General features: G+C 37.8%; 31 protein-coding genes across 31 annotated transcripts; 15 read left to right on the top strand and 16 right to left on the bottom strand.

The window, feature by feature from the left end:
• Window positions 1-4,404: 4,404 nt before the first annotated feature.
• Window positions 4,405-7,889, bottom strand: GCK72_015073 (uncharacterized protein; the record flags this gene model as incomplete). Its single annotated transcript, XM_003108463.2, has 6 exons — window positions 4,405-4,479; window positions 4,542-4,644; window positions 6,357-6,439; window positions 6,524-6,598; window positions 6,739-6,867; window positions 7,698-7,889. 6 exons carry the CDS (start codon window positions 7,887-7,889, stop codon window positions 4,405-4,407), a joined length of 657 nt encoding a protein of 218 aa, XP_003108511.2.
• On the top strand, window positions 7,570-8,240 carry GCK72_015072 (uncharacterized protein; the record flags this gene model as incomplete). Its single annotated transcript, XM_053730611.1, has 3 exons — window positions 7,570-7,636; window positions 8,034-8,118; window positions 8,168-8,240. 3 exons carry the CDS (start codon window positions 7,570-7,572, stop codon window positions 8,238-8,240), a joined length of 225 nt encoding a protein of 74 aa, XP_053585383.1.
• Window positions 8,241-9,640: 1,400 nt separating this feature from the next.
• Window positions 9,641-13,998, top strand: GCK72_015071 (uncharacterized protein; the record flags this gene model as incomplete). The annotated part of the gene is made up of 11 exons (XM_053730610.1): window positions 9,641-9,771; window positions 9,817-10,081; window positions 10,124-10,349; window positions 10,397-10,643; window positions 10,689-10,855; window positions 10,904-11,128; window positions 11,174-11,286; window positions 11,339-11,465; window positions 13,341-13,452; window positions 13,500-13,710; window positions 13,756-13,998. The coding sequence occupies 11 exons, from the start codon at window positions 9,641-9,643 to the stop codon at window positions 13,996-13,998; spliced, it is 2,067 nt and encodes a 688-aa protein (XP_053585382.1).
• Window positions 13,999-14,967: 969 nt separating this feature from the next.
• GCK72_015070 (uncharacterized protein) lies at window positions 14,968-17,106 on the top strand (the record flags this gene model as incomplete). Its single annotated transcript, XM_053730609.1, has 9 exons — window positions 14,968-15,089; window positions 15,135-15,399; window positions 15,449-15,674; window positions 15,720-15,942; window positions 15,986-16,152; window positions 16,199-16,399; window positions 16,445-16,556; window positions 16,608-16,818; window positions 16,864-17,106. 9 exons carry the CDS (start codon window positions 14,968-14,970, stop codon window positions 17,104-17,106), a joined length of 1,770 nt encoding a protein of 589 aa, XP_053585381.1.
• A 1,061-nt stretch (window positions 17,107-18,167) lies between these two features.
• Window positions 18,168-20,739, top strand: GCK72_015069 (uncharacterized protein; the record flags this gene model as incomplete). Its single annotated transcript, XM_053730608.1, has 10 exons — window positions 18,168-18,292; window positions 18,341-18,605; window positions 18,651-18,789; window positions 18,836-19,208; window positions 19,254-19,420; window positions 19,468-19,692; window positions 19,739-19,851; window positions 19,898-20,024; window positions 20,071-20,393; window positions 20,497-20,739. The coding sequence occupies 10 exons, from the start codon at window positions 18,168-18,170 to the stop codon at window positions 20,737-20,739; spliced, it is 2,100 nt and encodes a 699-aa protein (XP_053585380.1).
• A 754-nt stretch (window positions 20,740-21,493) lies between these two features.
• Window positions 21,494-25,387, top strand: GCK72_015068 (uncharacterized protein; the record flags this gene model as incomplete). The annotated part of the gene is made up of 7 exons (XM_053730607.1): window positions 21,494-21,618; window positions 23,679-23,842; window positions 23,890-24,114; window positions 24,163-24,275; window positions 24,322-24,509; window positions 24,656-24,866; window positions 25,145-25,387. The coding sequence occupies 7 exons, from the start codon at window positions 21,494-21,496 to the stop codon at window positions 25,385-25,387; spliced, it is 1,269 nt and encodes a 422-aa protein (XP_053585379.1).
• Window positions 25,388-25,526: 139 nt separating this feature from the next.
• Window positions 25,527-27,637, bottom strand: GCK72_015067 (uncharacterized protein; the record flags this gene model as incomplete). The annotated part of the gene is made up of 7 exons (XM_053730606.1): window positions 25,527-26,029; window positions 26,317-26,426; window positions 26,474-26,721; window positions 26,772-27,130; window positions 27,184-27,324; window positions 27,371-27,446; window positions 27,491-27,637. The coding sequence occupies 7 exons, from the start codon at window positions 27,635-27,637 to the stop codon at window positions 25,527-25,529; spliced, it is 1,584 nt and encodes a 527-aa protein (XP_053585378.1).
• An 854-nt stretch (window positions 27,638-28,491) lies between these two features.
• Window positions 28,492-31,759, bottom strand: GCK72_015066 (uncharacterized protein; the record flags this gene model as incomplete). Its single annotated transcript, XM_053730605.1, has 6 exons — window positions 28,492-28,648; window positions 28,937-29,136; window positions 30,404-30,712; window positions 30,762-31,244; window positions 31,310-31,409; window positions 31,674-31,759. The coding sequence occupies 6 exons, from the start codon at window positions 31,757-31,759 to the stop codon at window positions 28,492-28,494; spliced, it is 1,335 nt and encodes a 444-aa protein (XP_053585377.1).
• A 2,146-nt stretch (window positions 31,760-33,905) lies between these two features.
• Window positions 33,906-36,575, top strand: GCK72_015065 (uncharacterized protein; the record flags this gene model as incomplete). Its single annotated transcript, XM_053730604.1, has 14 exons — window positions 33,906-33,981; window positions 34,031-34,136; window positions 34,395-34,532; window positions 34,577-34,670; window positions 34,717-34,944; window positions 34,992-35,069; window positions 35,123-35,191; window positions 35,249-35,413; window positions 35,719-35,867; window positions 35,918-35,988; window positions 36,033-36,123; window positions 36,169-36,229; window positions 36,406-36,492; window positions 36,540-36,575. The coding sequence occupies 14 exons, from the start codon at window positions 33,906-33,908 to the stop codon at window positions 36,573-36,575; spliced, it is 1,449 nt and encodes a 482-aa protein (XP_053585376.1).
• Window positions 36,576-38,859: 2,284 nt separating this feature from the next.
• Window positions 38,860-39,108, top strand: GCK72_015064 (uncharacterized protein; the record flags this gene model as incomplete). The annotated part of the gene is made up of 1 exon (XM_053730603.1): window positions 38,860-39,108. One exon carries the CDS (start codon window positions 38,860-38,862, stop codon window positions 39,106-39,108), a length of 249 nt encoding a protein of 82 aa, XP_053585375.1.
• GCK72_015063 (uncharacterized protein) lies at window positions 39,008-43,502 on the bottom strand (the record flags this gene model as incomplete). Its single annotated transcript, XM_003108703.2, has 4 exons — window positions 39,008-39,087; window positions 39,138-39,509; window positions 39,559-39,824; window positions 43,384-43,502. The coding sequence occupies 4 exons, from the start codon at window positions 43,500-43,502 to the stop codon at window positions 39,008-39,010; spliced, it is 837 nt and encodes a 278-aa protein (XP_003108751.2).
• A 10,901-nt stretch (window positions 43,503-54,403) lies between these two features.
• GCK72_015062 (uncharacterized protein) lies at window positions 54,404-62,812 on the bottom strand (the record flags this gene model as incomplete). Its single annotated transcript, XM_053730602.1, has 18 exons — window positions 54,404-54,532; window positions 54,577-54,654; window positions 54,699-54,816; window positions 54,865-54,959; window positions 57,957-58,127; window positions 58,180-58,257; window positions 58,300-58,378; window positions 58,426-58,604; window positions 58,654-58,746; window positions 58,792-59,139; window positions 59,348-59,638; window positions 59,683-59,757; window positions 59,809-60,032; window positions 60,118-60,153; window positions 60,198-60,301; window positions 60,349-60,374; window positions 60,481-62,681; window positions 62,758-62,812. The coding sequence occupies 18 exons, from the start codon at window positions 62,810-62,812 to the stop codon at window positions 54,404-54,406; spliced, it is 4,380 nt and encodes a 1,459-aa protein (XP_053585374.1).
• Window positions 62,813-70,097: 7,285 nt separating this feature from the next.
• On the bottom strand, window positions 70,098-70,908 carry GCK72_015061 (uncharacterized protein; the record flags this gene model as incomplete). The annotated part of the gene is made up of 2 exons (XM_003108426.2): window positions 70,098-70,228; window positions 70,308-70,908. The coding sequence occupies 2 exons, from the start codon at window positions 70,906-70,908 to the stop codon at window positions 70,098-70,100; spliced, it is 732 nt and encodes a 243-aa protein (XP_003108474.2).
• Window positions 70,909-71,599: 691 nt separating this feature from the next.
• Window positions 71,600-72,168, bottom strand: GCK72_015060 (uncharacterized protein; the record flags this gene model as incomplete). Its single annotated transcript, XM_003108720.2, has 2 exons — window positions 71,600-71,697; window positions 71,745-72,168. 2 exons carry the CDS (start codon window positions 72,166-72,168, stop codon window positions 71,600-71,602), a joined length of 522 nt encoding a protein of 173 aa, XP_003108768.2.
• A 363-nt stretch (window positions 72,169-72,531) lies between these two features.
• GCK72_015059 (uncharacterized protein) lies at window positions 72,532-73,196 on the bottom strand (the record flags this gene model as incomplete). Its single annotated transcript, XM_003108619.2, has 2 exons — window positions 72,532-72,635; window positions 72,743-73,196. The coding sequence occupies 2 exons, from the start codon at window positions 73,194-73,196 to the stop codon at window positions 72,532-72,534; spliced, it is 558 nt and encodes a 185-aa protein (XP_003108667.2).
• Window positions 73,197-74,328: 1,132 nt separating this feature from the next.
• GCK72_015058 (uncharacterized protein) lies at window positions 74,329-74,853 on the top strand (the record flags this gene model as incomplete). Its single annotated transcript, XM_003108436.2, has 2 exons — window positions 74,329-74,749; window positions 74,801-74,853. The coding sequence occupies 2 exons, from the start codon at window positions 74,329-74,331 to the stop codon at window positions 74,851-74,853; spliced, it is 474 nt and encodes a 157-aa protein (XP_003108484.2).
• A 5,943-nt stretch (window positions 74,854-80,796) lies between these two features.
• Window positions 80,797-86,132, top strand: GCK72_015057 (uncharacterized protein; the record flags this gene model as incomplete). Its single annotated transcript, XM_053730601.1, has 8 exons — window positions 80,797-80,826; window positions 81,140-81,221; window positions 84,733-84,813; window positions 84,866-84,968; window positions 85,012-85,125; window positions 85,187-85,515; window positions 85,696-85,952; window positions 86,004-86,132. The coding sequence occupies 8 exons, from the start codon at window positions 80,797-80,799 to the stop codon at window positions 86,130-86,132; spliced, it is 1,125 nt and encodes a 374-aa protein (XP_053585373.1).
• A 734-nt stretch (window positions 86,133-86,866) lies between these two features.
• Window positions 86,867-88,835, bottom strand: GCK72_015056 (uncharacterized protein; the record flags this gene model as incomplete). The annotated part of the gene is made up of 4 exons (XM_053730600.1): window positions 86,867-86,989; window positions 88,102-88,355; window positions 88,402-88,730; window positions 88,777-88,835. 4 exons carry the CDS (start codon window positions 88,833-88,835, stop codon window positions 86,867-86,869), a joined length of 765 nt encoding a protein of 254 aa, XP_053585372.1.
• A 1,116-nt stretch (window positions 88,836-89,951) lies between these two features.
• Window positions 89,952-91,179, top strand: GCK72_015055 (uncharacterized protein; the record flags this gene model as incomplete). Its single annotated transcript, XM_003088445.2, has 5 exons — window positions 89,952-90,034; window positions 90,114-90,194; window positions 90,240-90,568; window positions 90,744-90,997; window positions 91,057-91,179. The coding sequence occupies 5 exons, from the start codon at window positions 89,952-89,954 to the stop codon at window positions 91,177-91,179; spliced, it is 870 nt and encodes a 289-aa protein (XP_003088493.2).
• Window positions 91,180-91,976: 797 nt separating this feature from the next.
• GCK72_015054 (uncharacterized protein) lies at window positions 91,977-93,025 on the top strand (the record flags this gene model as incomplete). The annotated part of the gene is made up of 6 exons (XM_053730599.1): window positions 91,977-91,998; window positions 92,046-92,193; window positions 92,468-92,562; window positions 92,611-92,670; window positions 92,720-92,878; window positions 92,934-93,025. 6 exons carry the CDS (start codon window positions 91,977-91,979, stop codon window positions 93,023-93,025), a joined length of 576 nt encoding a protein of 191 aa, XP_053585371.1.
• Window positions 93,026-96,917: 3,892 nt separating this feature from the next.
• GCK72_015053 (uncharacterized protein) lies at window positions 96,918-99,343 on the bottom strand (the record flags this gene model as incomplete). The annotated part of the gene is made up of 4 exons (XM_053730598.1): window positions 96,918-97,187; window positions 97,772-98,614; window positions 98,659-98,844; window positions 99,221-99,343. The coding sequence occupies 4 exons, from the start codon at window positions 99,341-99,343 to the stop codon at window positions 96,918-96,920; spliced, it is 1,422 nt and encodes a 473-aa protein (XP_053585370.1).
• A 1,581-nt stretch (window positions 99,344-100,924) lies between these two features.
• GCK72_015052 (uncharacterized protein) lies at window positions 100,925-102,348 on the top strand (the record flags this gene model as incomplete). The annotated part of the gene is made up of 5 exons (XM_053730597.1): window positions 100,925-101,120; window positions 101,169-101,484; window positions 101,531-101,927; window positions 101,971-102,060; window positions 102,160-102,348. 5 exons carry the CDS (start codon window positions 100,925-100,927, stop codon window positions 102,346-102,348), a joined length of 1,188 nt encoding a protein of 395 aa, XP_053585369.1.
• Window positions 102,349-102,786: 438 nt separating this feature from the next.
• On the bottom strand, window positions 102,787-103,760 carry GCK72_015051 (uncharacterized protein; the record flags this gene model as incomplete). The annotated part of the gene is made up of 3 exons (XM_053730596.1): window positions 102,787-103,153; window positions 103,201-103,516; window positions 103,565-103,760. The coding sequence occupies 3 exons, from the start codon at window positions 103,758-103,760 to the stop codon at window positions 102,787-102,789; spliced, it is 879 nt and encodes a 292-aa protein (XP_053585368.1).
• Window positions 103,761-103,966: 206 nt separating this feature from the next.
• GCK72_015050 (uncharacterized protein) lies at window positions 103,967-105,036 on the bottom strand (the record flags this gene model as incomplete). The annotated part of the gene is made up of 4 exons (XM_053730595.1): window positions 103,967-104,080; window positions 104,125-104,271; window positions 104,318-104,677; window positions 104,962-105,036. 4 exons carry the CDS (start codon window positions 105,034-105,036, stop codon window positions 103,967-103,969), a joined length of 696 nt encoding a protein of 231 aa, XP_053585367.1.
• Window positions 105,037-105,649: 613 nt separating this feature from the next.
• GCK72_015049 (uncharacterized protein) lies at window positions 105,650-107,101 on the bottom strand (the record flags this gene model as incomplete). Its single annotated transcript, XM_053730594.1, has 5 exons — window positions 105,650-105,832; window positions 105,880-106,188; window positions 106,241-106,753; window positions 106,802-106,928; window positions 106,974-107,101. 5 exons carry the CDS (start codon window positions 107,099-107,101, stop codon window positions 105,650-105,652), a joined length of 1,260 nt encoding a protein of 419 aa, XP_053585366.1.
• A 531-nt stretch (window positions 107,102-107,632) lies between these two features.
• Window positions 107,633-108,239, top strand: GCK72_015048 (uncharacterized protein; the record flags this gene model as incomplete). The annotated part of the gene is made up of 3 exons (XM_053730593.1): window positions 107,633-107,797; window positions 107,951-108,080; window positions 108,124-108,239. The coding sequence occupies 3 exons, from the start codon at window positions 107,633-107,635 to the stop codon at window positions 108,237-108,239; spliced, it is 411 nt and encodes a 136-aa protein (XP_053585365.1).
• A 2,821-nt stretch (window positions 108,240-111,060) lies between these two features.
• Window positions 111,061-111,638, bottom strand: GCK72_015047 (uncharacterized protein; the record flags this gene model as incomplete). Its single annotated transcript, XM_053730592.1, has 3 exons — window positions 111,061-111,264; window positions 111,315-111,461; window positions 111,507-111,638. 3 exons carry the CDS (start codon window positions 111,636-111,638, stop codon window positions 111,061-111,063), a joined length of 483 nt encoding a protein of 160 aa, XP_053585364.1.
• Window positions 111,639-111,772: 134 nt separating this feature from the next.
• Window positions 111,773-114,086, bottom strand: GCK72_015046 (uncharacterized protein; the record flags this gene model as incomplete). Its single annotated transcript, XM_053730591.1, has 7 exons — window positions 111,773-111,899; window positions 111,942-112,242; window positions 112,776-112,827; window positions 112,874-113,029; window positions 113,080-113,491; window positions 113,539-113,836; window positions 113,891-114,086. 7 exons carry the CDS (start codon window positions 114,084-114,086, stop codon window positions 111,773-111,775), a joined length of 1,542 nt encoding a protein of 513 aa, XP_053585363.1.
• A 181-nt stretch (window positions 114,087-114,267) lies between these two features.
• Window positions 114,268-115,703, bottom strand: GCK72_015045 (uncharacterized protein; the record flags this gene model as incomplete). The annotated part of the gene is made up of 5 exons (XM_053730590.1): window positions 114,268-114,444; window positions 114,493-114,648; window positions 114,697-115,108; window positions 115,156-115,453; window positions 115,508-115,703. 5 exons carry the CDS (start codon window positions 115,701-115,703, stop codon window positions 114,268-114,270), a joined length of 1,239 nt encoding a protein of 412 aa, XP_053585362.1.
• A 1,021-nt stretch (window positions 115,704-116,724) lies between these two features.
• On the top strand, window positions 116,725-118,164 carry GCK72_015044 (uncharacterized protein; the record flags this gene model as incomplete). The annotated part of the gene is made up of 5 exons (XM_053730589.1): window positions 116,725-116,837; window positions 116,883-117,009; window positions 117,058-117,570; window positions 117,622-117,930; window positions 117,979-118,164. The coding sequence occupies 5 exons, from the start codon at window positions 116,725-116,727 to the stop codon at window positions 118,162-118,164; spliced, it is 1,248 nt and encodes a 415-aa protein (XP_053585361.1).
• A 7,426-nt stretch (window positions 118,165-125,590) lies between these two features.
• On the top strand, window positions 125,591-126,546 carry GCK72_015043 (uncharacterized protein; the record flags this gene model as incomplete). The annotated part of the gene is made up of 3 exons (XM_003108467.2): window positions 125,591-125,670; window positions 125,716-126,288; window positions 126,426-126,546. 3 exons carry the CDS (start codon window positions 125,591-125,593, stop codon window positions 126,544-126,546), a joined length of 774 nt encoding a protein of 257 aa, XP_003108515.2.
• Window positions 126,547-134,447: the final 7,901 nt, after the last annotated feature.

Here is a 134,447-nt window from a genome sequence, read left to right as displayed (position 1 = left end):
CCAACTAAAACTAGTAAGACACCACAAAACTATTTCGAATGACGACTGAATTTCTATAATGTTACGTAATCCTCTTGTGATGACAAGAAGAGTCTCTCGATTAGGTTTCATTCAAAAAATTTGCATAAGTACATGCAAATGGACATGGCTAGGTACTTGGCATTGTTGTTAACAGGATTAGTTGAATAGTCAAAGAGAGAAGAACTTGATGATGTGAATAGTGGACTGTATGGACTGGAGTTATTGTCTGGAACTTTCTGAGGACATCTGGAATGACAGAGCCACAGAAAAAGAAAAGTTATGAGAGCTTTCTCTCTATGCATCCAGAAATGAGTAACCGGAGAGAAAGTTGTAATTGAATCCCGAATGAATCGAAGGACAACAATATGGTGGTGGCAACGGAAGTTAGTCATATTCACTCGGAATATACAATCATATATTCAAATTCGGCAAGAGAGAGAGGTGTCATTTGATATATAGAATGAGAAACGGTGAAAAATATATGTATATGGATCGGGGAGGCAGGGAGCGAATGCGCAAGAATCAACGGGAAGTCGACGGATCATGCGGGAAGAAGGGAAAGAAAACGGAGGAGAAGATGGCAGATTGAGAAGAAGAAAAAGAGAGGAGAAAACATAAATCAGGTATGCTAATAAAAGATGAATACATAGATAATTGACACTAAATGTTCGTTAATGTGTGTCTTTCTCTTTTTTGTTAGATCTTTTTTCCGGAAGAGTCTTTGATGTCTGTCTGTCGGTGTGGAGGTCAGTCAGGATGTAAATTGATATTTCTTGTTCGGATTACTACTTTTCACCAGATTGGAAATGCACTGACTGGCAACGGGCCGGGCCCGGCCGATTTGAGAATTTTCACCTCCATGGCCCGGTCGGCCCGGGTCACAGTTCAAAAATTTGAATTTGAATTTTTTCATTTTTTTTGCAAAAAAGTAGAATTTTCGATTATTTTTTTACATATCGATAAAACTCAAGCGCACATAGGATTTTTGACTATTTTTGTAAGGTTTTGTGAAAAAATTGTGCACATTTTTTAACTTCGGACCGACCGGGCCGGGCCGGACCGATATTTTTCAAGTCTGGAAAAGCATTGAGTTCTATCTGTGTGTAAGTTCGCCCAGATGTCCCATTTTTGGATGACGACTGTTTGAGAGAAATACTTCGAAGTTTTGAATTTCCACTTTCTGTGCTTCTAGTTTTCCTCTGTCTGTGTGTGCTGGTGTCCGGATGTCTTGACTCTATTAAAGTTTTCTATCCTTGTTCCGTTAGATGTGTGTCGGTTTGTCCGAGAGTAATTTCGAAGAGATTCTGTTGTTCTGAGTTAAAGTACAAATGTTCAAAATCAGACTTTTTGAAACCGTCCAAGTTTGTTTAAATTTACTGTTTTGAGACTTCATAGAAAATATATTCATTTTTCTGGTTTCAGAGGTCTTTTGATCGAGTTGTTTCGGTTTCGATCCTGAGAATTCGCATGTCTCGAGTTCTGTATTCCTAGAAAAAATTCTCATTCCCCCTTCCCATGTCCAAATTTTTGTTGCATACCGAAATTAGTTTTCTGCCCTCTGAACCTTTCAATTTCTGCAAAACCAACAAAAAAGAGAAACCAAAAACTCAAAATAACTGCATACAACTACACTAATAAAACATGAATACCAACATAATTGACACCTCCCAATGACAACATTTACTATCAGTTCACTATGACTGACCAATAACTGGTCTCTCCCCCATTTCCTTTTCCTTTCATGTATTGTTATGAGTGTGAACCAAAGAAAGGAGAAAATGGAAAAAGTTATTTGGAAGAGAAAGGGGTGAAAGGCGTGTGATTTGGATGGAAAGTGACACATTGGATTAGTTATTATTGCTTTGAATAATAGTATAATGAAATCGAAACGTTTTCAATGTGATGCCTTTTCGTATTGGAATCGTTTGAAGGGGGTGAAAATGGATTGGGGGAATTCGACGTCGACTTAGAATCTCATCGTCTAGACGATGATAATTACTGGACAGATTAGAATATAAGAAAAGATAATTGTCAAATCAAAAGTATTTTTCATTTAAAGTTTTCATAGTCGGGACCTTGAAAGTTTAGTTTAAACTTGTATTAGATAGGAATTTCTCTTTTACAGTCCGACATGTTGCTCCATGCCTTGTCACCTTTATACTCTGAATCTACCCTCAGCAAACTTCTCTTCCTGGTAAAAAAGTCCAAAATCTGAATATTTTTTTCGTAGATCCAAGTAACTTTCGCAAAATACGTGCATCAGGTGTGGGAAGAAAAAAACAAAACGAAACAAGTTCTGAAGAAACGTATGGTGGGACACTTATATTTATTTTTGTTTTGTGTTGGTTTTTTGGTTGATTTGAGCAGTAGTTTTGTTTTGATTTTCTTTGGATACGCAGATTTGGCGTGATACAATGCAGTGCAAAAGTATACGAGCTTTGGGCGTTTTCAGTTGAAATTATCCACTACAAAAATGAAGTTCTACCTTGTTCTGTAGGATCCTTTAAAAACCAACAGGGAAAAAACCTACAGGTTGTGACAATCAGAATTACCATGACACACAAAGTTGGACAATTTCAACTGAAATTTTATTTTAACCCTTATCCTCTGATCGTTTTGATATTTTCAAAAGTTGCCAAATAACTTGACGTCTTGGTTACTGTAGGATTATGACCACTGTGACAACTCTGCAGATCAAGCCAACATGTTACAGAACTTTGTTTTCATTCCGAACACCTCAAAGATGATTCCGATTCTTAGTACACTACTAAATTGTTTATTCCAACAATCTGATCTACTCACAAATAGATTATCTCAGATGATCTACATCTGATCCCCTTCTTTTTTATTCCAACAAACTTCATTCTAAAATAACATCGGAGTTCCTGTCATCCGGAAATAGTACAGGTATATCTCCTACGCGTAAGCAGTTACGTAACCTTTCTTGTTCCTAGAAAATATTGAAATTCAATTTTCTTTTTGCTATTTCCTCTTGTAGTAATTTTTGAGCTATTGTTCCGGAGATCAAAAATTACGTATTTTCAAATTTATCACACATCTTGAGAACTACTATTTCACTGTTCCATATCATTCCTCTATGTTCGACTCCCCAGAAAATTTCTATACCGCATCCAAAAACCCGTTGAAAAGTCAATGAAAATATCCACAACACCTTTGATTAAATAACTTCATTTATTATTCCTTTAATATATGTACAACTTTTCTTATTTACTTGTTATATCATATACAACTTTTACGTATTATATAGAAAACAATCACCTGGAGACAAAAACGGAAAGCGAGTCTTATCCATGAAAAACGAGGAAAAGATGTATAGCAAAATGTTCTGTTTCTGTTGAAAGATATTTATAAGAAGATCAGCTGAAAATCTTGACAAATTCTTCGTAGTCGATCTCTCCGTTTCCTAAAAACGATAATGGGGTTCAGAGATGAGTGTTAAAAAAGTAAAAAAAAAAAACAAATTTTTGTTAATTTCTTGTGGGAAGTCTGTCGCTACATATGTTACTGTTTGTCCAGATTTCCCACATCACAGAGAGTTTTTTGTTCATAATGTTGTACTTTACTTTTTTGGAATTTTTGTAGTTATACGGTAGCTGTTTCTTGCTAAAATTGATAAAAACTTCAGGATAATACTTCAGGAGCAATTGACAATAGTTGGACAATATCTGGCTAAATCATTGGTAAAAATTTGACAAGCTAATGGGTATTCCATTCTTATTTTGATGAATTTCCCACCAAAAAGTTTCTCTGACGGTGTCTGTCTGTCTGTAAAACCATTTGTCCAGATATTTAAATCAACTCGAAAATGATGAAACCGGACAATTTTATCATTCCGTGGTGAGAAGTATGTAAAATTCAAAAATTTGTACCAGTAGTATTTTTCCTGACAAGCCCACTCCATTCCCCAGAATTTGAGCCAAAAATCTTCAGAAAATACCGAGAAATAAGAAAGTTACAGAATTTCGAAAATTTCCGAAAATACCGAAATGTTTCAAACTACCGTAACCCACTTCGTTAGTGCTCAAATTTTTAAATTCTTATACTTTCAGGTTCAGCTCGCCGTAAGCTTTCAGAAAAGTATAATCATGACTAAATTCTGCGAAAATTCGAAAAAGCTCGCTCTCGCTAAATGTTCCATTGAAAGTTATCCCCCCGTGTTAAACTATGAGAATCGTGCGAAACAAGTTTATTTTTTCAGTTCCCTCAAACCGTTTGATCAGATTACTATACTTTCTTTCCAAAACTTAATCTCGAAATCCACGCTCTTTTCTTCAGGGATATACCTCTACTACATTACATCAATCCACTTTCAGAACTTCCTTCACCACGTCATTCACTTGTCCCCCTGATCCCTTTTTTAATTCACTTACCATCACAATCCACCTCATTCATCATTTCCTCCACTTCGGACTCATCGAAACACATGCCCATGTTAATCTGAAACAGACATTGATGATCATTTGAGTCCCTCTGGAGATGACAAGTCTAACCACACATACCATGAACAACTTGAACTCATTCGCAGTGATGACTCCATTTCCGTCGCGATCGAAGATTTTGAATGCCTCGCGAATCATTTCCGAGTCGGTTTCCTTCATGATTCTGGAAATGAATCAGAATTTTGTGTTGACATCTGTTTGGATAAGCGGTTTATGGGGCCGTTGGGAATTCAACCTGGCACCGTGCCAGCCTAGCACCCACTAATAATATTTACACCTTCTCCTTCTTGGCACCAAAAGTTCGTTTTCTAATTGTCGAATTCCCAAACGGACACCCCCATCCGTTCCCCTTTTCATGCGTATCCTTTTCTCAAAAGTACTTCAAAAAAAGTTTGCGTCACCTCCTAATTCTCTTTACTCTTTTTTACGATTGCTCATAAAAAAGTTCAATGAGCCGGAGGGGGTGAAACCAGAAATAGTTTTGTTTTCAAACATTTTGTATAATTTATTCTTTTCTCATCCCCATAACGCTTGAATTAATCTATCTCAGGTGACGTTTCTTGTGAGTGTGAAAACGTTTTGCATATCTTTTGAAACATTCATGAGATTCGAGTAAAGAGGTAGGAGTTAAGAGGAAGTTTTCTATTCTAGGTGTTTTATGTTGCAAAGAGAGAAGCTTTCGAGTGAGCAGGTCAAACAACGAAGTCACAGGTTTTTTTCTAGCCAGGTGACATCTGCCATATCTGGTCTCGTATTGACAAAAATTGTGTGAAAACATCCGGAGACCTAAATCTGTCTTCCAGATATATCTTCCAGATCTGTCTTCCAGATATGTCTTCCAGATCTGTCTTCCAGATATTTCCTCAGGAGTTTACTCAACTTTTCGCGGCTCATGTGGCTTCTTACTCACTCAGTACGGGTTCTAAGACACTAAAATTCCATAAATTTTTATCTAGAATGCTATTGAGATGACATATTCTATGAGCATCCCCTTATTGGACGTGACCTATATCATCGGAAAGCTGAGACAATGCTGATTCCAAATATATATATATATTCAGTTTTTGCCCTCAAGGCCTGGTGTTCAAGAAAAACAAGATCAAATTTTCGAAAAATGACAAATTATTGCCAAAACTGACAATTTTTTGTGATTTTTTTTTGCAATTTTCACGTGTTAAAAAGGTAATAATTCTCTATGTTTCCGAACTTTGACTTTATTTCTCTCGAATAGCAGGCATCGAGGGCAAAAACTGAATAGATTTTCGGAATAACCGTTTTCTCAGCTTTCCGATGATATAGGTCACGTCTCATAATTCCACGGTCACCTTGCCTAGTAAGACCGTAGTTTCGAAACCATTCATTTTGCAAAAAAGTCTTGTTCAGGAATCCCAAACTGTTGGATCTTAACCACCCAACAGACAGGTGACCTTCGAATTTTCAGTCCCTATTTTTTGCATCAAGTTTCAAAGTGTCCCAGTTTTGAAGCGTCCTCAAGAATTTCTTCCTTATTACCTGCTATTCAGGTTCCGGTCAATCCGTTCAATCTTTCCTTCTCCGTTTTTCTATTCCATAGTTCCCCATCATTAATCCCCCTTTCCCTTTTTCAATTTATTTCTGTTTCAAAATCTTCTCCAAATGACGTTTCTCCCCTTTCCTACCAACCACTATGTCACTCATTTTCATTTATTCTCAACTCCTCACAACAACTACTACTACTATCCAAGAACCCCCTCTTCAGACAGCACTTCTCAGCTTCTGTTGCCTAGAAATTGGACGCCGCCCCCTTTTTTTTTCATGCGCCTTTTCTCGTATTTCTATTCGTTTGGGGATATAAAAAGAGAGGGGAGAGTTATATATACTTTCATTCTCACTTACCTTTTCATCATAACACAAAACTCTGGGAACTCGACTTGACCGTTTCCATCAAGGTCGACGTCATGGATGATTTCCATCATTTGCTGAAATTAATGAGTTTCTACAGTAATCTTGACAAGCCTTATCATCTTTCAGTGTACAGTAATCTACAATACAGTAGCCCTTACTTGTTCCGTCGGATTCTGTCCCAGAGCTCTCATCGCAACACCCAGTTCCTTGATCGAAATTGTGCCGTTTCCGTCCTGAAAAATGACACTCATTAATATTGTTTCTTGTTCTCGGTGACTCATATATGTTTCCTTGTTTTCTTTTCTTTTTCTGACAGACCGCTCATCATATGAATGTCTGAATAGTTTTGTTAGAATTTAAGAATCATTCTTACCTTGTCAAAAAGCTGAAATGCTTCTTTGAACTCGTAAATTTCCTCTTCTGTCAGTTGGGAAATCACCAGTTTCGACTCTTCGAACACCTCTTGGAGGGTTCTGGTTCGCATAACCGACATGATGACACGCTGGAAAAGTCATAAAGATTAGGAGACATAAGGTAATAAAAAATAGTTTTTTTTTTGAAAAAGGTTTTAATCTCAAAAAAACTTGATAGGATCTCCTCCTCACCACCACAAAACAAAATTTCACTCTTGACTGTATCAATTTCTCTCCCTTTTTTCCCAATTCCGAAAAGCTCTTTTCATCTTTTTCGCTCCGTTTCGTCCGCCTTTTTGCTCATCTTACCCCCCGAGCATTGCGATTTGTTCAAGAGGTTCTCTGTCTGCGATCTCCTCGAATCGTATACTATTTCCGTGTGCAATGGGCATTGGTCTGATCAATCGTCATTTCAAATAAAAAGAGAATCCCCTCACAAGTTGACGGTTCTTGTAAGAGTTCAGAGATATTCGAGGAGGTACTGAACCAATAATAGCTGCGGCTGCTGGATGAGTAGATGGCACGTGACCATCACGTGAACTTTCAGAAGAGATTACTGTAGCACCATGGTCCATCGGGACCCATCTCTGATTCCAAAAAGATTACGAAAACAAAATTGTGACCGAGTTCCCCAAGGATACACCTGACGTCGTAAAACTATTGTTGTCTTTCTTTCGCATTTAATCCGTTTCACGTTGTATACACTCTCAAATTGAATGGAATTGTAAATGGACATTGAGGTTTCAAGGAGAAGTATTTTCAGATTTGGATTAACTCGTCGTCGAACAACAATGCTCTTCCGACTGATCACTCTGTTCTTTGTCCTTATGGGCATTGCCACTGCATGGACTGTCGATGGTGAGTAATGAGAAAAGGAAGGTTCAATACAGTAGATTCCTAACCAAAAATAAAGACTTACCGTATTTCTCGACATGGTTGCTTCGAATGAAAGCCAGAAACTCTTTGGAATCTTTGGAAATCCATGAGTAATGTTGAATTTTATAGTCTCCGGTACAGTAGGATGTTGACTTTTATGTCCTTTCGTCGAGGCGACACGAAAACATTTAGCTGATAGCTCGATTTTTCGATCCGACACGAAAATATTTGACATGATGAGAGCTGATTAGATGAGTGAAATGTCCTTTCGATTGAAAACACGGGTGGTGAAATTTCTTAGGTTGAGAGGGGGTTATATAGGTTCTAAGATGTCCCACAATACCATAAATATTCCCACGGTCAAGTGTCGACTTTGCAGGCGTTGAAGCTCAATTGCCCGAGCACCAATACTCGCGTGGTCACGAGGCAAACTTCTTCAGGCAACGACTTCTTTCGGCTTTCAGGTAAGTGGACGTTTTCAGAGACGAGTTAATTAATTATCAGATATTTCAGAAGCATCGACCCACAGGTCTCGGAGAGTACACTGAATCGATTCACACGATTCGTTCGGGAGGAAAATGAGTAAAAAGAATAAAATCGCCTTTTTATTCTATGTATTATCTGATCTCTCCTAATTGATAAGATCTCTCCAACCTTGTGTGATTTAATGAAGTGAAATGAGCTGTTTTCAGACTTTTTCAGATTTTTTCTATCAGAACTGCGTTCCACCTTTCCCGGTCTTAAAAAACTTCAATATGTCATCAATGTCCAATGAGAGATCAAACATTGTGTTTGACCCTCTCTAGAAATTCTTCCAGATCACAATACAACGTACTAAATTAAATCTGTGTTAACGTATGACTTATTCGAAGAAATTAAATTAGAAGAATCAAGTTAGTTCCTCTGGTTTTGCACAAAAAACTGGGTGGCTTTTTTGAGCTCAGAGAACAGGAAGCGATATGTCAGGGGATTATCAGAGAGATATATTATCGAAATAAAAAATGTCGGAACTTTTTTATTTCGATAATAAGACGGTTGAAATTTCAAAAGTTCAGAAACTTGAAGAAAAATTTCAAAAATTCAAAAATATTTGGACCACCCCAATTTTGACAGAGCAGATTTATTAAAATATAAAAACTGGATAGCAGATTTTCCAAGTTGAAAATTCTGGACCAATATTGAAGATCTGAAAAAAGAAAAATTTTCACGTGAAGTTTATTTTGGAGCAGATTTTTCAATTTGAGAAATCTGGACAGAAAAAAATTGTTATTTTTGCCGTGAGTTCCAACTCATCCATTTTTCGTGGTTTTCAAGTAGAAATTTAAACTGTAAATTCTGGATTGGGCGGTATGTTGAAAAGGTGAAAAAATATAAACTTCTGAAATTTAAAATATCTCATTCAACACATAGCTGCAAATATTATTATGACACGATGCAAACCCAGAAGGACCAACTATAAATTCGAGAATTTTGTCAAAGCAGGTTGTGAAAGAGCACCACCTTAGACACCCGGATACAACTTTCAGCATTTTGATTTTGCAATGGATCATACCATCCCTGCAAACCTCCCCCAATTTCCGATTGATTGCCAAACAAATCCTTTTTGGCATGTCTTGTTTGAACAGCTTTTTACAAAAAATACCAAGAGTTCAACCTAGAGAAATTCTGAAATGCTGGTTACCTGGAAACGATTTGTAACAAGAAGGTCTCAAGTACGTACTAGCTTTTCATTCAAAATGCAAGCTCTTTTCTGGTGAAGCGAGCCCACAATTTATGAACGAAGAGTCGTTTACATTGTGTATTGTTCCCTTTTTCTCGTCCACGTCTGCCTTGTTTCACCTGTGTTTGTGCAGCATGGTATGAACGCATCAGTGTCAGATTATAGTTTTACAAGTTTCATTTTCCAATTTTTGCAAGTTTATTGACTCGGATTTCTCTCATCCCACACAATTCTAGGGTTTCAATTTCAGTTTTTTCTTCAGGTTAATGGAGCCACCGAAGCCAAAACCATCCAAACGATTAGACCTGCAGGGCATCCGTGCTCTTGCTATTATTGTGGTACTTGGATTCCATTTTTACCCAGAATTCTGTCCAAATGGATATCTCGGAGTCGATCAGTAAGTTTCTTCGTTCCCTTGAACATACATAGCATATTATTCCAGATTCTTTGTTCTCTCTGGATTCTTGATGTGTATGTTACTAAAAAGAGCTGAAAATCAATCGCCTTGTTCCCTGGTCAGCTTGTTTTATTCAAAACGATTCAAGAGAATTTTGCCTTTGTACCTACTTATAATCTTCATTGCCATGATTTGTCTTTACAATTTCTTCCCGGACACGGCCATTGAAACTAATCAAGAATCTGCTATTCACGCACTGCTTTTTGTCTCAAATAGGCCGAAAACAGTACAAGAAGATTATTTTCAATTGGTAAGTAAAATCAGATCGACCTCAAAACTTTCATATTTACAGTTATCCATCGCTGTTGACATCTTCACTCATACATGGTCTTTATCCGTGGAAATTCAATTTTACTTCTTGGTTCCATTCATTTTTATGATTGCAACAAAGATTCCGGAAAAGTTCCGATATGGATACTATGGAATCATCGGGTTCATTTCATTTGTACATTTCTATTCATCTCCAGCTACAGTAGCCTTCAACAGTGTCTTTGCGAGGATTTGGCAGTTTTTGATAGGTGAGTTTTTTCATAAAGATTCAAAGAGATTCTAGCAAAAATTACAGGAATGGTAGTATATCTTCTTGGTATCTCAAAATCCCAATTCCAATACCAAGTTCTCATTAACGAAGAAGAAGGGGAACCAGAGTGCAAACAGTTACTCGGAGATGAAGAGAGCCAAGAAGTGGAATGTTGTCCGAATGAGAGATTTTCAATGTTTCTGAAATACTCACAGCCAGCTGCATTTGTTTCTTTGATCTGTTTGATTTGTATCAACTTGTTCCCTTTGACATTGCCGGCTACGGTGGTCAGGTGAGTTAGATTGTGATTGTTGGACTTTCAATTTCTTTTCTACAGACCGCTTGTCACAATGGGAACTGGCTTTCTCATGCTGATCTCCGAAGATAATTTGATCTTGTCAAACAAAGTTTTGACCTACATCGGAGATATCTCATATTCTTTATATCTCATTCATTGGCCTATCTATGCATATTGGAAACTCACATGTGATGGAAACAAATACTGTTAGAGCACAAGGTCTCGTGACTCTCTTCTTATTTAATTTATTTCAGTATTGATCTCTGCTCTTGCTTCATCTGTAATTCTTGCCATCATCACTTACGAAACATATGAGAAATGGTATCTGAAACTGTCTTCAACGAGTATTGGACTCATTGTTGTCGTTTTGTTTTTCTTAAATGTTGTTGTCATCAACAAAGATGAAATCACGGATCATATTGATAGCATGGAAAGGAACTTCTCGAGTCTGGATAATGTGACGGATGATATGACAGTTGGTAAGGACATAATTAAAAAAATAGAGTTTTAACAGTAAATTCCAGACGACGCGGAACGTCTGAACCACAGATGGAGTGTCAATGACAATAGAAATCTCTTTGATCCAACATGTGTTTACGAGAATCCAAAGACGCCACTTGGATGGTGCAGGCATACGGTAAAAGATTGAATGATATTAGTAATTCTGAAAAAAATAAATAACGATTCAGGGTCTCTCCAAAACCGGGAAGTACAAATTTGCTACAATTGGTAACAGTTGGACTGCGAACCACGCCAGAATGTTCTATCAGGAATGCTCATCTAAAGCAAAGAGTATTATGCAAGGATCGGCATTCGGTAAGTGGAATCATCACAGTAGTTTTTTCTTATCGAGTTTTTTTGGCTCTTTATGATTTAACGGGGGTTTTAAGAATTAACGGGGGTTTTAAAAATAGACGGGGGTTTTAAGAATAGACGGGGGTTTTAAGAATAGACGGGGGTTTTGAGAATAAACGGGGGTTTTTGACAAGTTCTATTTACTTGTACTAAGAAAATCCCAAAATGGTCAGAAATGACTACACTCCCTCCAGAATACATTTTTTTCATAAGCTTTTCCAATTTTTTTGGTTTTTTTTATTTTTTTTCTGCATTTTCTTATTTACTTATCTATTTTGTACGTCGCATTGTTTTTTGATCAGAGAAGTGTAATAATTGATCTCCTTCTTCTTTTGCTCTACATTTGAAATCGACGAAACGGCGATGTTTCGGGCGAAATATAATCGGGATCATATGGTAGATCGTCCAACTGTTTGGGTTTTTGGATTGCTGGAAAGGAAGACTAATATGGTAGATTCGATAACCCTGCTGCCCATAATCAGACATAATCTGAAACCTGGTATGATTTCTGAAAAAATAAGAGATTTTTGCAAGAACAACGATTATCAGCGATGGCTGGGCCGCATACAGAAGAATATCCCAGATTCCTAGCAGTGTGAATTTCCAGAACGTTTCGGTAAATTTTACCAAAAATTACCGGTTAATTACCGGTAAATAGAATGAAATTAATACTTTTGGATTTATTTCTACGTGTGAAAAATTCCAAATATTTTTACACGTCATCTGACCTTTCACGTGCCCTGTTTAATTTATCGCCGGAATTTACCGGTAAATCTCCCTAGTGACTCGACTTCTTCTGGGTCGGTGCCCGACTCAGAAGCTTCAGTCTTAGCTCTATTAACCTTTTTCCTAGTAAATCTGGAAGCTCACCAATTTCTAGCAGATGTCTTTGGAGGGATTCCGCGATATGGGGAGCGTGGACCGGTCGGGACTTGAGGTCGAAGTGCCTTTTGACTATAATTTGGAGTAGAAGGAATATAATGTTCTAGAAACAAAGTATAATCACTACAGTTTTTCTTTAAAACTTTGCGTTTTCACTTCAAAACTTTTTTTTTTGAAATTTACAACCTCTTATATCATAATTGCGGGAGATTTTTTTCTTTTGATTATTTCTCGAGTCCTACAAGTGTTGCCTGTTGCTGGTGGGCCGGATTTTTTTCCTTTCTTAGAGACTTCCATCCTTTTTGAAGGTGACCAACATCGTACTGATGCTGATGGAATGTCAAGACGTTTTTCAATGTTCGCGCTCTTCATTCCCTCCTTGAACAAAGCCCCTATCGCTGATAATCGTTGTTCTTGCAAAAATCTCTTATTTTTTCAGAAATCATACCAGGTTTCAGATTATGTCTGATTATGGGCAGCAGGGTTATCGAATCTACCATATTAGTCTTCCTTTCCAGCAATCCAAAAACCCAAACAGTTGGACGATCTACCATATGATCCCGATTATATTTCGCCCGAAACATCGCCGTTTCGTCGATTTCAAATGTAGAGCAAAAGAAGAAGGAGATCAATTATTACACTTCTCTGATCAAAAAACAATGCGACGTACAAAATAGATAAGTAAATAAGAAAATGCAGAAAAAAAATTTAAAAAAACCAAAAAAATTGGAAAAGCTTATGAAAAAAATGTATTCTGGAGGGAGTGTAGTCATTTCTGACCATTTTGGGATTTTCTTAGTACAAGTAAATAGAACTTGTCAAAAACCCCCGTTTATTCTCAAAACCCCCGTCTATTCTTTAAACCCCCGTCTATTCTTAAAACCCCCGTCTATTTTTAAAACCCCCGTTAATTCTTAAAACCCCCGTTAAATCATAAAGAGCCGTTTTTTTCAGGATGTGAGCCACTCTACCCCAGTGCTCAGAGTAAAATGTGTAAAGCAAATTTCACCGATTTCGAAGAACGAATTCGTAAAGAAAAACCAGATTACGCATTTATATTCACCAGGTAATCATTTGAAAATAGTTCAAATGGAAACCTTAATTTTTCGTCAGATACATGTCAATCGGAGCACCATGGCCAGACAAAGTAAAAAGTTACAAGGATGATCCAATTTATCAAACGATGAAAGAACAAATGCTGAAGTTCATCTCAAATATAAAATACAAACTGTATATTCTTGATGCTCTTCCACGTATCAATCGAGGAGCCATTTCGAAAATTGCTCCATTGATAAAAAATGAGACCGATCCAGTCATCATAGATGTGAGCTAGTGATAATAACACACAAACCATTATCAATTTGTTCAGAACATGCTCGTGAGGCCTCATGAATACGAAATGGCACGAAAACGGCATGCCCAGCTGGTGAAAGACTGTAAAGGAAAGTGCGTAATGGTGGACTACGTACCAGAATTCTACAATGAAGAAACCAAAACATTCCGATATTTCGATGAAAGAGGTTTCTCGTATTGGACAACTCCTTCACATTTGTCTCCTCATGGTATTGAACATATCAGACATCTTTGGACTGATATTTGTAAAAAGTTGTAGTTTTTTTAAACTGTTACGTTGTACTGCTCATTTATATTGTTTGAAACAAATCAGGTGTCAATAATTGAATTAATAAATGATTTTCGCGCAGCATGGTTCTTAAAGATATCTTATATGAGTTCGACAAATTCGTGATTACAAGGCAACATGCAATCGGATTATTCGACAACAATATACGACTTGTCTTTCCAGAACTTCATTATCAAGAAAAAAACTAACTGATAAAGTCATTGATGTGTGATATGAACAATGCTACTTCCCTCGATATGATTAAGCGAAACTCTTCTACAGTGGCCAAAAGGAGTGAAGAGTTTCAAAAATGATAAAGTTTATCAAACAATGAAAGAACAAATGCTAAAATTCCTACCGAATATAAAATACAAATTATACATTCTTGACTCCATTCCTCAAGTGGACAGTAGATACATTTTGAAAATTGTTGGACTTTTGAAAAATAGTACACACCTATGTAGTTGATATTGCTGTTAGCAAACATTTTATCGAAGGGTCTAATTATTTTGTTTTCAGAAAAAGTTAGCACGTCATGACGTATGAAATGGCAAGGAGTCGACATGCACAACTAATCAAGGACTGTAAAGGGAAATGAGAGATGATTGATTACCTACCGGAATTCTATAACAACGCAACTAAAACATTTCGATATTTTGATGAGAGAGGATTCTCGTATTGGACAATGCCTTCTCATGTATCTCCTAATAGAATCGAACATATCTGTAAACAATTCTAGATCGTATTTTTGGGTTTTCCTGACAATGCTTCCATTTTCCTCAATATTGTACTTTTAACCTCAATGATCATTTTTCGGGGTTTCCTGTTGAATCATAAAGTTTCCGCAAGAATAATAAACTTCTTTTCTGCAATCTTCCAAAAACTCGACACAGTTTTGTTCTTTTCTTTTGTTTTTCAGTGGTTAACTTTTTCACTTCTCAAATGTTTTTATTTAGGTAAATGGACCGGCAAAAGCCGAAAAGATTAGACCTACAAGGTATTCGTGGTATTGCGATTCTCTTGGTGCTTGGTTTTCACTTCTTCCCAGAATTCTGTCCGAATGGGTATCTTGGTGTGGATCAGTTAGTTTTTACTGTTTTTGTATTCACAAAGCGTTTAAGTTTCAGATTCTTCGTCCTTTCTGGATTCTTAATGTGTATGTTATTAAAACGAGCTGAAAATCAATCGACATGCTATCTGATCACTTTGTTCTATTCCAAGCGATTCAAGAGAATTCTCCCGTTGTACCTCCTCATCATCTTTATTTCCATGATTTGCCTCTATTTATTTTTCCCAAGTACCTCAATCGAGACCAATCAAGAGAGTGCGATTCAAGCACTACTTTTTGTATCAAACAGGCCTAAAACCACACAAGAAGACTATTTTCAACTGGTGAGCCACTTTCCATATTTCTCTTTAATCTTCCTTTATAAATTTCCAGCTAGCCATTGCAGTCGACATCTTCACCCATACATGGTCTTTATCTGTGGAAATTCAATTCTACTTTCTCGTCCCATTCATTTTTCTCTTCGCCGTTAAGGTTCCCGAGAAGTTCCAGTTAGGATACTATGGAACCATTGGGTTTATTTCCTTTGTCTATTACAATACACTGCCACCAACATTAGCTTTCAACAGTGTTTATGCAAGAATTTGGCAGTTTTTGATAGGTTCGTGGCAAACTATTAAATCAGGAGTTTTGTTTTTGGTTTTAGGAATGGTTGTGTACCTCCTAGGCGTCTCAAAACCTCAGTTCCAATATCAAGTTCTTGCAAACGAAGGAGATGAAGAAGAAGAGCTAGAGTGCCAACAGCACATGATAGAAGAGGAGAGTAATTCAGCATCTACCATATTCTCCCAACATGCTGTATTTGTCTTGTTGGCGTTTTTGATAAGTGTCACTGCATATCCGCATAAACTTCCAGCTTTGGCTATAAGGTTTGATCTAGCAGGATGAATTCCCCACTGAAGTTTTATTTAGGCCAGTCATCACAGTAGGTACGGGATTGTTGATGCTCTTCACTGAAGATAATATTATTCTATCGAATAGAGTTTTGACCTACATCGGAGATATTTCCTATTCTTTATATCTCATTCATTGGCCAATCTATGCATATTGGAAGCTCACGTGCGATGGAGACACATTTTGTTAGGATTCCAGGCTGTGACTGTGTCCTAATTGAGTTCATTTCAGTATTGATCTCTGCTCTCGTTGGATCTGTCATCCTCGCAATCATCACCTATGAAACATATGAGAAATGGTACTTAAAATTATCTTCCACAAATGTATACAAACTGGCTATAATTGGGAACAGTTGGGCAGCTAATCATGGAAAAATGTTCTACCAGGAGTGTTCATCTAAAGCAAAGAGTATCATGCAAGGATCCGCTTTTGGTAAATATGAACTGAAATCTGTTAATTATTTAAACAAATTTTCAGCATGTGAACCACTCTACGCTACTGGTCAAACTGATATTTGCAAAGCTAATCTAACAGACTTCCAGGAACGTGTCAAGAAAGAAAAACCAGATTACGCGTTCATTATTACTAGGTGAGATCATATAACTTCATTCTTAATTAACAATGTTTTTGTTCTTTACAGATTCAAGTCTATTGGAGATCCTTGGCCAAAAGGAGTGAAGAGTTTCAAAAATGATAAAGTTTATCAAACAATGAAAGAACAAATGCTGAAGTTCCTACCAAATATAAAATACAAATTATACATTCTTGACTCCATTCCTCAAGTGGACAGTAGATACATTTTGAAAATTGTTGGGCTTTTGAAAAATAATACAAATCTAGTTAATATTGATGTAAGTGAATATTTTATCGAAGGGTCCCATTATTCTGTTTTTCAGAAAAAGTTAGTACGTCATGACGGGTATGAAATGGCAAGGAGTCGACATGCACAACTAATCAAGGATTGTAAAGGAAGATGTGAGATGATTGATTATCTACCGGAATTCTATAACAACGCAACTAAAACATTTCGATATTTTGATGAGAGAGGATTCTCGTATTGGACAATGCCTTCTCATTTATCACCTCATGGTATTGAGCACATCAGACATCTCTGGACTGATATTTGTAGAAAATTGTAGTCTTCAACTTCTTTTATAAAGTTTACATCAGATTTCTAGTATTTTGAAACGAAACGATTAAGAAGGGAGTTCCCAGCTGATAGAATGTACATAGATACGAAGGGTGGGTCTGCAAGTTTGGGTGTGACTGAACGTCATTTTTCGGTCATTCTTGAGGTGTAGTCTGATTCTACTGTTATCAATTCCTACTTTATTAACGTGTGATTTATGTCATTGCTACTTTACAAGAAGCATTGATAAGAAGAAACCACAATTCACTTTGAAGTAAGAGGAGTTTAAGATATTTTCATGTATTTATCTTGGCAGAAGCCCGCATCAGGCACTCAACATTTATAGCTGCATTAGAAAATAATCATAAACTATAGTATTAGCACGGCACGCTTCCTTCTTACAACCGCGCTCTACCGATCGAAGAAAATTGTGTGCAAAATTGAGAGAATCAGAAAAAAAGTGACATTATTCGAGGGCATTTCGGTGAAGCGCAGTTGTAAGAACTGTGCCGAGCTAATATATTTGCTTTTTGTTTGTTTTTCGTAAATATGTACTTTAGTTTTATATGTATACATAAGATGTAGTTGTATTTATATTTGTTGCAATAAAGTAAAGCATAGAAGGCATGGACCTAGTTTTAGCAGTGCCAAATCAGCACGAAAGCAACTTTTCTGCATTACGTGCGCTTCAATACCGCAACACAATCGTCCCAGAACAGCACGACCCTGGTTTGTGTCGAGAGTTTATTTCGAAAAGGAAGTGAAGTATTCTGTAGTGCATGACTCACTTCTAAACAAACTTGAAGATAAGGAACGAGCCTTGAAACAATATAATACAGATGACACCGATATTTTGACAAGGTCTAGGTTTGCCGTGATGAGAAAATTCGCATGTTATTCTTCCTTGATTCTCTTTTTGATCATCCGTCTTCTTTGAATATTCAGATTTCCTCAATGTAATTTTCATTGTTCTCATGTTCACACGAGCTATACAAATAGTAAAACAAAAAATAATTTTTTTTTTTTTTGATACTAAACACCATACATTTCATTTTATCTTTTACCAGGTAAATGAATCAACCGAAACCATCTAAGCGACTGGATCTTCAAGGTATCCGAGCATGCGCTATTATAGTGGTACTTGGATTTCATTTCTTCCCGAAATACTGTCCAAATGGATATCTTGGAGTTGATCAGTAAGTTTTATTGATTCAATTTATAGAGAAAACATCGAATGATTCCAGATTCTTCGTCCTATCCGGATTTCTAATGTGTATGTTATTGAAACGAGCTGAAAACCAAGCCGCCTGCTCATTGGTCACAATATTCTATTCAAAACGTTTCAAAAGAATTTTACCGTTATACCTTCTTGTCATACTCGTTTCTATGATTTTCCTCTATAATTATTTCCCTGAAACTGCAATCGAAAGTAACCAGTCATCTGCTGAACATGCACTTCTTTTCGTTTCAAATCGACCGAAAACTGATCAAGAAGATTATTTTTTGATGGTAAGTCGTTTCATAATATCAAGTGTTCAATTTTCATAAATTCAGCTCAACACTGGAATTGATATCTTCACGCATACATGGTCTTTGTCTGTGGAAATTCAGTTCTACTTTCTGGTTCCATTCATTTTTCTTCTTGCCTCAAGGTTGCCAAGAAAGATCCAATATGGGTACTATATCTTAATGGGTAGGTCAATCAAGGGTTCCTCAAAAATTATGAATACTTATTTCAGGTTTATTGTCAATTCTTTTCTCTTACACATCTTCTGAAATAGTTTCATTCAATAGTGTTTTCGCGAGAATTTGGCAGTTTTTGATAGGAATGCTCGTTTATCTTCTCGGTGTTCCAATCACCCAAGACTCCGGAAAAGCAGAGTATCAAGTGTTGAAAGTAGAGGAAGGAGAGAAAGATATTGAAGACTTGAAGTTACTTCTTGAAGATGCCGATGATGAGTTGGAAGACGACGAACTGGAATTCGGAATTGTCATTTCGAATGAAAGTGCTGGAGTTTGTATGAGATTTTCGGAAATGTTTTCATATCTTCTTCTTTGTTTTCTATTGGTGATTACTGCATTTCCCTTTGCTATACCAGCTGATGTTGTCAGGTATGCACTGAAAATTTAATGACATTAGATTCGTTCCTATTATAGACCAGCCGTCACCATCGGCACCGGATTACTCATGCTGACATCGGAAGACAATTGGATATTGTCAAACAAACTATTGACCTACATTGGAGATATTTCTTTTTCGCTCTACTTGATTCATTGGCCAATCTATGCATATTGGAAGTTGACTTGTGAAGGAAATGAGTACTGTAAGTGATCAACAAGATTGTAGTCCGAAATTGTTAAAAAATTCCAGTGCTTATCACCGCTCTTTTAACATCAGTTGCACTTGCCATAATCACATTCGAAACATTTGAAAAGTGTTATCTGAAACTGTCCTCTACAAGTGTTGGAATCTTAGTTGTCGTTCTGGTTTTTGTGAACATAGTTACAATTCATAAGGATGACATATATGATCACATTCGTACCATTGGAAGGAACTACAGTAACCTGGATGATGTCACGGAGAACATGACAGTTGGTAGGTCAACATCTGAATTCAGAATAAAATGAATTCGCGGTTTCAGACGACGCAATCTATCTCAATCACCGATGGAGTGTGAACGATCTGAAAAACCTTTATGATCCATCTTGTGAGTATGAGAGCATAAAAACTCCCTATGGTTGGTGCAGGCATACAGTGAGTGCTACTTAACAGAGAAAAAGTTGAAGAGACTCACTTTCAGGGACTATCAAGACGAGGGAAATACAGAATTATGACATTTGGTAACAGTTGGACTGCAAATCACGCAAAACTATTTTATCAAGAGTGTGGTTATAAAGCAAAGAGTATACTGCAAGGAGCTGCTTACGGTATGGTTACAGGTATCTGGATTCCAAATAATGTAATGATTTTCAGCGTGTGAGCCGTTGTATCTTCCCTCAACTAAAGATAAATGTCTGGGAAACTTCACAACTTTTGTGACACGGATAACTGAGGAGAAACCGGATATCGCGTTTCATTTTACAAGACACATTTCAATTGGGAATGGATTCCCGAAAAATGTGACAACATTTGATAAAGATCCGATATATCAAATGATGAAGACACAGATGCTGAAGTTTATTGCAAATATCAAATACAAATTATATTTAGTTCACGCGATACCGAGTGTATTGCCCAATCAGTTAGGGAAAGTAGCGGAGAGGTTGAAGAATGGAACGAGTCGAGTGGAGCTTGAGGTAAGAAATGATTTTTTTGACTTCGTGAAAAAAAAATAATGGGAAAGCACGTTTCTTGTGAACATGTTGTGACATTCAATGTGCAAACAACAAACAATTTCAGAAAATGATTCTCCGTCCGCATGGCTATGAAATGGCCAGAAGACGTTATGAGCAATTGATGAAAGACTGCAATGGAAAGTGTGAGATGATTGATTATCTACCGGAATTCTATAACAATTCTACCAAAACATTCCGATATTTTGATGACAAAGGCTTCCTTTACTGGACTGCGGATCAACATTTCTCACCTCACGGAATCGAAAAAATTAGGCATATTTGGACTGATATTTGTACTAAATTGTAGTTCCTGTTGTTGTTGTTGTTATTCATTTCATTTTCTGTTCGTGTTTCTGTTCGGTTTTTGAGTATTGAACATTGTTGTTTTGGTTATACATGTGACGTTGTAAATGTTATTTATTTCAGTTATTACTTTTCAGGTGCCTAACTCTTTTTCTATTCTTCGTTTTCATTTATTTCAGTCAAGTTTCTAGAGATCGTTAGAATCAGAAACAATAGATAGTAATGGAAATAAAAAGAAAACAATTTGTGTATAAGGAAGAAACGATAAGAAACAATGCATGCATGCATCGAAGAGCTAAATAAACAATTGTGAAATGATGGTCTTCTGATTTTTCATTTTCCTCTTCCTTACTGATATTGTGGGTGTCCGATATCATAATCCTTCGTTTCAAATAAAATATAAAATAAAATATAATTTTGAGCACATTTTCTGCGGCCGGGCTCAACCTCTTCCAATTTTTTCTTAACTCACAGAATTTTTAGAGTTAAACTCTTGACATGTCCTATTTTTCAAGTTTTTCTCAAAAACTGTTGTTTTTTAGTTTATCCTTCCTGCGTAGAACTTTCAGGAAGCATTTTTGTTATATCTATTTGGAAATAAGAAAGCAGGTGTTTTTATGTTACTGTGTGACTCAGTAGTTTATCTTTTGGTTAATCATGTTTACCCAAGCTTTACAAATAGTTCAAGAAATCATTTCTCCTTTTTTTTGATACTAAAGATCGTACATTTCTGTCATTTTTATCATTTTTCCAGGTAAATGAATCAACCGAAACCATCTAAGCGACTGGATCTTCAAGGTATCCGAGCATGTGCTATAATAGTTGTACTTGGATTTCATTTCTTCCCGAAATACTGTCCAAATGGTTATCTCGGAGTTGATCAGTAAGTTTCTAGAGTTATACGAAATGAAAGCTGCTCTATTAATTCCAGATTCTTCGTTCTATCTGGATTCTTGATGTGTATGTTGTTAAAACGCGCTGAAAACCTCCCATCTCTTTCATTGATCACTACATTTTATACCAGAAGATTCAAGAGAATTCTTCCATTATACCTACTTGTTCTCTTTGTTTCTCTAATTTGTCTCTATTTATTTTTCTCTAGTTCTGCTTTTGAGACCAACCAAGAATCTGCAAAATATGCACTACTTTTCGTTTCGAACCGAGCTAAATCGGATCAGGAAAATTATTTTCAAATGGTAAGCAACAAAATCTATACAGTTCTTACTAATTCAATTTGATTCTCAGTTATCCGTTGCCATTGACATCTTCACTCATACTTGGTCGCTGTCCGTAGAAATTCAATTTTACTTTTTGGTCCCGTTTATTTTCTTGTTGACGACCAAGATCCCAGTAAACTATCACTACGGTTATTACGGAATTTTGGGTAGGTGCGTTGCCAAATTATCAAAACATTATTGGAAATTTAAGGTTTCTTGTCGTTCATTTTCTGTTATACAACCTCCGATACAATATCCTTTAATAGTGTGTTCGCAAGAATTTGGCAGTTTTTGATAGGTAACAGCTCAACTGGGAATCACTCCCCGAATGTTATATTCCAGGAATGATGTTATATCTTTATGGCCTTCCAATGTCGCAGAACTCAAGTAAGAACCGGAAATATTCTTTTTTGATGTCTGAAGAAGGAGGAGTGAATATGCAAATATATGACAATGCAAATATTCAGTTCATTTTAGAAAATAGAGGGGAAAACACAGGTGAACCGCTGTGGATCCTATATGTGATCGCGCGGTGGCGTATATGCAGCTAGAAAGAATCAGCGTTGTGTCCTATATGTGTCCATATGGATCCACGCGCGGTCGGCCGAAAACGTGTGCCGCATATGGATCGTATATGGATCGCATATCAGGATTAATTCTACCAACCGTATTTGGTTGATTATTGTGTATGAAACACTAGAAAGGCCTAATTCATTGTTGTGATTGTTATATAATGCTATAATGTTGTTTTACTTTTCCTTTTTCAACTTGTTCACTTTCCATTTCTCGAACTTGTACATTTTCTCCATTTTTCTCGAAGTTCTTTCTTTTTATAGCAGATAATGGCAATACTTCGTGAAAAATTTAAAACTCCACACGATTTATATAAAAAATGATAAGTTAGTTTGACGGTTGTAAAACGATTTTCGAGCTTTTCTTGAACTTTGAAAGAAGCTATACCCGTCGATGACATTCGAAGTCCGATATTTTGACTTTACTTCGGTATGGCAAATACTTACCTTCTTACCTTTAATTCCATCTGAAAAATATAATTTCTTATCATACCGAAGAAAAGAAAAACACAAGAACCGAACTTCTCAACAAAAAGTATATCCCAAAGTTTCTTGAGAAAACGACAAGTTTTCTATTGAAAAAAGAAATTTCCGCAAATTTAAATATCTTTATTTTTACTTTTAAAGTTTGCCATTATCTGTTTTCAGCAAAAAGAATGAAGAAATTCGCTGAAAAACTTCGAGAAACGAAGAAAATGGGCCCGGACTTATAGAAAAAAATGTCGCGTCGATTTACGGTAAACAACACGCCCACGTGTAATTCCGGAGTGTCGTTGCGGCGGCCGGCCGCTAGGCTCAAATATGGACCATATATGGAACGTATATGGATGCTATATGGATGCACGCGCGGCCAGTACAAGGAAAAAACGACCGCACATATACGCCACACGCGCGGTCCACGTTTCATTTAGGGACACATATAGGACGCTATATGCACACTTTCACATATAGGATCCATCGCGGTTCACCTGTGAATGATGAAACCAACGAAGAAAAAGAAGAAGGAAATGTTAGAAAACAAAACAAGGGAAACGTGGCATCTTCCTATATTTTATTGGGATCCCTCTTCCTCATCACTGCTCTGCCTTGGACGGTTTAATCCAAAATTGTCAGGTAAGAGTAGAAAAATAAAAAATACACAACCATATTTACAGACCCATAGTTACCATCGGCTCCGGTCTTCTTATACTCTGCTCGGAGGGTAACTTGGTTCTCTCTTCCAAGGGTTTGACCTACATCGGAGATTTCTCGTACTCGTTATATCTCATTCACTGGCCAATTTATGCGTACTGGAAGCTCACAAGTGGAGGAACCTTATGTATGATGAAAAACTCTTTCCAAAAGTTTGCAAAACTGCAGTTTCAGTATTATTCGTTGCGTTGCTATTATCGATAGGATTGGCGATTGTCACTTTTGAATTCTTTGAGAAATGGTATCTCAAGCTTTCATCCAAAAATGTGGGAGTTCTTGTGATGATTCTGTTCTTTGCAAATGTGATTGCAATTTATAAAGACGATATTTGGGATACGATTCAATACATGGGTAGAGACTATACAAATGTAAATCATGTCACGGAGAACATGACAGTTGGTAAGTGATATTTATTGATTGACTAGAATCCTTTGAGAATATTTCTAGACGATGTCATTCATCTCAACTATCTATGGAGCAAGAACGACCTGAATAATCTTTACGCTCCGTCTTGTACCTACGAAAGCGTGAATACTCCATATGGGTGGTGTAGCCATTCAGTAAGGAGAACCATTGAAGTTAAAAGAATGCAAGACAGTCTTCCAGGGTCTATCAAAAAATGGAAAGTACAAAATAGTAACTTTTGGTAACAGTTGGACTGCGAACCATGCTAAAATATTTTATGAAGAGTGTGGATACAAGGCGAAAAGTATTTTGCAGGGAGCTGCTTATGGTAGGGAACCAGGCTCAAGACTTTCAATAGAAGACGTAGAAATTTCAGCTTGCGAGCCGCTGTATATTAGTGGGAATTATGCATCAGATGTATGCAAATCGAATTTCACAATTTTTGCAACTCGAATTGAACAGGAGAAGCCAGATTATGCTTTTCATTTCACCAGGTACTCCGATTCTAGAATCAAAAAAGCTGTCTTTTTTCTAGACACGTCGAGATTGGAGCCCCATTCCCCGACAACGTCACAACATTCGATAAAGATCCAGTCTACCAAATCATGAAGGGTCAAATGCTGAAATTTATAGCCAATATCAAATTGAAGTTGTTTATCATGCACGCGATTCCAACTATTGTAGTAGATTCTATAGGAAAAGTGGCAAGAATGGTGAAGAACGGAATTGATCTGATAAATATTGATGTGAGTGGGGGGCCCCATTAGTATTTTTAAGTTGAGCATAGTTAATTTTGGAGCCTCTGAAAATGACGCAGCTGAACTAATAGTGAGCTAGGCAACCAGAAAATTAGTCACAGTTTTAAACAATTGTTTTGAATCGGTTCACATATTATGACTGAAATATTCAAAATTATCGATGAACTCGAAAAAGCTTGAAGGAAATTTGAGGAAGACATCTCTAAAGGGTTTAAGCATTATTCAATTAATAAATAGAGACATGTTGCTAAATCCTAAACTTCCAGAACTTCCTCGTCCATCCCGATCAATATGAAATGGCACGAAAGCGATATGAGCAGTTGATTGAAGACTGCAATGGAAAATGTGAAATGGTTGATTATCTACCAGAATTCTATAACAATTCCACTAAAACATTCCGCTATTTTGACAAGAAAGGATTCCTGTATTTTACCACAAATCGGCATTTATCACCTCATGGGCTGGAGAAAATTAGGCATGTTTGGACGGATATTTGTTCGAAGCTGTAGTAATAATATTATTGTATTAATTTTTAAGTTATCTTACGTAATCGGGTCATTTCAAATGCTTATGAACTCAACTTTTATAATACATTATGTTGTTTGGTTACAATCCATATAAAGCTCTTCATAATTTGTTCGTGAATTTTCACTCCGATTTCTCCTTTTTTCCAGAGAAACCAAGCTTCACAAGAACCCTTCTAATCAATAAAAAGACCGAAAGTACCACAGAAAAAACAATAAAAATGAAAAGAAGAACCAGATCTAAATTGAAATATTTCAGCATTGAAAACTCTTTTCCAGCAGAAGTCCAACGTGGCATTTGTCCAAATCTTCCAGCCAACTCAATGGTATCAATTATTTTCTGTTTAGGCGACACTCGATCCGTGGCAAGAATCTGGGCGAGAAGATCAGCTGATTTTTTGTATTCTGGATTTTCGAGCACTTCTTTCAGAACTCCAATTAATTTCTTCGAATTGCCTAACTCCATTTTATCATAAATCACAGCTCCTCCATGTCTTTTCGCTATTTGTGCATTTCTCATTTGATCTCCGAATATGGGAACGACGATGAGTGGAACTCCCTTTTGAGCACTTTCCATTAGACTTGCCATTCCTCCGTGAGTCCAGAATAGTGAAACTCGTTTGTCGGCTGAAAAAAGGACGATTTCTCAGGGATGCTTTCAACATTTCCAAGTCATGATTTTCCTCTTGAAACTATAGTGTGTGCCACGTGGAGAGACGCAGACAAGCCACTTGCCATCCCCCTTTCTTCTTCTTTCTTCTTCTTTCTTCTTTTTTCTTCTTTTCTTTTTCTTACGCAACCTAGATTCTCGCCGCCCGGTTAGCTCAGTCGGTAGAGCACCAGACTCTTAATCTGGTTGTCGCGGGTTCGAGCCCCGCATTGGGCTTACGTTTTTGCCTTTTTTCCTATCTCACCCAAAAGATCATTTTGAGGCATCCACTTGACTATATCAACATTGTTGAGATGAGCGGTCAGTCCAGATTCAGTATCTTCATATTTCCAGATGAAAGTGACGTCGGGGAATCTGAAGAAGTTCGGGAAATGTTGGAACCCAGGAAAAATGATACTCACGCAGCAAAAGTGTCCACGATACTCTTCTTCACAGATTCTGGCATCGTCGTCGGCGAAGCGATTGATCCGAAACAAACAAGAACATTTTTCGATCGTTTGTTGAGAATCTCATCCCATTCCTTGTCCAGTGGATGGATTTTTGATACAGAAATTCCAGCAATTTCGATTATATTCGGTGGGAGTGGTTTGGGAAAATCGAAGATTGGATCAGAGTTTACGAAGAACCAAGTGATGTCTTTGACAAGATTCTGAAATATATTAGATGACAATTAGGTCAAAATGAAGACAAAAACCCAACCCAAATCTTCGGACTCTTCGCCTTTCCGTAATGTTCATCTAGCGCTTTTTGAGCGAATCCTTGAATTTTATTCTGGAATTCATAGGACCAATATGTCATGTATAGATTGTTGAGTCGAGATAAAATAGATCCACTATCATCGGTAAAAGTCTGAGATCCGGGTACAAAAGAAGGAAGAATCGGGGCACCAGTAGCCATGAGAGTCCCCTCGAAAACACTTGTCGTATGAGCTCCGATGACGTTTTTGAGACCGATGACTTCAAAAAATGCCAAGCCAGAGAAATCAAAGAGTTCAGTGATTCCAATGTCGAATTTCTCATCTTTCATTTGTTGAACAAGTGCCTTGTTGTTGATCATACCTGGAAATTATATTTAGGATTGGAGGGACACGAGGACACACAGACAGACTCACTTTTGGTGTTATGATATGAAACGGCGCCAATCATATCAGTTGACCACATAATTCCTTGTTTCGAGTTGGCGGAGTGAGTCCAGAGGTTTGCGACGGCTCCACTTTTCATGGAGGTCTCCATGATTTGGGAGACTTCATCGGCTGAAAGAAGAGAGTTTTAGGAACAATTCTAGAACAAGTTACTCACTTGGCGGCACCAAAACGACCTTTGCAAGTTCAGTTCCATTTTGAGGGATCGGTACATCGACTGGCATCAAAAAGGTCTGCAAACAATTAATCCTCATTTAATTTCTCTCATTTGGCCTACCACATCATGCCCACTCTCCACTAGAATATCTGCCAACTTGCCCATTGTCTTCATGTGACTGTAACCGAACTTCGGAACACTGACCAGAATTTTGAAGCATAATGATGAGGTGGCAAAGAGAAGAAGGAGAAGGAGAGGGGCACGCATTACCTGGAAATAGGAAATAAACAATTTGAACTGTCCAGTGTATTGAGAAAAAAGAAAAAGAGGATTAGAGAAAGAAGGGAAATGTTTTATATGTTGTATTTAGATAAAACTTGACGAACTGATAATAACAATGACCGCTACAAATAAATTTTATAAATCATCATTTTCATCTGAATACTGACATAGACTGAGTCTATCGGGAGAAAAACATCTAGAACATTTTAAAGTTCGAATGAAACTTTCAAGTGCAGAGTAACAAGATCAGAAGGGAAAATGTGTGAGAAACTTGAGTCTCTCAGAGTGAAAAATCACGTGAAATGTTATCTCAGAGAAACTGAATTATGAGCTTATTCAGGAGAGTTCAACTAATGTTTGAACCCATAGATCAACTTCGGAAAAAAATATTTGAGTAGGAAAATAGATTTCAGAGTGTTTTTCAGCAAGGACATTAAAAAAAACTCTCATTCTTCACCAATTTTCTTGAAAAAAACAGGTGAAAAAAAGAAATTTGAGGTCCGAATCACAAGAAAGCAATCATCCGAATTTAAATTAAACTTTCAAATTGACCTTTTAGAAATGACAAGATTACCAAAAACAGTGTACAAGGACATCAAATTTCCTTCTAAAAATTTGTCATCCTCCTCCACTAAACCCGAATCAAAAATTACTTTCCATCTGGTCAGTGAGAGAAAGAGAGACGCAGACATACCTATTTTCTGTTCATACCTACAACCTACAACCCTTCCGATCATTTCACACCGTCTCCCTATTCTTCTGTTTGCCATGGCAGAAAGAACAAAGTTGAAAAGAAGGAGGGAGACACAAAAAAGACGAAAGAAAATAGAAAGTTTATTTTAACGGTACAAGTGACTTGCGACAAGGGCGAAAATGAAAATGAATGCACTGAACTTCACAAAAATACGAACGACTTCGATGACTTGATGGTGTTGGTCACTCTCGACGACTCTCATGTGGAACGTTCCGATCAGGATATTGTTGGAGGAGTAGCAACTAAAACATAAATATTTGGGTTTGTCTGTGTGTCGACGGAAAAAATGGACTCAGCTCGTCGAGAGCTTTCAGAAAAGTATAATCATGCCTATGCTTGCTTACAGTTGGGTCACACCACGAAAACTACAGTAATCCTGTTTAAAGGCGCACACTGTAGTTTTCGTGGTGGGACCCAACTTGCACCGAATGGGGGCATGATTATACTTTTCTGAAAGCTATTGTCACGCTGAATCTAAATATTCCATTTTCAAGACACAAAAAGCCAAACATGTCCCTCTGTTAACTCACAAATATTCATCATCATCTTCCATTGTAAACTGCCGAAACACTAGATTAGTGTCCTCATCGAAGTATGCTCTCTCCCCATAGAGCTCGTCAATATTTGTATGTTGAATCGGTCCGTTTTTCAGACTAAACCAATGGACGCCAGCATTCAAATCTAGTAATTTTTGACAGGACAGTACTTGAGGGTCATTGGAGAGAACTAGCTGAAAGTGATTAGATGTGTGCCAAAAGATAAGATCCCAGGCGCCAGTGTCTTCAATGCCACTAGTTACAAGTATGCCCTTGTCAACCTAGATTCTCGTCGCCCGGTTAGCTCAGTCGGTAGACACAGGTAAAGCGCGATGGGTCCATTGTGGGTCCATATGCGTCCATATCGAATATGGATCCACATAGGATCCCTAATGGGTCCACATTTAAAACGCGGATCGCGCGCGGATGGAATATGGATGGGGAGGATGTCGGTCGCCCTCGAATTTCCGTGGATCGCGCGTGCATCCATATAGGATCCATATTCCATCCACGCCTGATCTGACTTTCCAACGATAATCCGATATTCCGCTTTGCGTGTTGTTTATAATAAATCGAGGCGAATTATTTTTAGGAGTTTGCCGAAATTTTCTCCGTTTTCCAGAGTTTTCACCAATTTTTTGACAGTTTTTGTTGAAAATAAATTATGGTTCACTGAATAAAAAATAATTAAGCTATTGCCGAAACGAATTTCTGTTATTTTTCACCAAAACTCGGTAATGTCATTGAGCATTTTTTTGGAAATTTATGGTTATTTTCATGAGAAAAATTAAAGGTTTCCACTATTTTTCTTTTCGGAACGATATGATAAAATACATTTGCAGGTGGAATAAAAGGTAATTTGGTAAGTCTCTGTCGTTCCGAAACGAAAAATCGGGACTTTTACTCTATAGAAGTATTATTCTTTTTGGGTATTACTTGAACTCATTTTGTGTAAAATTGATTAAAAAACCTACGGACCATTTTGGCAATTGAAAAACAAAAATTGAATAGTATACTGAAATTACATAAAAGTGAAACCATAATTTGTTTTTGATGAAAAGTGAGTGGAAACGGAGAAAAGTTGGTAGACGAACAGAGTTGGACGAGAACGGAAAACGGAACTTGAAAAAAGCAATAGATAGAACACAATACACACAATAAGAAACTTATAGTAGCAAAAGAATAAGTCTCTTGTATGCGAAACAGCCACAATATGTGGTGGTATGAACCCAATCGAATCAAAGAAACCACGGATCGCGCGTGGGTGCTAAATGGATGCCGCCCGCGCGTGGATCCATATGGATCCATAACGGATCCATCTGACATACCCACAGCATCCGCGCGCGATCCGCGTTTCATCCATAATGGATCCATCGCGCTTTACCTGTGCTCTTAATCTGGTTGTCGCGGGTTCGAGCCTCGCATTGGGCTTACAATTTTGTTTTTTTTTTAATAACTCACTTGAACTCTTCTAACAACTGGAGGTAAAAGTCTAGGCAGCACATTTCCAAACACAAATTCCCCGCCTGGCAAGTAATCCAATGTTCTGATATCTCCCAAATCTTGAGATTTATTCACGATTCGATTGATTTCCTCTGCTCCGGTGCACTCTTCAAAGCAAGGACGAGTCTCCAGAAAGATCTGATCATTTCCGATTTCTTTCAGCTTTTTCCGGACTTCCAAAGGGACCAAGGAGGATGTGCATGGAATTTTATCATAAAGGCTGAGGTATCGATATTGAAGTTTTTGGGAAGCAATGTTGGTGAAGGGCTGAAAAAAAGAGTTAGGGATAAGTGGACACACAGATGGACATACATACCTGAATATAACACTTGATATGTCTTGTCTGCTCGCCACGATCCGATGAACAATAACTACATTTACTCCAGTCACTGGCTTTCACTGTATATTTCAGTTTCATTTTTTCCACTTTTCCAGGTTTCAATGGGACTGATGGCAGTTTCTCGACCCCGATTGTTCCATTTAGCGCTACGATTTTTTTCATATTCGAAACCTCCAAAAAGTACATATTCGAAATCACATTTCTGCCATGCCGATTGATACATCTATAGTGTCCCGTGCTATTCGCATCCACATTTTTCAGCACCAACTCATATCTATCACCTAATTTGAATTCCGCCTCATCTTTCGAGGTAAATCTTCGAATTCGATCAGAAATTGATTCGGAAGCATCGAAATGCATAGAGGACAGCGGGACGAACATTCGACCCATCATTGCGAATTCCCAGTCAAATTTCCAGCGGTCTTTATCGGGCATTGAGAATGAGGAGCGCAGAAATTTCTGGAAAATTTAAAAAAAAGTTGAATAAAATATATGGAAAGGTTGACCTAGAATTCAAATCTTACCTCTTTAAAAAAATCTACCATATAATTCATTGATCTACCAACTGTTCCAGCAGATGGCTTATAAGTCGAGTCGATTTCCACTCCATCTTCCGGAGAGACACTACAATAACAAGGGTGATGAAGACGTTCTGAAACTGAGACATTTCGAAACTATCTCAGTTTCAAAACGATCTCAGTTTCAAAACTATCTCAGTTTCAAAACGTCAAAACTAAAACCGCACCAAGTAAAACACGGCAGAATGACATCAGCTCCTCGAATGGCGTGAACCACCTGAATAGATGAATGAATATTCGAGAGAAAAAGTGTTAAATGCGTGTTCCTTTTCTCTTTCTTCCCGTCATCAAAACTGTGTTTTTCCCTTACTTTGATTCTCTGCTCCTCTCCAATCTCTCGTTCCACTTTTTCCAGACACTCTCGATAGTGTTCGAACTCTTCTGCCAACTCGACATTTTTCTGAAATGATGCAAGTACGCTCCATTGAGAATCTCTCCCCTCACGTACCGTCTCCACTAGGCTGTACAGTAGTATTATTTGCACGATAGAACCAAAAAACCACATTTGATTGATATAATTTTTGTGTAAAAGGGGGGAATAATAGTGGAGAAATGAAGTATTGAGAAGAGTGTTTACATGGACCAAATAGGAAGAAGAACACGTAAAGAATGACAACTTTTGATAGGATTAGAACTTTTTTGGTTTGTGTTTTATAGATGTTTTTGTATTATTTCTTATTAGAATGTTGATTATAGTCTCCAGAATATGGGTCCTTCTTTGATCCGGGTATTTAGACTTCCTGTTCAATACCGTACCTTCTCCTTCTCTACATTCAAAAATGTTTGTTTCTGTACACACAGAAAAGGAGCAAGAAATCACACCATCTCCACCCACTTTATGATAATGGATATGCTAATGAGCATGGTGCGCCCAGCATCTTCATTCGTCTTCCTTTTCTTTCTTTATTTTCTTTTTCTTTTTCTGATCAGGCGACACGACAGGTACGTGTTTTATGATAAGTCTATTAATGGGTTCAATTTTTGAAAATGCTCTTCATCGGAACTCCTTGAGTGGGAGAGAGAAAGACCATCGAGAATCAGCCAGAAAATTTAGGTTATTCTTTTCCGAATGGGAAAATTTACTCGGGATTTCAGAAATTAATATATCTTTTAAAAATTTCCGAATGTCAAAATATTTTGATTACCGTAAATCCTGTAATAGAGGCGCATCCCCTAGCAAGAATTTGGAGCATCCTATCTCTGCTGTCTTTAAAGATACGAAATTTTTTTCAACTGAAGACATATTCTATGGATAGTAAGCTGTATTTTGTCAGTTAGTTGTTTTTTGATATTTTCTTTAGGAACCGAGACCACTGCGAACGGGCACCGCTAGGTGCGCCTCTATACACGTTTTACGGCATTGTAAGTACTTTTTGAACTAATGATCGGGATACCGGATAACAGATTTCAAAACTGCGGAATTTTCCTTCCGAAACTTTGGAACAACTCAGATACTACGACTTTTGTATTAAAAAACCTGCTCCCAGCCATCTGAAACTGTACCGATCCATCTCATCTTTCTCTTTTTCCTCTCCATGTCATTCCTTCCAATAGAACCCATCTCTCACCTTTATCTTTCAAATGTGTTTACACAAGAGAGCCCAAAAAATCATATCATTTCACACGCCATCATTCCTGATTTTATGATAATGGATATGCAAATGAGCACCGTACCCCCGTGGCATCTAGAATCTTCTTCTTCCTTTTCTTCACCTCATTCTTTTCTTTTTTCCTTCTTCAACTAGGCAATCACGGTAACTATTTATTTCATAATAAATCTTTCAAAGTTTTAGAATTTTTAGAAACTGTAAAAAATAACCAAAGTTTGAAATCTGGAATCCGCAGAGAACTTTCGAGATTCGGATTCAGAACCCTGAACCTCGATTAAACCAAGAATTTCGTAAAAATTTGGTGGGTATCTACTAGGTAGTTCTGGAAACGGGCTCCGTCGGAATTTCGATGGAGCGCGTCTCCAAAAACTGTAACATTAGGAAGAAAAAAGACACGAGTTTCTAGAGTTCTATCCAACTTCCGAAAAATCCAATAAAAAATTCTGAACCCGGATTCTGAACTTCTGGAAATTCTACTATTCCAAGTTCCGGTTCTTATTGAGATTTTCTGAATACCGAAATTCAAAAATTTTCTTACAACAGTCACATCTTCACCACTCCATTCCCCACCACCCTTTCACCTCTATCTTTCAAACGTGTTTACACAAGAAAGCCCAAAAAATCATATCATTTCACACGCCGTCCACCCCCCGCTCTATTGATAATGGATATGCAAATGAGCACCGTACCCCCGTGGCATCTAGAATCTTCTTCTTCCTTTTCTTCACCTCGTTCTTTACTTTTTTCCTTCTTCAACCTAGCGAGTTGACACGAGAAAAGAGAAACGATTTCAACTGTATATGCTTTTCATTTTTATGATTGCCGCCCCGTTTTTCCCTCTTTTTCGTTCGTTTCTGTCTCTTTTTCCATCCTTTTAGTGATCACTTTTTGCTTCGAATAAAAAAGATTTTTGATCAATTCAGAGCCAACCCATGACGGTTTCTTACAACTCGGATGTCTCATCGGTGTCTTCCACCAATTTTCTGAGACTTCTGTTGAGATGGAAAGGTAACCAAATTCAATAAGTTAGCAGTCAAATCTAGGTTTTTCATTTCAGGTTCTATCTGGAAGAGTGTCTCATCAGAACTATTGATATGGTGTTCCTTCTATCTTGCCATCGCTGTAGTCTACCACTACTTCTTATTCCCAAACGGATACTATGAGTGAGTTTTGGAATCTGGAATTGGAATTAAAAAAAACTAAAAACGTAAGCCCAATGCGGGGCTCGAACCCGCGACAACCAGATTAAGAGTCTGGTGCTCTACCGACTGAGCTAACCGGGCGGCGAGAATCTAGGTTGCGTAAGAAAAGGAAAAGAAAAAAAGAAAGAAGAAAAAAAGAAGAAAAAGAAGAAGGGGAGAATGGCATGTGGCCTGTATGCGCCTCTCAAAGTTAATTATGTCTAACTTGCATGATTTCAGCGCTTTCAACGATGTTGCCTACTACTGTGGAAAGGAACTTCACAATTACATCCCTCTCACTTTCATGCTCGCCTTCTTCGTTTCAATCATCGTCGAGAGATGGAGAACTGTTTTCGTTAATATGGGATGGATTGAAAGGTGAGTCCGAGTTCAAACTACACACATTTTCATATATTTTATAGTGTTGCTCTCACACTAAACACCGTTATTATCTCGAGATGCGAGGAGGCCAGACTCATTCGAAGAAATATCGTCCGGTATTTGGTACTGGCTCAGGTTGAACAAACAGACACACAGACTGACAGACCGTTTGAAATTTCAGATTCTTACTTTCCGTGACATTTCGATCCGAGTTCGTAGAAGATTCCCCAACATTGATACCATCAAGAAAGCAGGATTCATGACTGTCGCTGAAGAAAAAATGCTGGAAGATCTGGAACTGTCTTATAACAAATATTGGGTACCGGTTAACTGGTGTGTCACGTTGACAAATCAAGCGAGTGCAAAGGGTTACACGAGTAGTCCTCCAGGATTGGTTCACTTGATTCAGGTCTGTCTGTGTGTCGGTTTATCTGATTTCCTATTGAATATTTCCAGGAGATCAAAAACTTCCGAAATGGTTTGGCTACTTTGTGCAACTATGACTGGTGCCCAATCCCTATTGCCTATCCACAGGTATCTATTTGAAGATAGTTTAAATGTGAAAATGTTTTTTTTTCTCCCTCCAGGTTGTCTTCTTCGCCGTCCGAGTTTACTTTATCTTCTGCCTGATTTCCAGACAATACATCAGAGTGCCCGTGAGTTTGCGGAGGTGTCTTCGAAAAGATTCTGAATCATCTCTGAAATATTTTTAGAACAAGGACTTTGAATCTGTACAACTGTTTATTCGCCCGTTTATCACAATAATAGAATTCATCTGTATTGTTGGATGGATGAAAGTCGCCGAAGCACTTCTGAATCCACTGGGGGAGGATGACGACGACTTTGAAAGCAACTTTCTGATTGACAAGAACATTTTTGTGAGTTTCTATTTACTGAAACAATACAAGTCCACCCCAGTAATTAGAGACCACGTGAACCTGAGAGACGCAGACAAGCAACATGTCCTTCTCCCCTTCTTTCTTTTTTCTTCTTTCTTCTTTTCTTTTTCTTACGCAACCTGGATTCTCGCCGCCCGGTTAGCTCAGTCGGTAGAGCACCAGACTCTTAATCTGGTTGTCGCGGGTTCGAGCCCCGCATTGGGCTTACGTTTTTGCTTCTTTTTTTGAGCTGTCAGAAACATTTTTTAATCCGTATTGACAATCAGACAAGGATACCTTTTCAGACTGGTATGAAAATCGTCGATTGCTTTGATGAAGTGCCACCACTCGTTGAGGACACCTTCTCAGATCCCGGAGCTGTGCCAATTTATTCTGAAGATAGTCAAAGAAATTATCAAAATGGTGCTCTAGTTGGATCGGTTTCCAATGTGACGTGAGTTTGAAGGAGAAAGGAAGAATTGAATTTATCGTTCATATTTCCAGATTGGCTCAATTCGACGAAAACATCACCATGGTTCCAGTCGCCCCACGTCTTTCAGTCGGAGATATTCATAGTATGTGTCACCTGTTAATTCATCAACATCATCAAAAATTTCAGGTCATGATCGTCCATCGATCAGACGTCGCTACAGATCTGGGAATGCTTCCCAAACAGTCTCCAGAGCCAGCAGCTTCCGTGAGCCACGATTGTTAGTTTGGAAGAATCTAGCTCAACTGAAAATTGAATTTTTCAGGCAACGTCAGAGTTCTGAAGGCGAGCGCAACGATGCATATGAGATGGATCACGAACCTTATGTGAGTTATGATGACGTAGTGTCACTGGGATGTTCCCATATAAGAAAGAAAACAAATTAGGTGAAATATTTCGGGTTGAATAAGAACAGAAGGCGACTTAACACCTAGTGGATTAGCCAGATCTCTTTCTCAACTTCCCGCCGAACCAACTGTTGCAACAATGTGTCAATTTTCAGTTGGAAGAGCCATCTTCTCCAACGAAACACGCGAAATTCTTCACCAATCTTACAAAAGTCGACGAGAACGATGATGAGGATCTCCCTGTAAGCTCCCCCCTACTATTCAATATCCTAAATCTTCAAATTTCCAGGCCACTGCCAAGACGTCTGTCGTGTCAAGAGTCTAATCCATCACTACTCATCCTGCTCTACTTTGTGTTTTTTTATTAACCCATTCGGTTTGTAATCAATCAATGTATGATTATAAAAACGTTGACTTTGTTACAAATCATATTTTATTATGATCTTGTTGTTACAAAACAGCTGCTCTTGACATTAGGTCTCGGATTGGGTTTAGGTCCGGATTTAGAGCAGATGGATGGAGACGTCTGTTATGGTTACGATGGTGGGAGTGAGGTAAGGTTTTGGAGAAGGCTTGGTCCGCAAATGACTGGTTGGCACTGTATTTCAGTGCTACCGTACTTCCTCCCTAGATGAGCAGAGAGGTTTGGGTTGAAAAGTTCCATTTTGTTTGAAAATCTTATTCAGCGTAGATCCAATACCGATAAAAGTATACAGAATCAACATGATTCCTATAAAATAGATAACTTAGGCGAGAATTTGGCAAGCCTTTGGTAGGATTCAGGCCCAGGTAGGCGTACTAGATTGGGCTGGGGTCAAGGCAGACTTTATTTGGAAAAAAATCTGAAAATCCGATCAGTTTTCTGAGAAAATTTCTCTGAAATGTTCTTTCAGACCCATCCTTCCCTCTCTAACCAGACTGTGTTCATCTCCTCTCTGCCATCCCACGAAATGATTGATAGATGACAACCTAACTGCGTTCCCTCTGTTACTCACTTCAAAGACCTCACCCGACACACAATTCTCATCACCCAATCCCCCCTCACTCAACATACCCGAATGTCTTCATTTCGTATTCGCGCAAAATGCGTTCGAACCCTCTTATTAAGGCATGATATGATCCCTGCCCGCTTCTGTTCTCAATGATGCGTCGGGAGGTTAATTAGGTGACGAGCTGAGGGTGGCATGTGTGGTGTGGATTATGTGTTTTTGACCCTACCGACAGAGAAGATTACCAAAATTTTCAACGAATTATTCATGAGAAGGATGGCCTCTTGTCACAATTGACTGTTTTTGAAAATTTGATCTACAGTACTCCATGTAGCCCTACAGTATCCCATAAACAATTAATCCCTCTACCTCTCCAAATATTTTTCAAATGATTCAATTTTCCGAGGCGGTCGTCAAAAAGAACAGCAGAGATGACCTTCTTTCAATAATGATTGATTTGCATATGGATATTCAGATTCAACCAATTTTTGACACACTAATTCGGTGAAGGGCAACGACGCCAACATGTGTCAATTCGGTTTTTGACATGAAAATGGACAGAAAATTGAAATAATGCAAAAATGGAGAGGATTGAAATGAGGTGAAGGAGGAAGAATTGAAATTGGAATCGGTTACTGTTCAAATTATTGGAATAGGAAATGGAACAGTTGGGTGATGGACTGGTATAATTAACTGGTTCAGAGGTGACTGGTTACGGTTGTCTGGCTGCAAAACAGGGGTACGGTATCTGGAAAATTCTAAAATTTTTCAGTTTGATTTTTTTGAAGACTATCGCATCCTCCTGTCAAGCCAATTTTATAGAAGCTTGAAACTGACTGAAAGGGGTTTTCGAGTGATAACAAAATCATAATTGAAACAGTTTAACGGACAAAGGCGTTGTCGGAGAGAGAATCTTCTTTCCCGTACCAAAAACTCCATCGGTGTGAAAACAGTATCGTGAAAAATTGCCGGCTGACCAAAGTGGTGATCCCTTGTTTGGTGTAATTTCTACATCTATCCGGATTTCAATCCGAAATCTTTCATATTAGAAAAAATCAAGATCCAACTCATCCCAAACCATCAATCAAACTGATAAACTAGTAAGCTGTCGGACCATAAGTTCAGTAGCTCCCGTATTTATGAACCTGCTTGATTTCCTAGCTACGTTCTGACCTACCAGTTTGGTCCCGTCTCCCCCAGAAACCCAAAAGTTCAAACCCCTTACCCTAACTTCACCCACCTCATCCTCTCCCTTATTCCTTAGAAACTTTTCTTCCCTCTTCATCAACACGTTTTCTTCAATTCTTCTTATTGTCCTTCAGAGATGCGCCCCTCTTCTTCTTCTTCCCCTTGCGCGCGCGAAATACGGTCCACTTTTGTGATTTATTGTGGTAAAGTGTTTACACAACAACGTACACTCATTTGATTTATATATTTTATTCAAATTACAATGAAGACGAAACGACGAAATGAAATGAAGTGCAAGATCTTCAGAAATCACAGACAAAATAATTAATTTTCTAGGAAAAATTGTTAGCTCATTCTAGGGTGATACCGGTCAAGAAAAGTGAGGGAAACTTTGGTCAGTCAAAAGGGCAATATACAGAGAAAAACTGAGCAATGAAAGAGAAAAAGAAAGAGGTGAAACACTGGGAAACCCGTTTGGTTGGAAATGGGAAAGATGGAAAATGTGATGATGGGATGGAATGGCACCCGGGATTTGATGAAGAGATGACGGTAGGGAAATCTAGAATTCTCAGGGAAATGCTCAGAGAAGTCGGAGCAGGAGGACGGCTGGAAGCAGTAGTAGGTATTGTAGTTGTCCAGACGAGGAGTAGAGAGATTCCACTGAAAAACAATATGGATTAGTAAGAACGGTTAGGCCTTCAGAAACTCACCATCCCCAATCTCATGAATCTCAAAATCGACGACTTCTGCTGGCACTTGCTCGTATTCATCCTTCTTATTCCCTTGATACAAAGTCACTCGTTCGCCACGTGTCACTTCTGGCCACTGGTTGTCAATTGGCATCACTTTCTCATAGAATTGCTCCCACAACTTTTCCGAGTCCGTCTCTTCATCAGTGGTTTCTGGTGCTACTGTAGTAGTGGTAGAAGTCGTGGTTGTTTTCTTATGATGATGATGGCGATGATGTTGAATTCCAATATCTCCATTTCTATCAGTGATGTGGATCACCATTTTCAGGTTATGAGAGGCACAGAGACCGCCTTGATCATTGTAAAGACCCTTTCGGGAGCCAGTGGAAGTTGCTGAAAGTAAAATATGAAATCTCTGTCAGAATCTCGGACTAAAACTTACAAATAAAATAATAGGTGACTCCTGGCCTATAATCTAATCCAGATGGGTTCGGACTCATCAGCCGGAAAGCTACTTTTAGCTTCTCCTCCTGAAATGGTTGTGTACATCGACCGAGTTCTTTCGCACTCGATTTCCGTTGACAATTCTCATATTCTTCTTCTGTAACTCTGTAGATAATCGACTGCTCCGTACGTTCATCAGAATCCTTATCGAAAAACGGACAGATGATGTCAAGAGTGTCTCCAATTGCAGCGTACCGTTCGACTCTGGAAATAGGAAACTTTTCTCAATCGTGCTCCAAAACTGTGTATTCTCAGATTTTTCCAACAAGGCTAAGCGCAGTCCAACCATTTTGAAGATCTCCCGACTACCGTACTCCTACAATTTTCAAATCTTCAAAGACCTGAACCCTCCCACTTCCGCCTCTACTGCCACCCATGCCCCAAACACACTACCAAATACAAAAAAAGACTTGAGAGGCTAACATAAATAGAAAAACTCATAACTTCTCACGGAACATAAAACTTACCTATCCCTTCTCAGGGGGCGACCATGAGTCGCCTCGATCCCCATCTGAACACCACAAAACTTTTGCCGACACTTTTTCGAAAAAGGAGTATTACTTCTTTTTGTTCGACACCCAGTATACCCGGACACGGGACAATAGTCATCAAGGCGGCTTACTCTTTTGTGATGACGAACCGAGAGACAGAGCGTGCGCGAAACATATTGGAATAAAGAGATAATGGTAGAGGATTGGGAATTTGAAATTATATGAGATACAATATGGGATAAATTATTTACAGATTCTCATAAGGATAACAGGCCAAGATCCCAAAAGCTGTTTCTCAATTATTTGGCTTCTCCCTATAATCCTCTCTTCCACCTCATTTCCTCTGTTACCGTATATCCATATTACAGTTACATAACCTCAGCCAGCCACCCGTTCCCCCTCTCTCATTTCATTTCCCCTTTTCAAATCCGAAACAGTTTAGTCTCGTAATAGAGCTTCCTAATTGATGTGCTCTCTTCCACCAGAATGTGATGAGCATGTGGTCATGAACAAGGGTCTTCCTTCCTTCCTTCCTGGAGAAGGAACAGATGAAGCTTCCTCAAATCTCCAGAGATTAAGACAAGGACCACCAAGGTCTATTGAGAAGAGAGAAAGAATATTCGGCATTGTTCAAAGACACCTGTCTTTTTGCGGCACTACGCATGTTAATTAGCCGTTTTGTATCGGAGAGGAGCATGCGGAGGAGATAGACTCGACCGTTTTATTGGGTTCAATATGGAGATAAACGGTTGGTGGAAAGGTTCAATGAGGTTGAGCGATTTGCATATTGGTGGTAGAAGTTGATTGGCAGAATAGGTTTTACACGAGGTACAAAAATGCATTACTAGTCTTTTTGATCCCCATGCCTATCCGTGTCTCGTAGATTGTTAGCTCAATCCATAACTACCTGAGTATCCACTAACACTATTTGACCTATGACCGAATTCCTACTGTAAATCAACAAAATCAACACCTCACCTCAATAGTCCACACAAACTGTTATGCAACACCCAACTGTAACAATTACTCGGCAAACACGCAAAGACCGTAATCCCCAAGGTGCTAAATCCTTCCCAAAACTCGATTTTTGCACCTCCGTGCGGCAAGAATTCCCTCACAACAATTGGCAGTTGATTAGAACAAATTAGCTTTCCCGACAACAAATGGTCCCCTCCCTCTATTCCACTTGATTTGTGCAAAGTGGTTTTGATAATTGGAGAGATGAGAGAAAGAGTGAACGAGGAAAATGTTGCTCCTTGAGCATCAACTCTATTTGCAAACACAACAGTAACTACTTGAGATATAGATGTTTTCGGAAAGAGAGCTGTGCCCCCATATTTGCCCTCTATTCGAAACCGATACTGTTTCTATTTTCTCCTCGAGAGGAGCCTCACGATATATATAACAAATCTAGGTATCTAACAAATTTGTCTGAGCCTTGAAGCAGGTGACCCGGGGTGTCCTGGTGGGTCAGTTACATAAGAAAAAGCAGCTGCTGACCATCCGAAGCATTCTCATGTTGCCTCTGTATCTCTCTCGCTACCCGCAGGTGTTTACCGTGTTCAAAATGACTTTGCGGGCTGACCTGGGTGTGTCTCGAGGGCCTTATCTACATAATCCATACACCGGAAGGAAGTATAATAAAGGAAATTGAATTGGGGATAATATGGATACATAATTTTGTCGCAAGGTACGGTGGAGTCTGAAACTCGGATTAGAACAATAATGCCATCCTCAGAGCGTATTTGTAGCAAATTTTTGTACTGAAAATCCGACTCCGTGAAAAAATTATGTTTACGTTCTACCGGATCTTCCCCCTCTATCGTAAAGTCATTCCAAAAATTGTATCTTCATTTGAAAATGAATATGAAGGAAGGCGTTCAATTTCAAAAGTTCAAATAAACTTTGCATGTTATATAAATTCATTCAGAAGGGACCACACAGGTCTCTAATTTCATTCCATCCCCGTCCTCCACTCTTCTACTAATTGTTCGTTTTGTCCCCCCTCCCTCTCCAAGGAGCAAAAGGAGCACAACCTGTTCCCCGATTGGCATAAATTTCGAAAAGAGATAAAGGTAAGAGAGAAGAAGCTTCTCTTCTCTCGAGATAACACCCGCTCATAAATCAGGCATCGTGTACTACAAGGGGTCCTCTTATTACACTATGTGTGGTTGGTTCCCCCTCTATCCCGACATACAACATGTCATCATATCATCATGATGTCCGAGGAATCTGGAGCAAGTTGCTTTCTCCGAATCCCGAAAGACTTCTTCTTCACATATGGTCTCGAGATTGACATGTTTATGGAAACGGTTCGTCGTCAGGGGAGAGAGAGGGTCAATAGAGTACAAGAACATCTGCTCCGAATGGAATATATTAGGGATTTGAGACATAAGAGAAGACACATGTGGCACCAATCATCACGTGGCATTTTTGAGTGAAAGGAGGAAGATTTATGAAGAAAAAACAGGGGGGAAATCTAATAAAAATTCACCTCACCAAGTGGATTTTGAAGAGCGTGGAACACCTGGAGGGAAATCTTCAAATCATAACAACAACAATACAAACGAAAATATGTGAGAGTTGGGATACTGAGTCTGTTTCTCATCCCAAGAGCCAACATGCCTTCTGAACTCATATGTCCCCTTTCAAGTTGCCTATCTCCCCTCATATCTTGATGTCATAAATGTCATAACCGCACGCGGTCTTGTTTTTGGTGAAAATATAGTGGATACCCATAAAAAGGTCTTGTTTCCTCTTTTCGGTGAGTATTTATGGTTGTAAAATCTTATTAAATGAGATGTTTTGGGAGAGGAAATTCTTGATAGGTGGGATGTTCTCAAGGACTTTGGAGGATGGTCAATTATATCAGAAAACGGTAGTCAGGGATTTTGGGCAAGAGATCGTAAGATTTTCGAAAAAAAAATCCAATCCTGTCTACCCGATATCTTCTTAATCCTCAAAAAGTGTGGCTCCATCTGTTCCCAGATTAATTCTTGATACTCTAGGCCCCCCGGGCTCTTGGTCCTTATTCTCAATATTTGCTCAGTGGTACATAATTAGTAACATCGTTTGGTTTCGGCTTACTCTCTATCCCTTCATGCACCCCTCCCCTACGCCTACAATCGGCTTCCTCTTTATGGTCCCCCGGTAACCAATTCTAGGGGGATATTCTCGCGGCAGGAGGGCACAGATACATATAAGGTAAATATTGTTAATAAGTGTCGAGTGGTGTCGGGAAGCTTTTGATAAAAAGTAGAGAGTAAACTTACAGAGGATTTGTCGAGTTCCAGTAGATTTGCGGTAAACGTTTTGCAGTGGAAATGGGCATTTGGGACAGTAAAAGGAGAGGCAAGATGTAGTTGAGCAATGTGAGTGATTGAGGTGGCATGGCTGAAAATATGAACTAATTGTAGTTGAAACAGAAAAAAATACGGAAAAAAAGTGGGAGTAGATAGAAAAAAGTAAAAATTCCGGAAAAATTCGAAAAAAGCGAAAATTCGGAGGGAATGGGACTCTCGTAAAAATTTAAAAATTAGTTGAAAGGTATGGTGATTGAGCTGGAAACTTCAAGAAAAATGATGATGATTCGAAGATCTTATAAACTGAAAAATGCGAAAATTCAGATAAAATTTTTCAAAAACCGACTTTAAAGAAGAAAAATGTGTTGTGATTTAGAGGAAAAAAAGCTTGAGAATGAATAGAAAAGGCTTAAAAAAAGATTTTAGGACCGAAAAAGTCTAGAAATTTTTTAAAAACAAACGATTTTTAGTCAGAAAATTCTATAACATTAGAAATTTATGTTTTTCTGCTAGATTTTCCAATCGAGCTTCTGAAAATTTTCAGAATTCCAGAATTAAATTCGAAAATTGAAAACATTGTTGAAAAACTAAAACTCAATTTCAAATCCTTCGTCCCCCCAAAATCAATACTAAATTCAAAAAGATGATTCAAGTGGAATGTAGGAATGATGGAATGCCAAAAAAGGTCAAAGGGGCTCTTCAGATTCCTGTGAAGTGGCTAGTGAGAACCAGCAAAAACAAGAAAAAGAGGAATCTACATATGTAAAAACTACATAAATGAAAAAAGTCGCATTTCAAAAAATTAAAAATTGAGGTAAATAAAATGTATCAAATGATAATATGAAACAGAGGTTTTGGGTCGACATACGGGAACAAGTGGCCTTTCCCTTCAGCACCCGCAGTCCCTCCAATAGGCTCCGCCCACTCGATCTTCCCTCCTCCTCCGCCCCGGCGTTGTCTCCTAGCTGTCAGGAGAGATTGGGAGGAAGGGAGAGAGAGAGAAAGTGGGGATAAGGATTTGCAAATTAATAAGGTACTGTCTCTATTTCTGAATGAATGAGGAAAAAAGGAGAGGTTCAAGAGCAGGCTCTTGGCTCTTATTGGAATATATTATTGGAATTGGAATTTGGAGAGTCGGGTGGAATTGGGGTCAGGAAACGATGGATTGGTCGTGTAAAAATTGGGATAACTTGGGTAATTTTTGACCATTTTTTTGAATTTTGATATTGAATTTGAATTTGAAGAAAAATTTTGTTCAAATTGTCGGGAAAAAGATTCATCTAGAAGACTCTGGGTCATTTAGAGACAGAAAGCGAATCATTTCAAAGTCATGATGTTTCAATACTAAAATTATTTAAAACAGTGATCTCTTGAAATCAGCGAAATCAAAACCTAGGAAAATGTGAGTGTAACGAAACCAGATTATTCAAAAAATTAATGTATGAAAAATTGTAAGAAAATCGAGATCTCACAAGTTTCGAGATTCAAATTTTTAACGTTCCAAAATAACCGAGTTTCTAAACGACTTGGTTGCAAAAATAGTGAATAAACGGCTTCAGGCATTTCTAGTGACTTATCATAATTTCTATCGCATACTCCGGTAGAGTTTCCTAAGACCATACTTGTCATTTGACGGGCCGGGTGGAAATTTTTTTTGCATTTTAATACCCCAAAAATTGGTTTCAAGTACTTTTTATCACTGAATTCCCTGTAGAACTACTTAAAATCGTCAGTTTACGTGAATTATAGCTCAAAATGCACCAAAAACTCCTTTTTCTAAAATTCCCGAGGGCCGAGCTGATCCGTGACAGGTATGCCTAAGACTATCTGCCACCCCATACAAGCGTCTACAGTACCCTCATCTCCTTTCCATCGGATACCATCCAACTTCTCCTACCGCCCCTTCAATACCAAAACCTCCCTCTGATCCTGATCCCCAACAAAAGACATCCACAATCACATAACGATATGACGTGAAAATGATGTGACAAACTATCCCCCCTCAATGTCATTTCGAATGCACACACAGGTTTTGTAAAGTGATAAATCAAGCGTTCCGGTGGAGCGACGGTGGTGGTCTCAACACAAAATAATGGGCTTTGTTGGCCGGGGGTGCGGGAAATGATTCATTTCGAGATGTGCCTCTCGGAAGGCAAGGCAAATTGTACATTTCGACAGAAGGAAAGAAAAAAATCTGATTGACAGAGAAAATTTATGACAAAATTTGGAAATGCTGTTTTGTTACGAAATTTTTTGAAGAAATGAAGAACCCCGAGTAACCTTAATACGGAACTGACTAGTGATACAAGAAAAGGTGCGGGAGAATATTTTATGACTAATCACCGGAAATGGTTGGGGAGAAGGATGAATTGTTTGTACAAGATAAGGCGAAATCGGAACACCAGGGGAGGGGGAAAGTCATCGATAAAGTTTGGAACCCGAAACTCAAAACTTTAAACTAACATGTAAGTTCTTTGGACTAATGGAGTTCAATAGCCGCCATTTCAATCTGTCACTTTACTCCTTTTTTGAAAATTTTTGATTTTCCAAGTTCCAGAATTTATTATTACAGAATGCCATGGAGCCACACAACATTTTGAACTTCCTCCCGATGGCCGGCACCCAATCGTCACCATTCCATACTCTGCGAGGCAGACAATGACACATCCTTCGGTCGAGTTCCAGTACGTGCCGTCTTGTGGGGCACGGTGCCTGTCTATGTTAACGGTTCTTTGAGAAGTAACGGGGAGCCGACTGTCTCCATTAGTGATGACTCTTCGGTAGACAACCCTAATGAGGCATAGTAGACAGGCACAGTGCCCAACGGGATGGCACCTACTGGAACTCAAATGTGTCATCGTCTGTCTCGTGGAAAGTGGGTCACGGTGCCGGGGTGCTGGGTTTAGGGTCTACAGGTATTGAGGATGGAGATTTTTAAATGATATTGAGGTTTGGGAAATTCTGAAACTGACCCGCTACAAAACAGTGCATTCCGAAACTGACAGAATATGAGCAAAAAGGAAAAACTTCCGTAAAATCTGTAATGGAGGCGCACCAAGTGCCTGTTCGCAGCGTTATATCTCGGTTCTCCAAGGAAATATCAAAAAGCTTTTAACTGACAAAATATAGCTTAATATTCATAAAATATTTCTTCAGTTAACAAAATTTTCATAGTTTTAAAGACAGCCGAGATAGGTTGCTCCAAACTCTTGCTAGTGGGTGCGCCTCTCTTTCAGATTTTACGGTATTTGTAAAAAAAAACAAATTCTACTGGTTTTGAACCTTCGAAATGTTGCAGGTTTTGTTTACAAAAACTCTTTGAGTCTCAAGGGAACAGAAAAATAATGATGAAAATTAACTGCTCATTTCATTTTTCGTCTTCCCCCATCAAAAAGTTATCTCATTTCCCCTTCTCTTCTCATTTTCCATCATATTTTTCCTCCCTCCCATATGATTTCAAAATATCCCTCCCTTCTTCTCTTTTTTCCAGAGAAAAGATCTCTTTTATATACATACATTTTATATAATGCAGACTCTACTCATGCCTTCTCGTATTCCAAAACCTACTTGTACTCTTTTTAATTAGATATATAGATGTAAAGTAAGTAAAAAGAGATTTTTGCTTCTTCAGTCTGAAGAAAAAGGGAAAAAAGAAAGTATGAAAAAGTACAGACACTGGAGGGGATCGAACAGCAACAAAAAAACGAGAGAAAAATTATGAATAACAAAAAAAGGGTTGCGTTCGCATTGACAGGTGCAACAGTTTCTATTGTTCTCGGTTGGCGAAAAAAGTTGGGAAAAAAGAGAGTATGGGAACAAAGAGCGGGGAGTACGGTAGTTGAGTATTGGGGGTTTTTGGAAATCTCGCAGAGCAGTTCTGTAGGAAAGGATACTGTAGCCACGAGATACCAAAGCTATAATTTAATAGGTTAATAGGTTTGACACTCTGTCAAATGTCACAAATTAGCAGAGAAAAATAAAAAGAAAGAAGAAAATGGCAACACTTGAATGCTTATTTTATTGCAATATTTACATAGTAATTGCAAAAATTTTTGAAGGTTCTAGACGTCTAAAAATTAAAATTTTGCAATTGATGGGTGGAACTGGGAGTTTCTTATAAAAAAATTATGTTCCAATGAAAATTGAGCAATTGGTTCGAAAAGAAAAAATCGAAGTCAAATACGATAATTCAGTGAAAAGAAAAACTCAAAGCACTTTCTTTGAATTTTCAGACGAATTATTTTTATTTTCAGAAAATCTGAAATCCTTGTCACATCGAGTTTTCTTCAAGATTGAAATTCCAACAAAAATTTCAAAAAAAGAAAGAAATTTTCTCAAAGAGATTCCTCTAAATCAGTCAAAGGACCTCCCAAGAATTCTCCGAAAAAATCGGGAGATTCTTCTCTTCTGGTCAATAAAACCTTCACCCCCTCTGACCAGGAAACAAAAAAATGCTTTCGGTGCATCAGCAAATGAATACATATATCAGAACCAAATGTTTTTAGGGTGCGTCTTGGCTCATAAATTGAAGAAAACGACAGAAATAAAGGAGCCATTTGGAATGGAGAAAAGCATTGTCAAGAGGGAAAAAGAGAAGAGAAAAAAGGAGAAATGGAGTGATTGCAGAGTGAAACATATGGACTGTTTGAACATGGATTATAGACCGAATCGAATGGTTTTATCATAATCATCAGCTGTGTGGCAACAATGTTTTCGCGCATGAGAGAATTGGGAGAGCATGTTGGAAATAGAAAGAATAATTGAATAGAGAGAGGAATGAAATTAGCGGAATTAGTTTCATTTTTTGGGAAGATAGGGGGGTGGCCAGTGGTCACTCAAGCAGAAATATTTTGGGAAAAGGAGATCATCAGACATGATTCTGACCAAAATTGAGGACTTGCACCAAGAATTTGAGCTTTTGAACAGAGCAAATTTTGCTTGATCAAAATCTAAAGATTTTCAATTCTATTTGTACTTTACATTCCTAGCAAACGCGCTCTACCGAAAATAATTGGAACACCGTGAAAAATGAAGAGACACTGACAGATGAGAGATATTCGAATTACAGCGCGTATGTTAGAGCACAGATCTGAAAAATTCGAGCAACAAGTCGGAGGACTTGAGACCTAAGATTTGGGACAGATTTGAGACAGGTACTGGACATGGAGACGATCCGAAACCTAGAAATTTCAAAACTAAAGTTTTAGATTGTCCTGGTTCTAGAAATCTGTACTGGCACGTTTCATGTTACTGCCTGGAAGACTTCCTAGGTATCCGACCTAGCTATTTTAGTACCTACATATCCTTGAACCACCATCCATCCATCCCCAAAACAATAAACCTCGGATTCTCCACTATATTGAGCATAAATATCCAATAAAACTATTCTCGGATCAAAAGGAATTGTTCCGAGAGGTACAGATTATGTCATACAAATGAACATGTCAGATCTATTGATAAGAGAACACAAAAAGGAGCTGCCGATGTACACAGACATTGACCGATGAGACATGTTATTAGTCACTTAGAGGATCGGCGATAAATTTTCGGTGGTTCCGTTCGAGATAAGAAGACCATGTCAATCGGGGTTTCTGTGCCAGGTGTTTTAGAGGTGAGAGGCGTCAATTCATTTCCGTTTTTAACTAAACGAGAGAGTATCTATTACTCGTCTCTCACACAAAGTGGCCCCATTTATCATTTCTCCAAAACGAGAACACCCTTCTCTCTCTTGGTTTTATTCGAAACGTGCCAATTATCGTGTCAAAAGACTGGAGGTGGGTTGGTCAACGGCGAGGGGTTTCCTCCGTATTGAACGACGAGAACACTTCGGGATCGGATTACGGTCTACACTGCCTAATTTTCTTATTTTCTTGATAATTGTTGACAAAACAGGTGGATGTACAATTTGTTGCACAGTGTTTAGAGGGCAGGTGTGTAGATAGTGGAAATCCTTAAATTATTAAGTGGAGAAGAAACCTTATCAAGATGAGAAGAGGACATCTGCACCTGTATGACGTGGCTAATTAGGGGGACACGTGGCAATTATTTAGTAGAGGGGCCAATACAAGCTCCAAAAATCTCTAGAAAAAAAAATCTCAGAGAAATTACGTTACGAACCCAACCGGAATAGCTTCGACAGAATAAATAAGGCACCAAAGGAACAAAAAACGATTCGAAATGAAAGAGATTACGAGGCCATTAGCTTGAGAAATGACCGCTTTTTTTGGCGTTTCAATAAAGACGTTCCCCTCCAAAAGGGGGATCAACACCTTCTCACGTCTTCTTTGACGTCTTCTGAAAGAGTGAACGATTGGGAAGAGTGAGAGAACAGAACAGGTGAAAAAGGATTTGAAGGAATACAAAGGAAACGAGAGGACAGGTGAAATGAGTAGCTCATTTATATAACAAAGACGGGAATTTTGAGAGTTGTATAAACCTTCCAGAAATTTCTTTTCCTGGCTGGGTGGTCGAAAAGAATTAGGTTATTTTTGATAATCAGGTGATAGAAATGAGTTTAGAGGTGGTGCAAGTTTCGCTTTTTGAGAATACTCAGAAATTTAAGACGTTTTTACTGGAAAGTAGGAATTCAAGGTTCAAAATAGCAGGCACCGGATATCTAATTCTTGATGAACCGAAAAACGCGCCGAACGCGCCCCAGTTTAAATGGCGATCAGACTTGGAGATGAGGTAAGTGTGAACATTTGAGAAAAATGGAATTTTTTCTTAAAAAGAAATTCGAGGCTTGAAATGACAGCCATCCAAGTTCTAATAAATCTTGAATTCAATAGAAACGCGTTGGAGGCGCCCCAGTCGGAATTGCACACCCAGGTATTGCTCACCGCCACCTCCAACTTTACACCAAAAAATGTATTTGCCAATACATTTTTTCATACAAAAAAATTGCTTATTAAAAAGAGAATACCTATAGAATGATGACACAATCAACTCATTCGTTTTGTAACAATCTCTTTGAGAGAATGACTCAAATAATACCTGGTCACTATTAAAGAAGAAAAGAGAATGGTGCATTTTATCAAGCGTTGTATTATTTTTGGCACACAAAAGGTAAAAGAAAAGGAAAGGGAAAATAACTGATATGGAGATGGGGGAAGGGAGAGAGTAGCAGCCGAAAAGAGGATTATTATTAGTATTATCAAGAAGAGGACGGAGAGGAAAAGGAGGGAGAGCTCTCGCATGAGAGGAGAGGCTCAGCAGATTAATCAGTTGTCATTGACAACGTGAAAAAGAAAACGGAGAGAAGAGAAGGGGGAGGGGCAGATATGAGATATATACGTAAAAGTACGGGATCTTGTTTTTTGAAAAATCTGACGAGAAAAGGAGATGCGGCAAAGGTGCGCCAGATGAGGAGATCTAGCAGCTAACCGAACTCAGAGACATTCCAGGAAGCGTAAAATCTAAAAAAATTTCAAAAAAGGCGAAATAATATCTCTCATTTCAGATTATTAAGATTTGCAGTGTCATGAATTTAATTTCAAGAAAAAATCTGGAAAATGAAACTGATATAAAAACCAAACTTGTCAAATTTCGGCCCGGCCCGGATTCAAGAAAAGGTTCCCACTTTTTAACGGATTTTTTACGAATTTGTAAAAGATTTCACATCAAAGAATCCAATTTCTTGATGCATAACTAGCTTTTGATTGAATACTGAAGTATAGTCAAAAATTTCAAAATTTAGTTCAAAATAGCAAATACAATTAACCAAACACCGACCAACCTAGGTTTCTATGACAAAATACAAGAATACAACTATCAATTTCATCAAACCTAAATGCGTCAACGACACCCCAGTTAGCGCAAAAATTACTAAAATCCAAGGCAGAAACTTTCCTCATAAAGAAAACCAACAAAAAAACTAAAAACCGAAAAAAGTGAGAAATTTGAGAAATTCTCCACTTCCAGTTACGATTACTGTGGGAATATTTCTAGAGAAGGAAAAAACGAGTGGAGCATTGTTTTGTATATATAAGGAAAGTATGAAAGGGGCATGAAAAGAGAAAGATTGTGTTGAGAAACAATACCTATGAATGCGTCATCTGGAGATAGAGGAGGGGAACAAGGGAAAACGGAGGGCACATGTGCCGTGACGGTCCAATACCGGACATTGAGGTGAAAACTTTGTGGAAGTAGAAGAAGAAAAAAGAACAAGATGGAAGGAAAGAGTCGCACTTTTTTTTATTGTTCCAAATTATTGGTGGCGCGGAAGAAGGGAGTGTGGAGAAGAAGAAGAGAAGAATCAAATTTCTGTCGCTCCCATCGCCCGACTGTGAATACTAAAATGTGCAAATATTCTGAATGCTGGTGCTGAAATGCGATGGTCAGTTGTAGATATGTAAATGAGGAATAAAATAAAAACTGTACAGAAAACTGGGAAGTATAAAAAATAGTGCAAAAAAAGGAAGGATAGGAGAGTTAGGTGTGGGAACTCCACTGGGGAGAATATGGAATGTTTGTGTACAGTAGTCACGGGGGGAGTATTTGGAAAGAATGGAAGGATTCTGGTTAGTCAAATATCGAAGGAGTTCTGGAAATTTGCGGATCAGAAATATGGTTTTTGGACAAATTCTGGATTTTTTATTTTTGATTTTCAGCATTTTCTTTCCGGATTCTATGATTATTTTTTGTTTTCCAAGAAAGCTCCAGTTGTCTTAACTTCCCGTATACAGCAGAACCAGCCAATGCATCATCCTTGCAGTTTCAGTTTCAGGATTGCTCTGCATTTCCTGAAACCACGAATAGTCTTAATAGTTTTGATGATGAACGAATGAAATAAATTGAATGAATAGCCATGGTTTTGTAGTTGACAACTTTTTTTTAATACAAAGATTTCCTGAATAGTTACACAAATTTGTGGAAATGGAGCATTTTCCCGAACTGTAACTCTTGAGGCATGTTCCTCACAAAGAAGTTTTGAACTACAATGTGATCTAGGTTTGATCTACTCATCTTCGCGAGAACCTCTGAGATTTATTGACACCAATTCAACGTTATTAAACTTCTAATTCCAAAAAAACTGGAAATTTCATAAGAGTTTTTTCTTCGATTAGCGTTTATTTATACCTCCCATGCGATTCAAATGAACACCTTCCTAATTCATCGTCACCTCTCTCCTTCTATCTCATTTTTCCACTTCTTCTCTTTCTCTTGTTTCCTTTCACGCAACAATTCCTAATGCCTCCTCCTCTCTCTCTCACTCAAATAAAGATACACAAAAAAGCGCTCTCGAGTAATTAGGCGAAGAAATATGATATGGGTGAACGATTGCGTATGCGCCAAAAAACTGCGGAGAGTCATTAGGAAGGAGGGCTCTCCAATAGAAAAAAGATTATTTGCCACCGTTTAGAAGAAGCAGGGAGAGAGAGTAGGGGGTTGATGGATAAACAATCTTGTCACAGATGCTAAATAAACAATGTCCAATTGTGGGAAAAAGAGAAAAAGGGGTCAAACAGACATTTTTCTGCTCTCTGGGGTGCCTTCCACGCGTTTTGAAAGTGACGACCTTGAGGAAGAAATCCTAAATGAATCGGAAAAGTATAACGGGAGTAGGTAAGCAGTTATTCTTTTTCTTTTTCGGGAAGAAGAAGACGGAAATCCAGTTCGATTAATTTCGGATGATTTACAGCTTTCGCCACTCTCGCTCTCTCTTTTTTTCTCTGTGGATAAGAAGGGGAGTCGAGGGGAGAAAGTAGTAATTTATGGTTAGAGGAGAGGGGATAGAATAGAAGACGTTAGGGGGAAGACGTTCGAAGAGGTGGGAATAAAGTCAGAAATTTCAGTCTTTTTTTTGCACATCCTAAGAAGTTATCAAGCGTCAAAGATATTTCTCGCAATTGTTGCCTTTTTCAGCGCTAAAAGGATACATTTTTGAATTATTGATAACTTCTTAGGATGTACCCGTACAAAAAAGTTGTAAACTATAAAAATGATGCTCTACTTGTGATCTATACGCTTCATAAACAGTCGATAAAGTGAGACTATCAGGGAGGCCGTCTCAAACTCACAAAGATGACCATTCCCATCTAAAAACTGCAAGTGTCGCATTCTTTATGACCAGTACTGTACACCCGGGAAAACTTCCAACTTACCGACTTACCGAACAAACCGTACAGCTCCTTTGTAACATTTCACAATTTCAAAATATCAGTGTATACTGGAGCGCCTTCGGCGCCTTATTTTCCATCCCAAACAGTTGTAAATCCCAGAGTGCCAAATTTCAGATATTACAGAAACTACATCTTACAGTTTTTCTTTTGCTTTTTCCTAGTAAACAAAGCATTTTTATGACGTCAGAGTTACCTCATTCCATTTTTAAAAGACGTCAAAAAACCTTTTGAGGTTGAGAATAACAGTCAATTATCGCCTTTCTCCAATTACGGTTAGATAGAAAGTAGTCAAGAAAATTGAAGGAAAACGGAGACAGGTAATTGAGGGGTGTTGCAGAAACAGGTGGCAGTTAAAATATTGTGAGTAAATGCGCCTGAGGCACGCCAGTCTCACCGTCCATTCCAAAACTTTACGAAATCCGGTGTTTGTTTAATAAGTTTCACAGAAATACAGTAGGCAATAAAACTCTACAAAGCGTATCAAGAATTCTTACAATTTACAAAAAGAATGTTTATTTTAGAACACCTCCCACACAGAAAAAAAGTGAGGAGATGGAAAAAGAGGAAAAAGTATTATCAATGAAGAAAAAAGGAGAGGATGTCGTTTTCTTTGCAAGTTTCCTCACAAAGCGCAGCCTCAAAAAAGGGGATAAATCACGCAGGTGTGTAATTTGGTTTCGGTTGACAAACGACTGTCTGTATCTGTTAACAATTGAACAAAAAAGAGAGACAAGAAGGATTTGGACAAGAAGAATTAAGAAAAAAACCATTCAAATCAATTCACTTTCATTAACACAATAAAAAAACAGTCATCTTATCTTTTTAGCACTCGAGTAGAAATTTCTGTAGCTTTTTTTTCATCCATCCAGTTATTCTGCAGGCAGCGTTGCATCACCGTCAGGGATATCAGAAACATTTTGATTGATATATTCAGGCTTGATAAAGCGGTTGATGGTTAATATATTCCCTCTATTGAAAATTACATTGGTGGACCAGTTCTGAAATTCAAAATCTTTCGAAAAAGCTGATCTCAGTGTCATACCGTGTATCCTTTGTTGTTAGAACTGTAGACGGTAAAGCATTTAGTTCCAGCAAATGGTTGAATACCATATTGCATTACCTGAAAAGTGAGAAAAATACGCATTTAATGCGAAAAACGCTCACTTGATGTCCTCTCAAACACAAAATTAAACAGCATGCAATCATGGCACGAAGCACGCCTAGCATTGCGAAATTCTTGATATAATCCCCTCCTCTATTGCCGTATTGAAAATCATTGGGTCTGAAAAACGAGAAATTTGAGTTTTTCGAACTTTAGATGAGGGATTACTGCTTAGGGTCCAACTGAAAGTCTTCAATAGTGTCTGCCCACTTCATAGTTTCACTAACAATTGCTTGCTCTTCGTTTTCTGGGGTTCTTTTGATCTGAAACATGTTTGATTCACATAAAATTACTACTCATGTTCTACTTGTGAAACGTTATTTGCCGTTATATATACCAGTCGGTTCACGTCGCCTAACGGCGACTGAACCTCCTTCTCAACACCACCCTTCTAACTAGGGAAGGATCCCGAGTCGAGATGGAGTTACAGGTCGAGATATATATCAGTAGAACAAAAATTTTGCGCTGATTTCAAATCTGTATTCTGTTTTTGCTGAACGATCTCGTGTAAAAAGTTATTCGCGTTTTTGTGGCATCTCAGTGCAAAAATGAGCATTTTCAAGACTCCCAAAAGTAACGTTTTTCTGATTTTTTTCAAATTTTTTTGTGTTGTACGTGTATTTCCAATTATGAAGATTGTATTGTTTGTGTTGGAACTTTAGAAAACTTTCAGACAAATTTTTTGTAGATGTGTCATTTTTGAAAATTTAAGAAACTCCACAAAAATTTTTCTGAAAATAAATTCTGAAATCAAACTATGCAAAAATCATCTTTCTATCCGTACTCATACGTACCACACAAAAAAATTTGAAAAAAATCAGAAAAACGTTAATTTTGGGAGTCTTGAAAATGCTCATTTTTGCACTGAGAAGCCACAAAAACGCGAATAACTTTTTGCACGAGATCGTTCAGCAGAAACAGAATACATATTTGAAATCAGCGCAAAATTTCCGTTCTAGTGATATATATCTCGACCTGTAACTCCATCTCGACTCGGGATCCTTCCCTAGTAAGTGTTAAAGCGCCTGCGGCGCTTCTCACATGGTTCAAACAGTCGGGGTCTTAGAATTCTCTTTTTCTTCTGGTCCTATAACTTAGCTTCAGTTGTTAGTAGTCTTTATTAGCTGAGCAACCCGTTCTAGAGAGAACAATTAAAACACCCTTACTTTTCTGATAAGATTTCGACAAATTACTTCAGAAGAACAGGAACTTGGTAACTCTATTTTCCCCTTATCAAAAGGCAGGTGATCCTCTAAATATTAAGTTTTTTACTTTTGACTGATCGGCGACGATGCCGCCTCCCTCCTCTGAAGGCAAACTAAGGCGACATTTAGACAAATCCTTATTCTAGAATTCACCATCAATTCTTGAAAAGTGTTAGTTCATTTTCTATACTCCTAGTCTTATTCAATGGTTGAGACATCCGGGTCTTTGAATTAATTGTACTAAATACAGGAAATGTGTTTTTGCCTGTCTGAGACCCCCTTCACCAAAAGAGAATTTCCTATTCACATCTTCAAAAGTTACGTTTAAAGTATTCTTTTGAAGTTTTTGACTTATCGGCGGCGATGCCGCCTCCTTCCCCCAAATTCTTTCAAGCTTTTTTTCATATACACGGAAATCTTCTTTTTAGTTTGGTTTGATCCAAAAAGTTCTGCTTTCTAAATTTTTCACTGTTCGGCGGCGATGCCGCCTCTCTTCTCTGGAATACTTCGAAACTAAAACTATTTTAGTTGTTTCTAAGTTGAAAAGTTAAAGAAGCCCCTTTTTCAGTCTAGATTTCAATCCTTCTCATTCGTACCTGACAGTACTTCACAAAAAAATTCTTAAAGTTCTTTAAAAAAAAACACTTTTCGAATTTTTAATCGATCGGTGGCAATGCTGCATGATGACTTCCCATGAAGCTTCGGACGAAAGTCTTATTGTTAACTACTATCAAGTTTCTGGCTCGGTGTTTGTAGGATTGTGATTTTTTAAACACCGTCAAAGTTGGAACTCAATCATCCATTGTGACAGAGTTTAAGCGGTGTGTACAGTGTCAACAGAAAGAAAGCTACTTCACCCTTTTGTTCTACTCAATCTTGGCTATAACAAAATATTTACAACTTTCATATACTGGCTATGTTCTTATCAAAACAAAAAACAAAAACAAAATTTCCGACCTGGCGGTAACGAACTCACCACCCCACGCGTGAGAGTCATCTGCGTAGACCGCTACACCAAACACGCGCGGCGGAGGCGCTTTCGAGAATGCAGTCAAGAAACAACCGAGCCAGTAGTATGAGATTGAGTTTTTGAACTTTCTACCACCCTGTCGGGACCAGGCTTGGTCGGGAAAAACTTTTCGGGAAAATCGGGAACAAAAAAATTTCCCGAAATTTTTTTTCGGGAAATCGGGAACCCGAAAAATTTCACGAAAATTTTTTTCGGGAAATCGGGTTCCCGGTTTTTTTCCCGACTTTTTTTTTCGGGAAAATCGGGAATTTTTCGAGAAATTCGAGAATTTTTGAAAACGAACATTTAATGACTCAAAAATGCGTATTTTTCCACATTTTTTCTTTTCATCATCAATGCTAGCAATAAAAACTTATTCAATAACAAAAAGTTTGTTTGTTGAGGTTGGAACCCCATCAATCTCCCGTTTTGCTGAAGAAACATCTCTCAGCGCTCAATAACTTTCTATTATCAAAACAGTTTTTGGCGACGAGAACATACGTTTTGCTTCTGAATTTGTTGCTGGAGAGCTCAAATACTCATGATAAATACGGGAAAGAGACAGAAATGATGAAAACTTTAGCAACAAGCGATAAAAAAATTGTTCCCGATTTTCCCGGAGTTTTTCGGGAAATTTCTCGTCGGGAAAAAATTCCCGAATTTTATTTCGGGAAATTTCCCGTCGGGAAATTTTCCCGAAAAAAGTCGGGAAAATCGGGAAATCGAGTATCCCGATTTCCCGACCTCGACCAACCCTGGTCGGGACACACGTTTCTAAACGTTTTTTACTGTTGAAATCGGTATCGTCTCCAGAAGACGTCAAATTTGATGTTTTTGAAAAAAGAAAAGTTCGGGCATCATCTAAGGGAAATTTCCAACCAACCTATCTAGGTTTCATAGAAATCGGTCCACTACACACGGAGTTATGGCTTGCAACAAATAAATCGACAGACATACTCTGTTGAATATTATTAGTAAAGATATGTGTGTGTGAGAACCTGTCTAAACTCAAAAACAGGCTTTGGAGCCAAGATAACTAAACTCACCAGTTTCAATGCCTCATCAAGTCCTTTTAACATCTGCTCGAACACTCCTCCGTGTGCACAATAAACTCTTTTTTGAAGAAAAGAGCACATCGGCATGGCTTTGAACATTCGATTAGCCGCTTCCCAGACCAATCGACCTTTCGCTTCTCCAAAACTTTCGATACTTTCATCCTAAGAAAAAAAAGAGATTAGTTTTGAACGACAATGAAATGTATAAACTCACAAATAATCCGTAAACGATATTGATAAACGGAGTCTCATGATTTCCACTTGTGAAGTAAAACTTTCTCGGATTAAGAAGCTGGAAAGAAACTGTTTGAAATTGAAAATCGATAGTTCTAACTTTAAGAGAACAAATAGCCATTAAAACACAAATACTTCGGTCTCCGCGATCTCCATAGTCTCCTGTAGCTAATACCGTTCTAAAAATTGGAACATCAAAAGGGTTCTTTTAGAAAGAAAAACCTACATTCCCGGGATGTCCAATGCCATGTTAATATGATACATTAGATCGCGAATTTCTCCATGAATATCGGTAATGACCATGGTGTTCTCTCGATCAAGCGTAAGGTAGTCATTTTCAGAATTGTTCATGTAATCTGCCACTTTGTCGCAGGTGCTTATGACTTGTTCAGGTTCGAATGGATTCTACAAAATATGTTGAAATTTGGTTTAAAGTAAAAACTTTTAATCTCACCCTGTAAGTTATTCCATTTTCGACATGTGGAAATTTCTTTATCGTCAAGAATTCTTTTGAGGTTAACTCCGAGGCAATTTTCACATAATCCATCTGAAAAAAAGCAAGACAGAATTAGATAAACACTAAGACTCTGACTTCTCCGTTTGTGAGGATATCGAGGGGAAAACGTGGACACTTTTCTCTAGAATTGTCTTCTTGTTGCATTTGTTCATCGGATTTTTGCAAAGGCCTCATTTTCAAATGAACTTGTTTAGGATCAATGTTAACTCGTTTGAGCGGAGACATTCTCTTTTTCTTCTTGGTTCCTATACTATTCTTTTTCGATCCTTTCGTATTTCCGCTCTTGCTCTTCTTCCCGTTTTTACCATGGCTGTTTTTTGGTTGATTTTTCTTGTCGTCAGTTTTGTTTTGACCCGAGTTCTTTTTCTTATCAGCACCACCATCTTTTCGTTTGTTTACATCCTCTTTTGGCTTTCGTGGGTTCTGAAACTTCACTATGACGATGTACACAAAAAGAAAATAAAGAAAAAAAGCTCAAGAACAAATATGAATCGTTATGGGTATGTTTTCAATGAAAAACGCCCATTTTTAACTGATTGGGCTGCCATCTTCCCAAGTTTCTGATTGGGGAGTGAAATATCAATACGTGTTTGTAGATCGAGACCTAGAAATAAAACGATCAGAAACTTACCTTCGTGGAGAACTCTTGTATAGCAGCGTTGATTCGTTTTTGCGATGATTCGAAACCTTCTCCTTTTTGAGTTGTGTCAAGCTGAAGATCGCTTCTCTTCTTATTCAGTTCGTCGACTATGGTACTATCAATTTGTGTCAAATCAAGAGTGTTATCAGTCGCCTGCTCCCTTTCATCGTAAACGTCGATACCTTCTCCACAGAGTATTTCCTGAGAAGATTTGACAACTGTCAAAGGGTCTGAGCACGGATAATACTCGTCCACAAATGTTTCGTCTCTAACTCCTTGCATCTGAACAAAACAATGAAAAAAAATTTAGAGACAGCTAGACTTACAAAAGCTACAGTACGGCGTTTGGTATGTTGTTTGATCTGATCACCTGCCAAAGCTTCGAACCCGGTATTCACGGTCTGAAATTGTTGTCGGTTTGTGAATGATTGTCATCCGAATATCTCACTCACCTTTTGTCCTCCCGCAATTTCATTTGCATCTTTGACTATTTTTTGTTGCTTCTTTGGTAAACTTGAAATTTTTTTCGTCGATACCTTTTCGTCCACTTTTTCATGAACTTCTTCAAGTTCGATTTTCTCCACCTTATTCTCTTCAACTTCATAAACGACACAACGAGGAGTTGCATTGATGTTATAAGACGAAGGTTTGACTTTCATTCGGAGTTTTATTTGATCTAAAAATAGGAATATTTTTCATTTTTCAACAACTAGCTCATTATCTTTCTAAAAACTAATTTTGAATGCGTGAAAAGTTCTTACGTTGCTTATTTTCAACAATTTCAACATGTTGGATACCTGAAAATAAACCGATTTCAAGTTTCCGGTTTCCTTCAACTTACTGTTATCCAGCTTCTCATCTCTTTTCTTTTTCCAATACCAGACGCCATAAGCACCACCACCCACAAGTCCTACAACAGCGACTGCACCGAATCCCATACCGACGCTGAAAAAAAAACGAATAGATCTTTTAGTCTCGTATGATTCACTTACTATGCCCCAACGTTTGAACCATTGGCCTGAAAAAATCTTGTTTTAAGATTAACTGTTCTTTATAATCACGTTGTACCGAAAACTCTGTTAATCGGTAGAACGTGACCATAATACAAGCTGATCATAACTCACTTCTGTAAATGCTTCCATCGTAATCGTTTTGTGAGTAGTAGGAGAGGAGTAGGAACGTGGAGACAAAGCCAAGAAGAAAGGAATCACCACACTGAACGCTTGAGCAGTCGCTTTGATCAACGAGTTTCCATTTGTGAAGTCCAATTGGAGACTTCTCAATCGTTCGGAAACCTCTTTATCTGGATACGGTGCACCAATTTCATCTAGTTTTTTCATGAATGCTGGTCCGTTGAAATAAGCTGTACCATCGAAATCAATCGAAATATTTAATACTTCGGGGAATTCCGGAAAAGTCCTATTTCTTGTGTCGATTCCAGCTAGGGCTTTCTCGGCAATCATTGCACCGTTTCGGAAAATTATCTCAGCAGGTTTTCGAAGTGGCTCAATTTCTTTTTGCTGTGCAGGCGACATGTTATTACAATGAATCCGTAATTTTTCCCAGTCTGGTTTGAGTTCTTTAGTCGGTACCAAGTAACTGGCCACTCCAAACCCACCATTCAAATCGATACTGATTTTCTGTGTCAACTCTGAATCTTGTTTCACTTCGCGAACAGATCTCCCTGATGCAGCCGAATCGATATTATTTAGTTCATCTTTGAGTCTACCTGCTTCTTCAACTGCTTTAATGCTTTCCACAACAAAAATATTTCCAGTCTTGAACTTTGACATAGCTTTTAGTGGAAAACCATCTCCAATAGATTCCTTTGCAGCTTCCATCATTTTTTTGTTCTGGACACAATTATAGGTCGATTGTATTTGCTTGTCATTTGCAATATTAGACTGATTGAGTCCCTCAACTTTTGTGTTTTCAACCCATTTCTTCAAATTCGGGAAGTTTTTCTCGAACCCTTCCACTTTTGGTTTCAATTCATCAAGAATTTTTTTAAACTCCGGCAAACTCTTATGACCGATAACAATGCTGGCCAATTTACCCAAATCTTGAGTATTACCTTCCAGAAGAGCTTTTTCGATTTTGTACAATGGCTCAAAATTCACTCCGACAGTATTGAACTGGCCGATAAAAACAGTTTTTTCCTTTTTAAGAGTGTCCAAATCTTGCAGTTCTTGTTGCAGATCTTGAAGAGTGGTAGCATTATTTGAAACTTTTTGAACACTGTTCATACACTCATTGAATTTCTCCATTGCTTCAAATGCTTCACTTTCATTTTTGGCTGATTCCAATTGGCTTCGCAACATAACAGTCGGTTTAGCAACGTTCATTGCTTGAATTGATAGCAAAACTGTATGGGCAGGTTTGCTTAGACCATATAACTGTGCGAATTCTGTGAGAAGAATTCCATATTCAGGGATAGTACCATTGAACACGATATCCTTGATGAAAGAGGATTTAAAGTCCTGCGGAAACTGATGAAGATCATCTGGCCCATTTAAGAAAGCATGTGTCAAAGATGTGCTCAAAATCATTTTTGGTTCACTTAAATCTACCACAACTTCAAGGCCTTCTATAACTGCATCTATCACTTCTCTGGATACCTTCCCTTTCACGGTAGCCAAATGTTTCAGGAAGTTTGCCAGTTTTGACATTGAGAAGTTCGCTTGTTTGAGGAGAAGTTGATCTATTCCTCGCAAAAACAGAATAACTTGAATATGATTGCTCACAATGTCCCCGCTCAGAAGTTTCGTTTCCGACGGTTTAAATTTATGATTCACAATTTTTTCAAGTTCTCGCATTTTTGCTGGCGCGTTTATCATCACATTAACATGTTCCATTATTAAAGTTAAATTAGAAGATGCTGTGATGGCACCATTGAGAAACGAATCCACTGTATTTGAGATTTTGGATATATCATCTTTGAACATGATAATACCGTAAGACGATTTAAACTTGACCAGCACTGGAAATACGCTAACATCACCACGTTGGTCTCCATAATCAAATTTCGGTGCTTGCAGCTTCATCACGTCCCCGATTGTATCTCGAACAGGTGTCATGTTTCCACACTCATCACTTTTATCATTACACTTATCAGCCACCAAAGTGATTTCCTGAAGTTTCTTTCCCGCCTCGCTCACTTTCTCCTTATTCAATGAATCCCGAAGCTCTTTTCTAATCTTCAACAAATCAAGAATAACATCTCTCCGTTTTACTTCTTTATTCTTAATTTGTTTCTCGAGAACAAGTGCATTGACAACTTTACCGAGAAGTCTCAACTCATTCACATGTTTACGTATTAGGGCGTCTGAAATTTGAAAAAGGTCAGTTTCTTCCCAAATATGCGTCTCAGGAAAGTGGCAAAATCTACCAGTTTAACTGACCGTGTGTTTTTTTCTTTTGATTTATTGCTGGAGCACGCTTTCTGAGAAGTCTCATGATGGTAACAACAGCAGTGGTTTGAAAAAACCAAAATGTTCAAAATCTTGCTCTTCCTGTCTAGGGCATCCTATTTTAAGTTTTGTTCAGTAAATTAGTTTGGAGAGCACGCAGGTCACGTGAGTGATAATTTTTAGTATAAAGAATTTCAGAAATACTAAAAACCAATAATTAGCAATTCCCACGTGAAACTGGAATTTTTGAGGGTGCCTCCCGGTTATCCTGAAGTTCTCAAGTCATTATTATTTTTGTCGAAATGCGCTTCCGAAGGGTGCCTGCGATAGAAATACGACAAATGAGTAAGTGAAACCAAAACTATTGTTAGAAGAACTTTTTGATGTTTCAGGGTTTTTCCTGCTTTGCTGCTTATCAGTATTTCTCAATCCAATTGCTCTGGTCAGTGCGAACACCGGAGGTTCTGGTAAGTTTTTCAAAACAACATATTTTCAAAAAGTGTTGATTTTTTTTTGAATTCCAAATTTCAAATCTTTACAGGTTACCAAATAGTCGAACTCTCCAATGACTTGTCACTCATTGCTAGACTTTTCAATGCAATCGCCTTGGAGCAAGAACTGAAAGCTGGTAAAGTCACCACTAATGAAGTCGTCCGTGAGTTATTCGATCTGAAAAAGGGAGTTTCTCTCGATGTATTGGAAAAAGAGAATGTATTGGCGCTGACGGATCAGTTGTCGGGGATAAGTGATGTTGTGGAGAAAAGATGTAGTGGCGATTCGTGCAGTTCTTTGAAGCGAATTTCTGCCGGACTCACTGCGTTGGAATCAATAGATCAACTCCCTTCTGATGATTACAGTAAACTTTTCGATGATGGAAGTTCTTTACAAGCATTAGGACAACTGAAAAAATCTCATTCTGTTGTTGTAAGCCTCAAATCCCAGGTTGAAGAACTGATTGGTTTGCTTGCTGCTAATGCTGGTACTACTAAAATTGAAGATCCACTTGGGCATGTGTTTTCTCTAAGAAAAAACATCAATGGGATACTCGACTCTTCAAAATCCCTCGCAGTAAAGTTTTCTCAGGCACAAATTGAAGCGCTGGAAGAGAACAAGCTAAAGACGTCAATTGAGAATTTTCTGAAACTATCAGGCGTAACTACGTCGCTAAAAAATAGTGGAATTCCAATTGAAGAGTTAAATCAAAAAATGAACGAACTAACTGCAACGACGACTGAATTAAAGAAACTTCTATCCAAAGAAGATTTGAAAAGGAGAATCCAATTGTTAGTGGATGTTAGTGATGGGATGAAGTTATCGATGGCGGAGAAATCGATGACAAGTGGGTTTTTCAATGGACTAGATGATTTCAAAAATCTTTCGGCCGATTTGAAGTCTTCGATTGCAAGATTTTCCGAACTAGAGGGTATCGGGGAAATGGTTTCGTCTGTTCTTAATTTGGCTCAGCAATTGGAGCCTCTTTCTTCTGCGAAAACTGCTTCGAAAGATCCGAATATTGTGATCAATGGATTAAGTTTAATTAAGACGTTGGAGTCAGCTAAACAGGAAATGGGCAGTTTTGATGAATACGAGTCAATACAAAAGTGTGTTAATCAGTTGAGCACTCTCGAGAGTGGATTGAGTCTTTCCATCTGGGGTCAGGAACAAAGTAATGTAAAATCTCTTGGAAAGTTTGGACATGAGTTTACGGGAAAATACAATGGAATCAGTTTTGATGGGAGTAAGCTCACTACTCTGAAGGGTCTTATAACTAACGATGTCGCCGGTACGATTGAAGCAGTCAGATCTAGTGCTGACTTAAGCACTGTTCAATCTGAGCTGAATGCTTTGAAAGGGAGTCTGGATGGTGTCACAACATCAGAATTGACCACGTGGGCGACAGCTTCAAAAGTCGATACATTAGTTCCTAATGCAAGTCAATGGCTTAAAAACAACAAAGTGGATTCGATAACAAATTGTCTCAAAAACAAGATAGTGTTTATAAATGCGAAGAAAGTTATCGATCAACGAGATTCTCTAACTGCTGTTCTAAAACTGAAAAAGGATAATAAGGAAATGAGTGAAATTTCAAAGCTGGCAACATCCCAAAAGCCAATCATCAAAGCATGGAACGACTTCAAAAGTGCACGAAAATTGAGAAAAACTCGTTCGACAAAATCCGATGGTAAACTGGAAGATGCAATGAAATCAGTTCGTGGTATCAGGGTGCTCAACCGAAGGTAAAACCGATGAAAAACCGATTTTTTTTAACCGATGAAAATCGTTTCTCAATCCGAAGAATTTTAACCGATTTCTCAAAAACTGAAATCGGTAGGAAATCGATCAACAATCGGAGAAGAATCGATTTTCTTCGATTGTGTTTTGAAAAAAACCGTTCGGTTTCGGTTTTTATCGGTTTTGAAACCGGTTAAAAAACCGATTATTCTTCGATTTTTACCGATTTTCACCGGTTTTTTTGAAAATTCAAACTGTCACGTTTCGATTACGTCACACGTTTTTTTTCTATTTTTAAAGAAAATTTGAACAAAATATGATAAAAACGTGACAAACCGCCGTAGAGTTTGAACTTTCAGAAAATCCGGTGAAAATCGGAAACTAATCGGTTTTAATCGGTTTCTAAACCGAACAAAATCGGTTTTTTTTTCAAAACAATCGAAGAAAATCGAATTTTAACCGATTTTTCCCTGGAGAAAAATCGATTTCTTTTTTAAAAACCGGCTCATATTTTCACCGATTTTTTAATCAATAACCGATTTTAATCGGTTTTGAAGTATCGGTGGAGCACCCTGCGTGGTATCAGCTCCGCTGTGAAATTATTCCGAGATTTAGCTGCAGGATTCACGTCAAAGAATGATATTCAAGCACTTCTGAATGCTGAGAAAACAATTGAAGACGCGATAAAAAAGATGACAGATGCAAACGCAAGGAAAGAGTTGGAAACATTGTGGAATTCTGAATCAAAGAAAATGCTGCAGAAATTTCTAGTCTTGACGAATGAGGTGAACAAAAATATCAATACAAAACCGGAGAAGCTCAATGAATACTCCAAATTCTTTGAAATGAAGCTCAATTTCGATGGAATGGCTATGCTGAAAATGAGGTCACTGTCTGAAAAACTTCAATACAATGACCTGCCAATACCCGATTATGACACACTGAACAGGGTGAAGAATTTGGATACTATTGACTTTGTGAATGCAAAAACTAAATTAAAGTTTGGATTGGATTCATTCATGCTCATAGTTACGTTTCTCTCTGCTCAGCCACGTCTGAAGAAGATGCGAAACATTCTTGTAACAACGACGATAGCAGTAAGTTTTTGGGAAAGTTTAGGAACTATTTTTCATGAAACCACGTTTTTGATAAACAACCATAACAAAAAATTATTTGATGAAAGCCATTGAGTTTGATTTTTCAGGCTGGGTTCCCAGGTTATGTGTATGTTTTGTAAGTCAACAGAAAATTCTAGATACTCCCGATTTTTGAAAACTAATTCTTTTAGAATCGGATGCGGTATTCTAGCGATCGTTGTTGCTGTAGTGGTCGGTATTTGTGTATATCGTAAGAAAAAGAAGAAGGATCATACAGTTGTCAAACCTGATTGTGAGAAGAAAACCACATGGAAATGGGCTGGGCCAATTAAAAGGTGTTTGGATCAGTGTATCGAGAAAATGAAAATAAAAGAAAAACCGAAGAAACGGGTTGATAACGATCCAGCTCCACCACCACCGCCACGACCAGTTATCAATTCAACTACTCCTCTGTTACAAAAACCAGACCGTAAGTTTCAAAAAAGTAATTGCAAATTTAAAAACATATTTTTAAAGATAACGAAGATGATAATGATAATGATGATTATCAAAATGATCCTGTTATCGAAGCTTCATTGAAAAAAATAAAAGGACGACCAGACAGCGGAATCACACTGGAAGGGGAAAAAATTGAATCGAATGTGCCTGATCCTGTCAAGAAAGAAAAAGAGTTATCGGTTTGTTTTAATTTTATATCACATATGTTGTTTTGTTGTCTTGCTTGCAGACCGATCAAATAGAATTCGCTAAACCGAATACTATTTCGAGAGAGATAGAAATCAGGATTCCATCTTTAGAAGACGTGAGTAAATTATTTATTAACACAGACGGGTTTAAAAATTGAAATACTCTATGTATAGAAAACAAGTTGTAACCAAAATATTTTGATTTTCAGCTTTTAATCCGTTCCTAATATGTAGCAGAAAATTAATTAGAGTTCATTACTAAATTATAATAATTTATTCCAGTTAATCAATATTCACAATACAAAAATGGAAGATCTCACTGTTCTAGCCGAAAAACCCGGAATAACACATATTTTGCCGCCACAAGACTTTATTGCCAAAGGAGGAAGCGACAACTTTAGGGTAGAAACTCGTTCATATAGTATGGTTTTAGTTTTTTTCTAGGACATGACTCCAGAGATGACGACTGATCTCGCGAAGACAATCTCAAGCAGCACAGTTATTGATATGGAACCCACACCAAACGAAGTGACTGTTGATGTAGCCAAGAGTGAATCCACACCTACTGTTGCAATAAAGGTACGATTAGTTGACAGTGTATTTCTAAAATTAGCTTCTTTCCAGACATTATGGGGTTATTCAGGTCATGTAAAAATGCATTTTAATACATATTTTACCTTATTCACGACCGTTGAAAAATGTATTTTTTACAAATTTTTTTCCCATTTTTCTACATTTCTCTCTCATTTTTTGACAGTTTTTCTACATGCGCATGTCGAAAAATACAAAAAAGTGGAAAAACACTTTTAGACCAACGCTAAACTGAGATTTGTGAAAAATAGTTTCTCGACGATCGTGAATAAGGAAAAAATGTATTAAAATACATTTTTACATGACCTGAATAACCCCATTAGAAAAAACCCAGTCAGACACACGTACTGCCACGTCTGGAGACAGTCAATCGGATTTTTTGGATGGTGGAAGTGTGTCACTACAGAACGGAGAAGGTGATGAAAGCGCTGATGTATGCATTAAAGGAAGAGAACAAAACTGGAAGGAAGTATACGATAGTATTGAAAGCAAAGATGAAGAAACTCCCGAAATTTGTCAGTCTTTTCCAGTGAGAATTCTGCAACATTTAAGCGATTGGGTAAGAAACTCATTTGGAACTTAGAAAGAACTTCTAATTTGTGTAATTTCAGCTAGGAAAGTATGCTGAAGAAGAAACTTTTGCAGAGCTTGAAATACTACCTGCGACGATAGTCGATCCACGATATGAGGGAGGAGGCGGAGGAAGAAAAAGAAAAGATACAACTTCTCAAGGAGATGTGAGTGTTTTAGTCAACTGTGTCTATTGATTCATACTTACATACCTATCTCACAACAACAAAATATTTCCAGCTCAGTGTGGCCGAATTGATACATAAACTGATGACAGAACAAAATATGAAAGTTGCAAAGTGGAAAGAAGGGGAGGTGGGTGTTTCAAAGATCCCGCGTTGAAATTCTTCATTCAATTTCAGTTTCCACTTACCTACGAGCAATGCATGTCGATTCTCAAAATGGCAAAGAAAATAGTGATCGAGGAACCTGCTCTCGTTCGTCTGAATCGTAAAAAGACAATTGTCGTTGGCGACGTTCACGGGGGGATGCTTGACTTGGCTCGGGCCTTGAATTTTGGTCTTTATGATAAAGATGCGTAAGTTTCTGTTGCAAATCAAACGAAACTACACATACATACTATTCAGGACTATTTTGTTTCTTGGAGACTACGTAGATCGTGGACGGCGAGGTATAGATGTAGTGATGTTACTTTGTTCATTTTTACGAGATCGTGCAAGTTTAAACTCATTTTTCATAGATACTGAACAAGGGAAAAATCCGAATGACACGTGGAAATCATGAAGAAATCAGTATAAACCTTAAATACGGATTTTTGGTAATCACTATTTTTTAACCACCATACCCACTTACTTGATTACAGAGAGAATGCCGACGAGCATTCGGGAAAGAAAAAGCGAAACATTTCTGGATTGCTGCAAATGAAATGTTTGACGAGCTTCCAATTGCAAATGTTTTGAATGACAGACAGTGGTGTGCGCATGGAGGAATCTCTTCCCTGTTGAAAAGTCGTTCTGACTTCAAACTCGTGAGTTTCATATTCAAATGGATGCAATGTTTTTACTATGATATTTATAGTTGAAACTCTGTTTTTCAGATCAAGAAGCATCCGAAAACAGATGAGGAGTGGAAGGTGCGAAACGATATTCTATGGGGGGATCCAGATGAAAATTCGTAAGCGGATTATTTACTTTGCCTAAGTTTTACTCTGAATTTTGCAGAAGTGAACTCTTCCCACCAAGTAAACGAATCAAATCAACATCCAACTATTCTAAAGAAGGACATGATGCTTTTTTGAAGGGATGTCAGCTCGATGGTTCCTATAGAGGTCACTCCGTGAGTTTTTGAGTACAAGATTGCAAACTTTTTAATGAAATTTGATTCAGGTGGTTGAAAATGGAATAAAACCTTATTTTGGAACAAAGTGTATTAATATTTATGCAGCAACAAACCACAAGGACAATGTAAGTTTGAATAAATGCATCTTCTATTCTACTGAACGCGGGAAAAACTTCATCACACAATTTCAGAATTGTTCGGGCATGGCAATAGTTCATTTCGATGGTAGAATCGAGTATATTAGAATTAGAAATACTCAATACGACCCAGGACATAATAACACAAAAGACGAAATGACTGTTCGAGGTAATTAGGTATTGGATACCAAAAATTTATCCAAGGAAATTATGACATTTCTAATATGAACTTGAACTACTTGTTGCCTTCTTTGTATTCAAGGTATTCGATAAATTTGAATTTAAATTAAAGCTTTTCTTCAGTACTTTAATACTAAAACAGATCAATATGAGAAATTTTTTCAATGTTTATCAGTTTACTTTCTCAAAATTTAAATCCTATCCTGAGTCTGTTGAACAAAAAAACCCGACCCGTAGATTTCAATGAATCGGCGAAGCTCAGGATCACCATTAAGAAAACTCCATAAGCTTCGATACCAAACTTTTTTATTCGGAAAATATTTTCATTTTTAAAGATTAAAAGAAGCAGTTGGTGTTATGAAGAGAATAGATAATGAAGAGAGGAGAGAAGACAAGAGAAATCGAGTGTGACATCCAGTTTATCCAGAACTGATTAGAGTACACATAAAACAAAATATATGGCAAAAACACGGGAAGATTTCAGAAAAAGGATTTGACTTTTTCCAGTGTTAAATATAATAGTTTGGACCATAATTAGTCTACAGCACCCCAACAGAACGCATGGCGTCGATGAAATCTCTCTCGGTCATTTCGATGTCCTCTTCGTTGTGGACCCCATTCATGAACTTTGACAATTGGATAGTAATCGTGGCATCAATCCAGGCAGAGGCTGAAATTAACAATTTGAGACGTCTATTGACATAGGATATATAACAAATAAACAAATGAATTTGAATGAAATCACTCACCAAAGCTGTAGAAAAATTGCATAAGGCAGAGAGAAAATGCCAGCATGACAAGTACAGGGTGTTCTTTCGAAACCATTGGAAGCATATGCATAAAGAATGGTAGCACGATAAAATCAAAAAAGGCGAGCAAAGGACGGAAAAAAATAAAGAAATACGTAACTTTGTGTGCCCGTTGCACAGATTCCCGAGTTCCTTCCTCGATTTTGAAAGCGATAAATGTGATAGAAATGAATTGGGCAATTTTGCAGGCAATTGAGAAGCTGGGTATCAGAAAAAAAAGGAGGGTATCGAGCGAATATTCCGATGTTCCGTTTTTAAAGCAGACGGTATCAGTTTCCGAACTCACACTCGATAGTTTTAGATCCAGAGACTCGTTGATGAGCATCTCTTTGTATTGAGTTCCAGCCGCTATCTGATCCATCAAACATGGAAAATACATCATAATTCCACAGTAATAGAAAATGGTGACAAACACCACAATGATGTCCAATACCCATTGGCGAGATGCTGCTTGTTTGGCTTTCTTTTGGAGGCGAGCAGGGATATTGAGGGAAGATTCAGGAGAAGGAGGGAGAAGAGGCAGTTCATCGGAAACCATCATCTTGAAGAAGGAATGAGTGGTGAGGCAAACCTGTGTAGTCGTTGAGCTTGACTTCTGATGAAAGATATAGAGAAACGAGAGTGGGAGCTCGTGAGCTCGTAGATAGGCGTGGTCTCGTTGTTATCGAGAAAGAAATGAGACATGTGAATGATTACTAATTACTCGAGCGACTAATAGCCAAAGTGCATGATGATGTGATACCGTAGGAAATGTTATTCAAGGATCTGAATGAGTCAAGGAAAATTGGTCATGAATATAGGAAGCAAGAAGTTCAGAGGATCAAAATTAGGCTGGAAGGAGTTGGGCAAGAGTTGGGCAACCTTCGGAAAGAGTTTTTGAATTTTCAGAGTAGTTTGTTGCAGTATTCTGGAATTCTGGATAAATTATTTTCTTGCCAATCAGGTGTCGGCTAATTTGAAAAAAAAACGCCGAACTGGCACAAGCGACACAACCGCATCGCTTCATTCGGGTCCCGCATGTTTGGCGTTTGGAAATTTGTTCTTCGTACAAAGATTCAGATAGACCATAGGTGAAAATATTGATTTATTCCGGAGCCAAAGCAAGACGAGATAGGAAAATGTGATGATATTTTGAAATATATGTGAACGGGCCAGATTGAACAAAAGTGTTTAAAAAAAAAGAATTCAAACTCAAAATTCGAAACCAATTCAAATCTTCAACTCAATTCCGATTACTCCGCAGAAAGAGTCACTCCCATACTATCCAATCTCTCCTCCTCTACCTCAGTTTCATCGATTAAGAATCTCTCCTTAGTGTGCATAATTTCAGCTGAAAAATCAAGATTAGAGTGACAATCTTACTGATAAAGTACTCACCTGAGACATAAACATGATAGGAGACATATATTCCAATTATTGCGAGAGACAGAAAATCCCAATCATAGAGGTGCATAAAAAACTTTGCCACTTCCAAATATAAATCCCAGAGTAGAATGAATGTGCGAAGTGCGTATGATTTTACACTGGCAATACCTGCTTGACGATATGTCTCCTGAGTACCTTCCAAGCCTTGTTGTATGATATGATACTGCCGATATACCACATAAGATTTCCCAATTATTGATACTCCTTGGGATAAAGTCACACTGGTCGGGAAATCATTTGAGAAGTAACAGAGCATCAGCCCGAAGGCTACAATAGCAAACGCAAGATCAGAATAGAAGACGAGCCAGGAGACAACTGTGTTTCTTTTCAGTTGTTTCCTCGGTATTCTTGGCGTTGAGTCAGGTTCCACCATCATGTGTCGAGTGAGCTTCTTGACAAAACGTTTTTCGTCTGAAATCTGATAGAAGCAGAGAAACGAGAGCAAGCGGACTTGGTATGAAGAGGCGGAGAGTCGGCTGGGTTGCAGCTTGCTTTCTAATTGGTTAGAAGACTACGGTAGGTTAAGTTGTTCCAGTGAGAAATGAAGTCTTGGTATGTAGGATGAGCAAGAACGTCGGAGAGCGCAATACATATAATTTATTAGAAAATTAAGATGCTCCAGAGAAAGTATTTGATATAGGAAATAATATTAGAGAAAAATTATTTGAAATGAAGCAGAGCATGTCACAGAAAAGATTATCAGAGAGAGGGAGCATCTGGACTGGAAGTGAACAAGGATTCAAATAAATTGAAGCGCATGGCGATCTTCTTCCGGCGCCGCTTCGAGATTCTCTATCTGCACATCCCAGACTCTGAAGATCTCGATGATACACGTGGCTACGACTGAAAAAGAAAATATTTTCAGATTTTCTCAACGTTTTGGAGCATGTCCTCGATGTTTTTTATGCCTCCCCCATTCCTAGTCCTAAAGCAACACGACCCGAACTCACCTAGACTGTACACAAAGTAAGACAGAAATGAAACGCACAGGACGTCGCACCAAGTATCACATGGTTCAGTTGTGGTGCCACCCTTGATGAGAATCAGCAGATAGTCATGAACCACCACAAGGAAACGCATAAATACCAGATCCATGTTGGTTGAGCCAGCACGAATATAAGCGTCCACAGTCCGTTCCATAATGTTATTCATTACTTTGAATTGTTTTCTTGCAATCGCCAGTTTCAGAAAGAGTGAAGTTATGTGAAGAATATTGACGTAAAATGTATCTTGAGACAAGATCCAGACGTAGACTACAACGAAACAAACGGATGGCATAATGAATAAAGAATCCAGGATCACTGGGATCATAGTAGCATTTTTAGAGATCAATTGTTGCCTTTTGGTGATTCTCAGTGGTCGTGGATTCGGAGCAGAATCCGGTATTTCAACCGGTTGAATCATTTCTAGAGGTTGGAGGGGAGAAGCTCGTATCGACTGATAATTTGTGAGTGCTCTCGTAGTGTGATAATTTTCTCTAGAGACGGGAAAGAGTGATAAAGAGGCGGGCCCTCGAGTCTCGTGTTTTTGTGCAAAATGGGAGGTTCGATGGAGAATATGAATCATGAAGATAATTTGCAAATTAAGTTGATTTCATTGAACAGGAAGAAGAGTTATCAAGAAACGGACTATATAAAAGACTGAAGCGGTTTGAGCTTAAATTGACAGCTGGCCTAAATAATAGAAATCTGGGAGAACCGGAGCTTCAGAAGGAAACGAAGACGGACTGGAGTCTAGCAACCAATTGGCAAGTTTATAAAAAAGAACTTGCCACAACCTAGGTGAATGTTTCTGGAGTTTCAAAAGAAAAACTTGTTTGGAATTTTGAGAAAATTCCTTTGACCCGGTCCGTTCGGCAGGAATCGAGCACCTACATACGTAGAATTTTTAAACGGTTTCATTTTTGAACAACCGCAAAAAATAAGAGATTTTAGAGGAAAATTCGAATTTTTCCAAATAAAGTCAGTCAGATGAGTTTCCTTCTTGTTGAGCATGTATCAGATTGGAATTCTTTGAAAATCGAATTCCAATCTGTTATTATTAGCGCGCGCGTCTTACAACCGCGCTCTACCGAAACCGAAAAATGTGTGCGAAATTGAGAGACTCAGAGAAAGAGATCCATTTTTCAAGGACAATTTGATGGAGCGCAGTTGTAAGAATTGTGCCGAGCTAATATTATACCGGTAAATCATATTCTTGATACTGCTTGTCATCTCTTCTCCTTACAACTGATTCCATCTCCAGTTTAAACTCCACACTTACCATCCACAATTTCCAGACAGACTTATCATTCTTTGTTTTCTACAAGTGCGTCAGTAGACTCTCTCAATTATCGACTTCTCGATAAGCGCGTGCTCAAAAATTTCTAGAAGAGCCTCCGCCCTCCATAGTGAAGCACGTCTCCATTGGTTGATATCTCTCTGATTTCTTTAACAGCGGTTTATCTTCACAGTGTCCCGTAGGCTAACCAGTGAGTTTTTCATCGATTGTCATTTTGCTCAGTCTTCCACTGATCTGCTTCAGCACTTCAATAAAAATGCCTAGAAGAAGACCCCCCAACCGTGCTCGAGATGCTGAACTAGAACAAGAACATGAACTGTTCTCGGTAATCAAAGAAGTTGAAATCTTATCGATTTATTGTGTCTACAATTATCTATATCATCAAATTTGTACCATTCAAGGCGGCGATGAATTCCGGATCTTCGGAAGTCCACTCCTCGTGAAAATCTCGATGTGTTTGGGTCAATGTGTTGTTATCAGATTTATGGCAACAGTCAAACGGTTCCCTTCATGGATACTTATTGGTCTGACTGTTTTTAATTTTATACTACGAATGGCATCGCTTTTCACCGACTTTGAAACTTATTTGTACCTCATGGCTGATCGTGAGAACTCTCTCCTTTATTTGAGATACATTGGATTATTGTGTTTCTTGTTCTACTTCAAATTTAGTGTCGGTGAGTAAACATGATTACTAATTATGGCAATTAGTATTTGGTAAATTTCAGAAACGTTCATAAAAGTGATGCGATATCTTATGCAGCGGCGTCACATGTATTGAGATTTTCCTCTTCGACACGATTCGGATATCCACCCTCTTGCTTTCTCATCAATTTAAACAGTATTTATTGTTAACCTGATGTCTCAATTATTGTCTTCTTCCAACGATCTCGTTTTGTCTAATCTTTGATAATCATTCTTCTTTCTTTCCGTATCTTTCCGTTTCGAAAAGATAATATTCTAAATAAATTTTGTTTACCACATTTCATCAAAACTTCAACGTTTCTATCTTGTTTTTACAAAACCAAATTTTGACTAATTAGTCCGCGTTGGGTATTTCCAAGGGATTTTAATCCGGGATGAGATTAGTCACATTTCGTATAGTTTTTAGAGTTCAAAAGTGTTAAATAGGTTTATCGAAGTTAATGGATTTTAAGTGGAAAGAAATAAACGGCTGGGTTTTTTGAACAGCCGCTCGATTTTGAGAAGATTTGACGGGGGCCGAAGGCGGATGATGAACAAAATGTAGAAACACTCATAGTTCTACGGAAACAAAACAGTGAACTACCGGACACAAATGAACATCTCCGAGCAAAAAAAACAAGCATTGTGCGGTTTCCAAGGTCATTATGATTTTATTACTCAATGTGTAAATTTATTAAGCAACCGCAGTACACATTAAATTTTTAGTGCACTTCTCGTGGTTCTCTTGTACTTTGTCGAATCTTAAGAAAAAGCTGTGGCTCAGTAACACTTCTTCAATCGAAGACAATCATAAGTGGCAATATTGACAACTAAATTGTAAAAAAAAGTTGTAACTCCTCTCCTCACATCCTGAAATGTCATGCATTGTTCTTCACAATACCTGTGCAAGTCAAAAGATCAGTTTCAATTTCATCTAACAACACAAAATGAATAATCAACATAAATTAGTTGTTGGCAGTATTAGTATCAACCACTGATTTCAATTTTCGACGAGTATCATTTCACATTCTGCACGTCCTTGCTTTCGTATACCGTAAAACCTCTAATAGAGATGCCCCCAACAAGGCATGTTTAACGCGGTATATCTTTTTTCTCAAAGAAGATATCAAAAACTTGTCAACTGATAAAATGTAGATGAATACTTATACAATATTTCTTCAGTTAGAAAAAATTTGATAGCTCTCAAGGCAGGAGAGATATTGTGCTCCTAACTCCGGCTACTGGGAGGGGGGGTGGCACCTCTATTAGAGGTTTGTATGGTTTTTAAACCTTTTGATTTCCAAATCTCTCAGTCTCATAATAACCCAGAGACTCAATTCATTTTTTTAGTAGTTTCTTGTTCCTTTTTTTTGCATAAAAACTTCCTCATCTTTTTCCTCCAAAAAAAAATTCACATGGATTAAATTTCGCGTCCTCCCCAATTTTTCTGCTCCCGAAGAAGCCGCCTAAGCGATGCTTTTTGAAGATCAGATCTAAACAAACTCTCATATTTTCTGACTTGTTGATGATGTGTGAATCATTAAAAATCGTTTTGAAATCCTGAAATTTTCAAAGAGCCCCCACTTTTTTGTTTTGTTGAACCTCCCTTCAAATATCCATACATCCGTTAATAGCGAGTGCAAACAAACAAAGTGTCAATTCGCTACACAAGCCAAGGTGACGGGTACAAACGTGCTCTATTGAGTCCATCAGAGCGTATTTATGTTTTTGATCTACCACTTTTAGACATGTTCCTATCAAAACACTTTTCTCGAAATTCCCTTCTCCCGTAACCAGTTCCCTCTTGTACTAGAAATAAAACAAATAAGAAAATAGAACGTGACGAATAAGCTGAAAAGTGGTCCACTTCTGATTGGCCCTTCCTTTTTTCTTTCTTTTTTTGGTTCGGAAGGTATTTGGTTTCATGCTGAAGGGGAGACAAAAACTCAACCCTCACCGAGGAAGGCTATTCACTTTTTGGCCTTTCCGCTTCTACCTTCACTTCGGTTTTTTCTCCATGAGTACTTTACTAAATTTGAAGGAGGTAGGTCAAATTCAGGAGAAGATTATACTTTTTTCTCTCAAAGATTGCACTACCATACCGTGAGTCACTCTTCTTATTTCTATTAGTCTGCTCTGCTCAAACTTTGATCAAACAGCATCTGCCACAAGAAGGCGATGATTGGAGTGACTTTAGAATAAACATTGGAATGAGAAAATGCAAAGAAAAGAGTAGTTGGTTCCGGATCTAAACGTTTTTCGAACCGATCTTTGAAGTTCATTTGTAGTTTGTCTTGGGAAGTGAACTGTTCGAAGGGTAGAGGGCAGAAGATGATTTTTGAATTTGTCTCTTTGAAATTCCAGTTTGAAAATGTTTGAATAGTTTGTCACTATCTGATCAACCAAGATTCAAAGATTTTACGTAGTATGAAAAAGTTGTTATAGCTCATTGCACATTCGAAGTAAAAAAATGAAACCACGAAGCCAAAGATTGTCCATTATTCTAATTTTGTAGCTTCTGTAGATAAACTTGAGAGCTTGCCTTCCGTAGTTGACAACTTTTTTCTAAAGTTAGTCCCTTAGAGTTATATCCTGAACTTTTTTAAAAAACTTCCTTTGGCTCGTTTTAGTGAGGACTTTGACTTTGATTTCAATCAGTGCAATGCAAAAAATTGTCCGGTTTTGTGGTTTCCAAAAGTGTTTTCTGCCAAACTTTTCGAAAAAATTGTCGGATAGTTTTCTTTTCTAATTTTGTACTTAAAAACAGGTTTCTGGGGGTCAGTCCATGAAATACTTTCAGTTTTCATACAAATTCAAGATTTTTTTCCCCGAAAAACTCCTTTTTCAGACAGTTTTCTCGACTTTTTTTTTCGAATTTTTCAGTTGTTTCAGTCAAAAATTTAAATAAAAACGTATTCTCGCACAGCCCTGATTCAAATCGATTGCAATTATTCTTCCAACTGTTTCTGGGCTTGTTTGTAACTTTATTTCATAAAAAAATTCCAAAAGCTACCGTAACCTTCTGAAAATCCAGCCACTCTTTTTGGTCAGTCTACACCGACCTATCCATTCTCTAACCCTTCATAACTTTTTTCGCTGGCATGAGCGTTCTTGTCAAAGTGCAAATAGTTCAACTATTCTTCACACACACATGTCACTTTTATCTTTCTCTCTCAATTGAAACATAAAAACAAAAAAACGGAAAGAAAGAGAGAGTCCTGTTTTATTTGCTTCTTCTTTTTCGCGCATCTTTTTTCGCGGCTCTCCTCATCTCAGAGAGCACACACGTTCCTCAATTTGCTCCCTCATAATTCTCGAGTTTCACACTTTTCCACGGGAACGGCGGCCAGGGTGTTCTAGATTTTTGATGACCAGCCCTGAGTGGCCACCCTGGGGGAAGCCACACATTGAATGCTCTTTGAAGAGTCGTTTTTTAATGAACGGAGCAGATCATTTTTCCGATTTTCCGAAAGGAATGAAATTAAATAAAAGTACAACGATTCCCCCTTTTCATCGTCTTGTTTCTTCTTTTTTTCCTCTTCCATCACCTTCTGACAAGGGGAGTGTCTAATGAAATGAGGAGGAGATGGAGCAACTTTTGAAATTCTTGAATGACAGCCGGATCTCACACATTTCAATTTGAGTTTGCATCTCTTTAGAGATCAATCATTTTGTTGTACAACGAGAACTTACTATTTATTTTATTTTTGAGTTTATTTTTGAACTCAAAATTTCAGGGTTTTCGAGGATTTTTTGAATTTTGTGCAAGTATTTTTTGAGAAAGATGGTCGTTATTTAACTAGTCCGTTTAGTAACTGAATGGTTTTCATATCTTGTTATTTTTTGCATCAACGTGACACAACTCTTTTTAGCTGATCATCAATACAATCACTGTTTCAAATCATACAAATATCATTCTGTTCCCCGCTAATTTATACAGTTATTCCAAATTTCGAGTCGTGGAATTACCATCATCCTCCCGTTCGATTCCCCAACCACATCACATTTTTTTTGCGAAAATGTATTTGTTTTGTTTCAAGTTCCTCGAAAAATTCCCATTTCAAAGTTTGATATTTATGTAAATGTGATGGTGATTCATGATCAAGAGGAACACTATAAATTCTCCGTTTATTTCGAAAAAAGGAGTTTCGAGCTAGAAATTCTTGTCATATTCAAGTTCAGAAATGCAGGTAATTATTGAAAATTAAAAAAATTAGAATTTGCTCCGGAGTCGTAGTGAAACCAAAGTTTTCACTCAGTTTTTAAGCCAAAAACTTCGAAATATGTATCAAATGAAACAAAGTTGAAAAAACCATTTTCAAATTCAAAACTCAAAAACACCATTTTAAATTACTTTTTTAAAATCAACATTTTTCTATTTGTTCATTTAAATGAACAGGTGATATTATAATAACATCACCTCTTGCACTCCGGTCCCCACCCTTCAACTTTTCAAAATTTGCTTTTTCCCACTTTTTCCCTCACCAACTACCTTATAATCCTCTTTCTTTTCCCTTCGTACTCTTTTTCTGATAATCAAAAACCAAACTCTATTTCGTTTCCCAATTAAAATTTGAAACTTTTGCGATCAAAATGTGTTGCAGAAACGGTGTGAGGAATTATGTTATCTATACATTTCTATATACTACCGGTGTGTATTGGTGTATAAACAATGTATGGGGGTTTGGAATTCTAAAAATGGAAATTTCTGTGTATTCGGGAACTTTGATCAGTGAGAGAGAGAGAGAGAGAGAGAGAGAGAGAGAGAGAGAGAGAACAGACAACAAGACACTCTAGCTTCTCTGCGTCTCTCACATCCACGAAGAGATATGAAGTATGACCGATGTCACCGGGTCCTTCGACCTGCCCTCGATCTGTGCTGGAAGAATTTTTTCGCAAAAAAAACCGACAGTTTTTTCCTAAATTCTTAAAATGTTTCTCTCAAGGAGGTTTCGGAAGTTATTTAAATCTGTCATCAACTCCCTATTCTATGTTATCAGTCAACTCATTGTTTGGTCATTGGTGAGTTATGACTTCTATTATTATTTTTAGCATTTCGATTCCTTTTCCAACTCTGATTTTGAGAATTTACGTCATAGATAAAATATACAACTAAAATACACTCACATTTTGATCGAAACAAAAAGATTTTTGGTTTTTGATTGGAACTGAAGTGAAAAAAGTGAACATTAAAAACTGGTTATTAGAGTTCAATGTGGATGCATGACGGGGATTATAAAAAAGGTTGAAGATCTTTGGTTGGAAATTCAATTTTTGAAGAAAAAGAAGGAGTTTGGTGCAGTTTCTGGCATTCAAAATAGCTAGGGGTGATATCATTTTGCACCTGTTGATTTTCGAAGAATAAGTGGATATATTAAGGTTCAGTGGAGGTTCAGGAAAATGTATTTTGAAGTGAAATTTTTCAAAATTTTGAACTTAAAGATTGAAAATTCTGTAAATGTTTGTGAGTTTCTGGAATCTGATATTATATTCCTAGCATTCTATTAAATTTTTCAATTTCAAAAAATTGGGTTTTTAGGTCCCGAGAAACTTAAGGGAGAAGTTTTAAAACTGACACCTTCTCCAACTTTTTTCAAATTTTTCTTGAGAATTCAACAAAAAGGATTTGAACACATCTGACAGATCAGATCTGACAATTCGCAGTTGCGAAAAGTCATAGTTGCAAAACGAACAGTTCTGAAACGGAAAAGCGGCTGTCTGTCATCCAATATGTATATTCTGATCCATCTCTATCTCTCTCTCTCTGTCTCCTGACCAAATCCATCTTTTTTTTTCTTTCTCTTTTCCCTCACATCAATAACAATAAACTGTTTGCGTGAAACAGTTGAGAGAAAAAACCCGAGTAATCCCAACCCCTCCTCCCGCCTAAACAAAAGGAACAAGTTTCTCTTTCTCTCTTTCGTTTTCTCTCTCTTTTTTGAGTGAAAGAACCGCTTGTATTCATAGGAAACTAATTATATTTTGTCATATATTATTCTGTCGAGCAGAAGAAACCTGATAATGTTTGATTTTTAAAGAAATGAAACAAAGTGACGAAGAGAAAGAAGAGGTTAGTGGTCAGATAGAGAGAGAACAAGTATGTTCTTTTCGAATGAATGTGTTAGTAGTACTTGAAATATTCTCTCCCTCTTGATTTCATTTGAATTGGTTTTGTTGTTCTTCATGTCGTCAAACTTTTGTAATTTCCAAAACTAAAAACTTGATTCTTGAACTTGATTCACTGAAAAATTGAAAGATTCCCCAATTGAAATTCAAAAATGTTTTGTTCTTCTTAGCCATTCCTGTAACTTGCCATAATAATAAAAATTCGTTCCCTTTATCATTACTTCCCCCTCTTATCTCAAAAATGTTTTATTTTCTAGAAGTCGGCACTCTCTTTGATTGTGGATGAATCGGAAGAAAACGCACCCTTGCTGAGCTCACCAACTTCACAAACTGACAAAAGTGAGTTTTTATTCCTCTTTTTTGTATGCAACAAATGCAATTACGTCCTGCCAAACTCCATAACACGGTTCACATTTCTACGTCTCTAGCGTTTTTGGCAGTCTCGATAGAGCGCAGTTACAAAACCCGTGCAATGGGAATAGTGCGAAAAACTGATTGAGAAATCTTGAACTTTAAATGTATTCAATCTCACAAATTTTGAATAAAAATCTCATTTGAAAATGTTTTTGTGGAAAAGTTCGAGATTCGATATAGTGCTATGCTGTCTCCGATTGTCTCATAGATTACAGTTTTTATAGGTTGTGTAGACTAAACCATGGTCTTCATTTTTGTAAATACAACTTTTTGATACGGAGCCTCTCTTAAAAGTCACGCCCACTTGAAGCAACGAACCTCGAACTTCGAATTGAAATGGGTTAAGGGGAACTTACTCCGCTGTTATATACCTATTTAGGGCGTTCCCGCATAAAAAAAGTTGTTGAATACAAAAATGAAGCTCTAGATTTGTTATGTTGTGCAGCTACAAAAGTTGTGCACATCCGGAATTTTCTGGCTCCTTTTTTTTCGGGGACACGCACAATCTTTGACATTTTTAACTGCAAATGGCTAATGCCAAATTTCCAACTTATTATCATAACCACTATACACATCTGTTTCCACAATTTCCCTTTTTCATTCAATTCCTAGAACACTGTTTTTCCATTCTTTTTCCCCCGACTCTCTTTGATTCCAATGCTCTTTCTCTCCCCTCCCCATACCATTGAATACTGATGGTTGGTCTATTCGGAATGGACGAGTAGTGAAAGATTATCGAGAGACAAAAATTGACATAACGAGTGAAAAAAAGTTTTTGTTTAAATCGATTTACACTCTTTCACACTACACTTTTTTCTGTTTTAAAAACTTAAATCAGTCTCACTCATTATCATCAAAGGGTGTGTTAAGTAGTTGGGAAAAAAACTCATAATAGGTGTGTTGCTTGTATTCTGAATGATGACTGAAAATGAAGGGGAAAAGCAAACGAACTGAATAAAATGGGGTGTGGCCGAGAAGAGGGTGGCACAAGTGTTATCAGTTCTCACTCTTACAACCTCTTACGTCTATTTTTGATGTCCCATTTCATAAGTTTTCAAATTTCTGAGCTCTGACAAGGTCAGCGGAAAGAGGTACTTCGAGTTTCAGTAAATGTCGATACGGTCTGTATTCATTTGTCTTTGTGTCAAAACTCAACTCCAGAGAACTTTTTTTTTACCTCTTTGAGCTTGTTCAACTCTTGCCTAACTCTTTTCTAACCGGGATTTTATACGTTTCCCAAAAAATTTTCCAAAAAATGTTTTTTTTTCTGAGTCTCTCAATTTCGCATGCAATTCTCTTCGGTTCCGGTAGAGCGCAGTTAGAAGAATCATGACGTGCTAATAGCTGATCCAAATTTTCGTCTGTAACAACATCCTACGTTTCCAAAACACGAATGAACACACGATCTTTATGTTTTCCCGCGTCGTCTTGCTATGTTTTTGGTGCGTGACAACGTCAAAGTTGATTTCGATTCGTCATCTTCCCCAATCAGTGTATAAATATCCATAAGCTTCCGGGTGGGAACATCTTATTTTCTGTAAATATCCTGTTCTGGATGAATCATCATAGGAAAAGTTATTGGAGACAAGGTATATCAGTTTCAGATTTAAAATTTCCATAATTCCTTCTCAAAATTACCATCAACCAATCAATACTTTCCACCTGACTGATCGAGAAGTTTGCTCATCCGTCTATTTTTATTTCTCCATCATTTCTTATCATTTTTCCGCATGTTGCTGAACAGTGGGCGTCTACATATAATAAATAGTGGAATTTTGGTATTCAGTGAGACTTTCAGTCAGAACAAAAAAGTGTTCGCGAACTATACGAAATCCAGTTTTTATTTTTCATTTTTCATTTTTCAAGTCAGAACAATGCCAGGGAACACGATTAAAGGTACATTTTTAGTAGTTTCCAGGATCCAAACAACCCAGCAGGAGTCTGGGGATTAGGGACGGGGGCATCTTTGCTTTCTCTTTTCTTCTCAATCCTCCCAGATTTCATTGTTCTAGAGAAATAGAATTAGCAGTTCTAAGGTATTGGACTTTGGGAACTATTTAAGTATATTTCATCCTGAAAAACGAATTCCAAGTTTTGCTGAAAATCACGCTGATTTCATTCAAAACGTAGATCACCCATATTTTCCATTTACCTTTTTGTTTTGTTACTTTCATGTTGAAAGTACTTTTCCATTCCTCTGTTCCTCCCCCTCAACAATCCAATTATATTCCCTTTTCCGGTGTTCTCTGTTCACTTAAAACTTCATGTTTTGTCTCTTTTTTAATGGAACTATCCTTGGAATTGTTTCTCAGAATTGTTTTGTTGAGCTCTACCCGATTTTCGTGACAAATTTTCGTGACAAATATAGGCGTGATTCTTTAATCTTGATATTTTTTTAAACCGAAGTTTGGAAGGTTATTTCCATTAAACTTTTTGACACAAAAAACTCAAAAATCCACTGTTCAAGGTTCAAAATGTTTTGAGATTATTTCTCCTCTCATAGTTTTGAAGGTCAACCTCTATGTCACTAGTCAAAACATATTCAAATCTGTGTCCCCTTTCTCCCAAAGCCTTCACAACCATTTTTTTGAAAGTTGTTTTCTGACTCTGCGGAAATTAGAAATTACTGAGCATCGACTCGATACAGAGAGAATTCTCAATTTCAGATGTGTGTTAGTTAAGACGTCGTTAAAATTGATGTGATAAAAAGGTGGAAGTGAGGACGAAATAAGTTAGGTATTACATTTATAACACTTGTTGAGCAGATTACATATTGTTTGATTTTTGGAATAGAACTTTTGAAGAGTTTTTTCTTTTTTAAGTTTCTTTTGAAATTTTTCTTTAGATATTCAGATGTTCACCTGCGCGGTTTACATGGCTTTCAGACTCTAATTTTTTTCCAATTCTAGTCTCCACCCATTTTTATCTGAAAACTCTGAAAACTCATTTCCTGCAACTCCACCTACAACACTTACATAAAAACTGTCCGTTTCTCCAAAATTAGCCAAATTTCTTCAGACGTCATTCATTCACTCTCAAATACTCTTTTTTATCAACTGCCTAGGTTCTCCACGGAAGAATTTCTGATTCTAAAAATGTTCCTGTTATCAGTGCAGTCATTTCTCGTCTACGTGCTTTGATCTTACTATACATATCAAAATTTCTGAAATGAAACTAGAAATTTTAAGAAAGATCTCTTCCAATTTTCAAAAGTCACATTTCTCACTTGAGCCATAACTTTTTCTCTTTTTCTTCCTTTGTTTCTTCTCGTTTTCCGCCGGAATTCCTTAGCAACTACCCGCTTAAATTATACATCATCATCCCTGCTTCTCTCCGTTTTTTTGTCGCTGTGCACTGGTGTATGACGCTAAGAAATAGATCGGGACCAGAAAAAGGAAAACCTTGTTTTTTCTTTCCAATTCGTTCATATTTTCAGTGTTCGGAGACAAACTGGAGTCGCAGGCACTTCAAAAAGGGTGCGAGGAGGATATCGAAAAGCATTGTAGACGGTGTATTGGTGAGTCGCATTCGGATTCTAGGCCACGGCCATGACCATTCTCTGTTTTTAGGAAAGCCTACTATGCGAACACTGAATAAACTTCGGAAATATGGAATCTATGTGTTATTTTTTATGCTGTTATTCGCTATGGTCTTCCAGTTTTCTGCGGATTTGTAAGTATTTTTCATCATGCCATAAATCATGATTATTTTCCAGAAGACAACCAGCGTACCCTGTATTCAAAATGGCTGAAACAAATGGAACGAATCGAATGATAATCGTAGTGACACCAACATATAAAAGAATGACTAGAATACCTGATATGTTACGGTATGTTTACATTTCATAAACAAATATTTTCTTCTGATAAATAAACGAAAAAGTTTTCCAGAATGGCAAACACGTTGTCTCATGTCAAAGACCTTCATTGGATAGTAGTAGAAGATGGGAACAGAACGATACCGGCCGTGGAGGAGATTCTGAAACGAACCAATCTGCCGTACACGTATATGGCCCACAAGACAGCCGTTGGGTATCCAAGAAGAGGATGGTATCAGAGGACGATGGCTCTGAAATTCATTCGATCCAATACTTCACAAATTCTGGGAAAAGAACACGAAGAAGGTGTCGTCTATTTCGGTGACGACGATAATTCATATGATATTCGATTGTTCACAGAATATATTAGGAATGTGAAGACGTTGGGGATATGGGCTGTGGGTGAGTTTTTATTTTTGAGTCAGATAGACACCGTGCTAGAAATATATTTTGAATTTTGTTTTGTCCTGGCAAAAAAAGCTTTTCTCTTTAAGACTATCTACTATTTCTGCTGTTTTCAAATGTCTCGATTCTGAAATGTTCCCAAACTTTCAAGAATTTCAATCATCAGATTTCTTGTAGGCCTCGTCGGTGGTACAGTAGTCGAAGCGCCAAAAGTGATCGACGGAAAAGTGAATGCTTTCAACGTGAAATGGAATCCAAAACGACGATTCGCAGTTGATATGGCAGGATTTGCAGTGAATCTGAAAGTGGTTCTAAACTCAGATGCAGTGTTCGGAACATCCTGTAAACGAGGTGGAGGTGCTCCTGAAACATGTCTTTTGGAGGATATGGGATTAGAAAGAGAAGACATCGAACCGTTTGGACATGAAAAAGAAGTGAGTATCATTAATCAAATGATTCATCAAAAATCATAATTTTGATTTCAGAAAGACCGAGAAATCTTCGTTTGGCATACCAAAACGAGTACTCCAAACATCGCACAGGCCAAAAAAAACGCAAACTCCACAAAACCTGCTCCACCACCTGAGACTTATGGCTATTTTGTTGAAGTATAATATCACGTTTTCCATCATTTCAAAACGGGTGTCATCGTGTAATTTTTCCCTCTTCTAGACGCTTCCAAACTCTTCTTCTCTCCGGGTTTTCTTCTTGTTTTTAATATTCTTGCTTTTTCATTTTTCGGTTGTTTTTAGTTGAATTGTTTAAATGTTTCACAATGTCAGTTTTATAAACTGTTTTCTTTTTCTTTCAAATTTGAACGACTAACTGGCACAACAACCGCCAGTCGGAAGAAAATAAACAGATGAGACTTTAAAAGTTTCCGAACTGAATTGTGGCACTGCAATACGAAATTTTTCAGGTATTTTTTGGCGAGGGTTCTCCCGATGATGTGCACCGATCTATCCACAATATCCTTGAATTCTTCTCGACTGTTGATAACACTGGGACTATTGATTCTACTATCACCAACGATGAAGAACAGGCTCATCAATTCTATCTCCAAACTACATTTCGACAATCGAAAGGGAGATTGGCTCGATTCTTCTCCAACTCACAGGACCTACATGGCAGAACAAGAAAAATCTCCTGCTGGAGGAGCAATTCTTCGAGTTCATTGGAACACCTGCACTTACACTTCAACGAAATAACAAAAAGTTCAATTAAAAGACAACCGAAAGGGGAAAAATGAGAAAGCAAGAATATTAAAACCAAGAAGAAAACCCGGAAGCGTCTAGAAGAGGGAAGAATTACACGATGACACCCGTTTTGAAATGATGGAAAAGTGATATTATACTTCAACAAAATAGCCATAAGTCTCAGGTGGTGGAGCAGGTTCTGTGGCGTTTTTCTCGACTTTTTCCATATTTGGAGTTCTTGTTTTGGTATGCCACACGAAGATTTCTCGGTCTTTCTGAAATCAAAACTACTCAGGGAATTTTAGGCGAGGTTTCGGCGCCTTGCCGGCATTTTGCCTCTATTTTCGGCGAATTGCCCTCACTTTGGGCAGGTTGCCCACTGGGCGAGGGTTGGGCAAGAGTTGGGCAAGGGTGGGGTAGAAGAAGTGGGAGTGTGCGTGAGGATGGAGTAGGGCAAGTTGCCCATTTGTAAGGCAATTCGCCCACTTTTTAAACATGCGCTCTACTGCACTCTGAAAATCATCAATTTTTTTGCTGCGTCATTTATTATTTTAATTTATTCGTTTTAAATACACTATTCTATCAAATGCATGTTTTTAAAATCCCGGAAAAGATGCTATTCGAAAGTAAAGGAGATCTTCTTCGTAAGTGAAAAAACTTATTAATCCAGAAGAAAATAATTTGGGGCTTCAGAACACTTGTTCGATGGAAATAAAAACCGTCTCTCTACGGAACTTCTAACCGCCAGCTATTGATCTGACTGTCAGCACTTCGACTTTCTGATGCTAGCCACATGGAGTTGACTCATTCAAGTAAGTTATCTTATAGTGGAAACGACAGCTCATGATTCGACGTCTCCCTTCGCTAAACCATCTCTTAATACAAGTGTTATGATGAAAAGCGAAATCTTTTCGAAGACGAGGATCACAGCTGCTACTAACAAATTCTACTATTATAAATATAATTTCAGGTCCCTAGCCGAAGACTTCTCGTTATTATGAAACGTCGAAACACCTCCTGCCAACCGTTCTCTCCACTACTCATATATAACTTGTTTCCTTCTAACCCTTTCTTCGTTCACCAACTCTTCTCACATACATATTTTTGATTTTGATTTTGTATTTTTGAACAAATTAATAAATGCTGATTAAATCCATAAATTTTCTTCTGTTTCTCACTAAAATGAATATATTGCGACGAGGGAAGCAAGCGAAGCGCACGCTAGAAACAACATAAAATGGGCAATTCGCCCTTGATTTGGGCGGCCTTGCCACCATCGTGGCGGCAAGCCTGCCCAATTGGTGGGCAAATCGCCCAAAACGGTGGGCGAATTGCCCAAAATACCCTGAGTATGAGGTTGATGAATACTTTGATTAATGACACTCACCTCTTTCTCATGTCCAAATGGTTCGATGTCTTTCCTTTCCAATCCCATATCCTCCAAAAGACATGTTTCCGGTGCATATCTTTCTTTACAATGCAATCCAAACACAGCAGTTGAGTTCATGACGACTCTCAGATTCACAGCGAATCCGGCCATGTCTACAGCGAATGTTCGAGAAGGGAGATATCCAACATTGAATTCTGCAACAGTTCCGTTGACAACTTTGGGAGCTTCCACATAACTACCACCGACCAAACCTGGAAAAAAGGAATGGAAGAGCGGATTATTGCTAGGAAAACTCACCAACAGCCCATATCCCCAACGTCTTCACATTCCTAATGTATTCCGTGAACAATCGAATATCATATGAATTATCGTCGTCACCGAAATAGACGACTCCTTCTTCGTGTTCCTTTCCCAGAATTTGTGAAGTATTGGATCGAATGAATTTCAGAGCCATCGTCCTCTGATACCATCCTCTTCTTGGAAATCCTTCTATTGTTTTATAGGGAAGGTATGTGTACGGTAGATTCGTTCGTTTCAGTAAATTTTCCACTGCTGATATTTTCCTTTTTCCGTCTTCTATCACTATCCAGTGAAGATTTTTGACATGAGATAAGGTGTTGGCCATTCTGGAAAAAATACTTCTCATTGATCAGAATAATTTTTATGAAATACCGTATCATATCGGCTGTTCTGGTCAATCGTTTGTGGGTGGGGGTTACAACAATGATCATCTGGTCTGACATCCTTGTTTTTCTGAAACGAGATATTAATTTATTGATCTGACAAGGGAACCTCAAGGGGTCGCAAATTTGGAATCGTTCCAAATTACTACCAGGTATTTAGGACAACTTGATTAGGCATAACCCAAACAAAACAAAAATTTGGGATATGCCTAATCAAGTCCTAAATACCTGGTAGCAATTTGAAACGATTCCAAACTTGAGGTTTTCATCTGAAATCATTATGGAAACGTAAAAAACTCACAGAGACGAGAGAACGATGATAGTAAAACAAATGAAGAAGAATATAAAAGTTCTTTGGCTCCGAGAGCTGCTTCGTAGTCTCTTTTTAACGAGACGAACTTTTCCCAGTGAAAAGTTTATTGAAGAAAATTAAAGAGAATGAAGATAAACCAACGGCGGTGAACATATATACGAACGGTATTAGCATAATAAAAGGTATACAGAAAAATCTTTAAAAAATGATAACAAAAGCGCTCAAAAGGCTAGCTCTTTTGTTAGATATGTTTCATGATCTCACCAAAGATCTTACCGGTTGGGCACCACATTGGCACCAGATCGACACAAGTTGAGAAATCGCGCTCGCTACGCTGATTTTTTGCCAAGATTTTTCTTATTTATTTCGTTTATTTTTCAATGCTTCAGTCCTTCTATTTTATGTCACTTATTTCAAACAGAAGATTAAAAAATTTACACAGATCCGTTGATCAAACAGAGAAGACACTATGTACTTTTCTTTTGTTTTTCAGTTTTTGTCAAATTTCAGCTTAACAACAAATAAATTCAATAATATCATCAATCATCAACTACGCACTTCGGCTGTTCCACTTCTCGTCTCTGTTGTTAATTTCTGCATCTACTTTATATTATTAATTCTGATGGATGGGATCTATTTTTCCTCCATCGCAACTCCTAATAACCAGGAAATAGTGAATTTTTAGTGAAAAAAATAAATTGGACTAGAACGTCAAAAAAAAGTCGGGTTCACGTTTCTTTCAGTTATTTTTCGTAGTTTGCTGAAAAAATTAGAATTTAAAAAATTATACATAAAAATGAGACACGTGTCTTACTTGTTGTCCAAATTTCTAAGTTATTCTCCAAAAAGCCATGAGACTACGAAGCAGCTCTCGGAGCCATGGAACTTTTATATTCTTCTTAATTTGTTTTGCTATTATCGTTCTCTCGTCTCTGTGAGTTTTTTTTTACGTTTTCAGAATGATTTCTGCTTAAAATTTCAGATTTATTCAATAAATTTCTATCTTGTTTCAGAAAAGCAAAGATGTCAGACCAGATGATCATTGTGGTAACCCCCACCTACAAACGATTGACCAGAATAGCCGATATGATACGGTATTTCATAAAAATTATTCTGATCAATGAGAAGTTTTTTTCCAGAATGGCCAACACCTTATCTCATGTCAAAAATCTTCACTGGATAGTGATAGAAGACGGAAATAAGAAAATACCAGCAGTGGAAAATATACTGAAACGAACGAATCTACCGTACACATATTTTCCTTTTAAAACGATTGAAGGATATCCAAAAAGAGGATGGTATCAGAGGACGATGGCTCTGAAATTCATTCGATCCAATACTTCACAAATTCTGGGAAAGGAACACAAAGAAGGTGTCGTCTATTTCGGTGATGACGATAATTCATATGATATTCGATTGTTCACGGAATACATTAGGAATGTGAAGACGTTGGGGATATGGGCTGTTGGTGAGTCTTCATATTAATACGACACGCGTCTTACAACCGCGCTCTACCGAAACCGAAGAAGAAGAAATTGAGACCCCCCTCAGAGAAAAAGACATTTCTCAAAGGGATTTCGGTGCAGCGCAGTTGTAAGCTAAGCTAATAGCAATCCCCTGCTCTGTCATTCGTTTTTTTCCAGGTTTGGTCGGCGGCGGTTATGTGGAAGCTCCTAAAGTTGTCAACGGAACTGTTCCAGAATTCAATGTTGGATATCTCCCTTCTCGAACATTCGCTGTAGACATGGCCGGATTCGCTGTGAATCTGAGAGTCGTCATGAACTCAACTGCTGTGTTTGGATTGCATTGTAAAGAAAGATATGCTCCGGAAACATGTCTTTTGGAGGATATGGGATTAGAAAGGAAAGATATTGAACCATTTGGATGGGAGGGCGAGGTTGGTACATGAATACAGGAAACGAATTTCAGATTTGATCAGAAGTAAATTCTTTTCAGAAAGATCGAGAAATCCTAGTGTGGCATACCAAAACAAGCACTCCAAACATTCCGAAAGCCGAGAAAAACGCCACGAAACCTGCTCCACCACCTGAGACTTATGGCTATTTTGTTGAAGTATAATATCACTTTTCCATCATTTCAAAACGGGTGTCATCGTGTAATTCTTCCCTCTTCTAGACGCTTCCGGTTTTTCTTCTTGTTTTTAATATTCTTGCTTTCTCATTTTTCCCCTTTGGTTGTCTTTTAGTTTCTAAAAACGAAACTTTCGGTTAGTTCGTTGAAGTGTAGAAAATTTTTTCGAATCCGATTATTCAAATTTTCGATCATTTTCGATCAACGGGGTTTATCATGAATTGCCATCTACAGATGATTATTTTTAGTTGTTTTTTGATGTTTTTTGTTATCACCCAATTCTTTTTAATGAAGAACTATTTTTTTCAAGTAGCTGACACTCATGGTTCTGAAACTAGACATTCAGTACATTTTAAAACAAAAAATTTTGAAACGAACGGCTTTCAGAAGATGCTAGTGCAGGTCCTTGTGTGAACATCTGGATATATTTATATCTTATAGACATCCGGACTGACCGACGAACAGGCAGATTCCCCTTTCAAACAATTTCAAAAGTGGCTAACCATCTGGCTGTTTCCGCATTCTCGTCATCATCTTTCTCTACAAACATTATTTTTTGAATAAGTGCATTCAGTTAAACTGGACAGATTATCGTGTTGAGGGAGTGGAGAGGAAACCAATATGACATGTCGGTTACACACGGTTTTCGAGGATTAAAAAACAAAACTAAACCAAAAAAAACGAGTTTACACTGGAGAAAAGTGGGAGGGAGGTATAAAAGGAAGAGGTGGACCGGATATTTGGTTTTGAACTTTGCTAGTGGCTAGCAAGCTAATATTGTTGTTATGAATGTATTAATTTTATTGGGTGAGTTATTTTCAATTTCAGACGAGTGAGTCATAGAATTCTTTCAGTTTTCCTAATCCAAATTTGTCTCGCCCAATATGGAATGTATGGGGGATACGGTGGCTATGGAGGTGGCTACGGTGGTTATGGTGGTTACGGTGGTTACGGTATGCCATACGGCATGGGCGGTCCATTCATGGGGAATGGCATGTATGGGTGAGTCTGACTATCTCTTTGTTTTGTTGGATAGCTCTAAGACGTTTTGAAACCAAAAAGACATCGACTTTCCGGTTTCAAAACGTCGAGGAACAAGGGTGATGTGTTGCTTGGGACCTATGTTATAACATGCCAGACTTCCCGATGCACCACCTGATTTCCCCATTCCTCTTCCTCCCAATCCTTCACTTCCAAACCCAACAAAACCTCCAACGACTGAAAGTCAGCGTGACTGTCGTGGACTCCCTTCAATGAGATCCAGGAGTCTTTGCAGATACGGTAACCCCATGATGAATGGGATGGGCGGTATGTATGGAGCCGGTGGGTGCATGGATATGAATCCGCAGTGTTCGGTTTGGGCAAGTACTGGTGAGTTTTTGATGGGAGGGGGACATAATTTGAGTTGTGCATTTTCAGGTCAATGTGCATCGAATGCGATTGTAATGCGGCAGACTTGTGCGTTGTCTTGTGGAACTTGTGAGTTTTTTTAACCGTCTCGAAATCTGTGCTGCTAAACTTGTTTTAGGTGCCTCTGGTCTTGGCGGTCTCGGCGGTATTGGTAATCTCGGAACATCATCCATCTACTCCCCATATGGAGGTCTCGGCGGTCTGGGCGGTCTCGGAACCGGTGGATTAGACCAGTATCCACTGTCACAGTTCATCGGACGATCTATTTATGAAACTGGTAAGAGGAAACCGCGCTCCGTTTACAATCAAATCTTTCGAAGTTAAACTTACAGGACTTCTAAATCGACAGCCTTCCCCTCATTCGTCGAAAAACATTGGGATTATAACGAAAGCGAAAAGTGAGCAGTTACCTAGTCGGAGATAGTTGTGAAAACCTTATCGTGATAATACCTGTCTATTTATTTGCATTTTGATCTCTTGAAATATTATTTTATTAAAAACAGCCAAAATAAACGACATGATTATCCTTCATAAGCATGAATAAAAGTGGATGATCAGCAAGAAACTTGATTTTCGGAGAATGGCATAGAAATACATTGAAGTTTCTATCAAATTCATCTGTTCTCAAATGTTTCATATCTCGGGACGTCTGGATGAATTTAGGGAATTTCGAACTTGCAAAATTCTACTTTTCTCGCCGTGAATTAAACTTTGGAACCTCATTCGATTCTTTTTTAGATAAATTTTCATAAAAGTCATTTGAATCCGATTGAATTTACGATACTCTCCAAGTCAATTGAGGTAAATCTGAAATTAACAATGTTTCCGAAATCAGAAATCAAATGTTTTTTACATCAGCATATCTATTTCTTTTCGGCATCTTGTGATAACTCTGTTCTGATCTTCATTTTTCGATTGAATTTCTAATTCATCCAATCGGGTTTCATAACTGTCTAATCTTCATGGATACTGAGCAGTGCACTATCTACAATAGACTTTTGAAGAGACTTGACTATTTCAGATTCAATAAATTCGCCCAGAACAGAAAAATCTTTGTTTTCTATTCGTTCTTCAAACAAAATTGATCTATACTTAGAGACCGCAACATTATTTTCAAACTCATTTTTTCATTAAAACTTCCATTCTGGCCTGTTCTTCAGATCAATGGAAGTACATTCCCAAATTCTTTTCCGAAAATATTCACTCTCGCCGAAGTTACAGGACCTTTTAGTTAGCCATGGTTTCTACTGAATTCTCTTGGGGAATTCTTTTGTTTTCCTGACCACGCAAAAAATATTTTCTGTTTTCACGTTCAATCCGTCAAATTTTTGCAAAAATTGGGAAAGTCCGAACCAGAAACCATTTGAATAAAACCACCGCGGGTTATCCACTGAACTAAATGAGCACAAATGTGACGCTGATAATAGGAAAATATATTATTGACGTGATTTTTTGAAATTCAAGATAATTTTTTGAAAGATTTTTAGCATATTTCGAGATAAAACATCAAATATCTAAAATTCGACAGCACGAAATTTTTTGTTTTCAAGGGCATAGAGATCGAAATTTTGCGTAGAATCTGAATCCGTCAAAAAACGATGCGTGTTTGACCTCCTTTAACCTGAACTATCAGGAAAACTAGTTTTCTTTTTGAGCCTGTTGTCTTTCGACACTGAAAAAATCACATTTTACGAATCAGTGAGCTTCCAAAATTTGGCCCCAGGTACCTGAAGAGATGTCCAAAAAGAATATGTCAGAAAATATATATGTTTTCACAGAAAGTTTTTTGATGTGATGCCTCGCAGTTCAGATGGCTCCCAAAAAAATTCGACAGCACGAAAAACGAATTTTCTTTCAAAACCTATTAGAGTATGCTCAGAACTATTAGAAACTGACAAAAAATGATGCGTGTTCGACCTAGAACATCCTAAACGTGACATTTTTCTGAAAAAAGCAAAACGTTTTTTCAGTTTTCTGAGAAAACTAAAAATTTGGGTGAAACGAAAGTGTGTTCATTGAATTCTACGTACTCGATTACATAGGGGTAAAAAGTTTTCATTCTGTTTTAGCATTCTGGGCTCTCAGGGCAGACCGTCAAACATTCTGATAATCTCCCCATAAAGCCCAAGAGAAGAAAATGAAAAACTCCGCCCACGTTCAATGCGGTCCCTATCTATAGTGTCTTTCTTTTCTGGTTTTCTATGAAGTAATTTTTGACTGTCCTCTCTCCATTTTTCTCATCAAAAAGATTTGAAATATTTTGAAAAATAATGTATTTATAGTCTTTTTAAAGTCGAAAAGTCGTTCTTTTGAAATGTGAAAAAGTCTTTCTGATTTCTCGGCACAGGAGTTGTTTTTCGATGCGGTTTTTTGTGTTTGGTAGACCTACTTAAGTATTTGTTACAGTTTCAAAGTTTTACTTCTCGCTTCTTTTCTCGCCGAGAACGGGGCTTTGATTTACACCCCATTTTTTGCGTTTTTGAGACGTCATTTTGTTTTCAATCGTTTCTGGTCTAAAACTTTAGTCATTCAAAAGGAAGTTGTTGATGTATGGTTACAAAGGCCTCCTTGTTTCAACTCAAGCACATTTTGATTCAAAAGATCAGAAACAATAAACTTGGATCTGGCTATAAAAGTTCTTCTCTTTCAGCAGTCAGAGCTAGATTTGAAGTTATTGTAGGGAATCGTAGAATCGGGTCTGTATCAAACTACCCGTAGGTTAACAATTACATTAAGGGTGACTCATGTAACTGTTGTTCGTGGATAGAAATCATTTATCGGAGTGAGAAAAATTTGTCGTTACATACCACACGTTTTGAAGCAAAATGAGATGGCACATCACAAAGACCTGACTGAGTTGGTTCTTAGGACTTTTCCACTATACACACGTATGGGCAGGCAATTTGTTTATTAGAAATAAGTAGTGGAGTTGTTACTATAACAATATGAGGAAAGTGCGATGTGTGGACTAAGATTTGCGCGCTCTGGATGTTCACAAACCTAAAAAAGTGGTTTTTTGAATCTTGGACTCAGTACTCTGGGTGGAGTGGTGGGAACTTCTGAACAAGAACAGAGAAGTAACATCAAATATTCATTTTATTTCGATAAACTTAAAAGCCTGTGACTTCAGGACGGGAAGTTATAACGCAAAGACATTTTCGGTATGACAACACTTTTTCAAGTGTTGCAAAAGTAGCCCTTAACAAACTGTTGTCATTTGGCTGGACAATTTTTTTTTATTCATCGTATTGATTCAATCGTCTTTTCTTCAATTATAATACAAGCATTTAGCTTGACTCCAACGACATTTAAATAGGAAAGAATCCGATTAAAAAGGCAATATCAAAAAGAAGCAGGTTTCCTTTTCAAATGATCTCGAATGGATGGTCTAAGCAGAGAGAATCAGTAAACAACCAAAATCTTGTCTGAAAACCATCAATGCTGATAAACAATATTTTGAATTCTAGAAATCTTTCTGGATTTGGAAAAAAAATGGAAGCAAAGTTTTATCGAAAAATTGCAGAAAATTATGAATCAACCTAATACAAACACAAACATTCACTCCAGTTCTGACAAGCGAAGAGTGTCAAAGCAATGATATGACTCGGTCAGTTGAGAAGCAACAACGTATCGAATAAGTGCAAATGGTAGCCAATGAACATATGAAAAAAGTAGAGAGAACGGGTTTTTGATATACGCAAAATGAGGACAGATATTTCAAAGTTATTGAAAAAGTCGGGTGTTTTCAGTTGATTTTTCAACGAAAGATAACTCGAAAATCATCCAACACAAAAACAAAAACAAAAAAAATTTTGTGGGTTCATAACACGGTTTCGAACAAAACTGAGTGACCGTTTTTTTTTCGAGATTTGCCCTGGTTCTCGAGAAAATGGATGACCACTTCATTCCCATTCAAAAACTCCCTCACGTGTGAATTTTTAGTGATTTTTCATTTTTCGTGGCATTCCACGTTTGATGACGTAATCTGCCCCTAAAATAATCCTAGGAGACCGTGAACAGTGATGAAAAATGCAAGTTCAACAATTCATTTACGAAAGTATTACACATTCGGTCATTGGTAAGGTCGAGATCTATCGTTGAGAATCACGGTAAGAGATCACATTGTGTTGGAAAGAAGGAAAAAATAGGAAAAAGACAACTTTGCAAAACAAAATAGTCTTTTATCATGTGAGGTGAAGAGAGTGATATTGTATGATAAATAAGACAAATATTTTTGAGGTGCTGGAAGAGATTCGTGAAAAGCATTGGAGGAAGAGATTGTGGAAAGGGAAGTGTTGGCATTGACGGCAGGATTCTCACATGGTCTCCTCATCCTTCTCGTAAATTGCAATCAAGATATCGTTCACAACCGAAGTGACACTGAAATCAGTTGCTTCTTTTCGTCCACTATTCATCTTCCACCAGCGACCATTTTTCCAGACAAATGCTAGCGCGTGTCCATTATCTCCTTCAACCGTTTTTGTGCAGAACGATTTCAGCTTGTAGACCGCAGTATCCATCTTATCTGTTGCCAGAAGAAGAGGATATGGCGCCAACTGATCCAATAACACTTTGAAGTGGATCGCCTAAAAACTATTGCATTTAACAAAAAGATAAATGTTTTCTGACAAGGGAAGTCTTTGGAGACGCGGCTTTCAAATGATCTATAAATTTGGTCATAGGTATTTTCGACTACTAGGAGTTCATTTCTGCAGTCAAAACCTGCTGAATATCTGTGCGAGCCGAGTTATGAGCTCTCAAATTTTTTATATGATTAGGCATTTTCACATGGAATTCCAAATCGGCAAATAATATAAGCAAGATGGTCTTATTTTTCGAACGAGCACAGGTAAAGCGCTGGGGACCACGAATGGAACCGCGCGGTGGCGTACATACTGCCGATTTGGAATTCTATGTGAAAAAGCTTAACAATATTAAAAGTTTGAGAGCTCGTAACTCGTCTTGCAGAGACATTTAGTCAGTTTTGACTGCAGAAATGGACTCACCGTAGTTGAATGTACTTCTAACCAAATTTATAGATCGTTTGAAAGCGGCATCTCCAAAGACTTCTCTTGAGAGTTGTTTTTGTGCATATTTTACAACTTCAGAACTCACCAGTTTTTTGGAGCTCCGAAAATATCTCATACTCAAGGACATAAACTCCTTCTACCTCCTCGAATCCATCCTTTGTTTCAAGCATGATTGATGAGATGGGCTCATCGTTCAGAATTTGAGTGAATGAGAAGAGCTCCGTGATCTCAGGAACATTTTTGAGAATGTATTTCATTAGTATACTGGTAAATCCTCCTCGTTTATACTCGATATCCATTCCATAGTTCTTTCCTTCCAAAAACTCAAAAAGGACACCAGTGTGAATCGCGTGCTCTGGATTTTGGTAGGACGCTTCGACTGCACATGATAAAATTTGCAGAACAGATAAGCCACCAAGACGAACAGAACGATAGTAATCTCGCAGAAGCTTCGCAATCACGTCATCACAATTTACCGTTTCGAGGGTTGTAACTAGGAAACAAGTGCCACTATAATAGGAGAATGTTCCACAATGCTCCGTTTTTGGAGACGAGGTGTCCCGAAGCCTCTTGATAATCCAGTCTACCATGCTTCTTTTGCGTTCAATATTCTTAAGAAGTTCGGAAAGATGGCAGGGTGACAGCTCAATAGCCAAGTTTTTGCTCATTCTTGCTCTTTTCAAATGATTCTTTACTTTTCTGAACAATCCATTAGTGATCATGGATTCCGTCCCTTTATTGCTCGTTGCGAAATAATGAAGAATATTATCGACAATCGAAACGATCTCGGTGCTTTCCGCCATTTCCAGAATGCTGAGAGTCCGTTGAACATAAAACTCCGCTCTTCTTCCTCTGAAAACACTTTCGCTGTTGTCCGAATGACTCCATTGTTCAGCAATGTCTCTACAGACATAAAAGGCATCGGTTTTCAGTGCAACTTCTTTTGTCTCCCCCAAGACTTGCAGAACAAACGTCCAAATTCTCTGAAAAGAAATGCATACAAACATTCTAGAAGAGAATAACTCACTGAATAGCTAAAAATTTCATTCCAAAAAAAGAGATGTTTCTTGTAACTGTCGATGTAAGGCTTCAAAATGAAGCAGAATCCGATCAGATCTTCTTGTTGGTGATGATCTTCTATTACTTCATTGTATAGGGAGTTGAACTTCTTCAGAAATTCAGAAATTTTCCCCTTCTCTGTCTCGGGAAGTTCCTGAAAAATATATCAGTAAGCTAAAAATATATCAGTAAAATCTTAATTTCACGAGAATAGCAAACTTTTCAGTCAGACTGAAATTCAAGTCGTCTTCTGATGTTTCGAAAAACTGTGGAAAGCGGGCAAGAACTTCCGGTAAATTTTGAAGTCATTTCAGATTGGCTTTTAGTGAGAATATTGCTCAGAACTTCACGAATATTTGACTTCCTTGGGTAAAAAAAATAATTTTTCAAATTTGACCTGCCTTATATGTAAAAACAGACAATTTTCGCAAATTAAAAGAATGAAACTTGAGAGACTAAAAAATCAAATCTATGTAGCAAAGTGTACTCTTTGAAAACCTCTCTAGTTGCAAGTCACATTTCTAAGTTACCTCTTGATCTTTGTCGATTAGTGATGAGGGGTACTCTTCAGAAGAATCCTTTTTGGCTGGTAGTTCCGGTGCATCTGGTGATGTAACACGCAGAGGTGAAAGAGAGTCGGGTGATCCAGACATTTCTGAAATCGATTATTTCATGAGAAGTCAGTGTTCTGCCTTGTAGGAAGCGCACCGTAAGATGAGTTAGCAGTTGGGATGGTAGCTTGGCAGCAGTTGTGGGGGCTTCAGTGAAGCAAGAGTGAAGTTCTTCTGTCGATTTCTCCTCCTTATATGCACATAAGATGTGGGGCAGATGGTTATCGAGAGGTTATCAACATCAAATCATACAATAAAAAAAACAAATAAACTGAAGTAAACGACAAAAAAATGAAATGAATGAAGAAGTGAAAAACACTGGAATGAACCACTGAGGTTCTAGAAATTTTCGGATGTTCCAACGAACCAACTAAAATCGCGGCTTTCAAATTGGTTAGAAAGGTTCAGTTGTCTTAGTTTTATCAAAAAACTGAAGATCACTAATAACCTAGAAAGTTTGACGTCTGAATCAAAAATCATTTTATTTTCCAATCATCTGATCCCTAAACATTGTCAATATTAATGGGAAAATCCTGCTGAACAATTCCAACCATTCTGAATTCTAGAAAAACAATAAGGTGTTAAATTATCCATGATCGTTCTTCGAGAAAATCCAGATGATTTTTTGAAAAACTGAAATTCAACGACTTGACAACTCGGTATACTTCTTCAACTTTCTGCAGCAGGTCTGCCGACTTTCAGCAGCATCTTTGCCGACAGTATGCAAAAACCATCTACAGAAAGTCGCCAGAGATGCTGCAGAAAGTCGGCAGACATTCTGCAGAAAGTGGAGCCAATCATATTGAACCCTTTCATTGAACCATCACAACATTACAAAACAACGAAGTTAAAAACAATTAAATTAAATTAAAAAGAGAAGCAATCGAAAAACGGAGTATACGAGTCATGAGAGTGATTTCATCTATGAATATTCGACGGACACATTAACCGGAAACTGTAGAAGTGCTTGAGAGACTGACCTTTAAGCAAACCTGAAAATATTTTTGTTTTAGATACGTTTTAAAAATCAGTAATGTGGAGGGTGCCACCAATTTGAAAGCGAAGCGTGTCTGCGTTGCGTGCCACTGGCTTTTTTCATGAGAAATCAGGATCGGGGAAGACTTATATAAGGATGTATCAAAAAAGTATTTGGAAAAACCCCACGTTTTGTACACAAAGTTCAATTTGAGGTGAGAAGAGTGGAATTATAAACTTCTTTTTTTCCCGGTTTTCCGCTAGACGTTCAAAAATACCAAAAATTTGAAGATGGTTTCAATAGAGACTGCACTGGGGTAGTGGATCTTGGATTTAAGTATATGAGTGATATATGTCATGGTCCGAAACTCGAGTTTCTAGCTGACCATTTTCATGCATGTAAAATATACTCATGTTGTGTATTTTAGTTGTTATCAATAAATGAGTTTTGAATTTGAATTTATTTCCAAAGATTTTTGCTTGTATACACATTTTGGTTAGGTTGAACAGGAATGTATTGTATACATAGTGGGAAAGTTAACCCCCCGCCGATGACCGTTCCGTAAAGTTTCTGTCTTTCTGTTTCTCTCTTCTTTTCTTCTTCTCCCTTCTTCTTCCAACTAACTATTGTACGTATCGATTTTATTTATGGAAAGTAACGCAGTTTCACCTTCTATTTTGAAAGAAATTCTTGAATCGGAAGAGTTCAAAGCACTTCTAAAATCTGTCGTGGACTCTGCATTGCTCAATGTTTACAAAAGACTAGATAATGTTGAGTCCAGATTGGAAAAGTTGGAAAACCAACGAAAAAATGAAGAAGATAGTGAATGTAAGCAAGAAAAAGGTACACGTCAATTTGTGGATTCATGTTTTTTGAAATATATTTTCTCAGAAATTCCTCCAAAAACTCCGAGAATGCAATTGGAAATCAGTCTTGCAATGAAACTGCTCCCAAATCAAAAAACGTTTGAAGCATTTGTTCTCTCGCCTGTCTCTATCATACTAGGAATCCATCCATTTTTCCAAAACGCGAATCCGGAAACTCGTTTGAGAATAGCTGAATCTTTTTTGTTGGAAAGAGCTACAGATGAAGAAATGACTGAATATTTTATCGATCTTTTGAGTGTTATTAAAGCGACTAGACTCCGTTACAACATGTATTCCCATGGATGCGATTTTTGTGAACCAAATCCAAATGTCTATTGGAGGTGAGTAGGTTAAGTGAGTTTTTTTTGATGTTTCATGTTCTTTCAGATTCGGATTACATGGATTAGACGAGAAAGTAGTCAACGATTTCTTATCAACAGAACTGAAATTCATCGAGTTTGAACCTGAAGACAAGATTATCAATTCCATTACATATAGTCAATTATTTGATGAAATATTTCATACATTTTCCCAGTCGAAACGAGATTTTTATAGCACAAAAGACTCTCCCCAAATGAGAGGTTTTATACAATTTACTGATGCTCAGCATAATTTCTCCGAGAACGATACATTTCAAATGGTAGAAATCAAGATGAGGGTACACGTTTCATTGCACATTTTCTTACCCAAAACTCGATTTGGACTGGAACATGCTCTGAACAATCTTGGAGATGGAGAGCAGCTTTATCATTTGATCAGCACTGCCAAGGACAAATATGTTAATGTAAAAACATGTTCATAGCTCCTGTAAAACTATATATTTTCAGATTCGCCTCCCTCGATTCACTATCAATACGGAAACTGATTTGGGCAGTTTGGTGAAGTCAATTGAATTTGACAGAGAATTATATGACATTGTATCGAAAAACTATTCTGAAAAAACTCCAACTTTTGTACACAAAGCTAAATTTGAGGCGAGTGAGAGCGGAATATTGGTATTAAATACAGTTTTATAGCTGACCTTCGTGAACAACAATGAACTGGGAGACATCGACGATAAGGATTATGATGGACTTGTGGACTATCCGTATGATATTATTGATCGTTTTTATTCTGGCCCGAAACTCGAGTTTCTAGCTGATCATCCATTTTTATTTATGCTTGTGAAGGATACTCATGTCGTGTATTTTGGTTGTTATCAATGAATCAATTTGTATTTCCAGATAATAAAGTTGTTATCAATAAATCTTAATGAGCATTTTTGAAAAAAGTTGCAAGTATATGGACCAAAAGTCAGGTCGTACAGAACCTCTAACTAGCTGCAGAAAGTAGAACGAGTTTACCGATCAAAAAATTCTGAATACTGAGGATCACTATGAGCAGTACCGATGATCCGGGAGATTCATATGAAACCATTAAGCTATTTGTGTGAAAAAAAAAGGATTTCTGTAAAACTTCTATTTACTCCCAAGTTCAAAGCGGTGTATCTTGGCACCTATTTTACAAGTTTTATGGTATGCAGCCACAGAATTACCATAAAGAATGTGGACTGATTCTTCGTGTAAAGCTCATTGCAGCTTATTAAGCAAGGAAGTGTATTTTATTGCAGCTTATTAAGCAAGGAAGTGTATTTTTTTTTTTTTTTAATGATAAAGCTGCTCTCCATCTCCAAGATTGTTCAGAGCATGTTCCAGTCCAAATCGAGTTTTGGGTAAGAAAATGTGCAATGAAACGTGTACCCTCATCTTGATTTCTACCATTTGAAATGTATCGTTCTCGGAGAAATTATGCTGAGCATCAGTAAATTGTATAAAACCTCTCATTTGGGGAGAGTCTTTTGTGCTATAAAAATCTCGTTTCGACTGGGAAAATGTGTGAAATATTTCATCAAATAATTGACTATAGGTAATGGAATTGACAATCTTATCTTCAGGTTCAAACTCGATGAATTTCAGTTTTGTTGATAAAAAATCGTTGACTACTTTCTCGTCTAATCCATGTAATCCGAATCTGAAACAACATAAAACATTTAAAAAAAACTCAATTAACCTACTCACCTCCAATAGACATTTGGATTTGGTTCACAAAAATGACGTCCATGGGAATACATGTTGTAACGAAGTCTAGTCGCTTTAATAACACTCAAAAGATCGATAAAATATTCATTCATTTCTTCATCTGTAGCTCCTTCCAGCAAAAAAGATTCAGCTATTCTCAAACGAGTTTCCAGATTCGCGTTTTGAAAAAATGGATGGATTCCTAGAATGATAGAGAGAGGCGAGAGAACAAATGCTTCAAACGTTTTTTGATTTGGGAGCAGTTTCATTGCAAGACTGATTTCCAATTGCATTCTCGGAGTTTTTGGAAGAATTTCTGAGAAAATATATTTCAAAAAACATGAATCCACAAATTTATGTGTACCTTTTTCTTGCTTACATTCACTCTCTTCTTCATTTTTTTGTTGATTTTCCAACTTTTTCAATCTGGACTCAACATTATCTAGCCTTTCATGAACATTGAGCAATGCAGAGTCCACGACAGACTTTAGAAGTGCTTTGAACTCTTCCGATTCAAGAATTTCTTTCAAAATAGAAGGTGAAACTGCGTTACTTTCCATAAATAAAATCGATACGTACAATAGTTAGTTGGAAGAAGAAGGGAGAAGAAGAAAAGAAGAGAGAAACAGAAAGACAGAAACTTTACGGAACGGTCATCGGCGGGGGTTAACTTTCCCACTATGTATACAATACATTCCTGTTCAACCTAACCGAAATGTGTATACAAGCAAAAATCTTTGGAAATAAATTCAAATTCAAAACTCATTCATTGATAACAACCAAAAAACACAACATGAGTATCTTTAAATCCAAGATCCACTACCCCATTGCAGTCTCTATTGGAACCATCCTCAAATTTTTCGTATCTTTGAACGTCTAGCTGAAAATCGGGAATATTAAAGTTTATAACTCCACTATTCTCACCTCAAATTGAGCTTTGTGCACAAAACGTACGGTTTTTCTGAATACTGTTTTTGATACATCCTGATATAAATCTTTCTCGATCCCGATTGAATTTATAAAGCTTCCCAAGTCGGCTTCTGTATCAATTTTAAATCGAGGAACACGAATCTGAAAATACATTTTTTTTCCGAGTTTCAAAACATAACGTTTTTACATCAACATATTTCTCCTTGGCAGTGTTAATCAAATGATAAAGTTGTTGCCCGTCTCCAAGATTCTTCAAAGCATTTTGCAAACCGAATCGAATTTTTGGGAGGAAAACATAAAATGAAACGAATGTTCTCATCTTGTATTCTACCATTTGAAATGTTTCGTTTTCCGCGTATTTATGTTTATGTTGATTCCATTCCATGAATAGAATAGTTCGAGCAGAGTATTCAGAAAAATTAAAAGTTCGTTCTCGAAAAATTGGATCATGAATAACGTCGTCCAATAATGGATTGTAAGGAATTGAGTTAATGATCATATCTTCTTTTCCCTCTGATTTGAATTCGATGAATTGTAGTTTCCTTGTCTGGAAATCATTGATTGTTCTTTCGTCCAATACGTGAATTCCAAACCTGAACAGAACATATATCTCAAGAACCACTAGCTCAACTAATTTACCTCCAATAATATGGATTTAATGCACATGAAAAATAATAATCAGGAATGTAAGGGCCACAGAGTCTAGAAGCTTTAATGACACTCAAAAGATCGATAAAATATTCAGATGTATCTTCATCTGTAGCTCCTTTTTTGGAGGAATTTCTGAGAAAATATATTTCAAAAAACATGAATCCACAAATTGACGCGTACCTTTTTGTTGCTTACATTCACTCTCTTCTTCATTGTTTCGTTGATTTTCCAACTTTTCCAATTTGGACTCAACATTGTCTAGCTTTTTGTGAACATTGAGCAAGGCAGAGTCCACGACAGACTTTAAAAGTATTTTGAACTCTTCAGATTCAAGAATTTCTATCAAACTAAAAGGTGAAACTGCTTTACTTTCCATTAATAAAATCAATAAGTACAGTAGGAAGAAGAAGAAGAGAAAAAGGGGACGGGGAGACAGAAACTTTACGGAACGGTCATCACCGAGGGGTTAACTTTCCTACTATGCATACAATAAGTTCCTGTTCAGCTAAAGGAGCAACTTTTTTGCTCAAAAAATGAGAGAGAGGTATGCATAAATGGAGGATAAATGGCCGATTCAAGCTGTGTGCTATCATTTAGCACTACCAAAATTGATACTTTGTTATTTTTTTCTGTAATGCCGCATTATGTTTCAGAAATTTATTGGAAATGATGGGGATTAAACATATAAACCCAGACAAGTAACGTCATAATATATTTTGGATTTCAGTCATTGATAACTCAGAATCTTATAGTAAATTTGTTTTGCTTACAAAACAAACTTTTAACCAATGACCATATTCAACACATATTCGTATTTTACAGTATTCGCTTTGTTTTCTGAGTTATTACTTTTCAAAACTAAGGTAGATCATTTTCGTTCGTAGAGCAAATTTCCTATTATCGCTATAGGGAATATAAGAGTGATAGCGATAAAGATGCAGAGAAAAACCATGACACCGTCGATATCTTGAATGAGGCATTCGTCACAGCATTCCGGGCATTCAGCACAGCAGTCATTCGAGTAAAGTACCTTGCAATCCTTGAAGTCAAACTGGAAACAATTTCAATTGTTGCTAGTTTAGTATTTAGAAAACAAACCATTTTGTAAATCCACGATTTAAGATGATAGTCATAAGTGAGCTTAGAACAAGTTTCAGCGTGTTCCAGAGTCCTCCCTTTGACTTTTGGAACTACTTTCGTCTCTGCGTAGACTCGAATCGTGTGAGCACAGGTTTTCATGACATTTCCATGATTTTGACGGAAATGAAATTGAATTTTTCCAATTGAAGAATGATTTTGATTGAATGGAATTGGGCAGAATTGTTCTTGTTTGTTGTCTCCAGTTGCTCTATATTCACAGTTCGAGACAAGTGGTTCTAGATTGTCACAGTAGTAATCGAGACAAGCCTGAATGAATTGAAATGAATTGAATACTCTCCCAGATAATGAATAAACTCACAAGGACATCATATCTGCTCGGGGCACCATCTGGAACCATTCCTGACCATTTCGAGTGTTGATAAGACACTGAAATTGGTCTGATATACTTTGCCAAATCAATAGTCAAAATCGGATTCTCCTCATTTGAACACCATGCTTTATCTGATGGTGGATCAGATCTATCAATCAATACATAGTCACTTTGATCTCTTCCAAAAAATGGATTATTGTCAGAACTGGATGATCGACTGGAATCAACTGATGCTCCGAGAACAAGACTTGCTGCATTTATTTGAAATACTGAATTATTCGGAGAAGAATTCATTTCATTTTGGATGACTTGTTTCGGATCTTCTTTTGATTTCTGATTTCTTTCAATCGATGGATTCTTGATATCTTTCATCACTTCTTCTACAAATTCTTTTATTTTCTTATTTCCTCCATTCAGATTCATAGTGTCGGTTGGTTTGGAAGCTTTATTAGATTCAATATCTAGTTTGAAGTTTCGGAATTCCGATTGAATACTTGAAATCTGAAAGCAACTCAATCATAAATCTGTTTCTGTTTGATATTCCATTACCAATTCAAGAGTTTTATCGTTCTGAGATGAAATATGGTATTGTTTCCATAGAATCAAAACGAGACAAATCGAGAACAACAATTCCATAATCATATAATGACGAAGTCTATTTCTGATCCATTCATACCTGAATATTCTTTGTTTTTCAAATTTAAAATGATTCCAGACTTACCATATTTCCTTTTTTGTTCCCGATTCTTCAATTTGAAATCTATCTTTCTGAAGTTTGAATGTGGCATTTGAAGATACTTCTGAACCATATGCTGACTCGCAATCTCTTCCAAATGATGTTTGATCCATTTTATTTGATATTTTCAGCAGTTAAAATTCATTAGCAACCTAAATGAACAAAATGAAATTTACTTGGCTCAGCCAATGTCAAAGAATTAGCTTAGCTACCAGAAAATCGATCAGAGAAAGAGGTGTCCACTTCACCCGCTGTTTGCTAGGGGGGACCATTTGAATCTCACCATTATTAATAGAGCGTATTTGCATACTCCTTCGTATCTCTTCTATTGATGTATTCTTTCTGTTCAACAAGCTCCTGATTTCGTTAGAATCAGAACTTATTCTTCTGATTCATTTTCTTTTTCAGCCTCTCTTAATGAAAATAGACCGTAATTGAACTTTTTAAATTCTCAGTATCAAAATAGACAATAAACCAAAAGAACAAGCCAATCTAGTCCACGAGAATACAAAAGTACACAACACAACAATCTCGCAAATCTCTCTCTCTCTCTCTCTCCCTCTTTCACACACACTCTTTATCTCTCTCTCTAATTGAACGGATATATTTACAGAATTCAAGCTTCATTAACTCAGTATTACAGGATGAACTGGCGCCACGATCCACGACTCAAACAGTTGCTCGAAAAAGCTACGCTCGATCGTCTGTTCAAGAATCAAAGTATCTATAGCAGCGATGAAGTACAAGAAATGGAAAACACACTGCGACATGTTTTGAACAAGTATGAGAACAACGACACATTCTTTGAGGTTGGTTTATATATTATATAATGCTTCTGTGCATTTCAGAAACTTATGGAGAACCAAGGGAACGAAGCAGAACCCCTCACGCAGGAATGCTTGAACTCGCTTTGTGAAGTAAGTGGTTTTTTGAAACTATTAAACTATTATTTATTATTTCAGAATATCATAAACCGAGATCAAAAACACACTCCGGAGAATATGCTGACGTTATCTAAACTCTTTACAAAAATTGGAGACTATCGGCTCGCATGTGAAATGATCTGGTGTTGTGCCTCACTCGCCGTCCATGGTAATTTTATTTCTTATTATCTATGCAATGTATTCTTTTTCAGAGTTCATTACGACTCGCCAACTGAAAGTAAAGCTACATTTGCTCAACGAAAAAAAAACCTTCTTGAGGGCTCTTTCTCGCAAAATCGGGAATCAGTTTGCTGTTTTCGAAGCGTAAGTGTACAGGGTGGCGCAGAATTACCCGCACAAGCTATAAGTGCTATATCTAAAAAAGTAAAAGTCAGAGAACCATGGGAATCAACAAAGAGTTTATTCATGACCATATCAACAATTATCAGCTAATCTTGTTCCATCCGGCCTCCTCTCTTTTCGATGACAGCACGAAGACGTCTAGGGTAGGCATCGATGGTTGCACGCAGGTACTCTGGCGACAAAGCGTCCCATTCCTTGAGCAGGGTTTTCTTCAGAGCCTCGATACTTGAGTAGGGTTTAGCGTTGACCTTGTTTTGCAAAACCCTCAAAAGAAGTAGCCCAAATGATTGAGGTCTGGCGAGGACGGGGGCCATTTGTCCTTGGGGATGAACGCAGACAAATGAGTCTTGCACCACTGTTGCGACAACTTGGCTGTGTGTGCGGGAGCACCGTCTTGTTAGAACACCCAGTGACGTCCATGTATGTACTTCTGAACCCAGGGAAGAAATATCTTTTCTAAAATCTGCAAAATGTAGACTTCCTTGTTGATTTTGACTCCTTGATCGACAAAAAGCAATGGTGACTTGCCATCAGCACACACTGCTCCAAAAACCATCACACTAGCGGGATGAGAGGCTTGATGAATCGTCTTTCCGCTGGCAAAAGCTTCCTCAGAGGTCTCAGCAAGTACTCGATGATTTTGAGGGTTGAATTCAGCCTGTACCGTGAACAGCTGCTCGTCAGAGAACACCGTAACCAAGTGTTCACCATTGCGCGTGCGCTGAAGAAGCTTTTTCGATCTTTCGAGTCGTTTCTTGGTTGTAGCTTCCGACAGAATGACCGCTTTTCTTACACGATTACAGGTAAGCTTCAGCTTGTTTTTGACAATCCTTCCCAACAAACGCCGACTAATTTTCATACCTTTTGCCATCTTTCTGATGCTCCGATGTGCACTTCTTCTGATTCTCTCTTTCACAGCTTTGATCCGATCTGGAGTGACGACAGTTGCTTTTCTCCCTCTCCCACGTCTTTCCAAGAACGTGCCGAGCTTTTTGAAACGAGAAATCGAGTCATACACGGTTCCACTTGGGACTCCGAGCCGTTTAATGATGTCAACCGGAGCGACTCCTGCTTTGAAAAGGTTCAAAATGGAAGAGCGATGTGGACTCGGCGATGCCATTTACCTAAAACAAAACCGACCGATCTGAATTTTGGCAGAATGATAAAACATAATATGATTAACAAAAATTTAAATAATACGCGCACCAGAATTGCGTCAATTTCCTTGCTTTATGGCATCAAAGTTTGGTGCGGGTAATTCTGCGCCACCCTGTAGAAAATTTGTTTTCCATTTTGTTATGTCCTTTGGTGGAGGAGAAGGGAATTATAAAACCATTTATTTACATGGTGAGAATCAACAACTAAGAGTTCTCTACATCTTATATAGGCAGATCTTCTTGCCACGTGTGACCTCGGGGTTGGACGTTCACTAGGCTAGGTCATGCTAGTTCACGCCACAACACCTCCCTTTCTTTAATGAAAGTTCGTTTGTCTACTGTCTTGCATCTTCGGTTCTTCCACGACAGCCGCTGCCTAGACTCCACAGCATTTCTTCTTTTGGACCCATGTCCGCATCATGGCTTCGATCTTCTGATCTTCAGCCAACGATCTTCAGCAGATGTCATTTCGCTATGCATCTCACAGCTTCCACACGAAATCTACCATTCGAAATCGTTGAACACGAGTACCTCGATCCATCTTCACTCGGTGCTGCTGCTGCTGGTTCTTCAACGGTGTCTTCCTTCCGGGTGATCCCATGATCTCGAGCTCGTCACTCTCCAACCCTTCTTACCGCTGGTTTGTTGTCGATGTTGTCCACCGGGATCTCTTTTCTTCGGCCTTCTCCGTGCGCACCAGTCAACGGTCCCGTCCGGCATGCGCGTCCCCGGAGCGTCGGTTCGTTGATCTCATCCTGATCGCCACTGTTATGTCCTTTGGTGGAGGAGAAGGGAATTATAAAACCATTTATTTACATGGTGAGAATCAACAACTAAGAGTTCTCTACATCTTATATAGGCAGATCTTCTTGCCACGTGTGACCTCGGGGTTGGACGTTCACTAGGCTAGGTCATGCTAGTTCACGCCACAACACATTTCTATTATTTGTTTCAGTTGTCATTCGTCGTTCTTTTCAAACGACCATAACGCTCGCGATGTGAACGGGCCCTCTTTGAAGCAAATGACTTTGTCCAACAGCTTCGGGTATACCATTTAACCGAAGAGAAGAAGAACGAATTGGAAAAAGATAATTTCAACGACGATTAGCTCTGATTTATTATTTATTAAAGATTCCATGTAAATTCTTGATTCTCAATAATTCTACAATAATTCTACCGAGATCCAGATTTGTTCTTAAGGTCTTTATTAGCTTTGCCATTTGTTATCCAATTTTTTTATTGAAAATACTCTGGTTACTAGACTCCTTTAGAATGGGTTTTTCTTATTTTTCAAAAATGCTCAACCGAATAAAAGTTTTGCTAAAATGACAGATTTTCTCCATCTAAAAATGGGATTTGCTGTAAACTTTTAGTTAGTTGAGACCGGAGCAGGGCAAATTATTTGCATTTTTGTTTTGAATGTTTGATATCTTTGGTGACCTATCTATTCAAAGCTGTTTTTAATTACCAATTCTTCCATTGGATGACTAAACTCAAAGAACAAGGCTGTGCGGTCACCGTAAACTGAAAACGTGGTCAAATAATACACCCAAAGCAACATTTTATATGTATTTAACTCATTACTGTTCAAGCTAACGAAAATGCAACTATCTGAAAATACAATTTGATTCATTGATAACAACCAAAATACACCACATGAGAATCCTTCACAAGTATGAATAAGAATGGATGGTCAGCTAGAAACTCGAGTTTTGGACCATGGAAATAGACGCAATAAGGAGCACCATCATAGACTACTCCAGTGTAGTCCCTATCGACTACATAGTCATCATTGTATAGTATTTCCTCCATATTGTACTTCTGATAGGTCAGCTGAATAAAGAATTTTCACCAAGTTTTATTCAACCCTTATTTGAACTCACCTCAAATTGAGATTTGTGAACAAAAGATGGAATGTTTCTATAAACTTTTTCTGAGATGGTATCATATAACTCTTTCTCGATTCCTATTGATTTCATAAAACTCGCCAAATCGGTTTCCGTATTTATATTGAATCTTGGAAGCGCAATCTGGAAATAAAAGATTTTCCCATTTAAAATTGAGAAAGCTTTTACATTGACATATTTCTTCTCGGCAGTGCTGATCAACTTATAAAGTTTTTCTCCATTCTTCTGAATCTTCAAAGCGTTTCTCAGTCCAAATCGAATTTTCGGTAGAAAAATGTGCAATGAAATGTGTTTTCTCATCTGGATTCCTACCATTCGAAACGTATCATCTTCCGAAAAATGATGTTGATATGCACACCATTCCATAAAACCCATAGTTTGGGGAGAACTTTCAGTACTATAAAAAGTTCGTTTCGAATGGAAAAATGTATGAATCATTTCATCGAATTGTAGTTTATCGAATTGACAATCATCTCATCTGATTCAAGTTCGATAAATTTCAGTTTTGTTGATAGAAAATCTTTGAAGACACTTTCCTCTAGTGCATGATACCCCTCGTTTCTGAAATCGAATAAAGTTTACTTGTAAAGAAAACTGACCTACCTGTATAAATGTTGTATCGTTGGGTCATTTTCCTTTCCATCTCTTCTTCTTATTTCATACCTCAAAACTGAAGCTCTTAGAACACTCAGAAGATCAACAAAGTATTCAGTCATGTCATCTGGAGTGCCTCCTTCCAAAAGCAGCTTTGCCCATTTCAGTCGAAGTTGCGGAGAAGCAGATTTGAAAAATGGATGAATTGCAAGGATAATTGACACTGGAGAAATGATAAAAGATTCGGAAGTGTCGATTCCTGTCATCAAATGTATTGCTAGACTTATTTCTAATTCAGATTTAGCCGTTGCTGAAACAATTTTATGATTTTTTTTCTCAAAAATTGTACCTCACGCATTTTTTCTTCCTGTTCTTTTTGAACTTTCAATTTATCTTCTAAATCTCGCAATCTTGATTCAAGTGACTTTACTTTTTCATTGAGAGGTTTCATGCACTCTTTGATAGTAGACTTCAGCATAATTTTGAACATGTCAGATTCATAATACTTGCTCACTAAAGACGATAAAACATCTCCATTCTCCATTATTTCACAAGTAGAAAATCAATGAATACAAGAAAAAGGGTAAAAGTAATAAGAGGAAGAGAGGGGGAGAAAGAGAAAGGCGACTATGCGGAACGGTTGCCGACGGGGAACGCACATTCAACCTTTCTACTATACATACAATACAGAATTGAGAATTCATTAACATATTGAAATTAAAAATCATTGATAACAACCAAAGAAGAGTACATGATTATCCTTGAGATACATGAATAGAAATGGGTGATCTGCTTTGACTTCTACTTTTTGTTCGAAAAAAATAGGATTTAAGGGTCGGTAACATTCTAAAACACCATAATCGTATTCAGTCTCGTCATCTTCTTTTTCATCCAACTGAAAATTAATCTTATTTTAGACACATCTCTGAAAGTTAACTCACTTCAAACTGTGATCTATGTATGAAAGAAGTAATTTTTTCATCGGATTCCATAACTGTCTTCGTTACTTCTTTGTATAAATTTTTATCAGCTCCAAAGGATGTCATGAGACCTTCTAGTTTTACTTCAGTATTCATTTTGAGTTTTGGAACAGATATCTGAAATTTAAATGACTTCTTTCCAATAAAAAAACTATGTCATTTCTTACATCTACATAAACCAGTTTTGTTTTCTTTATCAATTTAGAAAATTGCTCACAGTCTCTCAGATTCTTCAGAATACTCGTCAATCCAAATCGAGTTTTTGGAACGAATACATTCATGGTAACGCACTGTCTCAGGTTAATTTGAACCATTTGAAACTCATCATTTTCCGAAAAGAAGTGTCTATGATTTGGCCATAACATGTATTCAACATCTCTTTGGCTGTCCGGAGAATCGTGAAATTTCCCTTCAAATGCTGAGAATCTATGAAACCAGTGATTGAACAGAGCGGAACATGAAAAAGTGTTGAGGAGTGAAAAATCACGGCTTTCAGCAGAAGATTCAATTTCCAAAAATTTCAGTTTCATCAATAAAAAATCATCGAAAACATTCTTCGTTAATCCATGATTTCCTCCTCTGAAACGTATTAATTTTTCTGAAAGATCGAACGATTGATTGATTACCTGTACAAATATTGTATTGTTGGATCAGATGGTCCTTCTAAATTCACTATTTCAGAAAAGTGAACGGTAGCTCGAAGAACGCTCAATAGATCAATGAAATACTCGGTTAAATCATCCGGAGTGCCTCCTTCCAAAATCAACTTTGCCATTCTCAAACGAATTTCTGGGGTGGCACATTTGAAAAATGGATGAACCCCACTGATAATTGACACTGGGGATACTACGAACGGATTGGAAGTATCTGACTGTTTCAATAACTTCAGGCCAAGATTCATTTCCAATTCAATTATTGGTGTTGCTGGAAAAACAGTCAATACAAAGAATTCTCTCTAAAAAAAGAAGAGTAACTCACGATTTTCTGCTGCCAATTTCAATTCTTCCTGAAGTTTCAATTGATCTTCCAAATTTCTCAAACTTAATTCAAGTCTATTCATTCGTTTGGTAACAGTTTCCATACATTCTTTAACAGTTCCAGTCAGCATAATTTTGAATGAGTCAGATTCGAAATATTTTCTCACAGATGACGATAAAACATCTTCATTCTCCATTATTTCACAAGTAGAAAATCAATGAATACAAGAAAAAGGGTAAAAGTAATAAGAGGAAGAGAGGGGGAGAAAGAGAAAGGCGACTATGCGGAACGGTTGCCGACGGGGGAATGTACATTTAACCGTTTTACTATACATACAATACAGAATTGGGAATTTATTAACATATTGAAATTAAAAGTCATTGATAACAACCAAAGAAGAGTACATGATTATCCTTAAGATACATGAATAGAAATGGGTGATCTGCTTTCACTTCTATTTTTTGTTCGAAAAACTTAAACTTAGGATTGAAGGGTTGGTAGCACTCTAAAACACCATAATCGTATTCAGCCTCGTCATCTTCTTTTTCATTGAGCTAAAAATTCATCTTGTTTTAGACCACATCTCTAGAAAATTAACTTACTTCGAACTGGGATCTGTGTATGAGAGATGTGATATCTTCATCGGATTCCATCACTGTCTCGGTGACTTCTTTGTATACATTTTTATCAGCTCCAAGGGATGTCATGAGACCTTTTAGTTGTATTTCCGTATTGATTTTCATTTTAGGGACAGATATCTGAAATCAGAATATTTTTCACATCGGAAGAGTCACAACGTTTCTTACATCTACAAAAGCTAGCTTCTTTTTCTTTATCAACCAAGAAAACTGTTCACAATATGTAAGATTCTTCAGAATATTAGCCAATCCAAATCGAGTTTTCGGAACGAATATAGTCAGTTTAACCCATCGTCTCATGTTAAGTTGAACCATTTGAAAATCATCATTTTCCGAATAGAAATGTCTATAGTCATCCCATAACATATACTCAACATCTCGTTCACTGTCCGGGGAGTTGTGAAATTTTCCTTTAAATGTTCCGAACCTATGAAACCAGTGATTGAACAAAGCAGAACATGAAAGATTGTTGAGGAGTGTCGACTCGCAACTTTCAGCAGAAGATTCAATTTCCAAAAATTTCATTTTCATTGATAAAAAATCATCGAAAACGTTCTTCGTTAATCCATGATTTCCTCCTCTGAAACGTATTCATTTTTCTAAAAGATCGAACGATTGCTTGGTTACCTATACAAATATTGTATTGTTGGATCAGATGGTCCTTCTAAATTCACTATTTCAGAATAGTCTACGGTAGCTCGAAAAACACTCAGTAGATCAATAAAGTATTCAGTCATGGCGTCAACAGTCCCTCCCTCCAAGATCAACTTTGCCATTCTCAAACGAATTTCTGGGGTGGCACATTTGAAAAATGGATGAACCCCACTGATAATTGACACTGGGGATACTACGAACGGGTCGGAAGTATCTGACTGTTTCAATAACTTCAGGCCAAGATTCATTTCCAATTCAATTATTGGAGTTGCTGGAAAAACAGTCAATACAAAGAATTCTCTCTAAAAAAAGAAGAGTAACTCACGATTTTCAGCTGCCAATTTCAATTCTTCTTGAAGTTTCAATTGATCTTCCAAGTTTCTCAAACTTAATTCAAGTATATCCATTCGTTTGGTTACAGTTTCCATAAATTCTTTAATAGTTCCAGTCAACAAAATTTTGAATGAGTCAGATTCAAAATATTTCTTTACAGTTGATGATAAAACTTCTTCGAGATTCATTATTTCGGCTCCGCGACAATTCGCAACTGCGACATTTCGCAACTGCGACATTCCGCAACTCACGTAGGTTTCGCAACTGCGACACTTCGCAACTGCGACATTTCGCAACTAGTCATTTCGCAACTGCGACGTTTCGCAACTACGACATTTCGCAACCACGACGTTTCGCAACCACTGGGCATTTGCATATTTGGGTCAGCTAAAAATGTTGAGTGTACTAAAGTGCTTGGGAACATATTTGAAAATAATTAAATAGAATAAAAAGTTATCTGACCCACTTTTAGACAAAACTAGGTTAAACTATTGCTAGTTTAATAGTTGCGAAACGTCGTGGTTGCGAAATGTCCTAGTTGCGAAACGTCGCAGTTGCGAAATGACTAGTTGCGAAATGTCGCAGTTGCGAAGTGTCGCAGTTGCGAAACCTACGTTAGTTGCGGAATGTCGCAGTTGCGGAATGTCGCAGTTGCGAATTGTCGCGGAGCCATTATTTCAAGGAATAAAATCGATGAATACAAGAGACTAAATAGGTCAACCTGAACGAAGAAGAGGGGAAAAGAAAGAGAGGCTTTACCGAACGGGAGGTTGTAGTGTTGTGTACTTTTGTATTCTCGTGGTCTGGATTGGCTTGTTCTTTTGGTTTATTGTCCATTATGATACTGAGAATCCGAAATGTTCAATTACTATCGATTGTCATTAAGAGAGACTGAAAAAGAAATGAATCAGAAAAATAAGTTTTGATTCTAACGAAGTCAGATAGTCAGGAGCTTGTTCGCCAGAATTACAAACGTACAGAAAGAATACGTCAATGGAAGAGGTACGGAGAAGTACACAAATACGCTCTATTAACAATGGTGAGATTCAAATGGTCCCCCCAAGCAAACAGCAGTTGAAGTGGACCCCTCTTTCTCTGATCGATTTCCTGGTAGCTAAGCCAATTCTTTGACATTGGCTGAGCCAAGTAAATTTCAAATTGTTCATTTAGGCAGCTAATGAATACTAACTGCTGAAAATATCAATTAAAATGAATGAAACATCGCTTGGAAAAGATTCCGAGTCAGCATATGGTTCCGAAGTATCTTCAAATGCCACTTTCAAACTTCAAATCGAAGAATCGACAAAAAAAAAGGAAATATGGTGAGTCTGGAATCAATTTAAATTCAAAAAACAAAGAATATTCAGGTATGAATGGATCAGAAACCGACTTCGTCATTATATGATTCTGGAGTTGTTGTTTTCGATTTTTCTCATTTTGATTCTATGGAAACAATGCCAAATTTCTTCTCAGAACGATAAAACTCTTGAGTTGGTAATGGAATATCAAACAGAAACAGATTTATAATAGAGTGACTTTCAGATTTCAAGTATTCAGTCGGAATTCCGAAACTTCAAACTAGATATTGAATCTAATAAAGCTTCCAAACCAACCGACCCCATGAATCTGGATGGAGGAAATAAGAAATTAGAAGAATTTGTAGAAGAAGTTATGAAAGATATCAAAAATCCATCGATTGAGAGGAATCAGAAATGGAAAGAATATCCGAAACAAGTCATCCCAACTCAAGATAATTCATCTTCAAATAACTCAGTATTTCAAATAAATGCAGCAAGTCTTATTCTCGGAGCAACAGTTGATTCGAGTCGATCATCCAGTTCAGACAATAATCCATTATTTGGAAGAGATCAAAGTGGTTATGTATTGATTGATAGATCTGATCCACCATCAGATAAAGCATGGTGTTCAAATGAGGAGAATCCGATTCTGACTATTGATTTGGCAAAGTATATCAGACCAATTTCTGTGTCTTATCAACACTCGAAATGGTCAGGAATGGTTCCAGATGGTGCACCGAGCAGATATGATGTACTTGTGAGTTTATTCATTATTTAGTGAGTATTCAATTCATTTTAATTTATTCAGGCTTGTCTCGATTACTACTGTAACAATCTAGAACCACTTGTCTCGAACTGTGAATATAGAGCAACTAGAGACAACAAACAAGAACAATTCTGCTCAATTCCATTCAATAAAAATCATTCTTCAATTGGAAAAGTTCAATTTCTATTCCGTCAAAATCATGGAAATGTCATGAAAACTTGTGCTCATTCGATTCGAGTCTACGCAGAGACAAAAGAAGTTCCAAAAATTAAAGAGAGGACTCTGAAACAGGCTGAAACTTGTTCCAAACTCACTTATGACTATCATCATAAATCGTGGACTTACAATATAGTTTGTGTTCTGAATATTAAATCATATAATTATTTCAATTATTTCCAGATTGACTACAAGAATTGCACTGTACTTTACTCGAATGACTGCTGTACTGAATGCCCGGAATGCTGTGATGAATGTCTCATTCAAGACATCGACGGTGGCACAGTTTTTCTCTGCTTCATACCTATAATGCTTGTTTCTATGGTTATCATATCTATCGTTATAGTGTGGATAATAGATCCACAATAATAGATTGTTTTTTCTGCAAACGAAAAGAATCTATCTAAGTTTAGAAGAGTAATAACTCAGAAAAACGTATGCTGTGAAAGAGGAATATGTGTTAAGTTGCAATTGGGTCATTGGTTGAAAGTTTATTTTGTAAGCAAAATAAACTATTATAGAATTCAGTCATTGATAATTTTGAATTAAATCCAAAAGTATTATTTCGTTACTTGTCTGTTCTTATATGTGTGTATATTATTCATCATTGAAATTCATCATTGTTTCCGATAAATTTTGAAACATATTGTGGAATTACAGAAAAAAAATACTCTCACTTCAATTATAGAAACTTAATTCAAGAACTTTTTTCTTCAATTAAGCTAAACCCCGAAGAGAAATATGCATTTGAACACTTAATCATTATATCGATCTGAAGTAAAAAGTCTGTTCCGACGTCAAGTTCTCTATTTGCCCATTGTCCCTACCAACTTTTCCATTATGCTCTGAAATTCTCTGAAAATCTGCTCATGAGTTACCGTAATCCTTCCATCTCCCCACTCGTATACTCAACACATTTTCCCCTTCTTCCTCTCCCCCTTCTTCTTTTTCCTTTTTTCACTTGGCCGTCACCCTTCTCTTTCCCTTCTTCTTCTATCTTCTTTCACGGTCTCCTCGCTCGTATCGGCCTCGTATTTGCCCATTTAAAAGACGCAGAGAAAGAGAAAATGCTCTGAATCTCTCGCCGCCACATTCTATTTCCATCTGCCTCCCCTTTTCCATTTTCCACTAGGGGTCTCTCTGTCCAAACGGTCTGCTGTCCCCCCAGCCATTCAAACGACGCTCCATACATCTTTTAGGTCTAGAGTCTTTTTCTCATCGGATTCGACCGTAACCCGAGGCTCTTGGAGCGATCTGTAGGTTTCCGGACTCGAAAATTCGAAAATTTCGATTATTAATTCATATAAATGTGTCTAAACCCAGCAAAATGCCTGAATAAACAAGAAGAATGACCTAGGTTCATATCGATTTTTTGAGTTTTGTATAATTTCTCAAAAAAATTGAATAATTTTTCCGAATTTTCTCTACTGATATGTGTTCCTGACCGTTTCTAGAAGCTATTCCATCTGGGAGGCCTGTTAAAGCTGTAAATTTCAAACAACGCGCCGAAAAGTTGATATTTCCTTTATTTTTTCACTCTCTCCATTCCACACACTATTTCTCCATTCTCCGTGTTTCCCTCCTTCTGTTTCTCTTTTAGTTTTTAGAGAGTTATCTGAAAAAGAACTTTATGAAAGTGCTGAAAATAGATGTCTCTATTCTAAAAATTCTACAAAACTTGGAGTGATTATCACTGATAATTTTCATCTTCGGATGGAGCTGGAAAATCTGGAAAAATTAGTTTTAGGAAGAGCTTTTTCCAAACAAATTTGTTAGAATCTTAACTCTGGAATGCTGAATTCAATTCTAGATTCCTGATTGTATTCTAGAAGATCCATTCCTTCCCGGGAGGTAAGATGAAAGTGCGCTCTATTCTACACTGTCCTTCTTCGAACAGTATCGAGTGGACCAGTATTACGGTCCGTATGCTGTGTAATTGGAATATGTTTTGGCGAAATTATAGTTTGAGATTTTAAAAATTTTAGGCTTCAATATCTAATTGAATGATTTTTGAATTAGAAAAAAAAGTGTCTCTATTGATTTTAAAAATAAATTAGTTTAGTTGTTTTTTTTCTAAATTTCAGGTCATCTTCCTTCATATTTACATTTTTCTTTGTCCAAATTACTAGCTTAGTCGATATTCAACTACAGTATTCTTATCATCAATTATTAGTAGTAGATCAATTTTCCAACTTCCGGGATTTTTTCTTACTGTATCTCCTCATCATCGCTATTTTTCTTCTCTCATTGTCCGCCCACTTTTCATCTGATTTCTATATAATTCCATAATTCCAGAAGTTTCCAAAAACCCAATTCAACTGATAGGAACCTTCCCTCAACGCAATGAGTGCTCGACCGGCTTTCGAGCAATTCACTGCTCAACCTCCTCAACCAGCCGGAGAAGTTGTGTCCCAACAGGCAGGAGATAGTGCTCAAGGACAAGAACTCACCATCTCAAAGTTGGAAAATGCGATCACTTCGATGGAAGAACAAGGACTACAAAACGATCATCGACACGCCAAAGCTCTTCTTTTGAAACAGAAACTTCAAGATGGTGTTCCACAAGGAGGACCACCAGCAGAGAATGGAGCAGTCGAAGGAGCAAATCAACAGATAACAACTGCTCAGTTGAATCAATTGAAGGCTCAAGTCTCCGCTTATCGTCTTTTAGCAAGAAATGAACAAGTTCCGGAGTCCCTGATTTCTGAGGCTGTTATGCTCCGGCCGAAGGTGACCACCCTGTTGCCAGACCCTTATGAGTATGCAGGAGAAGGAGAGAATGGAGAGAAGTTGCCTTATGATTTGATGAAGGTATATAGAACAAATTATCAACTAGTATTAATTCTAAATTTCTAATTTTCAGATCTTCAACCTCCACCAAATCCGTTGCAATCGTCCATCCACTGTCCCTCCTCCAAACGGAATCGATCCAGTTGGAATGTTGAAACAACGAGAGAATGCAATGCAGAATCGTATCGGTCTCCGTATGAAACTACTCAGCAATCTTCCAGCCGACCTCCCGGATCATATGAAACTCAAAGCTGAAATTGAATTGAGAGCCTTGAGAGTTGTCAACTTGCAGACCCAAGTTCGCAGTGAGGTTATGTCATGTATCAGAAGAGATACTACTCTGGAGACTGCTCTGAATCCATATGCATACCGTCGTGTCAAGAGACAATCTCTTCGTGAGGCACGTGTTACAGAGACATTGGAAAAGCAGCAGAAGATGGAACAGGAGAGAAAAAAGAGACAGAAGCATACTGATTTGATGCAAGCGATTATTCAACATGGAAAGGACTTCAAGGAGTTCCATAGGTGAGTAGTATAAGTTAAAGAATCGCGCAGACTGTTAATTTTCAGAAACAACTTCATCAAGGCGTCCAAATCCAGAAAGGCAGTAATGACCTACCATCAGAACAATGAGCGTGAACGAAAGAAGGACGAGATCCGTAACGAGAAACTTCGTATGCAGAGACTTATGCAAGAAGACGAAGAGGGATATCGTGCACTTCTTGATGAGAAGAAAGATCAACGTCTTGTGTATCTCCTCCAACAGACTGATGAATACGTGGATTCACTTTGCTCACTTCTTCGTCAACATCAAACTACTGAAAAGAAGAAGAAGCGAGAAGATAAAAAGTTCGAGAAGGGAAGTCTCGATGACGAAGCGAGAGTTCATGTCAGAGAGATCAGTACTGGAAAGATTCTCACGGGAGATATGGCTCCAAAGACTGAAGAGATTGAGTTATGGTTGGAGACTCATCCAGAATACCAACTGGTTCCACGTGATCAACTCAGTGATGATGAGGACGATGAGGATGAAGTTGTAGAGCCACCACCAGAAGAGAAAGAGGATGAATACGCTGGTATGGATGAGGAGATGAAGGCGAAAATGATCATTGAAAAAGCGAGAAATGAGGAGGATGAGTATGATCAAAAGTCGAAAAAACAAGAGGCTGATTACTATGCGACTGCTCACAAAGTCAAGGAAAAGGTTGTCAAGCAGCATGAGACAATGGGTGGTGGTGACCCGACTCTTCAACTGAAACCATATCAATTGAAGGGATTGGAGTGGATGGTCTCGTTGTATAACAACAATTTGAATGGAATTTTGGCCGATGAAATGGGTCTTGGAAAGACTATTCAGGTAAGAATCATTATGCATTGTAACATTTCCAAAATTGAATTCATTTTCAGACAATTTCCCTGCTTACCTATCTTATGGAAGTGAAGCAGAACAATGGTCCATACCTTGTTATTGTTCCACTCTCCACCCTCTCCAACTGGCAATCCGAGTTTGCCAAGTGGGCTCCAAACGTGAAATCAGTCATCTACAAAGGAACCAAGGATGCACGTCGTCGTGTTGAGGCTCAAATCAAGAGAGTCGACTTCAATGTCCTCATGACCACTTATGAATACGTCATCAAGGAGAAGGCGTTGCTTGGAAAGATTCGTTGGAAGTATATGATTATTGATGAGGGACATCGGTTGAAGAATCATAACAGTAAATTGACTTCTATGCTTAACGGATTCTTCAAGGCTCAACATCGTCTCCTCCTTACTGGAACTCCACTTCAGAATAAGCTTCCAGAGTTGTGGGCTCTTCTTAACTTCTTGCTCCCATCCATCTTCTCGTCTTGTGACACTTTTGAGCAATGGTTCAATGCTCCATTCGCCACTACCGGAGAGAAAGTGGAATTGAATCAAGAAGAGACTATGCTTATCATCAGAAGATTGCACAAAGTGCTCCGCCCATTCCTTTTGAGACGTCTCAAGAAAGAAGTAGAGTCTGAGTTGCCAGACAAGACTGAATATGTCATCAAGTGTGACATGTCTGCTCTCCAAAAAGTGATCTACCGTCACATGAAGAAGGGATTGCTTCTCGATGCGAAGATGTCATCCGGAGCCCGTTCACTCTCCAACACTATTGTTCATCTCCGCAAACTTTGCAACCATCCATTCCTTTTCCAGAATATTGAGGACTCTTGCCGTGCTCACTGGAAGGTTAACGAGGTTAGCGGAAAGGATTTGATGCGTGTCGCCGGAAAGTTGGAGCTTCTTGATAGAATCCTCCCGAAGTTGAAGGCAACTGGTCATCGTGTTTTGATGTTCTTCCAGATGACAAAGATGATGGATATCTTTGAAGACTTCTTACATTTTAGAAACTACACTTATCTCCGGTTGGACGGTTCCACTAAACCAGATGAGCGTGGAGATCTCCTCTCACTTTACAATGCTCCAGACAGTGAATACTTCCTTTTCATGCTCTCGACAAGAGCCGGAGGTCTCGGATTGAATCTTCAAACTGCTGACACTGTCATCATCTTCGATTCTGACTGGAATCCTCATCAAGATATGCAAGCCCAGGATCGTGCTCATCGTATCGGACAGAAGAAGGAAGTCCGCGTCCTCCGTCTTATCACTGCCAACTCGGTCGAAGAGAAGATGTTGGCTGTGGCTCGTTACAAGTTGAACGTCGACGAGAAGGTTATTCAAGCAGGAAAATTCGATCAAAGATCGACAGGAGCTGAGAGAAAGTTGATGCTCGAGAAGATTATCCAGGCTGATGAAGAGGAAGATGAGGAGGAAGTTGTGCCAGATGACGAGACTGTCAATCAAATGGTTGCTCGTTCTGAGGATGAGTTCAATCAGTTCCAATCTATGGATATTGATCGTCGTCGTGAAGAGGCGAATCAACTTCACCGTAAACCACGTCTCCTCGAGGAGCAAGAGATTCCAGAAGACATCGTGAAATTGTCATTTGATTTCGAAGAACTTGAGAAAGCCAAGGAAGAAGGACGTGAGATTGTGGAACAGACTCCAAACCAAAGAAGACGTAGAAAGGAAGTTGATTACTCTTCTGACTTATTGTCAGATGAGCAGTTCATGAAGCAAGTCGAAGAAGTTGAAGATGAAAATGAGAGATTTGTGGCTGAGAAGAAGAAACAAAGGAAGCGTAAGATGGCTGGATTGGATGAAAACGACGATACCATGGATGACGTTGTCCTTCAACACAAAAAGAAGAAGACAGATCCAGAACTTCTCGAGAAGATTAATGAGATTCTTGCTTTGATCCTGGATATCAAGGATGAAGAGGGAGACCCTATCTGCGAACCATTCCAAACCCTTCCGACGAGAAAAGAACTTCCGGAATACTATCAAGTTATCTCTAAACCAATGGATTTTGATAGAATTAATAAGAAGATTGAAACTGGAAGATACAATGAGATGTCCGAGTTGAATGAAGATATGGTTCTGCTTGTGAATAATGCACAAATTTTCAATGAGGAGGACAGTATCATTGTGCAAAGTTCGAAGATTATTGAGAAGACGTGGAAGGAGCAATATGAAAAGGTAATTGAGTCTTTTTAAAAGATCAGAAACCAATAATTTTCATTTTCAGTTCAACGCTCCACCAAAACCAGACACCCCACCACCGGCACCTGTCAAGAAGGAGACCCCATCCACCTCATCATCCCGCCCATCTACCAGTGGAACTCCAAGTGTCACAGACCGTCAACGTCTCCAACAACAAGCTCAACTTGCTCAGCAAGCACAGCAACAAGCATTCCTAGCTCAAATTGCCAAACTCCCAATGGCTCAGCAACAACAGTTCATTGCGATGCAAATGTTAGCAGCCCAACAGCAACAAACCGGTGCAGCTGCAGTCAACACCGCTGCTGCTCAGCAACAAATTATGATGCAAATGCAGACAATGATGCAGATGCAACAACTTGCTGCAATGGCAGCGACACAAGGAACACCGAAGAAGGAGGCGAAGAAAGAAGAAGCGAAGAAAGAAGAGACTCCTGTTAAGAAAGAGGAGGAGCCATCTACTTCTGCTGCTTCTGATAAGAAAAAGAAACCTGCTGAGAAGGAAAAGGAAGAGGCTGAACCGATGGAGGAAGATGAGGAAGAAGAAGAGATTATTGGAAAGAAAAAGGTAACGGATTCTGAATTCTAGAGATGTTTACTTACTTTTTTGATTTTCAGGAACCCACCTCCGGTCGCCGCAAGTCCCGCCCAACTCGTCGTTACTCCAATGAAGATTACGATGATGAGGATGACGATGACGAGTGATTCTTCCTTTCCTAACTCTTTTTTAATAATCCATCGCAACTCGTTTCCAACTGATCTTCTAAGTCTACCCTTGATAAAATCTCTGTACTCTCCTATTCTCCCACTGACTTACTACCCACGTGGTACCGTACAATTATTTGTAATCATTTGAAATTTTGATACCATAACTTCTGTATTTGTTTATTAATATTTATTTGGCTTCCACTTGAATAAACTTTTGGTACATATTACGGCTTTCAATGCACGACGGATTTTTAGATATATAAGTTTGAGTTTAGGATCTCCATGGATAAACGGATTACTCTCTTTCGACAACGTTGTTCGGTATGCCACCCGTATCGATTTGGTCACAGAACAAATAGACTTGACCCCAGTCGACCATTTATAGAGATTTGCCTAGTCTCCCTATTGTCCCCTCATCAAAATGGTTCTCCATACACGTAATAGACAATATATCCCGTTTCCAATTCTGAAAGTTCCGTTTCTTCCTTTAGAGAAAATACTTCTCAATATTCCCATCGCTGATTTGTAAGTTTCTCGAATCTTTAAAATTGTTCTAATAGCAGTTTTCCACAGAATTGAGTTCTCATGGTGTTCTTCGAGATTTAAAAGAATAATTGGATCGATAAGAACTGGAATAACTGGAGTCGATGTGTTGATATTGAGCCCTTTGCAAAGAAAGATTTCAGTAAAATCCCACGAAGAAACTTGTTGTATGTACAGCATTCAACGTTGGCGAATGGGAGAAACTCCGAAGAAAATTTGGAATTTCAAAGGAACCAAGATAATGATTCAGTAAGTGAAATATATGAAAGCACAGGTAAATTATCCTCATTCCAGAAAAGACTACAATTGTTTCACTACAAAAGCAGTACATTCCCCAGAAGTGCAGATTGGTTCTATTCTTTCTTACTTAATGGATCTCTTTAAAATCTCAATCAACAGTGTAGTTCAATATGATATGCACTTTCCTGTCGTAATTCCTACTACTATTCAAGAATGTAGACAATTAGAAATTTACAACAGAGTAATGAACAACCAACAGATGAACGCATTCCTTCGAAATATGCCTATCGTATCCAAAATAGTTATTTTGAACCTAGCGGTGGAGAATGACTTTCTATGTGATCCGGATATCAATTTCAAATTCTCTTCGGACTATTTGAAAATTGGTAACTCCAACTGGATAACTCGTGGAATTTTATTTTCTTCAAGTTGTGCATACATTGAGCTATCCAACTGTAGGTTCCCTTCAGAAGTGTACATTGATTTTATTCGGAACTGGTATAATTCGGACAGTACCCGACTGGAATGTTTGGAAGTTTTGTCCACTGATGTCAATCTTACGGCTTCGGTTTTCGACGAGTTAAAGCCAGTTCGATGGGATGCCAAGCAAAGGAATAAAGAGTTTAGGTAAGATTTTGGTTAAGAGATTGGTGGAGCAGCGACGTGGGGATTTGTACATAAATTAACCCAGCAGTTTCAGTTTTCCAACCAAAAAATATTTTCTGCCAGGCTAAAGAACTACTCTCTATCAAAAAATTTTTCAGAACTCCGTCGAAACTCATCGACTGTGGAAACGGTTTGGATATTGTTCGGAGGGATGGTTTGAGAGCAACTATTGTATCGAACAATTACCTTTTTTTTTGCTGTCTGGCACCGACCATTTGATAATTGACAGGTTGTCTCCACTATCATTCCGCCTCCACTCCCCGTAAGAAGAAATCGCAGATAACTCTTCTTTTTATTTGTTGTAATCACTAAAACGTCGAAAAAAAATTCAAAAAACTTTGCATTATTTTTGTAAACTTTTATTATTAATAAGCCTTTTATTTGGTATTTGTTTGAATAAACCTTTGGAATATATTACTGTCTTCTGTTTGTATAAAAGACAAATTTTTAGAAATGGGTTGAATTGACTTATTATCTCCAGACTTGGGGTCGGGCCGAATTAAAAAAAAATCTCGATCCGTTTTGAAAAAAATTTGAAAGTGTTTTGGAAAAAGTATAGTTTTCGACTAAAAATTTAAAATTGAATCAAAATGTGAATGTGAGTGTGTATGATAATTTAAGAATTTTTACTCTATTTTTTCGAAAAATTTCAAAAAATTTTGGTAAAAAATGGGTACCCACTTTTGAATCCGGGTCGGCCCGATTTTTGACAAGTCTGATTATCTCCACTGAGGCCCCCTTTCCAAAGAAAAATAAAACGTTTCAAATGTGGATAACTTTTATTTATCTTTGTATAAAGTAATCGTTTTGGTTAGTTCTCAACAGATTGCACACTGATTCCCGATTAAAAAGAGCCGCCATGTAGGCACAAATTGAGATGAGAAAAGCGATGAAAACGTAGAATCGAACGCTGCTTCCACCTCCATTTATTGTCTGATTTCCGTTCATTTTCACTGCATTCAATTTCTTCACGAGATCCCCCGAATTCAGCTGTCCCTGAAATTTGACGTCTTCTGAATCTGTGGGATCCGGGGGTTACCTCTTGCATACTTTTTCGAGAGAAAAGAAGATTTCAAAACGTTTTTTGCAGGGAGAGAGTTGAGAAATGGTGAACTTTTTGGAACATTGAACTCTAAAAGTAAAAGTGGAGTTTTGACGTGAAGAAAAACTTTAAAAGAAAACTTTTTATTGTTTTTGTTATCTTTTTTTACATGATTTTTTTCAAAAAGACTCGAACATGGCTAATGATAGTAGGTCAAAAAAGATGCTATTGAGGGGGGATACAGAGAAAGAGAAACAACACTGAAAAGCTCGTTTTAAGAAAACTTTTTACAAAAAGGTGCAAAAATAGGAAAAAGGGAAAAAACTGTAGAAAAAGAAAGCCGTAGTGTCATCGTTTTTGAATCCATTCCGAGTCATGGAAGGATATGTTCTATACAGACAGAGAGAGAGAGAGTTTTTGGGATTCTGGGGGGATCTTTGAGAAGCATGACATGACATGTTTCTCAAATTTTAAGGGGGTGATTCATCGATGTAGCTGCAACAGTTGGGAGAGAAAAAAGTAACAAGGAAAAAGAGGAAAATCTGGAAGAAATAGATCTAGAAATCCGTGTCGAATACAATAAAACTGAATATATTATGGAGAGAGAAACGTCGCTTAATCGTATTCTACTTCAGCTGGATCAATATCGTGTGGATGGCGTCTGAAAAGTTTGGGCATGAGTTGGACTACGAATAAGTGGAAAGATTTACCTTTGTGGTCCGTCTAATCGACTGATGGTGACGTTTATTCCAAGATTTCCGTTTTCTGAAAAATAGATTTTATGTCTTTGTTTCAGATGATTAGACAAGTCTTACCTGCAAAAAGTTGTGCTGCACTCGTATCAAAAGCCAAACAATCCGATTGTTGAATTGCGAACGCGACTCCTTCATGAATCGATCTCGGTGTCGCCTCCCATGACATTCTTCTACGATTCGCTGACAGTTCCAATCGATACACAAAGTTATCGGCTTCCTTCTTTGACCCGATCAACTGAACAACTGCATAAAACATCTGTGTCGACTGAGCTGGATCATATTTCTCTTGTTTCTCCAAAACCAGCATGAAATTGAAATCGAAACAACTCTGCATCATGACCCAATCGACAGCTCCCGGCAGATTGATGTCAGTGGCCAAGAACACGATATCCTCTCCTTGTAATGTTGTGATACTCTTGTGTACTTTCTTCAAATGATCCATCACATCTGACAGAGCTCCTTGCCATTTGCAACTTGCTCCCGGACATGGGCAAGAGTACGGTCTGTATTCACATAACTCCTCGTGATCCATTTTGTCGATATGATGGAAGTTCAGTGGGCATCCAGAGTTGGAGAACTTGCATGGAAAACGGACTGTGTTGGCGATCTTCTCGAGACCCAAATTGCGGACGGATGCTGGAAAAATTGGAGGTTAGGCAGAATTTTGGGAATATCGTCATGTTTTTTTCTCAAAAATGAAAAACTCATTTCACTTCGATTCTCATGCTTGAAGCTACATGATGTTTTGCTGATTGGAATTTTAGAAATAATAATTTTTGGAAAAAAAATGAAGGCTGTGGAACGCGCGGTTGTTTTCGAAAAAGGTCAACTTTTATGACTGTCTACCCATTTTTTATGTGATGCACTTTTTGAGCACAATTCCAAATGTTTCGAAAAATAAAACTCACGAGTTGGTCCCCTGCAAGTCGGGCAGCACTGCAACTTCGGTCTGCAATTCGAGCAAACCAAATGACCAGATGGACACTGCATATATGGTGGAAGCATGTATTCCAGACACACTGGACACTCGAATACTGATAGAATCTCTGCACTACTATCATCTGCACCGGCACCAACGATTGGAATGTGTGGGGAGACACTTTGCATAGCTTGAGTTACTGATGGAGTCGAGTGGGATACTGAAAATAAATCATTGAGTTCTAATAAGTGATAAAAAATGACGTTTCTGTCCAGTTTTTGCACTTGTCCAAGGTAGACCTGTTTCTATGCTCCTCCGACTTACATATGAATCCTCTCACGAATGATCTCATTAACTCACTGTTATTCGGCGAGCTTCCTTGAATCCGGGCCAATGTCTTTCCTTGTTGTACTGTTCCAGAAGTTACAGTGACAGTTGGACTCATCACAGATGATGGTGATGATATCCGACATTGGGCCATTAGAGCCGTTGGCGGCGTGTTGTCTGGAAAAATTGCAGATGAAAATTTAGAAGTGGGAGACGGTTCTTACTGGAACCTAAAATCCATTTTCTAGCGAGGTCTATCAAAGATTCTATGATTGAAATACAGTAAGCTGGTAGGCAGCATTTTTGATTCGATCGCATATTAAAGTGGGGGTGGAAGGAAAGAAATGCTTTATAATCATGAAGAAGAAGCTGAAGCTCGCCAATGAAAAAAACAAGCGTGCGTTCCGGTGTCGATGAGAGAAAAACGGGAGGGAGAGTCATAAACTTTACGATACATATGTCGATTATGACCCATCGCTGACTGAGTGAGCAAATCTTTCTAGACATCTAAAACCTTGGGACCGATACCTAGCGCAAGCCTTGCGAGACAAAATTGTATACACAAATCCTCAAATTCGGAACCGATAATAGCATAAAGGCGAGCGGGGGAAACAAGGAAACATTGTCCCCCGTCGTTGGTCTAATTGGTGTCGTTTAGTCAGTCAGTGTATGCATGTGTATTCCGGATGAAAGGAGCCAAAAGCTTAATGACTGCGAAGCACGCAGAGTCACGATATACCTTTTGAAGGAGGGGGGCACCTGGGGCGAGGGAAATAAGTCAATGAGATTTAGACAATTTATAATAGTAAGAGGCAATTGGATCTAGGCGGCAGATGGTGAGTGCAAATGCGGGAAAGATGGGTGTAGAGCTTCTTGTTTTTGTGTGGAGGGAGGTATATATCCTATTAGAGATTATGATTTACCCCATCATTAACCAAAACTTGAAAAACTCACTTATTGAACTATTGTGATTATTATTCGACATCTCTTCACCACTACCTCCACCACCACCAACTGAACTACTATTATTCTGGTTCAATCGGTGGTGTCTCGGTTGTGATGGAGCTGACGAAGCCGTGACGACTGGGATCTCTGGAGCACTTGTATCCTCTTCTTCAAATATCAATTGAGTCCTCCGAAGCGATTCGATCACCTCCTGATAATCACCGCCACCGCCTCCTCCGTTCCGATTACTCATCAGCGACGACGACGACGACGACGACGACGGTTGATGGTGAGTGGATTGATGCCGTCGTCTTCCCGTCGTCTCTGAAAATCATGAAGATCAGTTGTTGAAGTGGAGAGCAAGTAGGGAAAAGACAAACGAACCGAACAAGGAGCGGACATAAAAGGGAAAATTGATTATGACAGATAGCATAGAATGGACAAAGGGGAATGGATCAATTACTAGATCAATATCACTGGAAGTTCTTCAGAGGACACTTTCCTTAATTTGAAAATCGCCTAAGAACTGGTTTCTAACGGTTTCTCTTATCAAATTTGGTATAGCACTGGGCAATGAGGCATGGCAATTCTTGGTTGAAATTGGAAATTTTTTGAAAGTGTGCCACCGAATTAAAAACCGTTTGAATATACCGTAAAAACTGTATTAGAGCGATATGTCGCTCTATTTTTCAACCGCTTCTCAGAAAATTTTTGTGGTTTCAGAAACTCACTAAAGTTAAACGAAAAAACACATTTTCAAAGTTCTATTTGTTGATCTAGAGGTTACTATTCACGCTGCTTCTAATCAGAACCAAAAAAATACACTGGGATAATCATATTCATGAATCCTGAGTATAGAAGGGTGTCGTTCTATTAGAGGTGTCGTTCTATTAAAGGTGTCGCTCTAATACAGTTTTTACGGTAAATATTTTTTGTAGAGTGGGTAGATGAAATCTAGAGATGTAACTTCAAAACAGACTATCAGCAAATCGTCAAAAGCAAATTCAAGACGATTAGTTTTAAAATTCTCTTCAGGTACTGTTCTGCGCATACCTTTCTAAAACTTACTATTGTAAAATAGGAAAGAACGGTTAGAGAACAGTGGATTCTTATCAATGGAATACCCGATCACGTATTGTTTACTTGTAAGGTGACCGCTACACGATGATAAGAAAACGTCGATGAATATTTTGAAATGAGAAGAAAATAAACTATGAAATTTTGAAACGAGACGGTTGTCAACAATAAGATAAAAGATGGGTATGAGTGCCATAAAATCAAAGTTCACAGGTTGAAGCACTAGAAAAAAGAGGGTTCAAGTAATGTGCTATCACATGGAATCAGCCGGAAGGAGGGACACGAGAATCTCAGTAAAGTGACATGATATATTACACTTCTTCTTTTTCTTTTTCTTCTTCCTTTTTCTTTTTCTCTTTTTTTGACAAAAACAAAAAACAAAGTTTCCTAACTAAATAACTGCTAGACAGATCTTAAACGAAGAAATCCGATTTATAATTTGCATAAAGTGAAAAGTGAAAGAAAATAGAAGAGAATAAAAGAAGAAAGAGAGAAAGAAAATATGAAATAAAATGCGTTTCAAAAAAGAGCACTGAAAATCAAGAGACGCCGAACGAAGAGTGTGCATCTCTTTTAACAACGAATGACTGGGTTTGCTGAAGTGGAAATAGTGTTCCCAAAGGAAGAGAAGCAAGACGAGAAGGGTTCGAAGAGAGTGTTGAAAAGGAAGAGAGCGGGAGAGAGAGGGGAAGAAATAGTGTCTCCCAGCTGACATGGCGACCACTGAATGAGAACGACAAGAAGAATCAAATCGATTGGAGTAGAGAAGGGGTGTAGAATTAAGGGGGATGGAGAGATGAAGAGGTAGAGAGAGAGAGGTAGAGACAATAGACATGAGGTAATTACATGTGGTTGGGACTACTGTAGTTCGTACTTTAGAGAAGCCGCTGAAACTTTTTTTAAACTGAAAATCGAGAAATTTCCAGGATGTTTAGAATAAATCTAGATCTTGAACTTATTAGTTTACAATTTCGAGCCATTTTTAAGAATATACAGTTTGACAGAGTGAAATTTACCGTAAGTTACAGCCTCCTGATGCAAAATAGGCAAGTTTCGAGTGACTGTAACTGTCCGCGGAGGATTATACATAGAAGATCATCACTAAAAGTTGCCAACTATGTGCAAATATGAACCTTTAAATTTTATCTATCATTTAAAAACGAGAGATTTTGAGTCGCGGTTTGGCTGAATTAAAAGCCATTTTAGCAGCAATTTCAAATAATTATGTAGATGATCTAAAAAGCATAAATAGGACCAAGCGGATCATAAATATGGGGGAGAGGTCTGAACGGACAGATATGATAACAAAGGTCAAGAACGATCAAACGGGAAAAAAGGTAAAATAGCGGAAACCGTATCCGTAGATCCCTCGGATACAAGTTTCACAAAACGGACCACACAAAGTGTCTGATCTACCTGGTCTTCTTTGCCTGACTTCAGTGTTCGCCCGCTTCCTGCCGTTTTGCTCCATCAACTGAGCTCTGTAGTTTATCAGAAACTGTGACATTATTTCTAGAGGGAAAATAAACATTCCGAACAACCGGTCTTCCCACTCTCTCTTAAATACTCCGAGAACTTGGAGAATGGTCGTACCAGTTGTCTTATGATTTCGAAAGTTTGAACAGAATTTAAGGGAAAGATTGGAGAAAAGAAGGGGGTGGGAAGATTGTGATGATCATGCACTCGACTATCAAAGACCACGAGAATGGTATCAGCTGGGAAGGGTGAGAAGAGGTGTCAGGTGCTCATGCTCTTGTCTGGTCAATTACACAAAAAAATAATAAAAATGACGTTTTGAAGGAGGAAATGGGAGAATTAACAACAAGTAAATATTTAGAAATCGGAGTGATGCACCATATTAAGAAACGAAAATACTAAGATTCTTAAGCACTGAATAACCTTGAGTTCAAAAATAGATCAAATTAGAACTCCAATCAAACAATTTTAATTAAAAGTAATGGGCATTGAATACTTCTGAAGGCAAACCGGTTTTCGACAAGAATCGAGAAAAAAGTTTGGTGGAGAGGAAAAGGGAACAATGTGTTGTACATATGTACACATGTTTTATACAATTGTTAAAACAATCGGGAAGAGAAAAAAGAACAGAAAAAAGAGGAAGAGAAGGAGAGAAACTACGTGTGAAGAGCACGATGAGTCAAACGGGAAATGTAATAAAAACGTTTTTTGGTTTGATTAGAAATGGTGGTGGTTTTGAAGACAAAAACGTAAAGAAATAGTTTGTGAAAGGAATAGTATCTAGATATTCAAAGAAATTTTTAAAAAAGAAAGTCCAGAAGATGAAAAATTTTCTTTTCCTTGTCTAGGCCAATAGCGTTTTCAGAAAACGAAGTGGAGTACAATGAAATAAGAACATTTCATGACAAATTGAAAGATTTTCAACGATAACTTTTTAGTTTGAGCTCTCCATAGTGAGTTCCAGCCAAGTATGCAATGTCAATTTGATGAATCAGTGTTAAGACTTAGCAACTTGGCAGAGCAACAACTCTATTGAACTGACCCGTATCAGAAGGTTAACGGCTATAAAATTAAAGTTCTAGACTTGATCTACGTTATCCAATAAAAAAAATTTTGACACGTTAAAACTATGTGAGACACTACTGAAGTTAGTCATTTTCACCTGAAAGACAGCATTGAAAAAGTATATTCTCATGAAGATTTTGCAGACATTTTAAAACTAGCAAAATTAAAGTAAATGAAATTTTAAAATTATACTATTTCAAGAAAAGTCTATCACGAAAAATATGAACAATTAATGAGAAGTCATCAATACACTTCAAATCAAACCAAATAATCTGAACTTTCCTGAAAATAAAAAACTGGTTTTTCTGAATTCTAACTTTTCTCTAAATTCTTTATCTAAACTCTAGTTCCCACCCTTTTCCAGAAGTACCCCTCCAAAATTTTTTATAACTTTTCCCCTTCTCTCTAACTCTATTTCATCAGGTAGCCATATCTCTTTCTACTGAAAAACTGAGTCACATTTTGTGTCCCGACACAACTTTCTGTGCCATTTTGTGTCGAGACCACAAATAAT

The sequence above is a fragment of the Caenorhabditis remanei genome, chromosome IV, assembly GCF_010183535.1.
Source record: "Caenorhabditis remanei strain PX506 chromosome IV, whole genome shotgun sequence".
NCBI classification, from domain to species: Eukaryota; Metazoa; Nematoda; class Chromadorea; order Rhabditida; family Rhabditidae; genus Caenorhabditis; species Caenorhabditis remanei.
Note: the sequence above shows the minus strand (reverse complement) of the source record. Positions and strands in the feature narration are given on the sequence as shown.